This window comes from Ischnura elegans, chromosome 6 (genome assembly GCF_921293095.1).
Source record: "Ischnura elegans chromosome 6, ioIscEleg1.1, whole genome shotgun sequence".
NCBI lineage: Eukaryota > Metazoa > Arthropoda > Insecta > Odonata > Coenagrionidae > Ischnura > Ischnura elegans.
The window spans coordinates 29,675,936-29,783,334 of record NC_060251.1 but is presented as its reverse complement, the minus strand read 5'-3'; the positions used below and the strand labels follow the sequence as shown (position 1 = coordinate 29,783,334).

The following is a 107,399-nucleotide window of genomic DNA, read 5'->3' as shown; positions in this document are numbered from 1 at the left end:
TGAGTTATTATTATCCTGCCACCAAAGGTTCCACTCTCCAGGAACTCAATCAAAACTATTCGTAATGCTATGGTAGTAATATTTTGTTTGGCTTAATTTTACTCTTTCAGTTGGACAAAGTTGCATGGATTGGGGACCAATTGAGCAAATTTTGGTCACTCAACCTAAACCTAAAGGTTGACTTGGATGGGTGAGGTAGACTGACCCTAACTTATCAAAAGGCGTGGAATTCACTCATTCAGCATAGAGAGGGCATGTTATTATTCCTGGATTTTTCTTGGGTCTCCTAAGGCCTCACCCGGTATCTGAGCCTTGGACCCTCCTACAAGTAGCCTGATCCTCTACCTTCTGGGGCTCCACAAGCTTCCCGTAATTAATGCAAGGCTGGAAAATATAGAAGAGGAGGCGAATGGTTAGAGTACATCTCACAATAATACCATCTGTTGAGTTCTGTGATTAATTTTTAAAATTTTAGGTACCTGCGCACAAGCCCACACATTTAATACATATGTAGGTACTTGATTTTCAAATACATATCAGCCACCCCTAAAAGAGAGAGAGTACCTTTTCCTGACTATCACATAAAGCTAAATGTGATATGTTGCTTGAGTTCACTCATTGCTGGTGCAGCGCCTAATTATAATACCCAATTTTTCAGTGGGAATGATGGCGTATGGCGTAATTCCCACTGTTTCTGCATACAATGGCACGTTCGGGTAGAAATTAAGCACTGGGTGAGTTGAACGTAGGAAATGAGTTGGAAAATAAAGAAATTGATTATTGGTGCTGATTGAGTTGTAAAAAATTGCATTTAGTCAGGTAAACAAGTTTTATAGAAATCCAAGGAGCATATATACTTAACGTTATCAGTATCATTACAGTCAAAAAGAGACTGCTATTTGTGATGGATCATGCTACATTTAGGAGTTAACTGCTGATCCTTCAATCCATGCTGGGCTCTCTGACGTTTCCTAATGGGTTTTTGCTACATAGTATCAACTAATTTATTATTGATAAATCACCACTCAGGTAAATTCTCTTTTCTCTTGCATATGGATTATTATAAATATGATAGAACTGTGTAAATATGAAGGATGCATCAGCTGATGTTGATATCTGCCGTTGGATGATGATGCAACTACGTCGCCCTTACGCCTTGGTGGGGCTACTCACATTGCATATGGTGGGAGTGGTAGTTCCGAGTTTATTTATGGGTAGTTCACTGTTGAGTGGGGGGGAGCAGAATATGTAGAGGGTAATCTGGCCCCACAACCAGGACATACTGGCGGTATAGGGATATATTTTGAAGTTAAATATAACTTCTTTGAATTCATTTTTATTACTTCGATTCAAATAATTTATTTTGACATAATAAGATGATTTTTTCTTACTCGAAAACAAGGGATAAACTATTTAAGAAATGAAATAAATATAAGAGAAATGATGCAGACGCAGGATTATTAATTTTTTAAATTTATTTATAATTTAAATTCGACATAGATCAAATTTTTATTTATATTTGCTATCGATAAATATCCATAGTTAGTATTTGACTATTCAAATTGGCGCCGAAAACTGAAAGACGAAAGTGTTCGCATGAAGTTAAAAAATATCATTTTCCGCAATAGGAAGCAACTTTAAACTGTTGATTTTAAAAATAATGTCAAAAATTAGATTATAGTGGTTAATAACCGAAAAAAGGAAATTTTAATTGCGTTTTTAACGTCTTAAAACTCGCTTTTGGATGTATTTAAACCAATGGGAAAAGTGCAGATTCTCAGATGTTTCTTGATTTTTCCCCGCCTCCCGGCAGTTGTCTAGATTCATGGGATTCACGTTCGGCGCATGTGGAAGTGAATGTGAATCTTCGTGGGGGGTTACGTCAAATTTTAAATTTACAGTGGTATTATTCCTTCATTTGTATTAATTTTAATTCATAGCTTTACCTTTAAGATGTTTAAAACGAAAGAACAGGTGGATATCCACGTGCAAACCTTATTGAAAAGATGTCGAACTGAGACGGAGGTATGTTCATTTAGCCCTGCATAGCTGTGTTGTTGTGGAATATCGTTTTATTTGAAGCTCTCTGATATTTTAAGGGATGTTTGCTTTCATGTAGTCCTAAGTTCTTTGTTTTTCCTTGAAGTGCCTATTACAAAGAGATTTGTTCGTATTTGTAGCATTGTCTGTTTTCTTTCTCGCTATGCCCTCTTGGTTTTTCACTCTAAACTTTCTCATACTTCGTGATTTAGCGGACTTCGCGGTGCTATCATGTGTCAAAGTTGTATAAACAAGTCGGTGATTTGGAATCAGCCCGCCGTTATGTCATGAGATACTTGACTGTTAGAGAGGAATCAGCCGAAGCTCATAGACTTCATGGTCAAATTTTATTGGGTTTGAAGCAGAAGAATAAAGCCTTGGCTGAGTTTAAATGCTCGCTGGAGCTGGACCACCATCAGCATGATCTTCTGCCCAAAGGTAGGTGAAGAATGATACTGTGCCGGGCCCCGTTTGTGCCTTTGGAATAATATTTTAATTTACCTGTGTATTATCGTAACACCTTGGGGAGTGAAAGCTTCTCGGCGCCGTCTTAAATATTGTTTGTTGCCTTGGTCTGCGTGCCATGGCGCTTGATGTTGACGCGAAAACGCATGAAAATGAATTGTAATTTTATGGAAAAATCCAAAGTGCCTGTATTTTTTCCGTCAAGAATGCCTATAGTTGCAGGTACAATGGACAGCCCTACTGGCAATTAATGAAAATGTAGTCTGTCAGTAGTTAATGCGGAGTATAATCGTGACATATGCATGGATGGAATACTCTTTTCGCATTAATTCGCGAGTTATTTTATTAATGAGTCATTAAAGGTGAATTTAACGCCGTGTATTTAATCGTGTGCAGTGTGGTGGTTGCGTGTCAATTAATATCAATACTAAGGATGAAGTGTAGTCGAAGTGGCATGTCACTTGGCCATGGAGAGTTGTTTCAAGCCTCATCTGCTAGAATCAGTAGTTATACCGTTTTCATAAGTCACTCGACCATTTGTAAATGTTTTGTTCGCCGGTAGTAATTTTGGATTGTTGGTGACTTGAGAGGAAGCCATTGTTAATTCATGTTACCTACTTCATATGGTGACATTAAGTGCTGATCTTCTATTTTTTTTCGCAGCATTACTTGCTGATGCTCTGCTTCCCTTTGAGACTTTAACCTAGGGGTACTCGGATACGGGCCAATTAGATCCAACTGCTTTCAAAGACTAATAACTTAAACAATTTTATCGTTCAATGTGTTGCTGAGTTTAGGAGTTCTATACTGTGAAATTGTCAGAGTGAAGAGTGAAAAAGTAGAAACTTTGTGCTTTCCTATGAAATATTTATTCACACATTTACACGACCATGGTTTCAGCGTAAGATGTGGATTCTTGTCGTGTTCGGGATGCTTATATTTCTTCCACTGCTTGTTCATTTTATTGTTTCCGGTATAAACTATGCAACACGGTATGCGGGGAAAGGGGGCGACAATTTCAAGAATGTGTGAAAGAACACCAAGCCTGCACGAGAAATGAAAAGACTACATCACAATTTGCGAAACATTTGTTAGAAAGCAGTCATCAAAGTAATATTGTACTTGAAGTGCTTCATGTTGAACCTGAAGGACCTAGATTAGACACTTTGGAACAGATGGAAATTTTGCAGCATGTACGTTCCAATGACCTTAGATAGTTACCTTCCTCCCTCCCCCACCAAGCATGGTATAAATTGATGTGATGGACCTCTGTAAGAGTTCACCTGATGATGATATCTTATGTTGAAACCATGGTCCTTATATACTGGTTGCCAATCTCCCGACATATTCCGGCTCGGGAGTGTTGCCTGAGATTCCGCTTCCACCCCTCAAACCCCTCACACGCCTCCCCTCAAACACAACTATGGGCACAGTGCGCTGTCATTAGGGGATATATGGAACTAACTGCACTGTCGGCGGCGGTATATGCTTTCGACAGAGCAGTTAGTTCCATATTTCCCCTAGTGACAGCGCACTGTGCCCATAGTTGTGTTTGAGGGGTGGAAGCGGAATCTCAGGCAACAAACTCCGAGCCGGAGATTAGTAACCAGTATATAAGGGCCATGGTTGAAACCATAGTCGTGCAAATGTGTGAATAAATATTTCATGTGAAAACACAAAGTTACTTCTTTTTCTTTCTTCATAATGAATCATTTTCTCAAAGTTATGCATCAAACCATCAAATTGTCAGAGATTTTCAGCTATAATTTCTTGTTAATTTGTAAATCAACTATCTCACCAGGGTCTTTTAGACCTTAGGAGGACAAAACTGGAAACAGCCAGTTTAGCCTACCTCACTGGGCAGTTCTTTATAGATTTTTAAATCTTCGAAAAAATATTCAATTTGATTATAACAATTTATATTGTGAATGACGTGATGTCCACTGTTAAGGGTGGAATGAGGTCCCAATGAGAGAGTTCTCACGTTGAAAAATTAATGCAAACACTGCAAGTTAACTTTTATGCAATTAATTTTAGTTGGTCTGTATTGGTGATGTCATGTTGCTGTGATTGTTTCTTTAAGTAGGTAATTGTTTTCTCTGGTTTCAGTCTGTGATCTCTTGGCAGAATTGGATGAGCCTGTGGACCCTGATGTTGCTCAATATTGGGTCGATCGGACTAGGACACACTTTCCCAACAATCCTGCTGTGTTTCGCCTTCGTGAAAGGATAGTGACAGAGAAACGCAACAAGAAGGATGCATCATTACCTAAAGATGTGGATGCCTTAGAAGCATTACTGAAGGCTGAGTTAGAAGTACGTCCCTCAGATGTTGCTCTTAGGGTACGTTTGCTGCAGCTGTATATGCGTGCCAACCGTGTCAAAGATGCTTACCATCATGCTGTTCTCACTGAAGGTGGACGACTGCATAGCAATGACCTGCGTTGGTATGACTGCCTAGCTGATGTTTATGAGGTGAGCTTTATGTTGTTGAAGCACCTACTTTCCTGTGCCAATTTGGTGTGATGTAGTCCTCTGTATTCCTCGTCCTCCGTATTCCTGCGCCAGCGTGTGATGATGGGAATATTTTAGCCAGCTATATTCTTTATCTTAAAATATGCATGCTAGAAAATTGATTTTATTTATCTTATGTTATTTGTCTTAACTAGACAGTGAATAGTTTATTCACTTCCATTCAGTTGATTTCCTTCGGATTTTTCACTACAATGCATATTAGAATACAACATGATATTGATCCACAAGGCCATATTTTTTATGGCATTCGGAATGGCGAACAAATCTCTGAACTGAATGGGTCTTAGTTTGGCTGTAGTTAATTAATTTCCGAGCGATATTTTTAACAAGCGATGTATAATCCCAAAATAGCGCCATTCCTACAACAGGGTCCGTTGGTCTAGTGGTGAGCGCGTCCGGCTCACACCTGGGGGGCCAGAGTTCAATACTTCGTCAGGACAGTATATTTTGTAGTTTTCATTTTGATCATATGGCGACAAGTTATTAATTTGATGCTGTGGATGGAGGTTTAAAATAACAAATGTAACACTTTGTTTTGAGGATAATGTTTGCAATATTCTGTTTTTGTTCTAAATTTTTCTTTTATGCCATTGACTTCAATTGGGAAAATATCCACTTTTTTCTAGATATTAGTCTATTTTTAAAATGATGCAGTACTCCTGTAATCCTGCTCTCATTTTAGTCATCTACTTGGGAACTCCATAAATGCAAAATTCATGCTTAGAAAGTGTGTAGGTTTTTAATCTTTCTGTCGTGGCATTATTGTTGTATTTATACATATTGAAATGGTGCTTTCTATATCATAAAATATTCATTTATGAGTTGTTTTTTTTTCAAACATTGCAGTTATATAAAGAATGACTTTCTTTTAGGCTTACAAAGAAAACCCTTTAGATTGGGATTATGTTGCTGGAAAAATTCATGTGCTGGAACGATTGTGTGCTCTCTCACTAGAAGAATATTCCACCGTTGATTGTCCAATCACTCGGAGTAATGTAGACTGTGCTAAATGTATTCGCAGGTAAGTGACAGTTTAATGTACCTAACTGGTATTTACACCCTCTTCAATCTTAAGCCCATTTAGTGTCAGTCATTTTTACATTCTATGCCTGAATAATGCCTCGGCTTTATTTAATAGTTGTATGATTTTACTTAGAATTGTATAAAAAATTCCAGTGTGAAGGTGTTGAAACATTTTAAAAAATTTACTCTTGTAACAGATAAGTTTCTGATGAAGAAGGGCATTTATGTTGTGATCTCTACAATACAACTTAGGAAAAATTCGTAGTTAATTTTAAAATTCAGTTAAAACACCGGGCCATAGATGGGCTTGAGGCACACTTTACAAACACCCTTTGGGCTGGTAGATTGGCTAGAATGCACTCCTTATTGATTTTATAATCTGTATTTCATATGTTCATTACTTATAGTATGAACTGCGCTGTATCTGATAGACCAATACTCCTATTTAATGTTTCTTAGGTATAATAAAATTCCTCTTAATTACTTTTCTAGCTTTGATCAGGCATTGCATTCAGCATCCATGCTTGATGTGATCTCCAGTGAGAGGGAGTTTTTCCATGAGTTCCTGAAGCATATGAGGGGCCAACTAGTTTTCCATCTTGCTACCCTCTTGTTTAGAAAAGCCAAGAAGGTATGTGCATGATGGAATAAAAGTTATCTATTCTTATTGTATCATGTCTAAAAATTATTGGTTTTTCGATAAACTTGGCATTTAACTCACTTAAGATCATTTGTGCTATACACTCATCAATTCAGACACTATGCTAGAGTTTCCATAATTTTGGGTGAGAACCAATCCTTTCAGTAAATGTATACTCTTATGCAAGATATAGCATCTTTTTTTGCTTTGTATCCATTTTACTACTAAGATAACAATTTTGAGGTGAAAAGTAACAATTTTATGTGCGATCAATTTAAATTTATCATTTTAATGTTTCTCTTTTATTATCTGCGTGTTGTCACATGTTAACCTGTTTTTTGCTGTTTGATATTACTTTTTCCGAGAAGGGTTTTATCTTCTTCTTGTATTGTAATTGCATTAGAAGTTGGTTTTATCTTTTCTAATAATTATTCATTGCAGATTAGTTAATACAGGCGGTCCCCGACTTTCGTACACAATGCGCTCCCGAAAACTTGTACGAAAGTCGAACCATTGACTTCCATACTAATTAGGGGTTACGTTCCAAAAGAGCGGAATATACGTAGTAAAACCTTTTTTTTCACGGAATTCATTTCAATTGACTTAATTTTAATAATATGTTAATAAAACTCCTCAAATCATCTAATTTCTTTCGAAAATACGCAGAAAATGCAAATAAAAGTTTAAAAAACAAGAACTCCGTTGGCTATCGAGTGAAACTTCCTCTTGGCGTTTAAGTTGACATTCCACTTATTACGTCCACTATAAATAAAAAGACATATCAAGAATCATTACAAAATGTTGTTGTTGAACCCGCACTCTGGATACCTTTTAATTTTTACACCAAAATTCGACATTTGGCAGGTGACATTCGTGATCACGTATATTTCGCATGTTATTCAAAAGAGACAAAAGACAAACGGAATTCGGGTGATATTTCGTGCAATATCATTGCTGAAGGTGTACATGAATTAAACAGCACTCAAACGAAAAAGCACAATTAGAAAGAAGATTTTACTAGTTTTATTGAAAGCTATTTGATGATGTCTAGTCAACTGCTTTTGAAAAATATCTTCAATGAAGGCTTTCTTTTTCTCTTGATAAAGGAGCCTATAGCAGGCAGTCTCTCTCCCAAATAAATCACCTAGATTAGAGTCAACTACCAACAATTCCCTTTATTATATTCGTTCGTATTGTTTGCATATACTGCCATTTGAAACAATTGAATGTTGGGATGCGCAATAAACATCGCGGGAATTAAAAAAAAATTACAGACCAACGTCCGAAAGTCCGAATTTAGCGTACGAAAGTCAAGTAAAAGGTGTCAATTTTGAACGTACGAAAGTGCGAATTGTACGAAAGTCGAGTGTACGAAAGTCAAGGACCGCCTGTATTTATTGAAAAAATATAATATAGGTATTAGAGTAATTATGATTATCTTCAGGACACTGCAACATGGAGGGAGGTTTCTAAGGCTGCAGCAGCTTTACTGTTGCATGCAGTTGGTTTTGGGGGGAACTCTCCCCCTGATCCGCAGCCTCCCTGGGTGATGCGTCTCCCTGAGGCAAGGAAGACGGAAGTGGCCCGATGGGCCGTGGAAACATCATTCCGAGTTAGTCAAGCAGGTAAAGCACAGCTTATGTTATAATTACCATATTATATTTTAGGTGAAAGTTGGTTACAATCGGCCTGCCTGTTTCTGGAAATAGATTGTAGCAGTAATTTTTTAGTGCTTGGTTCATGCAGAAAATGATCATAGCCAAGCTAATGTTTCCTCACATTATATTTGCTACACCCTGTATTAAATGTAAGTTTGTCACAAATTGCATGGCCCTGAAGCACTCAAGTAGACTACCAACTACTCAACTCAAATTTAGGAGTACTTGCCAATCCACATTAACAACCCAGTGAGAGTACAACCCTCTTGTTCACAGCAGCAGCTGTAAGAAAGGCTATGTGCAGGCAAGCCTCACCACATCATTGCAACTACGGAAAGGTTCATATTTACTTGTGTATTATATATTTATATGGATCATAAATTATAATTCTTATGGAGTTACACAACAGAGTGGTTCATGTAAAAAGTATACATATATAGATATAGTGGCAAAAAATGTAAGTATTGTAAAACGAGGATAAAACTTATAATTTATGATCTATACATTTACATATGCAAGTAAATACGAACCTGTAGTTCTGTACTTGTAATGATGTGGTGAGGCTTGCCTGCATGTAGCTTTTCTTACAGCTGCTGCTCTGAACGAGAGGGTTGTACTCTCAGTGGGTTGTTACAGTAAAACCTCACCTTAACGAACTCCCGCTAAACGAAGAACTCCGTTCAACGAACAAGTGCTATTGGTCCGGCCAATTGCCTATGTAAACACATTAGTGAAAAACCCCGATGAACGAACTCCTCTTTTACGAAAACTCCCGATCAAAGAAATGAAAATTCGGTGCGATCGAGTGAAATTCACCTCCCAATAACCAATTTTTCCGGTTAAATTTTTATTTTCATATGAATAATTTAATATTCATAGCGTTGGAGGGCAAATCAGAGACTTCCACTGAATAAGCCAATCTGAATCGTCATTATTAACCGTAACCATAGCCTTCCGTCGTGTGTTTCCGCCGACCACAACTCGCGGCGAATTGCGAAGAATGTTAATGCTGACTTTCGTAAATAACTCAATGTCCCAATATTTACACGCTCAAAGATATGATATCTAGAGCTATGTACTTCGAACGCATTCTTTTGACGGTTGTTTAAGATACTTTACAGAATTACAACGCGTAAATTCCGAGAAGCATTTTTTTTCACTGGCCGCCATCTTGGATAACTTCTTTAAAATTTAACTAAATTACGGAAGATACAATGTGCGCGCTAGAAGATGAAAGCCAAAATTTGCATCTCTTAATTATCTTTAATATATGACTCAGTAGTTACTCTTGTTTCATTCACATTGTTTATTTCAACATCATCTAAAATATAGGAGAAACTTTTGCATTTGCCGCAATCTTGGATAAAAAATATTCGCACTTAAGACACGAAAGCCAACATTTCCCATTGATCTAGACGTTACTTGAATTGAGTGCTTTATACTAAAGGTCAGTCTCTGTCTGTCGGCGATTGTAGCGATGTCCTAACGTGATGTGAAGCGGTGTTGATTTTCTCCTGAGAAAAAGGTTTGCGACGCCCATCAATTGTTGCATGAAGAAGATGACACAGTCTAAACATGCCATGTTTAGACTGGGCCAATGGTGATGCCTCACCCCTGTGGTAGCAGCAAAAATCCATGAATGACAGCGGGATTAATTCAGCGGTGGTTGGCGGGAGTTGATGCACTCATGGGGAAAGTAGATTTCTTCCTCGATCGCTGCGCGGGCCCAAACATAGGACTAACAATAAAAAATGTGCGTGTTATTTTCTTCCCCCCAACTGCAATAGCTAAGTTGCGACCTCTCGACCGAGGGGTCATTTCTGCGGCAAAGCGGCATTACCGTCGGATTTTAGTGGAGTTTTTGGTTTGTCGAATGGATGTAAGGGATCGGCGAAATTGATGAGGACCATTGTGCAGGTAATGCAAGGGCTTTGCAAAGCTTGGAAGCGTGTCGCACCTGTCACCATATTTAGTTATTTTGCAAAAACCGGGTTTGCAGTCAACAGCATCATTATCGTGACTTATTTTACTTCAAGAACTCCTGCATGAGGCCTTCCAAGCTGTTTTCTTATCGGGAGTTGTCAATCCGGTTTGCAGTCAACTGCGACCACGCGATGGAGAGTGATGACGAAAGCCGTGAATCCTGGCTGGGTCTCTCAAAAGTCATGAATATTGAAGGGTCGTTTGATGAGTTCACTAGAATAGACTCAAATTTTGTACACTCACACTCGCGCCGTTATGGTAGAGCGATCTTAATTTCATGATGAAGCTATAATATAATTAGTAATGGTCAAATCTATCGAATTCTTAATTTTTCAGTGTAAACTTCGCGAATACATGTACTCTATTTCAAATATTGAGAATAAAGGGATGGCCTCGCACTCACCGCTACGTTGCATACATTTTTGAAAACCAATGAAAAAGCACGCGAAGTGATTGAATAATACGAACTGAGGCTTCCTAAATGTGGTCTATTGCCCGCGATTTGCATTGCAGCTGAAGAAATAAGCACTGTTTTGAAGTATGCGAAGGTAGAATGAAGATAACGCATACAGACTTGCTTCAATTTCCGAGCCCCTAGAATGATGCAACGTGCGCATCACCTCCGGGGAACGAACTCCCGATCAACGAAACGGCAAAATTTCGGTCCCTTGAGTTTCGTTTAAGAGAGGTTTTACTGTATTAAGGATTGGCAAGTACTGGTTAATTTGAGTTGAGTCGTTGGTACTCTACTTGAGTGCTTCTAATCCAAGTAAATGTATAGGCTCGATTATATTCAACAGAAAAAGATTGTTAATCACGAAATGCATGGAGTCAGATCTTCTGGATTAACAATATTTCTGGTGAATGGACTAGTTCCCTGGATGCAGGTAACACTGCATCACAGAATGGAACTCTGTATTTTGGTGTCTGTGGAAATGATGTATTGTTATTGGGTGTAGGCACAAGTAATTAGGAAAAACCAATTCAATTTTTAAAATTTATGATTTACGATTCTATTAAAGAAATTATAAGCATTTGAAAAGTTCTTAGTCAGTTTCTTCCTCATATCATTGGAAGAACGATCGTGAAAGGGTGCTTTCACCTGAGAAAATACCATTTGAAGTAGGTATTGTGTTTTTAGCAACTTGTTGATTTTCACTGCTGCATAATGAGCCATGTAAATGAAAGATGTTGATAGAATGCCTCAAGGTTGGAGCACATTGAATGGAAAAGTAGGAAGTCATATTTCAAAGAAGAAAATAAAAAGCCAGCCATTTGTCTTAGAAGTGCAAATGTCCTTTGATAGATTTTAAGTAATTTTAGGCCTTCTACCCTCTTCCATTCCTCTTCTAATTATGTTTGGAAAGTTCAAGCGATAGACATTGATGCCTCTAGGTACTGTAAAGAAATTGAGTGAAGTAGGCATAGGGCCAACAAAGTTATGCCTTGTACATACATCTTAAATACACCCACTTTGTTCAATCCCTTTACTGCTTCCTTTCCAATTCTCTGTATGAGCTGTCACGTGCTAGATGTATTTACTACATGATGGCCCTATAGTTGGCATAGCTCGTCACCTTTCAAACTTTCTATCACAGATAGTAAATTCCAGTGTGCATTAAAACAAAGTTTTTTATGATGAACTGTCAAAAATGCTAGGTGTCTTAAGTTTTCCAAGTGCAGAATTGTGTATACATAATTTGATGTCTTTCTAGGTCACATTCTACTGGCTATGCGTCGTGATAAAGGATCTCATTTTCTAGAGCAGATTAGTAATTTCTGTGCTGGGAATTGGAGGGAGCGTGTTTATCAGGTGAGTTCCTTTTAGTAAAGGGGTTTATATCTTGGATGCCATTAAATTTTGTTGAATCCATGGGTTTTTAGATATGATGAATCACCATTCTTTATGTAAATTAAGTGTGTCCATCTAAACATTGGCTAAGAGATTTCAGCCCCTTATTGTTAATTTGAAGATTTAAAAAAATGCTGAGCTGAATTTTTTTGCTTTTAAAGTAAAATAACTGTTTTAATTTATTCTAGCCATGTTCTATTCTACTCTATGTTAAGATATTGATTGGCTAGCAATTAAATGCAAAGTTACATTACCTTTGGTGGCATGCTGCATGTACGGTTATTTCTGTACTCTTTATTAAAAAATTACTTTTTGAACACATTTGAATGTTAATACATGTTAAAAAAAATTCATGAGACCTTCTAAGTAGAGGTCTGTGAAATTCGCAATATGTGACATTGCGAAATAATGCTAAATTGGTAAATAAAAACAACATTTTGCCTATTTCGGTAATTTTTAGTGAATTAGCGAAAAAATCAAATCTAATGAATCATAATCTATTAAAGCGTAAGCCTTCATTGTTTAATGCTGCTGACATTTATTCGATCTCTCTCATTACGATTCCAAGGTCAAGTGGCTTGTTTTATCTCGCGCATGTCTCATTCGCGTGATATCGCGTACTGTAGTGATGTCTCCGCCGGAATTTGTCGTTAAATTTACCACAGCCTCTCTCTTCGATTCACACACACATTTTTAACTCCTGAAATTCTCTGAAATATCTGTAATGATGCGCTTTTCCTTCTGAAGAATTAGATATTCTTAATCAATAAAATGCTGAAAGAAATTTAATGCGGCCACGAAAGAGCAGAGCTTTAAGCTCACACGCCCAGCAGGCATCAAAGCCTAGCAGTAATTCTGGTGAATCACCGCAATGCAGTAGACAGCGTTATTGGATAACTTGTTGCAGGAAAACCTTAAGTTTGGGCCTGAATTAACAATTTTGTAGTCTTTAACACAGCCGCTGACTGGGGACGGAAACGACTTACCACTGTTCACGGCATAGCAGAGCAAGTTGTCTCGTCTGAAAGCGGTCTCAATGTAGCCTCTGCCTGAAAGTCAAGCCATGGATGCCACACCGTCGGGCCGGGTTGAATTGGGTGCCGTAGTGACCACGGTGGCCATCGACGGCGCCGAGCTGGCAAGATTAGCCGAGATTAGTCTCTTTTGAAGACATCTATTGAGACCTATTGTTATTTCAAAGCACGAAGCATTGGGGAAAGTTGGGGGAGGAAGGAAGGAACAGAAAGGATTGGAGAAGAGGGAGTGCTAATTATTAGCGGACGGATCGTCGGAAATTCGGCGCTCAACTGAGCTACAATGCAAAAAAGAAATCATTTCGAGACACCCCCAGTTCAAGTTTCTTTGTATCCAATTGTGTTTAGTTTGTGCTTCTTTCACTGCCCTTCTTGACAGATCGGCAACAGCTGTAATCAATACTAAGCGGTTTTGTTGAATCTAGCTGCTACCTACCTTCCCTCAGCCCCTGGGCGAGGGGTATCAAAAGGGAGCCCACAACTTGAAAAATTTTGGCCAAAATGTAAGTTATATATTTCTCATGGTTATACCGTAGCTACCCAGCGCTTGGTTTGAAAACAATGTCAAGAGTGGTCGTGATTCGTAATTGGACTTTGTTTATCACGGTTAGAGTAGAATCTATCAAACAAAGGAAAGGAATTTTAAAATTCCAAAAAGCTAGTGTCACCGTTCATAACAGGGTGAGTGAATCAAGTTCAGAAGGGTGTTATGGGAAAGGCTTAATTATTACTGTGCAAGTGTAGCGATGAAAGACTTGAATCTGAAAGACTTGAGGCACATCAGTAGCAATACACATAATTAAACGTGTGAAGAAAGGGGACCCACAAAACATCTATCATTTGAACAGACAGTTACTCAGTCAAAGAAAGTGCAGGAGGAGGAAGAGGAGTTTGTTGTTGCTACTACAGAAGCATTTTTAAATGCTGGAATTAGTGTAGAGAAACTTGATAATCCCAAAATTAGGGAATGGCTCTCAAAGTGCATAAATGAAGAGTAGTGTGGATTTTCCATCTGCCAATAATACATTCTGATTACAGGGAAAAATAAACAGGAAGAGCTTAAATGTTGTGTTATTGGTTTAAATTAATACAATAAAATTGAAAACAAATTACCAGTAAAATAGTACCATTTGGTCAATTTTTACTCTAGTCTTCCTCACAAATACAATAAATCAAGTGAAGTATTCACGGTGCACCTTTTCCTGCTCACTCATTAATATTAATGCTTGAGCCATTGATATATATCTTGAACCAATGTAACTTTAATCATTTCCTTCATTTGGTTTTATCAGTAATTTTTTACGATCGAAATTGTATCAAATATTATATAAAATGCTTAAAAAATTATACGCAATCATGAAATGTGTACCAAAAAATAATAAAACACCTAGAAATGTGCAAAAATTGTAACGTTGTAATAACACCACCAAGATTTTGTATTGCACTGAAATCACATAGTTTTAAAATGAATTTAAGCCAAAAATAAAACCACTTTCACGGACCTGTACTAAAAAGTAATGAATTGACTACTATGAATTTTGTTTTATGGAGCTTACATATTACCTCCGAGTATTGTAATCTGTTGAAGGTGGAAAATTAAGTTTCAAAGTTGATGGTGTTCTTTAATGTTGAGAGTATAATTCTTAAGAACTTGTTTCAGTGGAACCACGTTAAAGCGAGTATGGGCTATTGCGAGACCCCCACCATTACGAGAGAGTAGAGGCACCGTCAATTGACCCTAAGATTAGCGTGTGAAAAAAAATTGTTTTTACGAGGCCCTTTTGGTGTTGGCATTCGCCATAGTGAGAGTTTCAATTTCTGGAAAATCTTCACCGAGAGTCCCTAATCTCTGTATATGCTGCCGATCTGTTAGAAATGAAGTTAACACAGAGTGCTTAGTCTCAAATTCATGTGGTAAACTGTCATTCGATAAGTAAATCGTTCATTTTGGTGAAAATATTGTGGCAGTTACATTAGCGAGTGCTCGATCTTCTTTTGCTCCTCAGGCAGCAGAAAGGAGTCGACAGCATACCTGCACATCCGTGAGTTGTGTGAATAGAGAGAATTTGAAGGTAGACACCATGGCCAAAAAATGCAAAATATCTCAAAGCGAGAAAGTGAAAATAATAGGGCAATACAATAGTTGCGTGATTAATTTATCTACCTATTCTCTCTTCATAATGTAAAAAACAAAGAGAAGATTAGGTCTGCCGTGGTGCAGGAGGGCAAACCATCACAGCAAATACCCCTGATGAATGCAGAACATGGAGATTTAGAAGCTTAGCTTAGCTTTGTCCGGGTAGTTTTGCAAACTTCAGCCTGCGGGAATGATACTGAGAAAGGGGCCACGCTTAAGGGTAGAGCAGAGTATTTCAGTGATTGATTGAGAATTGAGAACTTCAAGTGTTTGGAAGGTTGGTTACACGGATTTAAAGCACAAAAGCTTTACCTTCCTTCATAATTGCTGGTGATGCCTGTGGTATTAACCTGAAGCCGTGGAAGAAAGTAACTTCGATCCTGGCAAAATATTTTAATATTATTCCCTGCGTGATATAACGCAGAAAAAAAACGGAACTCTCTTACAACCCAGTCCCCGACAAAACCCTTACAGCACGGGGTGTTTCTTGCAATGATACATCCAGAGGCAGGTAATTTGCTGCTAGAGGTGACGAAAGTGGAAAGCTGATGATGCACTTTTAGTTTATTCAACTTTAAAATTCTTCATTATTTTTCATGTTTTGCTGTCATTATTGAGAATGTTAAGTCAATGAATTCATACTTGTAAGTTTTGTTGGCCTTAGGGTCCATCTGATGCGTGTGCATTTTCATTTCTTTGTTGCATACATAACCCATGCGTGTTATATTGGTCACAGTTTCTTGCAGCTTGCTTTTGTTTTACCTAAGTGAAATGCATAATATCTGCATTATATTTTTAATGAAAGAATATCAAGTTAATATATTTCCTTATACAGTGGAACTTGGTTAGTACGTTCCTCCTTAGTACGTTTTCCTCCGTAGTACGGCGATTTCTCTCGGTCCCGGTACTATCCAAACAAAATACAGGTAAAAGTATTTGGTTAGTACGTTTGAAAAATTGCGCTTTCCTGGTTAGTACGCTCAATTGCTTGCCGTGATGCAACCCGCAATTCGTTGTCTAGTATCTTCTTAAGAGGACGCAGTACACCCCTATATTACATGCTTCTACACGTTCCGTTCTTATACCGTTGATTTTGCTTGTACAGGCATGCGGTTTTCGATATATTCAAGGAAAAGTATGTAGCTAAGTCGATATCTTATTTTTATTTTTTTCTAAATTATACAACTATGCAAGGCGGTATTGGAAATAATGGGAATTTTCGGGAATCTCTGTGGAATATTGAATCCATTAATGACGTTTATGCTTACGCATCACCTTTTAGTCAGATGTTTATGGTTAACACACCAACTCTCGTGGCCAATGCTTTTCAGATAAGTGCGTAATTAAGGAATGAAAAACGAGAGTTTTGAGGGATTTCAGTCCCAAAACGGGCATCAACGACAGCGGCCGCAGTCATCTTAGTTCTCACTTCTCTCGCCCCGAGCGCTCTGTCAGAAATAGAACGGATTGCTATCATACGCTATTCCCCGAGTCTAGACTTGCAAAGACCTTGAGGTCCTAGAGGGATGGGAGGGGAAATTTTCCCCTCCGTGGCCGGTGTGCATGGGGAACATAAGGAATGATTTGGTCTTCAGTGTCTGCCACCGCATTCGTGCAACAGTGCTTGAAATCATTCAGATGCGGACTGCCAAACAACGCCAAAAAAGGGGCGAAGTGATAAAAAATTGTGATCTGTGACAGAGTTGAGAGGAAATTTATAGCAGAAAATGTTTTGCGCTTTAGAACTGTATTGACAAAAGCTGTCTAGTTCCGAAAATCTCAGGATATACCCTTGCCTAAAAAAGCTCAACTACTCGAGAGGGATATCCTGAATAGTGCGAGCCACATTTTTGGAGAGCATGAGAAATGCAAAGAAATCGGGTATTTTTGCGATGGTAAAAACAAAAGTGATCAAAAAAACTACATTCCAGAATTGAAAAGATGTGGGGTGTATGAAAAATTGATGTGTATTGTAAAAAAACATAAGTCGTCATAGTCGAAGCCTTATTTATGACGTGGATAATAATCCAGTAGAACACTACAACGCTGTTATAGCAAAATTCATTGCTGGAAAAAGAGTCAATTATGCCCTCTCCCGTTCATAGAAGGGAAGATGTGACGAAGCAGTTGTGAGTTTTAACTCTGGCAACCCATTGCGCACACTTTATAAAAATGTATGCGACGTAAGTCCAGGGTACCACTGCAAAAAGTCCCTTCAGAGGAAAAGTGAAAAGGCGCTTTCAACTTCAATCAGAAGGAAAGGTGTGCCAAGATCGAAGAGAAGTATATTCAGTCGTCTGGGAAAAAATCGTGACCCTGATTGCGGGCCCTTTTCTGAAAGACCGGACATGCTAAACCACCATTTGAAGATGAGTGTCGGCTTTTCCCCAAATCCCTCCAAAGGAGTGAAAAAGAAATAGAGGAAATCGAAAGGCAAACAGTGGGGCAAGGAAAAAATATTCAGTGGGGCAAGGAAAAAATATTCAGTGGGTCACAATGCAGCGGAAGATGCTCAGTGCTTCCAATTTTGGCCGCGTGTGTAAAATGCTTCCGTACACTGGCTGTGAAAACTTTATAAAATCAGTTTATAAAATGTAAAAAAAAACTTTATAAAATGTACAGCAATTTTGACTCTCCTCACTTGGAATATGGAAGGATAAATGAGGAAAAAGCTCACACAGCATTGGAGTTAAAGGAAGATATTTGCATTCAACCATGCGGGCTGTACGTTTACAAAGAATTTCCTTTCCTTGGAGCTACTCCCGATGGAATTGTTGGTGATCGTGGGATAGTCGAAATAAAGTGACCGTCATCGGCAGCAGAGATGACTGTAGACGAGGCAGTCAACAAAGGAAAAGTAAACTTCTGGATGAAGAATGACAAAATGAAGATTAACCAGAAGCATAATTACTTCTTCCAAATTCAGGGCCAGTTTCACATAACCCAGCGAGATTTTAGTATCTTTGCCGTATGGACCAAATGTGATTTAAAAGTGGAGAGAATCGAAAGGGATGACGATTTTTGGAGAAAATTTATGGTGGAAAAATTGAAAAAATTCTACATTGAGTGTATGCTTCCCGAAATTGTTGATCCGAGATTCTCCCGACCAATGCCGATTCGGAATCCTCCTGGAATTTTGGCAGCTCAAGAAATGAGAAATTCAGCGGGGAAACGAAAGAGGGGGAGAAAGACGGGGAAGGACAGTTGCCTAATAAAAAAGCTAAAAATAAATAATTTAAAAACAGATATTACATACTCTTTTCTTTAACTCTGGTGCAGTATCCCAACAATTACCAGGAAACTACTAACCTGTCACCATCGGATAGCACTCCATTGGGAAAAGCAACCAGAAACTGTAAATTACCTCGAACGAAAAGACCTGCGAGTGAAGCAGGATTTCATCAGGACTTTTCAAAGTCCGTAAGGGCAGCATTTTCGTTGTCATTCGTGTGGCACATCCGATACAAACAGAAATTGAAGGTGTATCTTATATTCAAGCCAACATTATTTTGTAATCCTCATTGGTATATTATTGATTTTGCTGCAATATTTACCTTGTCGCCAAGGTTTTTCCAATCACTACAGCTGATGCAACTCCACTACGAAAGCTTTTCGAATTCATAACGTCTGAATAATTAAGTACTATTGAAATACAAATTCAACAGGAAAATAGAATATTATTTTTATGCTACAAAAATGATATTTTTCGTTCCCAAGTCTCTTTTCCGCGGTTTTATTTTGGTATCTAGTATGTCAGATGCACAGCATGTGTGCGATCTGGCCCGAGGGACCAAAAAATGTGCGGGTGGGGATGAGGACCCCCGGTTAAGATAAGGCGGGGACACCTTCCAGCGAATGTGGATTTATTTCCTCCGTGACTTCCGAGGAAGCGCATTGCAAAATTCTGCGTCCATACGCTCTCAGCTTTCCATGAATACGGATAAAAAAACTCAAAGTGACACCCATGCTGAAAGTAAAAGGGCTCTAATGAGAAAGGGTAACTGATCCTCGAGTATCGCTACTGTCAGGGTGCACACACACCCAAGAGTGCGAGTGAATTCCCGTTGGCGACGGCCACGGGAGAAGCGAGAGAGGAGCGAGAGCTTGCAGAAGCCTCGCCCGCCTCATTCCTTCAAAGAGGAACACACTGAAGATAATAAACCCTAGTCAAAAATGCCGACGCAAGGATGGATTGTCTGAGACGACTCTACCGGCCGACAAGAGAACTATCTCCAAACTCAGACGGCCTCGTGAGAGGAGAAAAATTTATGTCCCACATCCTCTTAAGGGTCGTAAACCTCCGAATTCATGATTTAATTTATTATTACCAGCCATTAACATTCTTGTGTTCATTTAACATCTCTTTCTTCGACCGTGATTTATCCAAATGCATTTCTCAATTCTTATGACGTGATGAATAATAAAATGCGGCCATTTATCAACTATGCAAAACTGCAGCCAATGAGAAGCCCCAATTTTCCCCACCCCGAGCTCCTCATCTTCTGTTGCCCCTGGAGTGCCCACGGCGCACTAATTTTGCGAGTGGGCAATTGTTGCTATTGCACGAGTTATCATGATGAAGAAATGAGTCTAATCCAATTCCAACTTTATCTAAAGCAGTACTGCACGTACTCCATAAACTCGACGTCAATGCTTCGGAGTACGTGCATATTTGACTATAACTGCTGCGGGAGCAGACGATGCTCTGGATCTCCACGCGAAGCTTAGCTTAAAATACTTGATCTCGGCACGAAAGCAGACGACATTATACAAATTTTTAAAGGAAATTTCAACAGTATAATACAAAATCTTCTTGTAATTACGTCGTAATCTTAAAATCTTGCGTGTTATTAATCGATATAACAATCGATATGGTTTTATTCCAGAAGCGATTGTGTACGGCTGTCGCCGTAATTTAAGGTTCATATAATTTTGTCCAATTTTTATGATGTTTTAAAACAACCAGTTGACATACTCAGGGTTGTTGTTATATTTTCCGAGAATGCTGTGAGAAAGAAGAAATGACTTAGCTTTACTTGTCCTCTTTCTATAAATATATATAGGATAAATCACGGGAGATAGACGCCGTTTTCATGTAATTATGTCTTCGGGAAATCTATGAAACATTGTGATTTTTATTCACATGGTATTTTTTCAATGTAGCGCTCATTTTCTTGATTTTAAAGGTGAAAAGACTTCAGGAAGGCGATCCTACGAGAACTACCGTTAGTAGTTGTAATAGGGTAGTTTCCTTCATCAAAGAAAACGATAGGCATTGATTGCGATTCGTTACCCACCATTAGTGTATTCATAATACACAAATTATTTGGTTTTAGAAATACCGGTTTAGACGAATGGCAAGGGTCAAATTTTATCCTCATTTGAAAAAGGCCAGATTGGCGCCCATGCAATTCCACTCCGCGTGACGTCACAGGGACCTAGTTTCTACACGAGAGGATAGGAGTTATACATCGTCTGAGGTTACCAATGCATGTATGAGGCACAGAGCTCAGGGAAACATGTCTTAATAATCACCTATTAAAACTGGCTAAGGTCGGAAAGTTTTCTTCGTTTGATAAGGTATTAATAAACCTTTTTTAAGCCAAGCGCTACCATTCAGCAAGGTACTCAGCTATCCGCTAGCATCCTGCGTCCTATCAGCGCTCAGAGCCTCGATCAAGGTCACTTCACAAGGAGAGAGGGGGAACCAGAAATGCGTCGCACGGACTTTCCTACTTACGCGTCGCGTTTTTGCGCGCTTGAAAATTTTCACTTTTCATTTAATCGCGAAAAATAGATATCGTCATTTAAAAATCTAAAAGCGCGAAATACGTACTCCAGGAGTAATAATCTTTCGATTTAGGCAATAAAAAAATAATAGGAAACCACCCTATTATGACGACTTTTCCACAGATTGCAATTACCCCGACTGCTATTATTTACTTTCCTCGTTAGCACGTTTTCCTGGTTAGTACGTTCATTTTTTGTGGTCCCTTTAAAAACGTACTAAACAAGTTCCACTGTATTACCAATTGTTATTCAAATTGTTTTTATTGCAGTGCCGTGGATACACTCCACACTATTTCAATAACGACAGTGGGCATAACACTCAAATGGAACTTTTTTTTGAAGTAACGACAATTTTAATTGCATCATATATCATGCTTGGCAAACTTTTTTTGTGTAGATAATGAAGATATTACATTGGATGAAAAAAAAAGTTTTCCAAGGCAGGATTGTTCTACCACCTTCCACAGTTTTTGTTTGCAGAAACTAATGAAATATGTTATTTCACATAACCTTCGGGAAATGTACAGGTACTATGAATATACACCAATGGAAGCATATGAGGCATTACAGAACTGCGATACAGTTTTATCAGTAATTGTTTGAATTTTCAGTGAAAAATACCAAAATAATGGAATGATCACATAAATGCACGAAGTACAGTGGCGGAGAAAATTAATGCAAAGCTCATTTGCATCTGAAAGTGGCCAGTTCAGGAACTACCTGTCTTCCTAAATTTACAAAATAGTAATTTTCTGGAATCTTCAAGGGGAGGGGTGACTAACCCCTTGCTCTTTCTCAGATTTTGCTGTAATGTGCTCATATGTAATGATTTATTTGTTTTTAGAGGGCATTGGGAACTCAGTATGACAAACAAATGGAGGCCACATCACATTTCCTGAACTTCCAGAAGTATGCTCAGCCTGATATGGAACTACCCTCCAAGTCTGACCTTCAGCCTTATGACAATAGTGAGTACGAAAGTGATATGGTTGCTTATATCTTTTGAAAGTCACTTTTATTATTTTTAGTATAACATAATTGATTTATGCTAGTTTCCCTCCGCTATAGTATGTGGTAGAACCTAATGATTAAGAATTTATTTTCGCCTGCTGTTATTTTTCTTATGATGATGAGCTTTCATGGTTGATTAAATGGGTAAAAACTTCCTCACAAATTTCTACCTGGTAAGCTCAGAACTTCATTCGTAATGGAAACACTTGGACAGAAAATTGCAGGAATATACTTTGAAAATGACATGTGAGTGTTGCATACAGTTGGGTTTTACCAAATAAAAATTTTATGGGGAGTTAAATAATTTTTCTAATTACTTAATCATGAAATTGTGGTTCCATAAAGTAACCTACTAACTATTGAAGGTGAAAGTAATGGAATTCTCAACCCATTTGTGCTATGGCATATAAGTTGCATCTTATGGCTGTATTTTAACATTTAATAAGACTGCAGCAATTTCATTGATTTTTCTGACAATGTAATAAATTTTCATCTTTATTGTGTTGTTCAACTTGAATTATGTAATAAAGCAGTGTATGAAATGTGTATAAAGAAATTCCTTCAATTACAGTAAAACCCCTTATTTACACTTTTCTAGGGACCCAAGAAAAAAAGTGTAAATTGCGGGAAAATGCAAATTGTGGGAAATAGAGAATTTTCACTTTTATTCACATACTGGCTTTGGAAATGTTAATTTTTCAATTGTTCACTAAGCATTATTCCATAACATTGCTTCCCTCCGAAGCACAGCTGGCAACAAAAATTAAAAAATAATCCTGTTTTGTCTGCATTAAAAACATCTTTTGGGCTGTAACCTTCCAGAAGTCTAATATATATTCAGATTCTTTCCACTGAGTTGCTGTCTCTAAGTTAACATCTTTGCTTTCACCACTCACCATCTTGTATACAAGACTGTACCTATTTTTGAATCTATCCAACAAACCATTATAGATGCCGTGGAATCTTTGATTCCCAATCTTCTGGGGAAATACTTTTTCTCAAGGGCCTTTGGGCCTGTTTACACGATACATTAATGTCTGCTTGCATGAATGATTTTTGTGGACCGGAACGGGACAGGAAATGTACGAATGTAGGCAGGGGCAGATCCAGGATTTTTCTTTCTGGGAGGAGCACAGAGGGTCTGACAGGCAAAAGATCTTGTATTAATTGAGATTAAAAACAAGATATAACATATAACAATGACTTTACTAAATTCTCTTTATTTTTATATCAAAGTTATTCTCATTGAATTAAATGATTGAGCCTCCTTGAGTAAAACACAAAATAAAGCGAACGTAATGATGACCATCAGGAACGGATCCAGGATTTCTTTCTGGGGGGCACAAGCAAGGACATATCCAGGATTTTGTTCTGGAGGGGGGCACAATGATACCACGTTATACAAAACGAACGCAATGATAACTGGACCGTATTAAAAATCTTGCATATTTTTAAAGTGTCTGGGAGGGCACATGCCCCCCCATAGATCCTCCTGTGATAACCGTATTCAAATTTTGTCTATTTTTTAAGCATCTGGGTGGGGCACAGACCCCTAAATACGGCTATGAATGCATGAACCAATTTTAACAGGTTCTATTTTCTGTTCATGCATACGCACAAGTTGGGTGAATTATACACGGTGCATTTTCATGTTCATAATTTAGACATTAACTTGTACGGGTTAATTTATTATGTAAACAGGCCTTTAGATGACACCATTTGCAGGAACATTTGATGATCTTGCACCTAAAAATTACTCTTTTAGAATTCGTTCTATTTCTTCTTACCTAGAATTCTTCACATATACTCTCTTTTTTGATAAATTTCCGCACTGGTTTGCATATTTTACAATGGCATCGCGATTTTTCACCACGAATTTGTTTGAATCGATGCGTGTTCCGGTGTGGGAATCAACTAGCTCTAAAATTTTCATTTTCTCGTCAATTAAAAATGTCAGTTTTTCACCTCGAATTTCCATTTTCAAGCAGGATAAATTCTATTTCCCGTACTAATTGAGGATAACTTGCCAACACACGAGTGTCTGAACTACTCCTCAGCGTTCAAGTGCGTAGTACAAACGGTCGTGCGACTTCATAATTTTTTAAAGTTACAGTTGTTTGCGATACGCTGCTATGTGAATGGGATAATTCAAGTTTAAATAAGTTTTTTTAAGTATTTAATTAACCCATCTACGCTACGCAACTGTTGAATGAAGTCAGCGCAAATGATAACAAGTTTTATAGTTCCGGCATTTATCACATTTCAGCACGTCTGGTTTTCTCTTAAACTCTCGTATCAAATTATAGGCTACATAATTATTGTCAACATTGCTTCAGGAGTTCTTGCATTATAATTATTACATAGCTCGATTGCTCAAAACACCTACTTTCATATCGTGAATCTTTCCGCCGCTGACAAAAAACGAGATGACGTAGTTCAACTTTCCGACGTTAGTGGCGTTCTGTCCCGCCACATTCAAATTCTTCCCAAAAATAGTTCTCATTCGCGTCTCTTTCTCTTGGATTTTTAAATACAAATGCGCGAAAGGAAGCCGAAAGATAGTTTTTAAGAGCTGATATGCACGATTTATTGTTTTAGTAGGCAAATAATTTTTTTTAGCCGGCACGTCGTGATGCACATGGCGGGAAAACGAAAAAAAAACGGCGTAAATACAGGGTTCTATTTACATTGGAGAGATAGGAAATATGACGGGACCCAGAAAAAAACTTGCTATTTGCGGGAAAACGTAAATTCCGATAACGCAAATACGGGGTTCTACTGTAATTTTCTCAAGGCTTTCCATCAAATTAAATTGCTCTCAGCATTTTTTGCTCACTTATACTCCAGAATGGTTATCTTTAAGAAGGTTAAGAATGGCTTGATTTTGTGACTAGTGTTATTTCTATTTTTTATGGTAAATAAGTGTTGTGTGGTAATTATAGTACATTTTCCTGTTTTTAGTGGCTCAGAAAGGAAACCCTGGGAGTCTGCACCACCTAGTTTGGCTTGGTGTTGAGTCAGCCTATTCTGCTGCTGAAGACACATCAAGACCATTTGTGATACTTCCCACGTTTCATTGCTTGGCTTTTGATGGCCTGTCACTTCGAAGCAGTAGTATTAAAGCTGGTGGGCCGGACTCCATCAGTCAGCTGGATGTGGATGCTTACCTTTATGCTACAAGTAAGCAATAATGGACAAAGGCTTTGTTCTCAGTGTAACGGCCAGGCCTGTACCGAAGTTGTGGGTCGTATTAAAATGTTTTCTTGCCCTTGGTGTTGGGAAGCGAATAATCACTCACTAATATTTTTATATTAACTCGTTTCTCAAATTTAATTTCCCATTCAACTCCCAAAAAATTCATTCAATGAACAAAACATCAAGTAATCAATATTTGCATCTAGAATAGCCTAAATTTAAGATATTATGTCTCAGAATGGAGAGGAGCTGCTGGTGATGGCACAGATGGATAGTGAAGCGCTTCAGTCGCACGGGCCGTATGGCCCACAGTTCGACTGCCACATTGTGACTGTATGGTCAGTGAATGGCCATTAGTTGATAACTGACCAATGATGAGTGGTGAGAGACAACTGCAGAGTGGCAAGTGATGACTGATTGACATAGCATCTGCTCTCTGCCGTTATATAGGCAAGGTGAAACAAGGATCCATTGTCTCCATTTTTCAAGTGCTACCGCATCGGTTGTTGGATAAGACAACAGTTTCGCTGGCACTGCTGCCAGTGTCTTCAGGTCGAAGAAGTCATTTCATGTTGAAAAAGTCAGGTCATCTTCGACCTGAAGATGCTGGCAGCAGTGCCAGCAAAACTGTTGTCTTAACCAACAACCAACACAGTAGCACCGGAAGAATGGAGACATTGGAATCTCGATACTGCGGAAACCTACGTAGTCAGCTGAAACTAGGATGTTTTTGACAAAGAGGAAGGTTAAGCCGTTCGTTCTTGGAAGTGAAATGTACGGTTACCAAGTTGTAGTTTGTAGAGATGGGTCAAAAATAGCCGAACTGCCAAAACAAACTGTTCACTGAAATAAACCGGTTTGAAAATGAGCAGTTCTCTAAAACTCCCTGTTCACCGTTCATGTCTGCACTGCATGCGTGCGGCGCATTCGGTCCTACCAGTATGATCACCAAGAGGTATTGTGAACTGCAGTTTGCTCCAGCAAGTGCATTGTGGTTACAAAAGATGGCGGTTACGATGCAGACCATTCAAGGCCACTAAAGTGTGTCATAGACAACCGAGCCCCTCCCCTTCATTCTCTACCATTCCCCTCCGACCTCGAAAACGAACAGCTTTGTCGCTGAACAGTATGAATGCCCTAATATTTTGAATAGATGTTCATTTTTCTGAAGCTGTTCGTTTTCAAAATTCATTTCTCGGAGGTCGTTCGTTTTTAAATTTCATTTCTCGGAGGCTGTTCGTTTTCCCAGGGCGTTCACATTTTGGAGGCCATTCGTTTCCTCTGGCTGTTCATTTGGAATCTCGCGCTCATTTTGATTTCATTTTCATTTGAACATTTGCATTTGATGTACAGGATGCAATGGTTCAGGTTTGTGGACAATTCATGGGTTGGTAATCTGTTCGTAATTTTTACTATGGTTCAAGGCTACTAAACATTAGGTGAAAACTTTATTTTGATAAGTTATATTAATGCAAAAAATCTGTTTCAGCAAATGGAAAAGTTATACAGAAATTGTTAAATTATGTCATCCACTATTTATTTTGTTATTAAATTATTCATGATGATATTAACTTTTAACTGGGTTAACCTATATTTAACCATTTCTGACACTAAATACGTGAATAGCATCAGATGCTGAGTTAATAAAGAGTAATTCTGGCTTCTACTACCAGTGGACAGCAGGCATTTTCCTGCACACGGATAACCAAGTAAAGGCCAAGGACAGAATTTGCTTGAAATTACTATAACCTGCTGCACAAAGAAAGAGTCTCTATCTCTATTATGTTTAGAGTAACCTTGAACCATTGTAAAAATTCTGAGAACATCCAACAACCCATTTATGCTTATTGTGGAAAATGGAATTCTTCTATTTCTAGATCATTACACCACCTACCATGAAGCTATTTGCATTATTATATAGTTCATGTTTAAGATCTTCATGCCGGTTATGCCATGTATTTGAAATTAGGTTATATGCCATCATATTACTTGTTGATGATTTATTTTCAGTTTGTTTAATCACAAGCATTTACAAATATAAGATTTTCTTTGCTATGTGTTGTTATTTTCATTTCAAACTATTGTTCATGTACATAACATGTTTTACACAAAATATCATAGATAGTTGAGAATAATTTTTATATTTTATAAATGTATTTACATTTGTAAAAATATGAGTACAGTCGGATCCGGATTTAACGTCTTCGCATTTAACGTTTTTCCGCATTTAGCGTTTATTTTTTGGGGTCCCGATTCATTCCCTATTAGAACAATGTAAAAATAATCCGTATTTAGTGTTTCCGCATTTTGCGTTTTTCCGCATTTATGGTCGTAAAAAGTTTTCCCGCACAAGATTTTTTTGCCCGATTTAACGTTTTTTCATTACGGTTCGTGCAAATGATTATCCAAATCTTTGCAAATTTCTGCTCGTCAACAAGAAGAGTCCCATAGAAGTTTACCAAGAGTCGATAGAATACCGGGGAACGCTTCTTCAACTGCTTTCTTCTGCGAATGCAGCGCTGGGACCTTCAACTCGCTAGCTGGGTGATTAGTCTTCTCGTAATGTTTCGCTCCCCTTCTAGTCTAAAAACCAGGCACTTTTTGGATCAGATCCGATCTAATGGAGCAAAGCCATCCCTTAATAACCTCAAACTACCTTATCCTTCACTTTTGGAATTTTACTTCGATGATAATTGACGACTGATGACACGAGTTTTTCTCCGAGGGCCGCTACAATGACGGTTTTCTCGTAATGTTTTCACTTGATGGCTTATGCCCCTTTCAACTCTACTCTCTACGGGCAGTCCAATTTTAGCCCAATATTTTTCCATTCATCTACTTTCTCTTTTCAAAAGAGGAGGCACAATATCATTTGCGCAGTTCACCAAATGATTCTTTCTATAGATTTCAGTTTCCACGGAGGAACGGAGAAAGAAACGAGGAAGCGTTTCCCCTGTCATGGTCGTGAAAGAGAGCATTCTTTCCCTACGGAACAACATTGTTTGACATCGTAATTTAGATATTCCGGAGCCCATTTACCGACATGCGGTTGGTTGATATCGCTGTCGATTCAAAGATATTTATCTGGGGCTATTTTAAGACAAAAGAGAATGACAATCGGAGTTTTGACGAACTATCACGGTCCATAACTAAATAAATCGCTCATGCCGGAAAAAAATCACCGCATAATCACGGGAAAAAAGATCGCGGATAGAGCGCGGAAAAATACGAAAATCCAGCAGGATTACCCTTGGTGGTTGACTTTGACATCATAACTCGGACGAAGTTTCCAAACTCTAGAGGCACTGACAATTTGTCAGAAGAAATCCAGTTCTGTTGAAGATTAAACCTTTTCACTTAACAGAGTTTAGCTAATCGCTATTCAAGGTCCAACCAAATTTTACTAAAGGCTGCGGTGAAACAAGGTGAGTCTGCGTCAAGGTGATTAGCGCGCCGCGTAAGCAACTTCTCCCGGCTCCATTCGACCTGCATGAGGCCGCGGATATATGACAATCTGGTGTTATCATCGAGTTGAATCACCATCGACTTGTAGGCATACTAGAAATAAGACCTCGAAATCCAAAATGTGCACACAGGAGGCTTTTTAAAGGCTCATAAATCCCTCGTTTCGCGGAGGCTACAGAAAACTAGTTTTAAAGTATACCGGGATTTAAGTTTTAAAGGATCCGGGTTCGAATCCCGGTCAAGGCGAATGATTTTTTCTCTGTGGATCTTTCGCACGCTACAGAAAACGTTAAGTTGACAAAATTCCAATAAACCTCCCTTTTACTAGTTATTCGGTAGTTTAGAATTCGGGATTAGCGATCGTCTGTTGTCATTTTATTTCACTCATCTTTATTTTTGCAATGACGAATTTTTTTAGGACATACTTACACCTTTTCTTATTACATTAGAAATGCTATAGTCACCTACATGTCACTTTATAGAAAAAATTTTAAAATTTCATCGAGACGACTGAAATATGAGTAAAAATGGAATCACTAATGTCCATAATAATATTCCGTGGGAATGCTTTTAAGTTGATGTACATTATAATTTTCTTAAAATATTTCATTAAAGCAATTGTCATCCTCTCATTAACTACTTATTTCTACTACCCATTTTTTTTAGCTGATTCCTGAAAAGTATTATCCAACCCTCACTGGGCAGAGAACATTTAATCAATGAATTTTTTGCTGCATGCAGCACCTTTTAGTTGCTTAAAATAATATATTTTATTCATAAAAAGCCATTCCAATCATTACAGACCCTAAAACCTGAAAAAAATGGCATGTCCTCATTTAGTGTTTGTCCGCATTTAGTGTTTTAAATTGTGTCCCCCCTGAAAAACCTTAAATCAGGATTCCACTGTAATTGGTATTGCTGTTTTTCTGTATGTTTTTATTTTTTATTATATTTTTTGTATGTTAAGAATGAAAAAGTTTCAATGATTATGATATTGCATGTGGTTTTATTCTAATTATTAGCTCTGATGACGGTAAAAAAATTCACCTAAACAGTTGTGTAATTCTGATGTATTACGCAACTGTGTATGTGAATTTTTATTTTGTCTATTATTTACTATTTAAATATTATGTGATCTATTATTTTAACTTACCAACGCTCGAGAGAGAACATAACTAAGCTACATATTTGTGCTCATTTGCTTTGTTTAGTTTATTGTGCTGCTGCTTTGAAAGAAGAGTGGGTGAACAAACTCAAATTGCCTGCTGGCCAAGAACTCCCTTCCTGCTTACCGGTGGCCCTCACCGAGCCTCTATGCTCGCCTGATCAGGCTCAGTGGTGGCTGACTGCTCATCAGCTGCTGACAGGGCACCCTCTCTCCAAGGGAGACAACAAGAGTCATTCCCAGGGAGATGTTGGTGGACCTTGGGTTGTGCTGCAGAAAGGGTTACAGATCATTCGTGCCCAAGGAAATCATGGTTTAGGCCCAGAGCTGGCTGTCAAATTGGCCAGGGCTTTTTCAAAGAGGGTGAGTGATCTTAACTATATTTTTGGACCATGTGCAGTGTATTTATCTCTCTGGAAAGTTGGAAAAACTGAAGTATGAGGGAATTGGATTTTCATTGGAACCATCGGGGAAATGTCAAATTTACTCTGGAATTGTATGTGATGTAGGTTCTATGGTCAAAACAATGAATCTTTATTGGCAAGTTGCTGAGATAAATTGCCCAACTATGTTATTTATGGGATACTTCATGTGTACGGAATGTTTCTTTATGATTGGTTTCAAAATTTTTAAATGTGACCATGCAATCTGCTAACGTCTGTGGTTCGTCTATTTTTCCCAGAGCAAGATGCTGTCTTCCTCTCCTGTTGCGTCATCAAATGAAGTTCATGCACTGGAAGAGAGGGCCAACATATATTGGGCTGCAGCGTTACCACTCCTTGAGAGACTCTCTCGCAACCAAACAATACAATACCCACAAAGCAGGATGTTTGATTACCAGGGGTAAGAATCTGTTGACACTTATGTCTTGGTAAATCTCTAAGTCGGGGATAATATCATGTCAGTTTTAACTGGGGATGGTTGGATCAGGTACCTCGGATCTAAAAATCCATAAATATTGCCCCTCACCGCATACTTCAGATCCAAATTGCTGACGGTATTGGATCTGGATCCAAAATTTTAAGTATATGCTTCAGTGAATGTAGCATCCCATATGAGGGAGTGGAAAGAGTTCCTCTCTCCGCATGTGCCGTTGCACTGTGATGCTTGTCCTACTCATGAACCATTTTGTTTAAAAGCTCTCGAAGGAGTCATGCAACAGAATTTCAGCTGTGGAAAATTTTATGGCAAAATACGTCATGCACATGGTGAGAGTCTTTCCAAGCGATTGAACAGCCATCCCGAGAATATTAACACCATAGGGTTATAGCCACGTCAAAAATAAATGAGTCGCAGATTAAAAATAACACCCTCGGCCCTCCATCAACCCATGCCTCTGATATTTTTTTTCCTTTCGGAAACCACACAGTCCATTCTCTCGATCATTATCTTTGTAAGAAAATATCAAGCTACAAGCTAGCGAGAACAATGAGAATGTGTTTCTACCCCATCTCACCCACTGACCTTTTTCATCCTACCTGCTTCAATTCTCCGTTTCTGGAGAACAAATGCTTGGTGAGTGACTTACTGGACACGAAGATGTCTCAATAGTTTTCAGCATTTGGGTGACATGCACGAGATTCAAAAAAGAATGAGATCAAATGAGTCGCATTTCTAGCATATTTAGGTTTTTTAAGCTCTAATTGATTGAAACAAAGTTTTTTAGTTATAGCAAGACTATACCAATATTCAACATTGTCCAAACAGCACAATTTAAAGAAAGAAGCGTGGCATCAGCTCCGTCAAACAAGAAGAAAAGGGCCTTGATGTGCCTACTGTATACATCACATAGCTCGCTGGGCTTCGCTTTGAAGGCAACAACGTCACAAAATAGCAAGATCTGACATGTTTGTCCTTGACTCCCTTATTCTTAGCCTTGCTGCTCGAAAGACAGAGGGAGCACGCTCCTTAACTCCACCTATCCTTAACATGCTTCTGACACCCACCCCTTCCTATTGCTGAGTTGTCATCTCATTCTTTTCCCACAACTTGTCGCACATGACGTTAATGTTGTTCTAAACATTGTTAATTGTGTTGCAGATTGCACAATTGCAATTAAATTTTAAGATGTATTGATGAAAATGTCTTTCACTGTGTAGAAACATTTTTATTGGAATAAGGAAAACCATGTGTATGCACTAGTGCATAACTATTGCGAGGAAGTGAAAAATCTACCTAACCACAAACGAAGGATTCGCAGGTGAAACACAAGTATGCGATGAGGAAGGGACAAAATTCGGTGGAAACGTGTGCGAGGAAACTTGAATTCAGTCAATGGTTTATTCGAAGATTGAAACCTATTTTCATTTCCAAACGTTAGGGTAACAGTTTAGATCCTGAGTGTGAAAAGATCTTAGTGTTTTTAACTAATAACTTGAAAGCTTATGAAAATGATTTTTTTATCAGTAAAATATTAAAATATGTACAAAAATCTAAATAGCATTCCTTTGATCCCATTTACCCAGAAGAAACTCGAATAATTACTTCATTTTATTGCTGGCAATTAAAAATGCATTTGGATGCAAAATATCCTGAGATCTGACAGCTGAAATCTAGTATCCAATCCGGATCCAGGTTCAAAAAAATCATGGATCTGTCCATCCCTAGTTTTAGCACTCACTTCTGTCTGCCTCCTTGTGTTATCGTATGGGCGTAGAATCATTGTAGAGTAATTTTTAAGTGGTAAAAGGACTTATTGCACCCAATTCACAATTTTCTTACACACCTTCCCTCATTCCTTCGGGGAGACTTCCTTTGCCCATTTCTCTCGTCAATGACTCCCCTTACCCCTAACCAAAAGATCGTGTGTGTGTGTTTTCTCATAAAACATCACAAATCAAAGCACATAAAAATGGCCCAGTGGTCTGCCGCTCTTCAAATAGCCCAACTGGTCAGGCACAAACTCAGAAGAAGTAAAAAACTTCTGGTAATAAGTAATCTGATTTTTGATTTATCCCTTCTTCTCTTACCTCTTCACAAATATAAATACAGGACCATCTACCATCCCAGCCTTTCATAGAGTCAGCTCTCTTGTGACTTATCTTGGCCGCAACATTCCATATTGCGTAAAAATTAGTACAATTCTGTAGAGGAAGTGGAGAAAAGTTTCAAAAAATTACGTAGGTTTAAAGCATTTTTATTTATAAATAAGAAGCATAGCTGTTTTTTAAGTTATTTTAATTCAAAATTATTCTATTGAAAACAGTTATCCTTAGTCATCTGTCTCATCCTTTTCATTTCTTTGCTTGCTGCTCGCTCAACTTGCTGCAGAATCTTCTAATTCTGTACTCTGTTTTCTGATGTTAAAATCTTCACTCCAAAACATCTATTGCATCCTCCATGCATTAACATGCATTGCATTCTTTCCAACCTGGCTGCACAACACAGTTTTTGGGATCTTCTCTCTCTTCAATGCTCTCATCCTGCGTCTGAGCCAAAATTTGGGATCCTCATCGTTAGCAAGTACAGAGATATCCTTTTCAATACTGGCATAATCTGGGAAAGATACCCCTTCATTGTTTAATAATTGAGAGGGAATTCACCCCATTCACCTCACATGGCTTTCAGGATGTTCCTCTTCAGTGGCTTGATGTCTTCAGTGTTTCCTAATCAAGTTAGAAGATAGTCAACTAGTTGCCTTTTATATGCCCTCTTGATGAGAAAAGTAACGCCCTGATCAAGTGGTTGCACTTTACTCGTGCAATTAGGGAGAAAATGAAGGACTTCACGTTCTTCAGTTTCAAATCCAATGTTTTCTGAGCAGTGCAGCCATTGAGGAAAAGAAGAATTCTTCTATATTTAACTCACATGATTGCATCAAGTGCTGTGAGCCACTCATTAAATAAAATTCCCATCCAGTTTTGCTATTCCTATTATGGCATGGCAATTTTTTGACGTTCTTGAAGCTTCTTGGACTCGCAAATGTATAATTCCCAAAAGGTTTCAACTTCTGGGTATTAGATATATTTTGATTGGGTGGAGAGGTTACTCCAGACTTTCCTCTTGGATGAGGGCAAAGTAACAAATATTGGTACTCATTGGTTGAACTCCTACTAATGAAGTTCCTGATACTTCACCTGCGTTAGTCTTAGGTTAACAATACACCAACCTTTCCCAAAATAAAATCAGACACTGTGGACTTACATAAAGCTGTTTTAATTCATTTTGGAAGTGTTTTCGTTTGAGAGTCCTCTAATTTCTAATTTTTGTCGTTTTTATTATGTCTAGCCGGCCTTTGTCCAATAGTGATGTGAGTAGTTTGCTTGAAGAGGCCCATCTTGCAATGGCATTGAAGATGATGGCAGATGGTCAAGATGAAGCAGCAATAAGTGCTTTTCAGCAGTTAAAGGCTCCTGAGGCATCATTCAATCAAGCTTTGGTGAGATTTTTTCTGCATTTTATTTTTTTATCATGTTAGTCATAATTTCTGTACAGCTTACTGGCCTAATCTATGAACATACTAGTTATTTTTTGAGATGGGAAAGTAGGATTGGAAAGAGTTTGGTTGAACTTGATAAGTCTGTCATTGGCAGATCTAATTAATGTTTAATCTGAATAAGGATGGGCTCTTTGCGCACGCCTTTTTTTCAAACTAATTTTATGATTAAATAAATTCAAAGTGAAATAGAGATACATTATGATTTAAAGATTCTGAAATTTGTGACACATGTCTAAACTACTGTGTTAACGGCTGTGAAATTTACCGTAATTGCTTTTGAAAAGTTTCATGATGCGATTCCGGGTTCAGGAAAATTTTTTTCCACAGCAATTATTATGAATTTCATTGCTGTTTAAGTGGAAGGTTAGAAGTACATCACGCCATCATGTGCAACATTAGGGCAGTTGTGAGGTTCACCATTGGTATTTGCTTTGCAAGGCCCATATTTCCTTGCATTTCCATCGTAGATGGACTGGAGCAGCCTAAAATTTGCACTGTGAACCTTTTTAAATTGCCATGAGGATCAAGGAACCTGTTTAGTGTTGTGGTCAGGGGCAGATTCAGCATCAAATTTGGGGGGGGAGGCTCATGACCTGGGTCAGTAGAGTGTGGAAAACCCCCATGGAGAGAGGCATTTTTACTTCAGGGAGTGCTTCTCCATGCGATAATTGTATCTCAGATTTCTCTCACGTTTGGGACTTGTAGCCATGCATTTAAAATATACACTTATTTACAAGATTACAAAAACTATTCAGCTAATAAAAATTTTGATGAAATTTGGGGGGCAGTCATGACCTCTCTGCCCCTCCTCCCGTAAATCCGCCCCTGGTTGTGGTCTGTACAGAGGCCCGGAAATCTACAGGTTGATGGTTTAATTCCCATTCCAGGAGATTTTTCCAGTGGTAATTATTGTGGATGTTGACATTTGTTTGATAAATCATGAATTAAATTGTTTTTCTTTTCATTGGATCCATGATATTAGATCTACAAAAAAATGGCCAGTAAAGAAGTGAATGGACACCATAAAGAAGATATTACTCCGGAGATGAGGTCCCATCAAGTTGCTCTTCTCACAAAGGCCAAGGAATGTCTCCATCTAACTGAAGAACGGATGAGGTTGAATGGTAATTTTTTTTTGTTTTTGCTATTTTGCTTGTGATGATTCTTAATCCTGAATTAAACAATAATTTTTTTCACATCTATTAAGGATTAACTCTGTCAATCACTAATGATCTCTTTAAAGTAGGGTCCCTGAAAAGTGGTGCATAAACTTGAGGGAAAGCTGTGTAAAAATCATAGGGAAAGAGGTGCAAAGATCACAAATTTATGCTCAGGTTGTGAAAATCATGTTCTTAGAGTAAAATAAAATAAAATAAAATTACTTTGTTTTATTCTACACTTTATTTTAAATAGCACGACCATGGTCTCAGCATCTAATGCGACCTGATGATAGCATTAGATACCGAAACCCAGGTTGTGCTATTTAAAATAAAGTGTGGAATAAAACGAAGTAATTTTATTTTATTTTATTCTATGATGAAGCAATTCCACAAAGAAACGCCTGAGACCGTGTCTTATATTAAAATCATGTTCAGCTATTTCTCACTGAAAATTTTGAAGAATCAAATTGCAGACTTGAAATTATTTATAAAACTTATTCTATCTAATATTTATTGATAGTTAACAAAGTACCATGAGATATAACCAATATATCGGCCATTACAAAGATCAGTCAGTAGCTGCCTAGCTTGTGGGTGTTGTGACTTTTGGGTAACCTATGGTAAATTGTCTTGGCTCTGTGTATTCTAAGTTTCATGTGTAGGGAACCTGAAAAGAGGTAAAAATATTACCACCCAGCTAATTGGTATGGTGAAGTGTAGCTTACCTATGGCAAATTCCTTTGATGTTGCAAATTCAAAGTGGAATGTGTAGAAACTCTTAAATGTGGTAAAAAAAGGTCGAAGGAAGATGTAAAAAGTAATGGTATCAGCTGGTCAGGATATTCTGCTGAGGACTTCAAATTTTGACAGCTATAACTATGTTATGGAGGGATTAAATTCTTGTGTCTTCAACTATTTTTGGGAATTAGATCTTTCCCGATTTCGTCTGGATTTACTTAACCTCTTCCACTTCAATTTATTTTCTGAATATCATGCTCCTATCCGCTATTTATTTTTTCTATGGCTCTTTCTATTGTTACACTCGTCATTACGGGATTTTGCTTTGGAAGTTCATGACGAGCTAGAGTCTTAATTTCAGTGTAAAGAGTTAAATATTGTGCTGCTATGTTCGCATTATGGATTTAAAGTATAAGTACCCTGATGGAATTTCTTGGAAACCCATGCAATTTGAAAATTCATTTTATAAATTTTACTCATGGAATGATTTTTTCTTTTCAGCCATAGATAAGAGTCACCCTCTATCCCTTGGACTATCTAATGCATTGGAGGACCTGGATTCTCAAATGGATCGGCTGAATTTGTCATCTTGGAAAGAGGACGGTTAGTTGTGGTTTAACTTTTTACACTTCCAGTTTTTAGGATTTGTGAAAGACCTATTGTTCATGGCTTACTTCTGCATCTTAGAACTATTAATGCAAAGATTTCGATTAAATTTTTTTACTGTTGCTTATATTACCTTCTACGTAGTGATTGCGAATGTTGAGAAAATTTTCAGTTTTGGAAAGTGGTTGACTATGATACTGCAGATTGAAACCCACAAAGTTCTATCTTTAGTCCTTTTCAATTTTTTGCATGTATATGAGGTCAAATTTCTTAATCAATTTTTTGATTGACGTCTGTTATTATGGTTTTTGACGCAAACCATGACAACAGACAAGTATTTAATGGAAATTTATCATTCAACCTCTTAAAATTACTGTTTCCCTATGCTCATTGAGCAATTTAAATTGAATCAATATTAATTTTGACAGAGAAATCCAGTCCTGGTGTTAGTAAAGATGAATCCTTGAGAGAGTCTCGTCTTGAAAGAGAATGGCAGCAGGACAGGAACTGGTGGATGTCTGGTAGCCGAAATGGTACACCTATGGAATCTACTAGCACGCCAGTAAGAAGAGGAACACCAAGCCGTACTCAATCTAGCGTAAGCAGGAATCTTGCTCGTGACATGAAGCAGAATAATGTAAGTAATTATTTTAGTCATTAATTTAGTAAATAATACAGATTTTAATGCTCTATGAGAAAGAAATTAAAAACACATTAGAATGTGCTGTGGAGTGTTAATGGAACGTATTAAGAAAAAGAAAAATTTGCAATTTTACCATAATTTATTTTGTGAAACCAATTCATCCCAACTTAGGCTTTTGTGATGCGGCCTCATGCTAACAGAAAAGATTGCTTCTAGAGTATGGTTATGTGTCTTAAATAGTGATGCTGGGGATAGTTACTGTGGGGACAAGTAGTGGGGGGAAGTAGATAGTAAGTGGCTTTTTGGTGGCAGGAGAAGAGATAAGGTGTATGAAACCAGGTTTGGGGTTTAAGGAGGGGGGAAATAGTGAATTCATCGGACATATGGAAAACACTAAATTCTTTAAAGGTCCTCTGTTGATTAAAGACATTCTCATCTCAGACTTGGAATGGATTTACCATATATGTCTGAATATAGTCCCCCTTTTTTTCCAAAAATGCCTGTGGTAAAAGTAGAGGGGGGGACTGTATTAAAACACTTTTTTTTAACTTTTCCCGAAACTGAAGCCTCAAAATTAGGGGGGGGGGGGAACTATATTCAGAGGGGGACTGTATTCGGAGAAATATGGTAAATGTCAATACTTTAAGGTTGGATCTAAGGTTTCCACAGTGTGTCTCCATATGAGTCTTGGCTTTCGGGCGTTCCTCCGCATTGAGTTGTCCATAGGTGACGACAGTTTCTCCAGCCATCCTGCTGGTGTCTTCAGGTCAGAAGTAGCGATGCATAAATTTGGCCGTCTTATATAGGCACTTGGGGAATTGGAGGAAATGCTTTGAAATTACAAACATCTGACTCAATCCCCAGGAGCAAATGAAATTCGTTTATCTGAACTGAGGTAAAAAATTTGTCAACAAAACTAGTTATTCCGACAAAAGCAGCAAAAATATCAGTGCTTCTGACTGTGGTGCATCAAAGTGTGAAATAATAAATGATAGTATAACTTTGGAGGGAAAGTGTTCACCTTAAAAACTTCGGTACGAAGCGAGGAGAAGTAGGAGTTCAGTAAAAATATTGTGGCTGACACAGTTTCGCTATTTACCAGCATACTCGTAAACATTGCTTCCACAATACTTCATAGTTTAACATGTGAGGAAGGTGGCATAGGGCATTTCTTACAATCCTACATAAAGCCAACATAATTGAATCATACAAGAAAATGCTGCTACACCATGACATTGCTACAATTTCAGCGTTCTTGCCGATAAATATGCGACCTCGTGACACCACTTTTCAATCAACAGTTTGGAAGCATTGGCAGGGTTCCCACTCAACCGTGAAAACCTTAAAACCGTGAATTAGCCGTGAATTTCCTCTACCGTGAAAAAACCGGGAAATAGCCGTGAATTTCGTCTTAAAACCTTAAAAATATCTCAATCTTGATAATAATACCTTCCCAGAAATTTTCATCTTCGTTCGTAGCTAGCGCACTTCTATTCATTGTGGCGAGCATCGTCGCATGCGGTCGCATGGGTCAGAAAAGCGTGGGAACGAATGTTGCCTGAAGAAAAAAACATCTTTCCCCAGCGCAGGCCTTTTCTCTCCCCCTCCTGAAATATGACACCACTTCTCATCAGCTTGTTTACTTTCCTCAAATGGCTTGGTTTCCCCTCCCTCGGTCACTGCTTAGTCCCCCTTCCACCCAATTAGCCTTCCCACTGGCTGCAGCGACCACTTTCGAAGCTAAATCTAGATGGCCATTGTGTCGAAAAATTTGAACGTTTATTCAACACCCTCAATCCTATTACTGGAAGACCGCTAGCCTTGACAACCTGCCATGCGCTGTGGACACTACGCTCCCTGCGTTTGAACCGGGTGACAGCGAGCTTTCGGCGTGACGTTACTAATTCTCGCGCATTGCGGCCCTGAAAACGAGAGAAGATTTCCGCTTATGGCAACACAGCATTACACGATTGTCGCATGCGTCGACCTGGAACTTGCCAGTTTTACGTCGCAACCGGAAAGTTTGTGTGGAGTTATTTACTGTCGGTGGTGATCCAGTTCCTCCGCTTTGTGCTATCTAAGGTAATGCTGTTTGTTTGTGTCGTTAAAGCCTCAATGCCGTCGCGATATAAACTGCTACATAGTCTCACGAATACAAGGATCAAGAACTTTGCTATTACCTTGATCCTTGTATTCGTGATATTATGGATTTCCACCAAGTTACGCCCTCTACGATTAATTATGCTACATAGTCGTTCCATTTTTCCCAGAGCAACGGTAAGAAGGGAACATGATTTGCCTCTGATTAGAGAGATCGATTCAGTTTTGGTTTCAGAGTATTACAATAGCAGAGAAAAGAAGTCATTACACTGCCGCTTTCAAAAGAAAGTTATACGGTGGAACCTCGATCTATCGTTCCCGCATTGATCGTTCGCCGTTTCTGGTCCCAAATAAAGTTCCTTATAGACAATTTAATTTTTTCCCGCATCTATCGTTCCCCGAAGTATCGTTTCTCGCATTGATCGTTTGAAGATCGCGGTTCCGACGCAGAATTTTCCCGCATCCATCGTTTGACGAAAATGAGACGAAATAAATACAATGTGTCATTTATGGCTAATAACGACAAGCACGTAGTTGGAATCCTCTCCAAGAGATGGAACTACCATTGGGAGAAGCTCAGTGCCGTGGGAAAGTAACATTAGCGCATTTCCCAAGAACCTTTATCCCCCTCCATTCACCATTCGCCTCCCCCCTTCTGACGCTTTCCTCTTCTTCAAAATAAAAACAGGTCCCAGCTCGCGCAGGGATCTTATTACGAAGACCTTAGCTTCGAAAAAAATATCGAGTTACACAAGAACAATAGAAACGTGTTTCGCGCTCCCCCCTCTTCTCACCAACTGACCTTTTTCAGCCTAACTGCTTCGAAGTTCCCAGTTTATGGAGGTCAACTGCTGCATGAATCACCTATTAGCCCAAAAGGTATCTAACAATGATATTCAGTAATTGCAATTATGCTTTTATTAGATTGAAATGTTAGTAATTTGCACGTTAAAAAAAACGAGATCACACATGACGTATTTTAAGCAAGGAAATAGATGGAAAAATACGATGGTGATTTTTGGCGAAACGCGATATCCTCGTAGCTGAGCTTACGGCAGTTAATTCGGCATTTTGTTCCGAAAACATGATATCAGGTTGTTATCAGTTATCAATTTACGAGCTATACTATAAGTCTCTCTTGTCAGAGTTACTGACGAAGGGATATCTTCTCAGGATTTTTGTTTCTCCCTACTAACAATCCGAATTCATCTGATCATCTGGCGCTACGCTAATTAGAAAAGAATGGGCATCTTTAGGGTAAAAAATTTCATGGCGCTGTCCTATGGTCACGCTTCGCCCTCTGCAGTGTGCTCTGCGTACCCCCGTACGCGATAGCATCAGTTCCGAACTTAACCTCGTACGAGTGGTTCCCTACTTTCCGGGGTGGCTGGACTTCGAACCACCGAGTGTTTTCCATGTGGGTTTAATAAAGTCATTTTCACTAGTTTAATTTTAGTCGTCTTCCGACCATGGTCCCTCCGAAGAAACTATTGAGAACTTTAAGAGATGGACTGAAAATAATTGAACATGAAGAAAAGAATCCGGGCTAGATGCGCGTGAATATTGCAGAGCGCCTTGGGTTGTCCGCTAGCACATGACGGTAGGGGTGGGGGTAGAGTGAGCTACCTGGAGAAAACAAGTAGAGATATGAAGGCGAAGATCCAGGTGGGCGTGCCGCTGACGATTAACGCAACATTGTTCACGCTTTACACACTACCTCAATTGTATTAAAAATATATTCATTAGACAGGAACAATTCAAGTAATTGACTATTTTTGGCCTTCGTGATCCATCTCACAACCAGTCACTGCACCGGCGAATGCGGTTGTTTTAGGCACAGCATGCACATTGCTCTCGTGAATACGTGTACTGGAAATGGTGTTTGATGGATAAGAATTTTTACATCTGACTGAAATCCATAATAGCAGTGTAAATGCCGAGTGGAGAGCAAACATTCAGAATTTTGAAAGAGATATGGGTCGAATCAACAATATGACGTATGTGTCTTGATAAAGTACTACTATTCCTGTTATTATCTAAAATATTGTTTTGAAACCTTTAATGAATTTCATAATTACTCGCCAAAATCCTGCGTTTCCTGGGACATAGGCAATCTAGCAAAAAAAATTAAGCATTGATCGTTTTTCCGCATTCATTTTATAATCGTATCGTTATTAATAAAGAAAAATTGTCCCCTAGTGGAGTTCCAAAAAAGGAGGGTAGTCTTAGAATCGTGTTAGTCTTAGATTCGTGCTAATACGGTGTATGAAATCGTTTTTCGATTTATTATGTTCTATTAACAATTTTCATAAAATATTTTCCGCTGAATAAGAAAGAATCACTTTATTATATTCTATAAACAATTTAAATAAAATATTTTCCGTTAAATAAGAAATATTGGGGTGGGGGAAATTCGGTTACTGTGCAGTAATAACAACGTGCGCAAAAAACAATCTCTCATTGTCAGCGAGGAATTAAAAAAGGACCTCGAGTGTCCGGACGGAAGAAGGTCCGAAGGGTATTCGGCATCCGGGCAAGAGCGCGGTTGGGCTGGTCCTTCAGTCGGCCCTGAATTTTGGAAACGATAGATCACGTCATAACAGATATCACTTTTCATTGCGGCGTTAACATTCACGGCGTTTTTCGCGTACGTTAATTTTCTGTTGATATACGGCCAGTGATTTTCTTATTGTTGGCTTATTAACGGACCGTGAATTTAGCAAAATTGAGACCGTGAAAACCTTAAAAAAAAACCGTGAAAACGTGAAAAATAACCGTGAAAACCTGGAAAAAGCCGTGAATTTCATTGTTCAGGTAGAGTGGGAACCCTGATTGGGAAGGAAGAGAATTAAGTCACTCAATGGTGGAGGAAATATTTTTCATTTTAAAGTTTCATTTTAGAGACAACGTTACATTTCGGAGGGGGGAAAGTTTTATATTAGTGCATGCAGCGCCGTTTTAGGCAAGTTGACGAACTACATCAAATTCACGGATTAGAGTGCTAAAAAGATATCGTTTGACGTGGGGAACAGAAAATGATCTTATCCGAAAATCCCATATCCACCACGAAACCCCTAAAAAAATGTAAAATGGCAGGAAAAAATATCGACTCTTTGGGGTACCTTCCGTTATGCATTGAGCTACTGTTCCCTAACCGTTCCACTCATCGGAAAGATCATCACGAATTCGAAGACTGCAAGGATGCGGGCTTCCCCTGGCGTCAATTTTGTTTCTTTATGCCGAACGACAGCTCTGCAGTGACGTATTAAAGTTGATAAAGGATTGAAATTTCCTTAAAATAATATTAAATAAAAGGCATACTCTTGTACCCCTGGCCTAATGCATCAATACACCAACATTCAAAAAATTATTTTCACCGCTTCTCATTCTATGCTCGTCCAGGATTAACCCGCAAGATAGAATTCCCTTTTTCAAGTGATGAGGCATCTTCTGCAACAGAAGCAAGCCATAACATTAGCTGCCTCTAACCTGAGTTTAATGTAGACATAACTCCACCACAGTGCGATGCTATCAAGCATTTGATTGATGTTCTGGATTTTTCAAAGGGAGAATATTTCTTGCTAGTGGAAGTGCAGTCATAGTTTCTTAAGTTGTCCTTTGTGAATAGCATTATTAATTTCCTAAAAACTAAGAAGTTTTCGTGTAGTCTTTTACAAGGTTTCATCAATGATTTGCTCTTTTCCAGTAAAAGTTGGTATGAATTTCTGGAAAAAGAACTATTATTCAGTTTTGCCACAATTCTTGATGTACGATCCAAAATGAGTGATTTCCAAGATTCAAATAAAGTATTGGTACATCTGAAACTGCAGTGAAGTGGAGCGCATTATAACTGGCATTTACTGTAATTCCTAACCATGGGGGATTTGTTGTGCTTATCCTGTCAAGATCCCTGTACCTCAATTCATTGCCATTTTCCAAACCTGTTCCGTTAGAGTGTGGAATTTCCAGGCCGCCTAAAGATAAAGCCTGACTTCTGGAGAATAATCTGTCAGGGTCATATCCTTCAGATTCCAAAATATGCCAATGGGCTTCCTTATGGTGCAGATAATCCTTGGCTTTCTGGAAGGGAAGGATGGTAGAGTTCTCTGGATGGGATGAAAGTGCCCTGCAAGTTACTCTAGGTTTTTGTGAAAATGATGCATGTTAAAAGTTCTGGAAAAAATCTATATGCTAACTGAAATTAACATTTCCCTTGGTCATCATATCTTTTTCAGGAAAACAATCAAGGCCCTTTCCAGTTGGATGAAGAGCTTAGAATGACCCTTGATAATTTGCCAAAAATCATTGAAGAATCCATCGTGGCAAAATTGTCTGTAACAGAGGGAAATATAAAGGCTTGTTTGGAAGATGTGCAGAAGGCAATGCTTGACATGAAGGCTCAAATGGAAGACTTAAAGGTACTGTTTTTTAATTTCCATAAGTAGTTAGTTTTTATTTGATGGTTGTGCTTCTAATGATTCTTGCTTCTGAGGTCCTATGGATCTCTAGAGAGCATTCATTCTATATGTTTATGACTTGACTTTTGTTAGCCTGTTTGAAGTATAGCACCTTTCTCTTTAATCCTTGTTGTAATTTTTGTTCAAGTTTTTCGTGCATAAAATTTCCTTTGGAATTTATCGTAATTCTTATTTATTTTTTAGTAGCCTCGAATATGAAATGAGACAACAGCGCTTTATTATGTAGTAACAAAAAAAATAAATGGGAATCAAACCATTCATTGGGGAAGGCATCAACATCAGGTAGCATCCAAGCTTTGTAGTGATATTAAATTGTAACAGATACAGTGGAACCATATTGAAACGAGGATAGGCTTCTGCGAGACCCTACCAATTGCGAGAAATTGCAGATGCACCATCAATTGACCTTATGATTAGATGTAAATAAATATGTTTTTATGAGGCCCTTTTGGTGTTGACACTCATCATAGCGAGAGTTTTCATCGCTGGAAAATGTACACCAAGAGTCCCTAATTTCTGTAATTGCTGGTGATCTGTTAGAAATGAAGTTAACATAGAGTGCTCAATCTCATATTCATGTGGTAAATTGTCATTTGTTGAATAAGTAGTTCATTTTGGTGATAATACTGTGGCATTAATATATGCGAATGCTGACTCTTTTGTTCTTTTGGCGGTAGATAGCAGTTGACAGCGCACCCGCACACCTCCGAGTTATGTGAGAGCTTTTGAAAGATAGACACCATAACAAAAAAATGGAGCATGTAGTCTTAGCGAGAAAATGAAAATAATAGAGCAATACAAGAGTGCTGTATTTTCAAATAGTGAAGTGACCAGGAGAAATAGTTTATCTTCGTCTTCGCTCTTCACTGTAAAAAAAATAGGTCTGCAATGGTGCAGGAGGGCAAACCATTACAGCAAAAGTGCATGAGGAATGCAGATCAAGAAGAGTAGGAAGAATCCTTGTTCAGGTGGTTTTGCCAACTTTGATAAGCAGGAACTCCTGAGAATGGGCCTATGCTTAAGGCTAAAGCAGAGTATTTCTGTGGTAGATTCAGAATCAAGAATGTCAAGTGCTCGGAAGGTTGGTTATGCTGATTCAAAGCTCAAAAGGGTATATCCCTTCTTAATTAGTGTTGAAGGCTGCAGTGCAAAGCTGTGAAAGGAAGGACTACGATCCTAACAAAATATCTTAAGAATTGTATTGTTGAAATTACAGACATTTAAAAGTAATTTCTCTCTCTATATAAGTTGGATATAAGGAAGCACGAAGGATAAAATATATAAAATAGGTGAATTCAGCCAAAATCCATGTTTATTATTGCTTAAATTATCCTGGTCAATATTATCCTAAATTTTGGGCAATGGGTGAGCCACTGAAAGCATGGATCTCAATCAGCATCAGTTATTTTGACGTTAAAATAACACTGATTTCTGGGCAAAATAACATCGCTTTTGTAAAAATATATCACCACTTTTGTCGATAAAATAACCCCACCTTTTGCATGTCCCTACCCATGCGTGTTATATTAATAGGCTTGCGGCTTGCTTTTGTTTTACTGAAGTGACGTCAGCATAATATCTGTGTTAAATTTTTTTGTGAAATAATATCAAGTTAATACCTTTTCTTATACGTATGTATTTCCAATATTGATTCAAATCGTTTGTATATCAGTGCTGTGGTAACACTTACATGTATTATTTCAATGACGGCGTGAGGGTAATAATCCAAATAGAACTTTTTGTGAAACAACAGCTATTTCAATGACATTTTCATGAATAATTAGCACACTTTTTAGTGTAAAAAATGAAGATATTTCATTGGATGAAAGGAAAAGTCCTTTCAGGAAGGATCGTTCTACCACCCTCCACCGTTTTTGTCTGCAGAAACAAATGCGATAAATTATTTCATATAACTTCTACAAAACGTGCAGGAACAATAAACATTGACCAGAAAAATATACCTTGAAACATTGGCTAAAATGGAGTATTTAACCCGTTGGGAATCCAGAGAAAAGTTTACCTATAAAAAACTGACATTGTTTTGATTTTACGTGTGTACTACTACGTAAGTTTTTTAAGTATTGCAACTGTATTTTTTTTGTAGGAGCAACTGAATTCCAGGAAAGAAAACATTCCTAAATTGAAGCCACCACGCCATCCACATCACGTCACCACTGATGGAACTAGACAGGTAAATATCATTCATTTTACTGATAGTTAACTATTGAAAATACCGTAAGAAATTATCTGTATGAAGTTTTGCTTGTGAGTAGGACTTAATGCATGGTAAACCATTGACCCCTTAACCTGCAATAGAAAATGACGATCTTTTCCAAGTAGGGCCATGAATAATGGCATATCATCAACAAATGAGTTTCTCAGGGCAGGCACGCACTAGCGCGATCACGACCAGTGTTAGCATTGCAGCAAATAGAGCGATGTGCACTAGGCCAAGTCCGACTCGTTGGTCGGAGCCGAGTCGTCCAACCAAAATTTTTGAATTTGGTCGTCCCCAACTCAGCAGTCGTTGCGGCCAGAAATTACACACATTCTTATGGCGCAGCACACACTGACTCCGACTTCACTCTGACCCGACCATACCGATTGAGCAAGTGGTGAATGTGTTTTGCTATCGTGATCGTGGTCGTGCTCTGGTCGGAAGGTGTGCGACAGAGATCTGTCGTGGTCGCACTAGTGCACGCCTGCCTTAGGGAAAGGGATAATTAGGTGCATAAAAAAGGAAGGTATATTTTGTAACAATTCAAGATACTTATGTTATTTTCAGAATATGTTATGCATAATGTTATTTTCAGAATATTTGCTAGAACCATACTTTACCTATTTGAAAAATTGATTTCCATGATGGTTTTGCTACACTCACAGTGGGAAATATCTCCAGCGAAGGGGTGAATTTGTCTTCCAGCCTTTTATATCATTCAGATGTATGCCTTTTTCTTTATCAATGGTCAGTTAGGTTTTGCAAGCCATCATATTATGGCTAAGTTTTGAGCTATGTTTGATTATGCCTATTCAGCAATATAATTGGTTGGTTGTCTTGGCTTTATGACCTTTGTAAGTGTCTCTTAGGAAAGCCTGTGTGGGGTGAAATTAGTGGGCTATGTTTTAGTGGCCATTCTGAGTGTAAGGCAAATGTTTTTTGCAAGTTAATATTTTCTCTTGCCGTAATTTATATTATATGGATCTGTAGTTTGACTTGCAATCCATCCTCTTTCCATAAGGTTGACCCTGAGGTGAATTATGTTTTATCAAGTGGTTGTAATAATTATTTCTGTTTATCAGCTCACTTTTACTGACGGATGTTATTGTTTACTCAATTATTGGAGTGAGGAAAAAATTATTCTTAAGTGTCATTGTGTTCTTCAGCATAATTCATAAGCAGAAAAAAACTATCAAATATGATGTTATTTTGTAAGAGAAACTAGGATGAAGGAAAGGGGGGGTTATTTTTACCTTCAGTGTGAATATAATAATTTTTGGATTTTTTTCAGCCTCTGAAATAGTGCAAGATTAATTGAGGATCAGTATAATCTGAAAAATTAAATGAAGTCCCTTTCAGTTCAGTCATTATGTACTCAAGTGAAGTCAGTCAGTCCCTTTGAAGATACTTGCTATGATTTCTAAATTGAAATTTTGTGGAGTAAATGTCAATAATATTTGAAGATTTGGTAATTGTTAATGTGAAAACTCAATGAATGAATAATAAGTGATATGTGGATAGTAAATGTTGGCATGTGAATGTGGTCCAACATTGATCAATCTTCAAAATGTAACAGGTATTTGACTCAAATATACTATATTAAGTAACTGCTTTAAACTTTGGTTCTGCTTTACGATTTGTATGCGTGAAGATAATTTTATACCTCATTGCTTTCTTTATAAATTGCCCCCTAATTCATCTCTCAGATGTTGTGTATGGCCATCTTGCTTAAGACCTATTGTTCTGAAATCGTATGTTGAGTTTTACTAATAAATGTTATTGTACTTGACTTTAATCTCCTTGGTTATAATATGGTTTATATTCTCTTATTATTTTTCTTGGTAAACTTTTTGTTATCCCATTTAAATTTGAGAGTTGCACCACTTATGATTTTGTTTATGTCTTTTAAAAATTCCATTTCCTTAAGTTTCAGTTTATCCCAATATTTCTAGTTAAGCTACCATAAAAGGCTTAGGCTTCATTTAATTTTACAATCTGTGGATGAAAAATGCTCACTGTACTAGAATTTGTATACTTTACCATTTTGCCTTTTAAATGACGATAAATATTTTTTCTACCGAAAATTAAATAATGATTGGTGCATTGGAATAAATTTGCTGATAATGTCAATATACTGATTTTCATCAGCATCATGTCTGATGCCCAATAATTATCTTGGTCAGTCTCTTAATTTGTCACTTATTTATTACCTGATTGCCTGGGATATGTCTTGACTGAGCTCTAATGTCTCATTTTGAAGAAATAATATGTGACTGGTGAGACTGACGAGGTGCCTTCAAGTATTAAATGTAATTGCAAGAAGTTTTGGATATAATTTGAGAAAATTGAATATAGCCCTTTACTGCCCATGTAAGAAATTACAATGATCAGGGTTGTTATAGGTAGGGAAATCAGGGAAAAATTACGGAATCTTGTCCATGGTGTCAATGGCAATTTGATTTATGATGCTTAAATTTGAAGAACCAGAATGCTGGTGGCTGACTGAAGGCTTTAATCTTTGACATAGAAACACACTAAATGTTTACTGTCTGAAATAGAATGCTTTCATGTGTTAGCATTTTAATTAGTCCTTAAGGAAAATTAAGCTTCTGGTTAGAGAGCATTGTTAATTCTTCTTTATCTAGTATTTATTTTGGTTTCTTACCTCCCTAGAAATGCAATGAGAGGATTCCTATGATCAGTTTCTCTCTGAGAAAATTTGACTACGGTGCAAGCTGCTACAAATATCCCCAAAGAACTGTTATGTGTGTCACTGGGTGAACTTGAGTCAAAAGTGAAGTTGGCCGTGATTGTCCAGCAGAATGAAAGTATTCTGTGACAATAGAAATGAGGGTCCAAAAACATCAGTGGGAATGAAGTTTTTGTCAGGGAATGGTCTTGGACTTTGAATTTTTAATATTGTGACAACCCTTATGATGTGTCAACGTTGAAATCCTGATTGGATTTTATTTCATTTTGTTGAAATTTGCTCATCAATATTTTTTCAATGGTCCTAAATTGGTTGTTGTGAAACTGCAATGGTCATTTTATGCATGGATTATGCACATCTCTCTGTGAGTCTTAAATGTCGTAAAAACCTCTTACAGACTGTGGAAGGAAGGGATGCAGAAGAGGACATCTATGTCTATAATGACGAAGATGAGTATGCAGATGGGGAAGAGGTGAGCATTGCTCAAGCCGCAGCGAATGCAGCAGCTGCTGCTGCAGCCGCGGCCGCTGCAGTGGCGGCACAAACTCAGAGCGACAAGTACAGTGCCTACCCAGGGGCAGGGTATCCATATCAGGGCTATCCATCATACAGGCCTATTGGAGGTGAGTTGTCATCAAGCCTCACTGTTGTTCTACCCTCTGGAAATACAGTTGAGGACCTCAGATCCAGAATCCAGAAAACCAGTGATCCGGAGCAATTGAAAATTCCTCTTGAGTAGTGTTTCGACTTGCCACCTCGTGGCACCACTCTCTGATCCTTGTTCTGGGGCCAGTAGGAAGTTAGCACACGCTATGAACATATGATAACAACCTAGGCAGGGACAAAAACCTACTTAGGGATCTCAAATATTGAGCACAAGAGCCTGAAGGCATTTATAAATTAGTTAATTAACAAAGTATATAAGCATTTGCACAGATTTACTGTCCAACTAAGGAAGTTATGAATAGATATCACAATGTCTGATAGCGAATTCTATCAATGAAAGCTATTGAGAATGAAGAAAATGATGTGTTTATTGCTTGTTCTCATCCAGTATTAAGCGCGTAAAGTTTATGCTGCGGAAGCTACGGTTGTGATTTTCCGACTTATTCAGCAAGGGTTTTGCTTCCTTCAATGTAGTGTATGAACGCCATAAATCCAGAAACCCTTTGGTTCCAAGCTTTCCGGATTTGAGGTCCTCAACTGTTTTAATGTTTTTAATATCTTTCAGCATTTTTTTGTTTTCTAAATATTGAAGCAATACTCTTATAGCTTAAATATTCACAATGAATTTATGGGTAAACATTGCCCATGTAGTTTCTAATGACATTTCCATTATCAAAACCAAATGTAGAAACATACATTGCATACTTACACAGTATATCACAATGCCATTTCTTTTGTTAATAATTGTAGCAATTGTATTTTTGGAATATATTGTTCACCTTTGAAAGCTTGTTTTTCTCTGTTTACCTGTAGGTGTTCAAGGAGCTGCTGCAGTTACATATGGTGCACCTGGAGCGGCTTCTCAAGCTCCCCCCCAGGCCTTGCTGCCTCCCTCGATCGCTCCCTTCTTTCCCTTGGCTGGTGCTTCTGTCGACCCCAGTCTCCTTCCTGCAAACGCAGCAGGGATGTACCATTCCTCTCTCCGATATTACAGCCAGGGTGCATTGCCATTCAGGTGGGTGATTGTCTTATGCCTACTTTTTTCACTTCTCCTCACTCATTTGTGTCATTTGGGATAGTGTGAGTTAAGTGGCACTTATGGACCACAAAAATGTTTTCTTAGCAATTTTTTACCCCACTTTAATGGCTGCATCCCCCTTTTTTTTGTCTTTTTTATTGAATCATTTGCTGCTTTAAGAGCTAATATTGCTTGAATCTGTGCATTCTGATGCAGTTGGTAGTGACTCAGTAATGGTATGAGGAGCAGTGTCAAATTAATTGATTCAGTCGGAGTATTGTAGTTTTCATAATAAGACCACTGTTATAAGCCATAATATGCTCTTCCTCTTGTTGGAAATGTTCCAGAAAAGCGACACAGAAAATGTTTTGTGTAATACAGTTGATGGTTTAAATGCTAACCTCAATGATGCTGTCATCACACATCTTTCTAGACATAACATGCATATAAAATTCTACCAAAAAGAAATTGAAAATAATTACTTCATTTTTAAATGCACTATTAACAGTTTGCCTTCTGCTGACAAATTATTCGACTCGCTGAATACTTAGAATTTAATGTGTACCTTACATATTTTGTTTTGGTTTATGTTCAAATTTGCTACCAATGAACTTGAGAATGTTTTGTTCTCATTAATTTCTACCCAATTAAAAAAAATTTAAAAACAATGAATGCAGGAAAGTTGACCAGGTTTCCCTTAGGTAGGAAAAACAGTGCATTTCAATAATTTAAGTACAATTTTCAACATATTTCTTTCCTCAGCTCATTCTTTTGCCATGATATTTATTTTGAAGTGTATGTAAGACTTGTTGTTCTATTTCAATGAGGATCTGGATTGTTTTATTTGAGTTATTTTTTCAATAATATGTGGTGCAAGAAGATGAATTAACTTGAAATCCATGATTGGGAGTGATGCTTAATGTCATCAGCAACACTTCATACTGTTACTGTAATACACTCCTTGTTTTTTTTATCCAATGAAAGACTAAAAATGCTACAAAAACACTGTTTTAAGCAGCTTTCTGTCGCTAAAGTCATCGACAAAATGATATTCTTTCTTTGTATCACAATCAATGAATACTGAAAGCATAAGGGTTAGAAGAAAAAGTGGGCAAGAATGAATCGATGTGATATGTATTTGGCAATGTAGTGAAGGACAGCAACTTCCTGACTTCAGAGGTGATGCCCATGCCTTGAGTGGTGTGCCATTGAGACCACCACTGCTGCCATCAGCGGTTGCAGCTCATCCCGATGGTGACAGAGGAACTCCACAGTTCCACAGCATTGGAAGTGATTCTCCATACCTGATGGATAAGGTATTTTCTCCAAGCAATTCGGTTGCGAGTGTAATATTTTTTTTTAAATGCTGTAAAATGGAAAATCATTGGTTATATAATGCAAAATACATTCCTACAAAATCGGTAGCTATTTTGTGTGTGATAGCTTATCTATGCTTTAATTTTGACAAAGGTCAAAGAATCATTTTGTCGAATGTGCATTTTCACTTTGAACTGCTTATTCATAATTACTTTGAGTTATTGGAAGTGTTGGTTACATGATGTTCATTATTTCTGGAAAAGATCTTTATCTGGCTATTTTTCAGCTTGGAGTCTTTGTTTCATGTTGGATAATGGAATGGGAATAACCTGATAATTGAGCCTCGGAGCATTCAAAGTGCCTGAGATTGACTTAGAGTGATGCAAATTATAGTATTTATGTGAAATCTAGTTTCTTTTTGTTATAAAGTGGAGCAGTATCTCTATTTCACACCTCATTTATATTCGTATTTGGGGAGTTGGACACAACATCAAAAGTTGAACCTGAGTTCGAGAGAAGTTGTCATAAACTATAAATGTTTAGGGTTAAAAATCATAATATTGTATATTGGTTTTGCTTTTAGATAGATCATTTCATGCTTAATTCAATGACATTAATTTGTTGTGTTTGATTTTTTTCATCTTGCTTTGTAGAATATCTAATATAGTCCTTAACATAAAATAGGTCTGAATGGCATACATCCGAATTCCTCTTTGTTCTTCAACTCTAGGAAAGAAAAGGACTAATTCACTTCAGAACTCGGATATAGAGGGTCACCCTGAGGACCCAAGGGTTTGCTCTCTTAATGCTGTCTTTTTATCTTTTTCAGCATCTTTCTGGGCCACCTCCACCTTTGCCTGTGAATGCTGTAATTGCTTCATCCTTGCCTGCATCTACTCCTCCATCTCAGCCACAACTGTCAGTGAAGCAAAGGTATTGTAGCATTCCACTTAATTCCATTTATTTATACCATATTTCTCCGAGTATAGTCCCCCTCCGAATGTAGTCCCCCTAATTTTGAGGCTTCTGTTTTGGAAAAAATAATTTTAAAATGTGTTTGAACGTAATCCCCCCTTCACTTTTACCACGGGCATTTTTGGAAAAAAGGAGGGACTCTGCTCAGATAAATACGGTCATTCTTCAGTGTGTTATTTTTTGGTATTTTGTAGCTTAAGCAATTTTTCGAGTGAAAGTATTTTTGAATTAAGCCATATTTTAAAAACATTTAACTACCTTATCGAAAGTACTTGAAATCTTCAGGACATTGAATCTCCCTTCAATAAGATATTCTGAAAACCTCCATTTTACCAAATTATGTCCATTTTTATAATCTATTTATATGACTTGACATTTTAAATTTTGGTTGGTGTCATATTTAGTCATGGGGAAAGTTGATTTGTGTGCTAATTTTGAATTGGCTATTTGATATCACTTTATTATTGAATGTCAACCTACTTCATTTGTTTAGGCTTGGGACTCCAGCTACGCCGTCACAGTCTGTGCCTACCAGTGTGTCCACACCAGTGACAACCACAACTGCAGCACCTCATGCATTCCAGATCTCAATGCCGCCTCAGGCACAGATCCTCACTGCTCCACCCCTTGATAAGAGCTCTCCATGTAAGTTTTTATGTAATCAATTTATTTTCTAGTGTTTTTTTCTTTACTAATGTCAATAGTTGTAGTTCTGTAGATTTTCTTTGTCAGGTGAGGTGTGCTTGTGTGGAATGCAAACATTTTTAGCTAGGTGGCGTGTTCCTTTAGAACATTTGAGAGATATATTAGTCAAATCAACAACATGACCTAAATGTTTCGATAAAGTACTAGTATTCCTGTAATTAGCTGAAATCTTGTTTGAATCCTATGATGAATATCATAATTACCATAATCCTGCTTTTCCTGGGGCATAGGCAGCCTAGCCAAACATTCCTGCATTCGTCCTTTTTTAATCCATCCCCCTGAAAACAATAGATCGAGGTTCCACTGTACTCAGATGTACCATGTACTGTTATGTGAGACCTTGTTTTATCCTCGTGCATTATGATGAGTACCCAGTTTTTTTCTGCTAAAAAGGGAAAAAAAGTTGTGATTAGTAAATGAGGAAATGTAGTCAATAATGCCTTGGATATGTGTTGTGGATATTCTTTCTTACTTCGCTGAATAGTAGTTCCTCTTGCTCGTTTGATATTTTGGAAATTACGTAAGCCGAAACATGACATTGTATTCTTAGAAGTATGTTAACTTACAATTCTGCATTCAAAGTTTCCAAATTCTGGAAAATCAAATTTATACCATATTTTTATAATTCTAATGAAATCTGTTGATGCTATTGCAATCATTCAATCTCTTCAACAGCTGTGCCACCACTGGAAACTGATAAGCTGCTGTCATCTGTGCCGTCCCCACTTCATTCCGCAGTGGCTATAGATAAGAGCACACCAAAGTCATCCAAAGCTAAAGGTGCAGATGCGACATCTCCTAAGACAAGTAAGCCTTTATTTCTTTAATTATGTGAATGCACCACAGTCTTGTCAATATTATCCTGTGATTCTTATTTGAGTCCTTTTGCATTCTCATTGTCAATACACCCATGTCTCGTATAGCGCAAGGGATGCATTCCTTGGGGTCTTTGCGCTATACGAATTTGCGTTATACGAGAGCGTTTTAACATTGGGAAGATAGGGATGCGTTTCTGGTAGCATAGGTCTTGGGTATAGAATTTCCTCTAAAACATCTATATTCCCATAAAAAGCATTAGAAAACATTATTTATATAAATGTTTATAGTTTAAAACATCTTTAAAGATAGTATGCATGCATTCAAAGACTTTCATTCACGTTAAAAAAAAATTCTTACGTGCTTTTGAAATTCCCTCCTGTCGTGCGGGTAGGCTAACATCTGCTATCTCAGGGGATTGTAATGCGTTGCCGGCAGTTGACGATTTTTCAAACTAGTCTAAAAACAACTATTATGTCACTCAGGCCCTTTTGTCGCTCATCAAAATGACAGGAAAATGCTACTTTGAATGTCATTTCATAGCTAGCGGAGTTTATGAATGATAAATCATTTTAATTTGAAGTCCTCCGAGTCATTAGCAGCTACGTGAAACAGCCTTTAAATGCCTTGAAACCTGACCCAGGTTTTCCTTCCCTGAAAATGAATGAACGAGATTGCATTCTTTTCCAAAACAATATCGTCTCGTCAACACTAAAAACTGGTTGAGGGGGAAAGGAGCCACTTTCAATCACAGCTTGGAGTTCATCAGAAAATGTTGCGGTGACTGCGCTATCAACACTTGCAGATTCACCTGATATCGCCGCACTGAAAATACCTGCTTGCCGTTTAAATTCTGGAACCAACCGGAGCTTTCACTAAATGTCTCGGAGCTATTACCACTCTCGTCTTTTTGTATTGATTCACTATGAACTTTCCGTATGTGTAGACCGCTTGGTTGAAGTTGGTGCGGCTGAGGTCACTGATGTTTTAACTTCGTCTTTAGTCAGAATAAGGCAACGTGCGTTTAAACTTCCGCGCAATATCGCTTTGACGTTCTCCATTTTCAAAGCAATTGACCTCTTTCAATTCCTCTTCTAGGTTTATAGTTTTTCTTGATAAATTCTTGATTTTTCTGTACGCATTCCTATTTTTTGGCATATTCTCTTGGTTTTTACTCTGTATGGCTCTATCTAAATCACCTTCCACTGCTGAACTGTATTCCTGAGAAGCAGAAGGCCTACGACTGCGGGGAGGGAACGAAGCCATTGTGTTTGAGACTCTATAGCGGACCCTTTTATGTGTTGATGCTATTCATGCGCAACTCGGCCACCGCTCCATTTCTCCCCCGTGAATACCGATGACCTTGAAGGCTTTAGCGTAGACCCTCTACCTGGAAGTCAATCGCCCGATAACCTATGACGGCAAAAATACGTCTCAAACCGTATTGCTGAAAAAAAATCATTTCCACCAGCCCCACGCTTAATTAACGATCTAAATTATTTATTATCATTCTGTTAAGGAGACGAGATAAATTACTTCGGTAGGCCGGCTATCTGGACCCAATGACGAGTAATACTTTTGGCCATTGCACAGCAATGGATTTCGATTAATATGTAAACAAAAAAGAGGATTTGAGGCAAGCAATAATATTAATATGTGTAAAATGATAGAAATTTCGTGTGTACTTAGCGCAAGTTCACGTTTTATCACGAGAGCGTTTAAGATTTTTGATTAGGCTACACTGCGTTGCAATGTTTCCCCGAGGAACGAATTTGCACTATATCGAAATTGTGCTAATCGAAATTGCGCTATACGAGACATGGGTGTATTTTTTATAGAGAGGGGCTAGAGTCTACACACACAGTGGCGCAGCAAGGGGGGGGGGGTTTAGGGGATAAAACCTCAGACTTCAGAGAAACTGAAGTTTAATCCATTTTACTTCATTTGATTAATATACTTACATAAGAGTGTAAGGATTAATAAAATATCCCTCAGAAAGCCATAAAACTCACCATTTTGAACCATTTATCTTAAAAAAATTCTGGGGGAGGGCCCCTGCACCTCCCGCTTATCCTGGTGGGTATACCACACGCCCCAGGTTTAGTTGCCCCTAAACACCCCCCTAGCCTTAACTCCTAGCTGCACTGCTGTACACACATACTTCATTATCAATCATACCTCATTATTGGAATAGAGGATACAATATTTTTGACTGGAATTTATCTTATGATGATATTTGATATCCAGTTTTTATTTGATTCAACATTCTGTGCATCACTGATGGTAATTTTAGCTTATTTGAAGCTGGTTTAGACTAGGTACAAGCAAACCTTGTAATGGATATTTTTCGGTTTGACCCATGGATGGGTCATTCCACAATGAATGTGTGAATTTGTTGCTATTGTTTGCCAGTTTTATGCTGTAAAGTGTGGCTTGGACTTTGGATTTTCAGACCTATCGAGAAGAAGCATTGGGGAAGAATCTGAGGAAGGTGGAGAGGAAGGCGACTCGATAGACCATGATCCATATCCAGACTTTCAACCATCAATCCCTCTCCCTGCACTTGTGGAAACTCATACTGGTGAAGAAGGGGAAAAGGTGATTGATGAAGTATTTTTTGTAATTTTGCATATACAGTGGAACTTGGTTAGTACGTTCCTCCTTAGTACGTTTTCCTCCTTAGTACGGCGATTTCCCTCGGTCCCGGTACCATCCGAACAAAATACAGGTAAAAGAATTTGGTTAGTACGTTTGAAAAAATTGCACTTTCCTGGTTAGTACGCTCAATTGCTTGCCGTGACGCAACCCGCAATTCGTTCTCTAGTGTCTTCTTAAGGGTCGCAAACGTCTGAATTCATGATTTAATTTATTATTATTAGCCATTAACATTCTTCCATTCATTCCACATCTCTTTCTTCTACCGTAATTTATCCAAATGCATTTCTGAATTCTTGTGACGTGATGAAAAATAAAATGCGGCCATTTTTTGGGAATGTCTGACTATGAAAAACTACAGCCAATAAGAAGCCCCAATTTTCCCCACCCCAAGCTCCTCACCTTCTGTTGCCTTTGGAGCTTGGGAGTGCCCACTGCTGCGCACAAAGTTCGTGAGTGGGCAATTGTTGCTATTGCACGAGTTATCATGATGAAGAAATGAGTCTTAACGGTATTAGACAATTCCCACATTATCTAAAACAGCACTGCTCCATAAACTCGACGTCGTGCGTATTTACTTGACTACTGTTGCGGGAGCAGACGATCCTCTGGATCTCCACGCGAAGCTTAGCTTAAAAATACTTGATCTCAGAACGAAAGCAGACGACATTAGACAAATTTTGAAAGTAAATTTCAACTGTTTAATATAAAATTTTCTTGTAATTGCGTCGTAATCTAATAATCTTGCGTGTCATCAGTTGATATATCGATCGATTTTACAATCGAAATGGTATCATTCCAGAAGCGAATGTCTACGGCTGTTGCCGTAACTTGAAAGTCAATATAATTTTGCCCAATTTTTATGATGTTTAAAAAACCAGTTGACTTACTCCGGGTTGTTGTTATATTCTCCGAGTACACTGTGAGAAAGAAAAATGACTTGTCTTCGCTTGTCTGAGCTTCACTCGTCCTCGTTCTGTAAATATATATAGGATAAATCACGGGAGATAGACGCCGTAATCATGAAATCGTCTCCGGGATGTCCATGAAAAATTGCGATTTTTATTCACATGGTATTGTTTTTCATGGTAGCGCTCATTTTCTTGATTTTAAATGTGAAAAGAGTTCAGGAAGGCGATCCTATGAGAACTACTGATAGTAATTGTAATTATGACGACTTTTTCACTGATTGCAATAACCCCGACTGCTATTATTTACTTTCCTGGTTAGTACGTTTTCCTGGTTAGTACGTTCATTTTTCGTGGTCCCTTCAGAAACGTACTAACCAAGTTCCACTGTATTCGTGTTCGTATGTGTAGTTGAGGATCAAGCATCTGTTGTCAAACTGTCGGTTGAATTATCTGTTGTAGCAGCATCTTAGTTAGTCCCCCAATCCCATATATGATTCTTCTCAAAGCTACATAAATTCAATATAATGAACTATAAAGAATGAGAGAAAGCACGGGTGCAGAATAAAAGTCAAAGTTACTAGTAAAATTATACTAATCATGATAATCTTCTGATACAATGCTGAACCCTATTTAGTTAGGCTTTAGCTGTTATGGCATCATTTTGGTTTTTAATGCTGATGTAATTCCAATTTGGGTGTGTGTTTTGACTTATTTTTAGGTTGAATCATACATTACAATATTGAAGCCATGCACCCATTTTTAAATGATACTGATAATACATCTACTTCTGTTGCAGCTATTGTTTTCAAGTCGTGCCAAGCTTTACCGTTTTGCGGATAAAGAATGGAAGGAACGTGGAGTTGGTATGCTGAAAATCCTTCATAATGAAGAAACTGGAAAAGTACGGGTTATCATGAGACGTGAACAGGTTTGTATGATTATATAAATGAATTATTTTATATGGAATTTATTTTGCCTCCTCTCGCACTCCAGCCGTATGAAATGAGTCTTGTCAATGCGAGCGTTACATTGAATTATTCGGCAAAGTTTTCCTAAAACAACCAAAATATTATCACCAAGTTTTGAGAAGAATAAGTAAATATGGTAATGCATTATAGATTTGAAATGAGATGAAATGGGATCGGGTTAGGGTGTTGGCTTCCCACCCCGCGGGCTCAGGTTCAAATCCTGGTGGTGGGAGAGAATTTTCACAGATTTCCCGATCCCTGCTTGAATGTTGTGTGGAGGACATTTCAAGCGCAACACTCCATCTGTTGGATGAGACGTTATGCTGTGGTCCCCTTGGTAAGAGTAGGCTAATGCCGACACCTGGATTCTCTCCACCCTTCCTTCCCTACCCATCCCTCATGGTGCAAATGACCTCAGCAGACAGTTGCATCCTACAAATACCTAGAGCCGAAGCTAAAATTTTATTTATTATTTTATCACTGAAAGTAGCTTGTAAAATTATGCATAACCTGCATTATTTGTCGGTGTTGAGTTTAGTGATTGAACTCAGTTAGTTTAAATTTAAATTTCCATTTAAAACTGTGTGTGGAGGGTGGATACGATTTCCTAAAGAGAGGAACTAATCCTGTGTGAAGCTGGGTCTGGGAGGGTAGAAAAATACCTGAGATCACTTATTGGGCAGCGTCCACTTCTGTTCCCCATTGTAGGCTTCAGCTGATGTTCATTATTTTCCATTGGAAACATCTCGTTGACTATAAGTGACATTTGTTCTTTTGCAAAAGAAAAACTGGGGTGGTTGTTGCCGAAATTAGGCATTTAAGGATTAATTAAGTAATGATTTTAACTCACTTTTTCACATGTACCATTGGTAATGAGTAGTGACAAACTTATTGAATGCGCTTATTTGTTTTGTATGTATCATTATACTGTGCTTTATCATTTTCACAGGTATTCAAGGTTTGTGCAAATCACTTCATCACACCAGATATGACTCTTACCCCCATTGCAAGCTCTAAGGGCTTGGCTTGGCTATGGTGGGCTAATGATTTTGCCGATGAAGAAGTTCGCCTTGAAAAGTTAAGTGCAAGGTTCAAGACCATTGTTGATGCTGAGGCCTTCAAGGAGGCATTTGAGAAGGCAACTGAGATTGCTGCTGTGGTAAGGAGTATAAAATGTTATTTTATTGATTAATCCTGACTGTATTGTCTCTTTTCACTGCTTAGTGTATGCCTAAGCTTTTTATGTCTTTGATGATGCAGTTGTAGCTTGTAATTTAGCTAATATGTGAACCACTAATCATCTGGTTATTCAGGCCTTTATTGATATTTTTGTCCTCAGAACTCTGGTGATTAAATTGTGCTATTAATTCTGTATATAATTTTAGCTCATGTGAAGCTTAATAATTCATTAAGTACCTAATGTATGGTCTTAATAATATTGTCTTACATTTTCTTGTGGCTTAACCATGTAATGTAATGTGTCCTAACTCATAATCATGTAATTAAGTGAAAGCATCCTCATCACTTTAATGTGACTATTACGAGGCGGATCCGTTGAAAAGTCAGTCCATCTTTGAAGGCCTTTGATGCTAGTTGGATGAGCTGGGATTGGGTACTTGGCAAAGAAAAGATGGTAGTTTTGGTTTTCGTTGTTTTCTTATGGAAGCAATATTTACTCAAAGTGTACAGCGTGACAAGGGATCGAAAAACCTAGAAAATCTGGAATTGTGCACGAATTTTTCATGAATGTTTGATCCAACTGAATTTCAAAATATTCAATTTCAAATTCATTTCACATAAAATTTCTTATCTATCGCAGTAATCACGTAAAAGTTACCTTGAAGTTTGTAAAATTTCCGTGGAAAATCAGGAATAATGCTTGATTTTTTTCTGCTTTGATTGGCTGAACACCCTGAGGAAAGTTATTACATCTTTCAAATTTAACTGAAAAGCAACTTTGCATATTTATGTTGCCGGAAAACTTGGCTTTAACTTAATGATGTTGGTACTTGTCCTGAAGATCACATGCATGGGAATGGGATAGGGGTAGGTGGAGGGTTGAAAAATCACCAAAATCATCTCATGCTATTGATTCTAAATTCGAAAACTTAGATGAGAAAACATAGGATAGTGGTTGTGTATTGTAACACTGAAGTCTGGGATGTGAGGGATGGAAATAAAATGGAGAAATATGGTTTGGAAAATAAATTAGCCGGAAGGCTGTAGAATTATGCATGTTGAACCAACTCACTTGGTTTTGACAATATTTTGGTCAAAATTTTTCATCAGCAGATTCGGACCTCAATTCATTGCTAAGTTGTATTGTAAGGTTTATGGGGCGTATTAAAGATAAAAGGGGAGGGAAGTTGAATGTAAAAGCCCAGAGTGTGTGTTAAATGAGGGAATACTAGTAAGTAGCGGAGACAAGTGGCCTATGAATAAGGGCTTGAGAGACTGTATAAGTCATGCAGGAGTCATCTCAAGAGAAATATTCAATTTTCGATTTAACTTTTACCACTCATACTAAGGTTGTTCCGGCTAAAATGGCAAAATTAAAATTTATTTTATGGAACTAAATGGCTAACTTTCTTATCATGCATTCAATTCTGTTTAAGTAAGCATTCAATATGGCTTTTGGTATTTTTGGCATCCCTAGTAAAATTGTCAGTTGCATCATGGAGTTTAGGAAGGCCTAAATTTATCCATTGAAAATGAATTGGACAGTACAGTAAAACTAGAAAAGGACAGTAAAACCATAATTTTCTTGGATTTAAAAGATTGATATCATGTGAGTTTCAGCTGTTGCATGAACCTCAGCTCAAATCAATGTATCTGTGCCATCACAGCTAAATTATTATAACTTGTTAATGCGTTTTAGTGCATTAATGAAATCTTCAAACATTTAAATTGCATGGGCATCTACCTGTGATTTATTTAGCTGTTTTTATTGAGGCACGATCTTTTATGTAATGTTCCATTTGCCACTAATAATATTGATTTAACATTTGAAATGTATTTGTTTAAGATTTTTGCTACTTTATTTTGCTATCAAATGTAAATTTTTTGTACAACTTATGTTGCAACTTCTTTGATGTGAGTAATTTTTTCTATTAATTTTTCTTTTCACAATTAGGGCACACCCGATAAAAGTTCGTCTAAGAGTGGAAAGGAAGGTGAGTGACTATGAGACTGTATCTGAATGATTCAAAATTTTAGATGCTACAGCAGCTTGAAATGTTTACCTCATGGTATTTTATAAAATATTTACAAGATGTTAACATTGTAACTGGCTGTAATGTATGTGGATTTCATTTGCAAATAAGAAATAATTAATGGTTTTCAAAGTCGTTTACGTGGGTAGAGCTGTTTCTCTACCTAATTCTGTCTCAGAAATTTTAAGAGGAAGTTAAACGGTAGAGTGCATAATTTTAGAAATCACTATTTTTTAATCAACATCTGTAAACCTCAATTATGATAGGGAATGGTGGTAGTACTAATGGCGTGGGAGAAAAAGGATGCCATTAAGTTGATTGGTATTTTTTTTCTTAAGTTTTTTTTCTGCTGAAAAGATGGTTTTTTTGCAAGCATGTTTGTGTTTCCATTTTTAAAATTATCTTTACTAACTCAGGAAAATATTCTGCCAATTTTATTTTTCAGCTAAAGAGAAGGTAAATGCTGCATTGGTACCATCAGCAGACAGTCAAAAGGCCGTTGCATCAACACCAGAAAGCACAAAGTCTGTCACAACATCCACAGCAGAAGGCAACAAGGTGGTTTTTGGTGGATTTACATTTGTCTCTCCTCCAACACTCAAACCAGTAGATAATGATGAGAACAAAGCTGCTAGCAAGAAGAAAACTGAAGAAAAGAAGACTGCTGCAAAACCCAGCATATTTGCAGATTTCACATTTGGGCAGTCTTCAACACCAACCAAATGGGGGCAGTCATCGATACAGATAACATCTACTCCTACTGCTAAGGCTTCTGAGGTGCCATCCAGTGATTCTAAAGCAGGTAATTGAAAGTTTTTAGTTTCAGGAAACTGTATGTCAGCCCAGAGAGAGAAGTTCTAGGCTGCGAAATTACTATAAAATGATCGTCTTGATCTAGAGATATGACCAGTGGCACCGACTCCATGGGGCCTGAGGGGGCGTGAGCCCCCTCAAAAATTCGTTATAGGTGTGAGGAAAAAATGTGTTAGGCTTGTTTATTTTCCCCGGAGTGTCCAGATATCGAGATTCGAGTTATCAGGGTTCTAATGTTGATCATATGACTTCTAAAATTCTTATAAAACTTAAAACTCACTACTTATAAAAGTTTCCAGGGCAAGATCCCTGTTTGGGCCCCCCCAATATCTTTTGTAAGTCGGCGTGCCTGGATATGACAGGGATCACACTCAACCGCGAAAACCTTAAAACAGTGAATTAGCCGTGAATTCAGTCTACCTTGAAAAAAAAACCTGGAAATAGCCGTGAAATTCGTCGTAAGACCTTAAAAACTTCTAAAACTTAATTTTAGATCTACGATTGACGGATCAAAAGAAAAATCAATGTCAATCATATTTCAAGGTCAGTCACTCGCAGACTCTGTCCACGCATGTGTCTGCACACGTATATTCGAAGTGCAAATATTGGTCCGTGTGCCCTGACGACACACAGACCTTAAGGCTGTGATTGGAAGACTGTTAGCCAAAGTGATCATTAACCCTGGCGAGAAATCGGACACCTCTTCTCTTCCCTGTCACCCTCCATTTTCTCACTCACAACCTTTAGCTGGCCCTAAATTTCAAAAACGATAGGTGATGTCATAAGAGCACTTTTATTGCTGCATTTGTATTCCCGGCGTTTATCGCGTTTGCTATATTTTTAGTTAACGAGCGGCATGTGATTGTTATGTGATCAATATTTCTTCATAAAATGGGTTATCAACAGACCGTGAATTTGATGCAATTTAGACCGTGAAAACCTGGAAAAAACTATGAATTTTATAATTTAGTTAGAGTGGGAACCCTGCATGAGGTGGTTTTCTTTTGTGAGGTATCTCTGTAGTAAGAGATGGAATTAAGACATTTTCTTGCTTGTTAAGTCTTGTATTAATTTTAAAATAATGCATTCCATTTTGTTTCGTAATTAATATTCTGAATATCTGAAGTTCAAATATAGCTGGTAGTCACTTTGGAAATGGATTAATTGGTAAAAATTCATTTGAAAGAAAAATTTAATGAGGTGACATTACTCTTTTATTGTCATCATCATCATCACTGGCCAACAATCCTAAGATTGGTTTGACGCAGCTCTCCACTCATTTCTCCTATCAGCTAATCTTTTCACACCTATGTATGTCTTCTCTGACTCATCTATCTTTACCTGTTCCATATAAATAATTCAATGTCTTCCTTTTCCGTTCTTGCCGTCCACGTGTCCCTCAACTATTGTCTTCATCAGGCCATCATGAGGCTTCTCTTCTCTCCTACTCTTCTTAGGATTTCCTCATTACTAACTCGGTGGATCCATTTGATTCTCATCATTCTTCTGTAGCACCGCATTTCGAAGACCTCTATCCTTGCTTTCTTCCCTGGTGTTATTGTCCATACCTCACATCCGTACAGGAGTATACTCCAAATAAATGTTATTATAAATTGTTTCTTTACTTCCATAATGAAGTTTCTTGCTGCAAGCAGGTCTCTCTTTTGGTGGAATACTTTCTGCTTGGGCTATTCTGCTGATAATTTCTTTCTTGCTTTTCCCATTGCTAGTGATCCTGCTTCCCATATAACAGAATTAATCCACCTCTACCAGTGTTTGCTTCCCTAGTTTAATGTTAGTCTAGACTTCTTCTCTTCTGCTGCATAATATCTTTTTTTGTGTTTATTTTCAGCTGATATTTACCCATTACCCTACCCATATTAACCAGAATGTTTTTCAAACCCTTCTCTGTTTCTGCTATGACGGCTATGTCATTGGAAAATCTTAGCATGCATTTTTTTCTCCATGGATATTCACTCCCAAGGCCTTTTCTTTGATTTCGTTGATGGCTCTTTCGAAGTAACATTGAAAATTGCAGGTGACAAAGAACAGCCTTTTATTTTAAAGACACAAAAGTAAAACCACAATTTGCTTTGTGGTCAAATAAACATGTAGAATGATATCACTTCATTATTATCAGAAACATCATATCACATAGAACTGTTATAATGACATGAAAATCCTTCAACTCTTCAGTTGTTCAGAAAAAGCTATGGGGGTCAATCAGTTTATGTCATTGGTGGTAGAGAGATATTTGCTTTCAGCATATATGCTGCTATGATAAGAGCTGGCCTAACGGAAATGCAAGTCATTCTCCACCGCTTACTTATCTTCATAATTATCTATCCCAAAAGTCTCGATATAGCTGGCATAGGCAGCTGGTGTCTATCTTCCTTGCTTTATAAACAAAGGGCATGTCATCTCGCAGATGCGGAAAGGGCAATCAATTGCAAGGGCGACTACATAGAAAGATTAAAAAAATCTGCTGAATGTTCAAGGTTTCTAACCATGTAATATGCATTGGCAAAAAATCTCAGGAACTATGAAAAATGAATTTGGTGACCTTACTTTTCAAATGCCCCTCGTACATTTGTTCATTGCAATTGAAGAATATCCAACTCCCCATAAATTGGATTGGTGGAGGGTCTATTGCCTTTCTGGACCTTGATTCTCATTCCACCTCTTTGGTGACTCATGTCAACATTTGGTTTTGAGGGTATCTAGACATTATTATTTATGAGTAAGGTTGAGTCGATTTATTGAAAGCTTTATTTATTGTAACAAGCAATTTTATTAAATAGTGCATTGTTGTGTTTTTATATGTAGTAATCAAGAGAGATAAATGTAACAAAATGAAGTGTTGCATTGACTGAGAGAATAAATTGTGAAAGTATAGGGTATGATGACTTGTTAATTAATTGAAGTAAAGACTTGATTCTACTTTGTTGTCAGTACAAACCTCAGTTCAATTCTTTGGGTGTCTTCTTCTTTTTTGTATGCAATTGTTTCATTTTCATAGCTTTTCAATAGCTAATTTGAAGATTACTATTTCTGTGATCATCTCTGACCAAGGGTGAGCTATGGGTTGACAGGCTTGATATATGAGCACTTGACTTATTCCTGCCTTGTAAATATAATTCTTTTCTTACAGATCCTCTTGTGGCTACTTCCCAAAAGGAAAAGACAATATTTGATGCATCACAGTCAATGTCTTACAGTTTTGCCTCATTAGCAGCTGAAAACAAAGTCAAAGAGACTGTCACAAGTACGGCTGATTTCAAGGTATGTGACTATTCAAACAAATGTACTTACAATCGACAGTAAGTCTTCCAAGCTTCAATGATCAAAAATTGTGGCAAAATCACGTCAGCGTTGTTCACTCATAATGGATATGAAAAGTTTTTCAGAGGGTGACAAAATCTAAAGCACCAAATGAGCACCTGCCATTTTTTTTTTTTTTTTGAGGTTTTGGAGTCTGTAAAGATTGGAAAAGATTTCGGTGAATAAGAAAACATAATTTTAAGTCACTAAATGGTGACATGTGCAGTAAAATAAATGTCATCAATGAAATATGCTGTTCCCAAAGAAAGTTAGATTATGCTTTCCGGGAGACAGCTAAAAAATGGGTTGATAGTAAATTTTAATGAGATTTTAGAAATTCAAGGATGATATTTTAATAAAATTATAACTTTTAATTGAAAAACATTTACACACTGAGTGTTACTATGGATCATTATCAATGTTTATGATTCCATTTTAATGCATTCCTCATTGGTATCAATGCCTTTTTTTTTTCAATTTTATTCCATGAAAGTGACGAGTAGGTTGCTATGTACTCTAAACCCATTTCTTTCAATTGATTGTAATTTATCTCATGCTGATAAAAAGGAGTTTAGTTATCATTCTTTAAGGCTTTATATCAGGTTAGGTTGATTTCCATATGACCCCAGAATATTCCTTAATTTTTCTTCAAATATTGTGTAAAAGTGTAGTTTATTTCTCTTCTTTTGATAGGGTTTTGAAGGTGCTGGTAAAATTATCTTTGGGAGTCCTCCATCTGGTGATGGGAGAAGAACCAGTGAAAGCGAGGAAGGGGAATTCAATCCAACTGTGGAATTTAAACCAGTCATCCCACTGCCACAACTTATAGAAGTAAAAACAGGTAATATTGTTATAATTTCATATCTTCGGTTTAAGTAGAAATTCATCAATTTTCGAAGTTATATTGTTATTTATCATGTCATTTTTATATCTGTCAAAGTACAGCCATTCTTTTTTTGACTTACTTATTAATTGCATTCCTGAAAATATGGATGAAAGTTGAGATATTGACTCAGTGTAAATTTGTCTCTTACATCTCAAGTAGCGAGATAAACATTGTAAAACTTTAATCCCCATTTACACTATTATTGTTTCAAATTGTGTGCACAGACCGAAAGTGCTGTGTAGTATGCATTCATGGCAGTGGCGTAGTCAAGAATTTTGTTTGGGGGGGTCCAAAACCAAGGGGGAAAATTAAAAAAAAAATAGGGTTCTCAGTAATGCGTTTTAAACTAATTTTAACACTTTTCACAATCGAAAAAACCTCATTCGTTAAAAAAATACTTTGTAAATTCATGATTTTTCAATAATTTGTTTTCTTTTATTAAGGAAAATACTTGTGCTTTTATATTTCGGGGGAGGTCTGGACCCCCAAACACCCCTCCCCTGTGGCAACACCACTGATTCATGGGTTGTTAATATTATAGATGTTTCTCTTAACAGAAACAAGATTTAGTGCTTGAATTCCGAATGGTATCAAGATCGTCTCATCGTCATTACTTCTGATATGTTATCAGGTTGGGTTCCATGATGTGATTAGGAATTCGGGAGGGTAACAGTTGGAACTTTGTGTTACATTATTACCCTTCTAGTGTGGATAATGTGTTATATACAGCAGACTCCCAATTATCCAGCTGTGTTTTATCCGGGTTGCGGATTATCCGTGCATGAATTCACGGTCCTTTTAAGTTTTCCGCGATCTCTTTAAAGAAATCTAATCGGACGAAAAGCACCAAGATATTTGCATTTTTTAAATACAATGCTACTCTGAGCTAATTGTTTCCATTAGAATCCCCTTCTTAAAGTGGTTCCCCTTTAACTATTTGCTGACGTGGAATGTTTCAAGTATATTTAGACGTCTGCTTTAGAATTGTAGACGACGATCAGTGGCAGAAAAAACTCTTGATTAATTTTTGAAGATTCTTCAATGTTTAATCATTCGTAAATTCAGAGAAATGTTACTTACATTCTCCGATTGTATATTTCATATGGCAATCGCGCAATTATTGCTGTGGAGTCGCATGCTGTTGAATACGGCCCTAGGGAACTGGAGATTTCATCACACTCGGGCATGTTTATGCTGTAACAGCGCCAATGGAATGGAATAGTAGAAGTGAAAGCAGCGGGGGAAATGGAAGTAGAGATAGCATGAGTCATAGCCAGGCACTCCCCTGCGTAGACAATTTGCAATTTAGTTAGGGCTTTAAAAACTTGGAAAATAAAATTATGGAGACTGTCTTAATTTTTTTTCATGATCCCTCCTGCTTATTTACCTATTTAGTGAAATTATTTTCATTCCATTCTTGTAGTTGCTCATTTAAATGTGCAATTCATGAAAAAAATATGAGTTCACACTTGAAACCGAGTATTGAGTATACCAGGAACCGATTGGGGAGAAACTGTGGAGAACCGGAATTATTTAAGAACTGACTCATTTTTAGTTGTAGTGGTTCTCTTCGTTACACCAGATTTGAGGCCTCATTCTGGAGAAATTTGTCACAAATTCACTTAATTGTTTTCATGATGCTTATTTTAGAAGCTGTTTTTTCTCCTGAATTTCCTTCTTTCATCTGTGTATCACCACCATGTTTGTTCTAGTAATTTGGCGAAAAAATCTGTTATTTAAATAAATGTTAAGAAATGCTTTATTTATTTGTAGGAGAGGAGGGTGAAGATGTTCTTTTTGAACGGAGAGCCAAACTTCTTAGGTATGGTGACAAAGAGTGGATTGAGTTTGGAATTGGGCAAATGAAAATCGCATATAACCCTGAATCTAAGAAAGTGCGTCTGATTATGAGGAGGGAGCAGGTATGTATTGCTGTGAAATATCAGTGAATGATTCACGCATGCCACTTCATGCATCTTACATTAATAGCACACTTTCCCAAATTATGTTTTGTATCAATGATGGCATGTAATTAATTTTTGTCTTATTTTCATGACAGTAATTATTAATTAAGATTAATTCTCTCATTGATTGTTGGCATATTCAAAATTGAAAAAGTCCTTAACTTCGGCTATGAAGAAAGAAACTTCTGATGCAATTCACTGGGTGTGAGAGGAATTTGAATATTGAATTAATACAGTACAAGTCAACTGAGGCAGACGTGTTGAACATTTGCTGTATTTAAAACTACTTTTGGGGGATGTACTGTCCATTCCAAGGTGTCGCACATGTCTATAGCACATGCCACTGGAGAAACAATGGTCTTAGACACCTGCTCATTCTTTTTGTAATCATTTATTACATTATTCTGATTTGTGATTGATTTCTATTTCTCCTTCAAGTTACATGCTACCCATTGGTGCCATGATTAATATTGTATTTTTTACCCTTTTGTTAAACAATAAGACTCTAAACAAACCCAACATCATTAAATGCATTTTAAGATATCTAGTTGGATAAATTAAGGGGCATTATCATACCTTAGCCAGGAATTGGTCATTCTTTTCCTCCATATCAGTGATAACTCCTTTGAAGAGTGCTGATGTACATGCATAGGAAGGACTGGTGAACTCTCATTTCCATTTTCTTCTGGTGTAGTAATTGTACTCTTTCATTAAGAGTCAGTATAAAGACAACTTGCTCAATTAAGGGCGGTGATATAAATTTATAATTAGGTATGTCACAGGGGTTGTAATTTATGCCAACAAAGACAAGTTTCTTTTTACTCAGGAAATGAGTGCTCTTGAAAAAATCTCTCATTCAGAGATGTATGGTTAAATTTATTCATTATTTTATCGGTAGTTTTATTACTCGTTCTTCACTGTGAATTTTAGTCCTAGAAATGAAATACCGTATATCTCCGAATATAGTTCCCCCCCGAATATGGTCCCCCCCCCCAATTTTGAGACCTCAGTTTTGGGAAAAATTTTAAAATGTAAAGGAAGGCAATTTTTCTGTGGTTAGCAAGTTAAGATTCTAGATTCGATAAAAACTATTATTTTCTGTGAAGATTAAGAACAAATCTGTTCACATATTTTCCATCACAACAAAATAACTATACCTAAAACATGTTGTGATCCATTGCATGTATCAGTATAATTTATAGTTCCTTAACCAGATGTAATGAAGAAATGAGAAATTTTTTTAAGTATCCAAGGCTGTTGTATTTTTTAAACCTTCACAAATTATTAATATTTTTGATTTCCAAATGACTACAGACAATTTCAATATATAAGCTTTAACTTAAAGCCCATAAACAGTATTGCATTTGGCCCTGAAACTTCCTTAGATCCAGTGTAACACACCCATCAAGTCATCACAAATCCAAGTGACCTGAAGAATTTAGGAAATCTAAATAAAATTGTGTTAAATAAATTATAAATATTATAAAAATATTGCTATCAAATGCCTGCTAAGCAAAACAATTAAACTACAGGACTTACAAATATCAAAGTAATAAAATTAAGAAATAAACTTTTTCCAACAAACATTAAAACTGAAAAAAAATTATATCAATTTTCAATGCCTCGTCGCGAATCATTGCATAAGTTACACAAAGAGCTTCTGCTCTGCATTTGCGCACAAATTCGACGATATTTTCCTCTAATTCTTTGAATCTGCCGCATCGAGACCCCCGAAATGACTTCCGCGATGTATTAGCGCTTTGCTAGCGCTGTAAATACTATGATTTACGGCGTATTCTGCAACGGCTATTTTTAAATTGGCATCGAAACTCCGTCTTTGAAGGCCTCTAATCTGCGGCAGGATTGATCCTCATCTTTCTACTTGATCCATCACCTCACTGTTGAACGTAAAATTATTTTTAATAAAGAAAATATCGCGGAAATAATTGCGAAACGTTATGCGACGTAATTTATCGATCCTATTTACCCTGACGAATTGAAGATATTCCTCAATAAATTGATTACACTTTCGATGCTGAGTCGCTGTATTTCGATCAAATGCAGTAATGCCGGCGCTTCTGGTTTAAAGTCGTCGATTATTGCGCCTTTTCAGAAACAAATGCATCACCTATTGCGCATTCTTGTTCTGTGAAGGCGGTAAAGGCAGTGGTTGTAAACACGAACCGCACGGACGTATAGTAGCTACGGACGCAATGAAATGCTAAATCGTCACGAAAGGTTCACTTTATCTGTTTATTTTTCGCAATTATTTAAATCGTGTAGTTATTAAATGAGCGACGGGTACATATACTATTGATTCAATTCTAGTGTTCGATTAATGTAATGATAGTGTGTGTTTAGTTTTCATTTTAATTATTTACTGTTTTGCGTCATTAACCCATTTATGCCGAAGGTTTGAAAAATGCGAATTTTACCCTGGTTTTTACATATTATAGATAAAAATACGTATGAAAATAATATCTGAAAGAAAAATCAATGTATCTCTTGCCAATTATTAATTACGTGGTGTTCCAAAAATGGAACACTAGGCAAATCCACTACTATGACGTACTCAATGATAACATGCAAATCATTTGATTCAGTCATTTATTAACTCACTATTAAGAGTGACACTCAGGTGAACACGTAACATGAAAGGATGTATTGCATTTCTTACATTGTTAAGTGATATTTTTGTGACAATGGACACAACAAGTTTGCTTTTCTTGCTTTACAATCGTATGATTCATGCCGTCTTGACGTGAGTCAAGGTTATATGGATGGTCTTCATGAATGGTCTCCTTTTCCTACCAGGCTCAGCAGTATTAACATATGTCTCTACATAGTGAATAGCAACACGGCGACGAAATTAAAGTAGATAAATTGGCTTCACATCGTTTATTTTATGCAATTGCCAAGCATTTTGTAAAGCCAGCTCAAAGCAGAATAACAGAGGGCACTAGTACCATTTCTTTCCATGGATACTTGTCAATATTTTCATCAGTTCGGTCCACTCCTCCCATACACTGATTATAGACCTTGATTAAATTTGACTGAGTAACTTATATCTTTTTTCTGATTTTGAGAATAACGACTGACCCGTTGCAAAGGATTTTTACCGTCACCAGAAGATGCAACAGTCACATAACTGTTATCATTCCATCTGCAAACAATATTGCCTTTACCATCGATTCGGTAATCAAATGTGCCCTCATCTTTTTTTTCCTTTAGGGTAGCATTCGGTATTAAAGGAGGTTTGTCAATGTGATCTTTTCTTGCTGTACTTGTTTCTTGATGGCCCATTGAATGAAGTTTAGCAAGGAGTGAAATTTTTGTGAAAACGTTGTCGAACAAAAAATGGTTTTTACCAGGATGCTGCGTTGTGAGTGCCTCAGTAAATTGCAAAACAATTGAAGCACCTACACCATATTCTTGGTATTGAGTGTCCGGGTTTTTTCCTTGATAAGGCTGAAACCAGCAAATGTTCAGTTGCTCTATGAGAGGTCACAGCTTGGAAAACTTGTCCATATGGTTCAAGTTAGAATTGTCAGCAACATGCAAATTTAAAAATATGGTTTGAAATCGGTAACGTCTCATTGCATCAGTAGCTAGAGAATTATGCGAATCTGGTCTTTGCTTCAAAAACATACGCCGTCTTGGAACAGAGACGTAGCCACTCAGGAAAATCATTCCCAAATATCACTGACAGTCAGTTCAAGGTTTACGCCCTTACTTGCAGCATATAAATTGGAATATTTGATAATCATATCAATCACTTCAGTTCCCTAAAGGAGTCCTAAATATTCTCTAGGGGTTTTCATATTTGTGATTTGTTCTTCTGAAACTCTACCTCCTACTGACTAGGCAGTCATATCGCTTTTCTTCCATTTGCGCACAACTAAAAGGCTAAAATTCCCATTGCTAAGACTGCTATACACGGTGAATGAACATGCAAATGATCATGTTGAGTGATCAAGGGATCATTCATGGGATGATGCGAGTGAAATAGAACATGTTCTAGTAATCACTGAATGATCATGCGCATGGCGGTTCATTCGCGAATTTTTCCGCTATACACGGCGAATGATTTCATTCCCGTGTGTAACGGAGAAGTCATCATCATTCAGCATGATCATTCGCATGATCATTCACTGTGTATAGTCATCATCATCATCAGCCTTCAGACACGAAGAGGGAAAGGAAAATAACCATTACTCTAATGGCCGATACGGCAGAAGGGGGGGGTGGGCTCTGAGCAGGACAAGTGCGTATCCCGAACACTTACGATAAACTTTCTGCTAAAAAGAAAAGGAGATGCATATTGGGTGCAAGCAGCCGCGCTTCGCTCATTCATTAATGCTCACGAGGCCAATATGACCCAGGGGGCTTGGTCCCGAATGGAAGAGTGCACAGGGTGACTCATATTTTTTCATCTCTCTGTTCATAATTGATCAGATATCGATGTATTTTTCTTTCACTGAAATGGGATCTGATTATAGCCAAGACATATCATAGTTTCCCTCAGTCGCATAAAATCTAATTGCTGACTTGATTTAAAATTAAAGTGAATATTTCAGTGCGCCTGAATGAACACATGATAGTAGTGGATTTGCCTACTGTTCCAAAAATGGAACACTGTTAAATAAAAGCTTATAACTAAAACGAAATACATTGTTTCAAAATTTTCTTCCTATAGCACTATAAGTTATCTATAGGTGAACATGCAGGGAAAAATTTACAACATTTGGACATAATGGCAAATAGTTATTAATATAACATTTGTGATGGTCTCAGAAAAACTGCCTTAAAAAAAAGACCAATATTTATCAACACACTGACCACGATGGGTTAGCAAAACTAACTGATTCTTTGCGCCCCGTAATAAAATATATCTTTATAAAGAGGGTCAGAAAGAAAAACCGTGGCATATTGCTGTATAATGAGTCGTAGTAATTAAATTAGAAAGTCGCGTCAGGTGTTCCAAAAATGGAACACTAGGCATAAATGGGTTAAGTGATCAGTGTCGATTGAATTATTCTAACAATACTTTTTCAAGAAAAATTAGCGGCTACCCGATGGATTCCGTGAAAACGCATATTCGATATGCTATTTGAATCGGAATAATCGTATCTGTACAACATTTGTGGTAAAAATTGTCTTAATTTCCGGTAAAACGTGGCAGTATTTACTAATATCTCCGATTATAATCCTCATAAATATACTCAAATAGAAAGACTACGAGAACATTAGCCATTATGCCGTTATTTATTACTTTATGGTCACCCGATGGATTCCGTGAAAACGCATATTAGATATGCTATTTGAATCGGAATAATCGTATCTGTACAACATTTGTGGTAAAAATTGTCTTAATTTCCGGTAAAACGTGGCAGTATTTACTAATATCTCCGATTATAATCCTCATAAATATACTCAAATAGAAAGACTACGAGAACATTAGCCATTATGCCGTTATTTATTACTTTATGGTCACCTTAAGTATGCTAAATTGGATTACACTCGATTATAGTCCCCCCCCCCCTTACTTTTCCGCGGCCATTTTTGGAAAAAAAGGGGGGACTATATTCGGAGATATACGGTAACCAATAAGGATAGCCATTGCAAAAGCTTTGCGATATTTAAGTTTTTGGTGCATTATTAAATTAATCATTTTTCCATATTTATCAATGTCTATATTATTGAACGCCATGTACAGGTGTATATTAATGAGGAGGAAATATTCCATTTTATCAAGTCAAGGGTTGTCATCTTACTTTGGATAACTTACATGCATTTGAAAGTGTTAATTAAAAATATATTTTAAATTTTACTCCTATTACATTTGTGAAATAGGTGTTGAAAGTTTGCTGCAACCACTTTTTGACTGAAGATATGCAGTTTATGCCTCTGAAAACATCTGATCGTTGTTGGACTTGGCATGCCCTTGACTATCCTGATGGAACACTAACTGCTAAGACATTGGCTGTAAAGTTTAAGACAGCAGAAGAGGTAAGCAGTTCAAGATACTAAAACTTGTATCTTAATATTGCTTGAATTTTGAATCATTGTATAAAGTAAAGCTGTGTGTTAAGTTTTTGATGTAAAGACCTAAAAAATTTTGTTTAAAGATTGAGGAAAGTAATATATTGTTCATAATGGCTTCCGGGTGCAGCTGCGTGTTGCGCTTTGTCGTGCAAGCTTTCGCGACCGTTGCAGGACGCATCATCAGGCGATGAATGAAATTACGGAATCGGTGGTCAATTAATATACTCGTCCACCTCCCCCATCCACCGGAGTAGTGGGGGAGGTGGACGAGTATATTAATTGACCACCGATTCCGTAATTTCATTCATCGCCTGATGATGCGTCCTGCAACGGTCGCGAAAGCTTGCACGACAAAGCGCAACACGCAGCTGCACCCGGAAGCCATTATCAACGATGCCCCTCGCTGCGAAAACCTACGTTCAAAGCTAATATATTGTTGTTAAGTAATAATTTTATTTTTTTCAAGGTTAAAAAAATGCTCAGTGTTGATAATTTTGGCTTTTCTACAGGCATCTGAATTCAAAGAAGTCCTGGATAGTCTTCAAAAGAATATGGAGGATGGTAAAGTTAACTTGGATGCTGAATTTCTGGCATCCAGGGTGAAGGGTGGCAAGAAATCAGATGAGAAAGCTGACCAAGGCTGTAGCGTTAACAAAGAGGTGCTCTCTGGAATTTTTAAGGCAGATACACAGAATGACATAAAATCTGGAAATGATGGTGCTAAAGGGGTAATTACAAAGTGCAATTACTTTTGAAATACATAGTTATGAATTTACAAAAGTTATGAATATGCTGAAATGTAATATAAATTTTAAAATAGGAGTAGAGATAATTTTTTAATTAACTATCTATTTTGGAGCAGAACTTATCTTATTGCTTACTTGTTTATTGCTTGCTTTTAAAATTAACAGTTGACTGCAGTATGCTATGTAATAAGAACAGTGAGTTGATTCTATTCAGATGTTTTGTTTAGTCAAACATAAAAGATGGCAAAAAATTGTTCAAGGACATCCAGCTTCCCTCCCTTTTCTTCTGTGTGATGTACTTCAGGGGTTAAGTCACTTTCATGGCCATGCTCGGCCAGATATTTCGCAAGTTGAATCTTCTGTTTGTGGTCAACCTGTACCTCCTATGCTCATGGGCATGGATATTAATCAATCACCCACTTTGTCCAATATATTGTGAAGAAAGTTATGGTGCTGCGCTTAAATCTACTTCTGTAACACATGGTGAATTTGTCTTTTTATGAAGTAATTTACCTACAGTTTTAGAGTTGTAAAATGACACATTGATTTCTTTGGGAAATTGTATTGGCATGTTTGCAAAAAAGGTTGCCTGCAAGTTGAATTTTATGCCACCATTTACAGGTCTGTTTTGTATTGCAAAAGATAGAGGGGTTGATAACGACAATATAGTAGTTAAAAGCCAGGGTCAGAGTTATAAAAAGTTTTGTGAAATATTACAAAGTGATTTATTTCATACTATAGTTATGTGGTTCCACCAAGTGAAGCCTAAACATTTGATGTATATATTGGAATTAGAATTGAGACTAAGCATGGATACCAGGAACCGAACCGCAATTGGAACTGACAAAAAAAGGAGAATCGACCATCTTCATCTTCTTTTTCTGCTGCTATGTGTGTTAGGGGTCACTGCTGCTAAATTGTCTCCACCAAGTCACTTGATCCTGGGCATCCCTTTCCGTCAAACCCTTCTCCTTCAAATGATTCTTAACATAGTCCCTCCATCTTCTCTTTGGTCTTCCCTCGTTCTCTTCCCTTCTACCTGCAAATTTCGAATTCTGTTCCCAACATACTCCTCATCCCTTCTTATTATATGAGCAAACCATCCTTTGCATCCTTACCTCTTGCACCTTCCTTGGGATCTCGACTACTCCTGCTTCTCCCTTATTGTCTTATTTCTAATCCTACCACCTACAATCTAATCTCACCATCATCATCTCTGCCACATCCATTTTCTTTTTGTGGGCTTTCGTAGCAGACTCGATTTCACTGACAGTGCTGACCATACGATGGTTATATATACTTTTATTTTGAACCTGTTCCCAATATTGCGATCACACAACACCCCTGATACTTTTTTCCTGTTTCTTTACCTACTCTGCTTGGATTCTGTGGTTCAACTCTCTTTCCAGCCCACCTACCTCAGATAGGAGCCCAGATATTTAAATTTCCCTATTCTGTTCAACCTCTCTTGTAACATCTCCACATCCCTGACGTTGCCTTAACCTCCAAACCACATGTACTCAGTCATTCAACCTACTTATCTTGAGCCCTCCCATCTTCAACCGCTGCCCTCAATTTTTTCAGTTTTTCCTGGACTTCCTCTCTGGTCTTTCCCACCAAAACAATGTAGTCCACAAACAGCATTGACGAAAGGGTCTTCCTCCCTCACCTTTTCCGCAAGGACATCCATAACAAGGTTGAACAGATAAGGACTCAAGCTAGACCCCTGGTGAAGTCCTACTGTCAAAAGAGGAGTTCAACCATTTTCATGTTAAATTGTTGTAGGTTTGCAGTGTTTGGATGCTTTTTTTCATTTGTACCTCTTACTTAAGAACACTGTTCGGATGCTTTTTTTTCATTTGTACCTCTTACTTAAGAAGTTAGATTATTTTTCTGTGTTAATGAGTATCTTCATCTTGTATAATTTTTCAGGTGGCATCACCATCACCCCAAGCTCCTTCATCAGCAAGTGCTACAAAGACTGACTCAACCTTTCCTACAGGTGGCTTCTCATTTTGGTCCAACAAGCAACCATTTAGTGACCCTCAGAAGCCTGTGATCTTTGGCCAAGAGAGTGGCACTCCAAAAGTATCATTTGGTGATTTGAAGAAGCAGCCCCTGCTTGGTGCGGGTAGCACTCCATCTAAATCAGATTCAAGTGCAAAAAGTGAAAGCTCAAAATCTTTGGCCGATGCCTTCAAAGTTGAGGAGGGCTCTTGGGAGTGCAAGGGTTGTTATTTGAGGAACAAGAAAGATGTAGTGCAGTGCGTTGCTTGTCAAGGCATGAAACCTGGTGCAGCTGCAGTCTCAACACCCTCAGTTGCTGCCTCTGATACCCAGAAGCAGTTTGTGTTTGGCATTGGAGGTGCCGCCCCTAAAGCAACTTCAAACTCTACGGTGTCAATCTCTCAATCTACTGCCCCTGATACCCAGAAGCAGTTTGTGTTTGGTATTGGAAGTGCCACCCCTAAGGCAACCTCAGACTCTGCTGTGAAAAGTGAGGGAACAACATCTTTGGCTGCTGCCTTTAAAGTTGAAGAAGGCTCTTGGGAGTGTAAAAGTTGTTACGTGAGGAACAAGAAGGATGTGGTGCAGTGTGCAGCTTGTCAAGGCATGAAGCCTGGTGCGACTGCAGTGTCTACGCAATCGGTAACGCAAGCCCCTGCTCCTGAAACCACATTTAAATTTGGCATCCCACCAGCAGAGAGAGAGAGTACACCCAGCTTTGGGTTCAAAACGGATCCACCTAAACCTTTCATTACACCAGCAAAGCCTGCTGAGGGATCCCTGGCGGCCTCATTTAAGGTGGAGGAAGGTTCGTGGGAGTGTGGCAGTTGTTATGTGCGCAATAAGAAGGACACAGTCAGCTGCTGCGCTTGTGGTACAACAAAGCCTGGAGCTGTGGCAACCTCCAGCACAGTCACTCCAAGTCCTCAACCAGCTTTCCAATTTGGAGTACCGAGCGCAGCAACTAGTGCAAACTCTTTGGGATCAACAGCTCCTTCCACAACATCAACACTCACAGCTTTCAAAGACATGTGGGGCTCAAGCAAAGGGTTTGAAGGTTGGGGCTCAGGAACAGCAAAACCATTTTCCAGTACTGGTAGTACTACTGACACTCCATTTAAGTTTACATTCGACAAGCAGTCAGCAGAAGGTAAGATTGTAGTGATACTTTGAATGATGATTTAATCTTCTGATGCCAAGATTACAAGTTATTAATGTAATACTAGAACTTGAACTCACAAGGGGAGTGTCTGAAAACAGGGTCTCAGATTTCAATCAAACTTTGTAGTGTTGTAGTCCGTAGGAAGCTGTCCACGAATCACCCCCCTTATGAGGTTATATAACCAATAGTTTAAACAAAAAATGCAGTTAAACAATTACAGGTATAATATCTTCTCACAGAAATGGGTCCTTCTCAAGTAGGAGCAGTAGCTGGGTGGTTACCTCCTGCCCATTCCCGAGTTCAAGTTGCGCCTATTTTTCATAATTTGTCATTCAAAGAAGTTTTTGCTCGTTAAAAAAAAATTGTACGAGCTTTTGAAATTATGTATCGAGCATTCTCATATTTTAATGACACAATATTTTCACCAAAATGAACTACTTATTTATCAAACGACAGTTTAGTACATGAATTTGAGACTGAGCACTCCATGTTAACTTCATTTCTAACAGATTACCAGAAATTACATAGATTAGGGACGCTTGGTGAAGGTTTTCCGGTGATGGAAACTCTCGCTATGGCAATTGACCAAAAGGTCCTCGTAAAAACAAATTATTTCACATGCTAATTATAGGGTCAATTGACGGTGCCTCGGCTATCTCTTGTAATGGCGGGGTCTCGCAATAGCCCGTACTCGCTTTAACGAGGTTCCACTGTAGTTGTTTGATTATATTGGGTTTAATTTTCAATTACAGCATCCGTTCCAGAATTTACATTTGCCAGCAACCAAAAGTATGAGTTCCATTTCAAAGGGGTGGATCCTATTAATCTATCTACGTCACCATCTACCAAAGGTTCTTCATTGAAATCTCCTGACCGCCAAATTTCACATGACGAAAGTGGTGGAAGTGATCTCTATCAAGAAGAAGATGATGGTGATCACATACACTTTCAGGTATGTGCAATTGATTCAGTGGCAGCAATCCTTGGCAATTTTTTAAGGCTATGGCCTCCTTCGAAAATTTTTTGGACATAGAGTAAGATTTGCGATCTTGCTACCACTGGGTTAAAATTACTTTGGTAAATTGCTCTTATGTTTTATTGGTATGTTAGACTTCTACTAAGTAATGTCTGAAAACCCACCATGTTATTTTTGGGAGGTATTGTTTATTTTTTACTATTGTAATGAGATTGTCCTACTAGAAGGAATTGTGGCATTTTCTGAAACTGCCTGTGTGTATATTTATGATTTTGTACAGCCTGTCATTCCACTCCCGGACAAAGTACCCTTGCATACGGGTGAAGAAGATGAGGAGGTTCTTTACCAGCACCGGGCCAAACTCTATCGTTGGTGTGGTGGTGAGTGGAAGGAGCGCGGTTGTGGTGACATTAAGTTGCTGAAACATCGAGAGACGGGCAAAGTTAGGTAAGCTGTGTTAAACTTTTCCATAATGCCATTAATATCACCTTTAATTTAATTTCACTATTGCATTACTGGATAATTTTTCATTAATTGTTGCTTTTCTGGCACCAATAGGTTGCGTTAAGGAAACCTTAATGGTTAATGCTGAAGTTCATTGGTCTTAATTTCTATTTTATGACTATCAAATTATGTAAGGGAGTAATATGTGTTGGTTGTTGACTAATGTTATGTAAGAGTCAAATTATATTTGTTATTCAAACTCAAATCACAAAGCTCTATGCTAGCCTGTGACTGAATAAAAGAAATATTCATACAACTTATCCAATAACTAAGAATGAAGAATAATTACGATCTTCATGCAAGTAAAATACATGAATATCTTCTAGAGATGGGTCGAATAGCAGATTTCTCGAATTCGAATATCGAATTCGAATATCGAATTCTGAGAAAATATCCCTTTGTCTGGGACTGTAACAATAAAGATTTATAGCACCACTCATTAATAGGGTGGTTTCCTTTTATTTTTTTATTGCCTAAATCGAAAGATTATTACTCCTGGAGTACGTATTTCACGCTTTTAGATTTTTAAGTGACGATACCTATTTTTCGCGATGAAATGAAAAGTGAAAATTTTCAAGCGCGCGAAAACGCGATGCGTAAGTAGGAATGATGGGAAAAAGTCAGTGCGACGCATTTCTGGTTCCCCCTCCCGCCTTGTGAGGTGACCTTGATCGAGGCTCTGAGCGCTGATAGGACGCAGGATGCTAGCGGGTAGCTGAGTACCTTGCTGGCTGGTAGCGCTTGGATTAAAAAAGGTTTATTAATACCTTATCAAACGAAGAAAACTTTCCAACCTTAGCCAGTTTTAATAGGTGATTATTAAGACATGTTTCCCTGAGCTCTGTGCCTCATGCATGCATTGGTAACGTCAGACGATGTATAACTCCTATCCTCTAGTGTAGAAACTAGGTCCCTGTGACGTCACGTGGAGTGGAATCGCATGGGCGCCAATCTGGCCTTTTTCAAATGAGGATAAAATTTAACCCTTGCCATTCGTCTAAACCGGTATTTCAAAAACCAAATAATTTGTGTATTATGAATACACTAATGGTGGGTAACGAATCGCAATCAATGCCTTTCGTTTTCTTTGATGAAGGAAACTACCCTATTGTAACTTAATATATGCTTTCGGAAAAAAATACCGCTTCAACTTCCGAGAAGCTCTGCTGCTCATATCGAGTTTCGCCAGAATGCTAAGTCTCCGTCGTATTTTGACATTTATTTCTTTGCGTAAAATGCTTAAATAAACTCAGAAATACGTCGTGTTTGGTCTTATTCTTTTTGAAATTACGCGCACATTACTAATGTTTCAATTCAATAAAGGTGTCACATCAATTGACGAAAGTCATTCTTAGACACCTTTTGTGCTAATAGATGACTCATGCAGCGGTTGACCTCCAAAGAAATGGGGAACTTCGAAGCTGGTAGGAAAAAAAAGGTCAGTGGGGGAGAAAAGGGAGGGCCCGAAACACGTTTCTATTGTTCTCGTGTAACTTGGTATTTTTTCGAAGCTAAGGTCTTCGTAATATGATCCCTGCGTGAGCTGTGTCCTTTTTTTTATTTCGAAGAAGAGGAAAGCCTCAGAGGGGGGAGGGGGTCGTCAGTGCCGAATGGAGAGGGATACCGGATCTTGGGAAATGCGCTAATGTAAGTATCCCACGGTACTCACACAGCAGTCGACCTCCAGAAATGGGGAACTTTGAAGCAGGTAGCCAGAAAAAGGTCAGTGGGTGAGAAAAGGGGGAGAGCGTGAAACAAGTTTTTATTGTTCTCGTAACTCAATATTTTTTTCGAAGCAGGGGTCTTCTTAATGCTATCCCTTCGCGAGGTGGGACCTTTTGTTTGATTTCGGTGAGGTGGAAAGCATCAGAGTGGGTGAGGCGAGTGCTGAATGGAGGGGGATAGCTGATCGTGGGAAATGCCCTAAGGTTGCTATCCCACGGCACTGAGATTCTCCTGGTGGGGGGAATCGGGGATATTCGTATTTTTTCACCCGACCATTTTCGGTTCCCCTCGTCGAACTCTTTTCACCGCTAAAATCCACGAATTTGATGTAATTCGTCAACTTGCGTAAATTGTACTTGACTTGTATTGTGGTGAGCACTAAATGACTACAGTTCTCTACATTTTTCCGAGTCAACTACCAACGACGTGCGTGCGACAGTGTATGACGCGAAATTCAAAGTATTCGAGGTATTCGAGGCGGTACTTTTCGCATAACTATTCGAAACCTCGAATATCGAATACTTTCTAATATTCGAGGTATTCGAGTATTCGCGGATACTATTCGCACATCTCTAATATCTTCTGAATTGTCTTCATTAGAATCTAAATCCAGACCGCTGTACTTGGTACTAAAATTTTATCAAATAAGGAGTTTTATATTTTAAAATTTAAAGATATTAGACTTTTTTACGTTCTAGGTTAATGTATTCTATGAATGACTTACTTTCCTTGTGAGTAATTCAGTTCAATTCAAATTTTAGCTGGATGATGAAAGATTTATGGACACAGAGTTGATTGTGCACGTCTGATATTTTATTAAATCACGACCTTTCCCATAGCTCCTGTTGCAAGGATTGTGCAAAAACTTGACTGCTCAAATGGAATGAACAATATGAAGACCAGCCCATAATAAATCCTGCATGATGCAAACATTATGTGAAATACTCATAAGCTTGGTATGAGCTTAAAAAAGCATTCTCCTCTAGTTTCTTTGATAGCCAAATATAAATAAATAAATAAATAAATATACCAAGTATGCTTCTCAGAGTGTGGTGGCATTCCCACCAAAAGGTTAATCAGTGTTTTCTGTAATAATTATAAGCTTTAAAGATAGTTGACTCGCAGTGATAAGCCACCGATCGTCTATATCCCAATGGATTTCTGATGCCATGAGTGGCTGGGAATGATATTTTAGACGTGGATCGTGACTGCAAGGATCATCATAACTTAAGCATTTCGAAATAGGGTGAAATTTATTTTTAGAGTCATTTGCAATGATATTTCTGAACGTCAATAATCAGTGAATATGTAACTGATAAAGTATGCAGATGGCGTCGCAGGAAATGTGTATTACGTATATCATCTTGATTGTTAACGATCAAAGGATAATTAATTATTTTTTTATTTTCTGAATGGAACTAATTTATTGGACCACTTATATTTTACTCTCTGATTGTTTCAGGATGCTAATGAGAAGAGAACAGGTGCTCAAATTGTGTCTCAACCATTATGTAACTGATGATGTTAACATGGCTCCAAAAGGTGATCGTGCATGGACTTGGTCTGCAGTAGACTATGCTGAGGGAGAAATGCAGCCGGAAATGTTCTCTCTTCGATTCAAATCATGTGACATAGCTCAAGCTTTTAAAGAGTCTTTTGAAGAGGCTAAGGTAAGTAGTTCTTGTTTCATTTTCACAGGTTCAGGGGATATGTAGTATTGCTCTTTACTTTGTTCAAGTTCTAATTTTCATAAATATATTACTCATCTAAAATGCTATCTTGTTTCCAGTATTAGATCACCCTATTAGTTCAATCTGTTGATATTCAATTAGGAAGTGTTTCAAGTATTACTGGGAGAGAATATTTGTATAAATGATAATGGAACTGAACTTCATTTAGAATTTAAGTTAAATATGATTATTAATGTTGTTTAATGAGAAGCTCGTTTTTTTCATAATTGGGGCCAGCCCTTAGAAAAATAGGTTGAATGAGGAACAGTAATGTTTGTCAATTCCATGCCTATAAACAAATTTGTTATTTACATTTCTTATGAGTTTTATTATTTTTAGCTTGGAATGAACAAACCCTCACCTGCGCAAGGCTCAACAACTCCCACAGCATCATCTGAAACGCAGGCTTCTCAGGCAAGCCCTGCCACTAGTGCTTTCACCTTAAATAAATCGCCAGCCATGCAGAGTTTCCGTTTTGAGCTTGGCACGGAAAGTACCAGTCCCCGCTTCTCACTGGAAGGTCTCTTTGGAGGAAAAAGTCCTAGTGCAGATGCATCCAAATCCAGCACATCCTCTGGTGAGTTATCTACAGATCAGATGTGTAGCCAAAATCTTTTCACTTGGTGGGATTTCTTAATAATAAGTTATTTTCTCGTATTTTAATGTGGAGCCAAATTGGCCCTAAATATTTTAAACCTTCAAATTAATTGTACTCAATTTGTCTGAGAAATTGAGGAGGCAAACAACAGGATATTTCATAAAATGTCTAATGAAGGATATAATTAAATAAAAAAAACAAAGAAAAATAATATTAAAAACTAAGTTATACTTAGGTTTTATCCTCTGGAATTTTTCAATCGTGATAATGGAAGAAAATTCCAGAAAAAAAATGTCTTTCATCATTATTCTTAAAAATTGAATTTAATTTTAGTAAAATTTTATACGTGCACTTGTATTGTAATAAATTACTGTAGAACTTGTTTAGTACGTATCTGAAGGGACCACAAAAAATGAACGCACTAACCAGGAAAACGTGCTAATGAGGAAAGTAAATAATAGCAGTTGGGGTTATTGCAATCAGTGGAAAAGCTGTCATACTTACAATTGCAATCGGTAGTTCTTGTAGGATTGCCTTCCTGAACTCTTTTCATGTTTAAAATCAAGAAAATGAGCGATACATTGAAAAACGATACCATGTGAATAAAATATCACAATGCTTGATATATTTCCCGAAGACAATCTGAGTCAAGAGTCTGGGATGAGTTCTACCCTCAAATAACCAAACTAACCTTTGGGTTGAATCACTGAGATAGTTCCTCCTACCTTCTCTTGGATTACTACCCATGGAAATTGAAATACTATCCAGGGAAAGGGCCTAAAAGGTGGAGAAAAATCATGGCTCTGGAACCAAAGTTATAGTTACCTATAGTAGTGATGATTAATGGATCATGTGTCTCTTTTGATCGTCTATTTGGGATTTTATATCCATTTAGATGGTTAATCTAAGCTTTGTTCCATACAAAGTAAAATTGGTGTTTCAAGCCTGCAGTGTTGACAGTGGTGAAGTATACTTTAATTGCAATGGTACAAAAGTCCACTTGAACGTGAATGAAATCATAAACCTTGGGCTTTCTAGGCTATTTTACAGACCACTACACTATTCAAATTCGTTAATTCCTTTGGCAATTCAATGGTACTTAATATGAACAAATGTAATTAACTTGACCAAACTCACTGCTGTTGATGATGCTTACCATTGTCTTCATTATGACTTTTGTATTTTATTCTTAAGGTTCAGCTGATGCTGCCAGCTCTAATGCGCTTCACAGACATTGAGGACTGGTAGTTGAAGTGTTTGTTGTGTTAATGTTGACTTTGTCCTTATATGTATCCTTTTGTGATTTCTAGAAGTTGAGGTGGTCTATGAGGCAAAAACAACCGAGGAAGATCGTCAAGCTGCGATAAGATTGATGCTTCCACCAAATTTCTATAACTATCGGAACAAACCTCCTTGCCCTGGTTGCCGAGGCTGTGATGATGAAGATGGAGCTTCCAGGAAGTCTGCCGTGAAATCAGATACCCAATCCTATGTTAGTATTTCTCAGTTATGGAGGATATCCATGGACTATCTTCCATTCCTTAGAAAATGAGAATGGTATTGTTCACTCCATCCCAAAATTTGCATTTCATTTTAATAATTTGATGAATGGAAGGGGAAGAGGAATTCAAATAAAAAATCTTCCTCATTTAGTCATTATCTAATAATTTTAAAATATGAAAACATGAATCTTGCTTCCCACTTTGTTAGAGTATGTTGCATTATGAGAGTTCCAGTGCATTAAATCATTAAGGGAAGCTGATATTGCCTCATTGACAGAAGATGTTACTCACTGAAGTGTCTTAGGTCAACAAAAATTTCCTCTTGGTGGTCTTCATTTTTGGAAGGTTTCTTGATTTTAGAGGTCTGTTATGAGAGGTTTTCCCTGTGTATCATGTATGGGAAGGGATTGGCGCTATGACTTTATAATACAGATATTTTTTTATACTTTGCTGCACGGAGATTTGTTATTTAGTGGTTTTACTGTATTGCATTACCGCCTTGCTTATCCATCGTTCGATTAACCATTTGTTGGATGATGTACCTATGACTTCCTTAACCAGTCCCCCATTGGATTCTTCATGTCACACCTTTCACCACCTCAAAATTACAACTTGGAATAGATGCCAAAGATTCAGAGGAAGTATTACTGGGGAACCAAATTGCAAATGGCTTAGAAAGTGAAAATGAAATGATAATCCATCTCTGTCAGATATTTTTCCCCTCAATTATTACAGATAATCAAAGGTCTTCTATATCATTCCAGTATTTTACTGATGATATTACTTTCTCTGTATACAGACTACCCCTGTGAAGGCTGCTGAATCAGTTGTCTCATCTGCAGCTGATAGCACTACCAAGAGTGTGGTGGAGGATGAAAAAGGTGGTGGGAAGAGCGTAACCAAGACTGGCGAAAATGACTTTGGCCTTCCGTTTTTCAAGTTGGACCCAGGCCTATCCTTTGCCTCTCTTGCTGCCACTCCGCAGACTACCCCCTCCTTCACGGCAGGTGGGTCACTTCTATGTCAGGGTTCATAGCTTTCTGGGACGTAAAAATTGGGGCTGGAAGTTATTTAAGCATCAGTAAAATTAGATTATGGTCAGAGAAAAACTCCAGAGACACTGGAAATGGATGAAAATCATGGGTGAATGTGTGCTATAGGGATGGGTCTCTTCAGTTCTCGATTCCACTGGTTCTTGGGGTCAGAACTGGAACAAAATTCACTAACTCATTCTCAACTGAGTGGTATTCCATTATGAGGTTTCTTGGATCTATCATCGATTTTATTACCTATTTAATTTAAGTTGTTGTTAAAGTAGTGGTATAAGTAAAAGTGGACTATCCAAGAAACCTTAGAACCAGTTCCAAAGATCAACTCTTATTATCTGAATTAATGGCAACTTTATATGAACAATCACAAGAAGTGAATGAAAATAATTTTACTAGTGATGGGTCGGTTCGATTCTTCGATTCCTCGATTCTCGGCCAAGAACCGGAATCGAAAACGAGTACTTGCCAAGGCGAAAAATCGATTCCGATTCCAGTAGTACTTCAAACAACAAAATAAACGACCGCGTTTCCAACAGTCATTTGAATTTTCGCGCCACGTAATCGTAATAACAAAACACATATCTTCTTGGGATGTGCGAGTACTCGAAAATTCAAGTCGATCGAGTAGTTGGTACTCGACTCGAGCGTTTCGAGTCGCATTATGAATGTCGAGTCAAGTAGTTAAGGTTGCAGTGCTTTATAGGCTAGTAGGTCCAGCAATCTGCCGACAGGAAGCGCTATCATGAAACTCATGTAATAATGCAGTTTTTAAAGCCAATAAGTCATTCTAATGCCTTGGCCTGGTAGTTTCAGCTTGCCGAATACACTATAGTTGTCGACGTGGGCGCCGAATACCTTTACGCCAGCCGCAGCGGCCGATCGTCTTCCTACCCGGAGCACACTAGTCTGAAATCGGAAAAAGCTGGAATAAAGTCCAAAATGACCTTTTTGGGGATAGAGACTTGAAACTCAGCGTAAATACTCATAAATCATTACCAAATATTGCTTTATATGCCATTTCACATAAATACGAACCTTTAGTGAGATACAGAGGCCCAAGCATGACCAATTTTTCAATGCCACGCGAGATATCGTTTTTCCTCAAAAAATCTTTGAATTTATCCAAGTGGTTTTGCGTTGGTGTGAGTTTTATGGAATATAAAACGCAATATTCCTTTGATCTGGTGCTTTGCCTATACTTTCAATGACTTTCGAAGATTTTGGCTCTCATCTGTCTGGTTTTACAACGCAAAATGTCCGACCCGTTTTTCACGTGAAATTTGACATAAAGTAGACATTATCTTTCGTTTACGAAAAATATAACTCGAAATATTTGAACCACAATATAAAGTAGAGATTTCTAAAGAGTACTAATAAGAAATCTTGAAAAAAAGTTTGCGACGAAGGAAATAAGAGCGATTTTTCAATCGCGCGTCAAGGCTGAGCTACACGCTGCGGAACTTTAAGGCTCGGTAACTGAGGCCATTTTTCAAGTTTTTTAAAACATAAGTATTGAAAATCGTCATTTAAAGCATAGATAATCGTCTTCATTGACTTAAAGCACTAAACTGAGGATGTTAAAAAGGATTATGTATAGATAGACTTGACCATTTAGCGCATTACTCGAGTGAAAATACTAAGGATTGGATATTTTTTGGAACCATCCCACGCATAAGAAATATGCCTCGGGTATTGAAGTAAAGTGAAGAGATTAAGTCAGAATGCTTAAGAGAGAGAAAAAAGAACTATTTCCGTGAAAGGCAACAACCGATACCCTTTTTCCCTTTCCACCTTCGCCGAGGTGAGTCGCGCGGTAGGGGGAGTTTTCACACCACAAGGCTCATTTAGCCTTTTTTATTACTGCGACCATCGGATGTGATATTCATTTGTAGCGTTTAGTTTCTTTTTTGAACTTAAAAAAAGCAAGAGATTTTAAGGTTGATTAAATGACGTGAGAAGTATAGCTTTTTTTTTGGCTCTACAAAACTAAAGTTTAGTTCTATAGTTGTTCGCTTCGACCACTTGAACTCCATGAAGATTCAAGATCCAAAAAATCGTTGATATAATTTTTAATAAAAATTCCAAAGTCTCCGAAATCTTGCAATTTTGGTGGGAAAGTACTTGCCCAATAACACACATGTGTAGCAAAAGGCAATTTTCTGCAGGCAGTAATACTGTAACATGGAGACGTCAAAACCTGCTGGCTGAGCATGTAGAATAATTGGTTTTTCTGCTTGAGAATTTGAAAGGGCCAAATATTACATGATTCATATACGTAGTATGTAATCTTTATTACAGCTATGAAAATTTCTGTACTCAGGTATGTTCTGTTTTGAAATTTAGCTATTATATTTTAATTACATAGTAATTATTTGAAAGATGTTTTTGTCAACTGACTCTTTCACAGAGTAATATTTTTAAAAGTGGTTTTCTTGTTGCCTGGAATTAAGTGATATTTTTCTTGGAGCCTATAGCATCAGAATCGATGGAATCGGTATCGGTAGAATCGGAATCGAAATGTCAGAATCGGAATCGGGATCGGAATCGATAAAATTTTGGAATCGACCCATCACTAAATTTTACTAAAGATGTAAATTAGGAGGAAAGCTCTGTGAAAAATCTTAAGATTGTCTTCATATTTTTATTTGCTGAGTAGAAAAGTTTAACCCTTTCGAGACTGCGGAGTTCTCACCTTAGCATGACTGCTGTACTGAGCCCCAAGAGACTTCCATCCCCTCCATACGGATCATTTTTGCAGGAAATTCGTTAAGAAGGGTCTCACTGATGATCACGCACTCTCAGGACGAACCTGTTTCGACCTTTCTTAGCGGGGACTTCCCATTATCTCTGACTCCTTGGATAGTTAGGCTCCCTCCTTTTGGGGTTTATAACCCTACCAGCGGCATTGGTTTGCGGTCAATCATGCTTTGTTTATATGAATTAGCTATATGGATAATTGTTGCTTGCACGTAAATTACTGACTTCAAATTGGATTCCTAGTTTTATTCTGAGAATTGTCAAATTTTGAACGAAGCTCTATCATTAATGTTGACGCTTTTAATGCAGCTACAATTTCCATGCTTATGTTTATAGTAAAATCAAGATATAAGTTGGTATTTATCGTGGTATTTCGTTTTAAAATTGTAAACGCTGCTCAAAAGACAAAGAATTCAACTCTTAGTCTATATTTTTTGAAAAAGGAACATATATTTATTTCGAAAACTGACTGAATGAACAATTGAATGGCCGCAGTCCCTTTCCACAAAGAGGGGTAATATAAGATGAGGGGTCCGGGTACCTGCTCCCGGATTTCAAGGGAACGGCTTAAGTCCCGCTTTGTTGAGTCCCAAAACTAAGACTTCGCGAACCCGTGACCATCATAATAGGAAGTTAGCAAGGAAACGTATATTTTCAGCATTTGATCGCTTGCATAGAAAAATCTCAGACAAAAATTTGCTGCTTTCATCTCCTGGGTCAAGAAACGTCCTGGTGCATATTTTAATCATTTGTAGGGAAAGGGTTAATAACAGGTTGTTAAAGAATGCATGATCGACCAATATGTTACTTTTCATCAGAGCAGAGACCTGAAGCAAAGAACCAAACAGGAAATAGAACAAAAAAAAAAGAAAATAGGAACCGACCCATTCTTAGTGCAGTGCATTGCTGTGTTGGGGTGGGCGTTTGGTTGGCATCCTTACAAGGTGGTACTAATATTATCCACTTGGCGTTACTTGAATTTATTTCTCCTATTTGTTCTATTGCTTGAATTTTTTCGTTTTGTACCTTTCTGTTTTTTTTCACCCATAAAAAGACAAATTCACCTGCTATCCAGACTTCATTAATGCCTTAATTTTCCTGTAAAACTCCACAGAAGTTATTAAGTAACCATTACATTAATGTAGAGGAAAATAAGGTCTTGCTTAATAAAATATTGTCCCCTTTAGATAATTAATGCTTCCTAATTTTGATGTTTTATGAACACTATTATATTTGTAAAATTTTTGGGAAAAGTTGCCAATGACATGAAAGTCAGGTAATTGATTCAGATTTTGTAACAACCATGCAAAATTTTAGTGTAAAATATTTTGTGGATATTTCCAGCTACTTCAACTCCTCCATCTTGGGGTAGTGTTAAGTCTCCGGTGTTCAGCTCTCTGCAAGCCAAGGATTCGAAGAAGACCCCTGGCAGGGAGAGTGACGGCGAGGAAGAGGAGGACGGAGGAACAGTCGAAACACATGACCCTCATTTTGAGCCAATCATTCCATTACCTGCTCTCGTGACTGTGCGAACAGGGGAAGAGGATGAAGTGAAAGGTAACTTTTTATTGGTGAAGAATCCCTGGATTCTCCATGTAAATTCCTGTTCTTATTGGGTATTTTAATGTTAAAAAAAAAAACAAAATGAAACTAGAAAGAACCTCATTCCAATAGAACAACAGGGCTTACATACACTTCAAAATAACTTTTGTGACATAAGCAAGAGCAGAAGAACGAATAATGATGAAAATTTCGTTACAGTTATTGAAATGCAGTGTTTCTCATGCTCTATGGGCAACTATGTCAAACTTTCCCGGATTCGCCGTTTTCCTGCATTCATCGTTTTTTTTCATCCTTGCCCTTGAAAAGCGATAGAACGAGGTTTCTTAATACTTGGATTTTTTTGTCTTTTCTTGTTTTTTGATTACGTACAGCATTAACTAAGCCCTGAAGAGTTAACTAATCTTGATTTTACAGTCTTTTTTGCTGATTTTGCATTGGATAACCTTGCTCTCTTGGAGAAAATGATCTCAATTTAACCTAATCTCTAATTTTCTCAAATAATTATGCATGTATATCGTCATGTTTAATTCTCTGAATGAAAACAGTGGTAGGACATTGCAATGAGTGATATCAAAGTAATTTATATTATTATCAGCATCATTTTTCTCGATTTTCATTCACAATAGCTGAGTTATCAAATAAACCAAGCAGCCGTTTTTCTCATAAAAATTTTGTTTAATGACTGCACAGATTGATATTTTCATTCATAGGTTAAGCTTGCCTCATCGAAAATTGTCTTTTAATAGCACTTATTTTGTCTAAATTAAGAAAATCTGTGTAAATATTTTGGTCCAGTCATGGTATTTTTGCTTAGTTGTTTATTTTTACTAATCATCTTTAGGTCAACTAAAATTAGTTGTCCTTGATAGAGGTAGGCTCTCTTCGTTTTTGACGAAATCTTGAAATCAGTTAAAAATCCAAGCTGTCTTTTCTGTATGAATTACCGCTAATTAAAGTGGAATATTAAGTATTTATTTTTTGTGAGATGCTATTTCATGAAATCATTAATAATTCGTAAAATCTGCTATGGAATCGTCATGTTTTAATGCTAATTTTTGTCGAAGATGACGTATGAAAGTTGCTCATCAGCAATAGATGTATTTAATTTTTTAATGTACCAAAAAACAAACACTTCTGGTTTATTATGTTTAAGCATATATTTTCATTTTTAAAACAAAGACTTTTAAATTAAAGATTAATGAAAAAACTATTAATGTGATGTGATTGATGTTTGCTGTTTTCTTTCTGTTTACAGTTTTTGGTGAGAGAGCAAAGTTGTACAGGTTTGATGCAGATACCAAGGAGTGGAAAGAAAGGGGTGTAGGGGAGTTGAAGATCCTGTTTCATCCTCAGAATTTTACCTACAGGTTCATTATGAGAAGGGATCAGGTAAATTGACTCATATCAGTTATTTTTACTCTTTCTTGATGTTTTTGCATTGAAAAAATTTATTACATTATGGATTTATCCTCCAAGTGTCAAAGTTATGTATTAAATGGTTGGATCGGATACCTCAGATCCAACCATTTAATAAGATCGTAGCAGAATTTCAGCCGTGGAATAAGGCAAAATACGATAGGTACATCGTGTGACTCTTCCCAAGAGATTGAACAAACACAGGGGAATCTTTGCATCGTAGGATAATAACTACATTGATAGTAACTACGTCACAGATTTCAGAAAACCACCCTCAGCCCCCCATCAGCCCGTGCCTCTGACTTTTTTTCATTTCCGAGGTCACACAGATCATAAATCATTGTCTTTGGAGGAAAATATCAAGTTACATGGGAACAATCAAAGCATGTTTCATCCCTACTCTTGTCTCACCAGCTGACATTTTTGGCCTACCTGCTTCAATTCTCCGTTTCTGGAGGAAAAGTGCTTGGTGAATAACTTTCTGGGCCCGAAGATGTCTCGATAGCTTCGGCAATTGGATGACATGCACGAACGAGATTTTAAAAAAGAATGAGACCAAAGGCGAAGCATTTCTGATGATATTTTGGTTATTTCAGCTGTAATCGATTGACACTAAGTTTTATGTTTACAACTAATTTACTATTAATATTCAATATTGTGGATACAGCCCAATTTTTAAAGAAACAAGTGTATCATTAGCACCTTTAACCCTTTCCTACAAAGGCCATGTTTTCACGGCTTTGCGGTCAAGGACTCCAAGTGAATCCCAAGCACCATTAGGGTCCCTAGGCACGAGAGGTCCGACCCTTTCCTATTGTCCGTGTGGGGATTATTTCAGCCCATTCCAGCACTTCATGTCCCACTCAAGGAAGGTGCTATAAAACTCTAGAGGCATTGCAAAATGAAAGGTATACATTGATGAACTGACATTTGCTGCAATAGTAACAATAAAAAAAAATTAAAATTGCACTAGTATCACTAAACTGACCGCAAAAGTACACCGTGATGGGCTGCCTTCGGGAAAAGGGTCGAGGAATATATTTGCCCAGTTGCCGAGGAAAGAGTCTGGCACCCCACTAGGCAAGGTCATTAAGTGGAGGAAGTGACTACCTGGACAATTCCTTGCCGAGAAACAACTCCGTAAGGGCGAAAAAGAAATGCTCAAAGCCTTCATACAGCCAAAATCTATTTTCCGTCAAGGAGCCCGGCGTGAAAGGGTTAAGTAAGTGGAGACGGACTGGAAATGCCATCTGCATATATCACGTGTGAGCTACAGCTACGCCCAGCTTTGCTTTGAAGGCACCGACGTAACATATCAGCAAGATCTGACATGTTCATCCTTGACTCCCTCAATCATAGTCTTGTTGCTTGTAAGGCGGAGGAGCTCCTTGCCCTCCATATCTCCTTCATGCGCTTCTGCTACCCTCCCCTTCCTCTCAAGATTGCTGAGCAGTCGTCTCATTCTGTTTCTGCACCTCGTTGCGCGTGAAGTCAATGTTGTTCTTGGCATTGTCAATTATGTCGCAGATTGCGCAATTGCAATTTAATTTAATGATATATCGAATAAAATGTGATTCATTCCGTGGAAACATTTTTATTGAGATAAGGAGAGCTCAATGTACGCCATCTGAGTGCACTGTGTTGTGAAACTATCGGGAGGAAGCGCAAAATCCAAAATTTCTCGCCAAACTGAAGCATTAGCGGGTGAAACACAAGTCAGCATGCAAGGAGAAAGTATCAAAATTCTGGGGAAATGTGCTTTAGGAAAATTTGAGTACTGTCAAGTAACCTGAAAGCTTATGAAAATAATTTTTAATCAGTAAAATATGAAAATATGTAAGAAAATCTTAATAGCTTTCCTTTGATTGCATGTACCCAGAAGAAAATTTAATTATTACTTCGTTTTATAGCTGGCAATTAAAAATGCATTTGGATCTGAAAATAAATCCTTGATCCGTCCATCCCTAATTATATTAATAATTTATGTCATTATTTTCTTTTATTATTGTTATAAATTTTAATCTTAATGCAGCTCTTTACTGACTTGCAACAATGTCATACTGTCACTTATTATGCTTTTGGGATGTCGGGGCTGATGGAAGTACATGATTCACTCTGCCAGTTCCAAAGACTATAACAGATGTAGTTGATCATCATGCTCATGGCATAAGTATTTACGATCTTAGTATGCAGTTATGTGGCCATTCATGTCAGAGTCAAATTATTTGTTTTTATTTTACTCTGCATCAAGCTAGTCGGAGTATTGAGTTTAGTGAGGATAGCTTTGTGCTGTTTAACCTTGATTTCAGTAACGAAAGATAAGGATTTTCAGAATTATGCTCACAAAAGCTTTTATAATGTCTATGATTAGAATAAAGGTGACTTTTTCCTCAAAGGTAATGATTATTTCCTTGACTGTCAAAGCTAGTGCTAAAATAATTCACCAACTTCACAAAATGACAGCTTAAATCAGAATGCAGAATTTTGTTTCTTGAATCTGGTAGAGTGGTGGATTTCATTTACATCCAGCCCTCTTCCAATTTTAATGCTTGCTATTCTATTTCATCTGTATTTTCCTTTTCTAATTTTAGTGTGTAATAAATGAACCACTTATCTTTACTTCAGGTCCATAAGTTGGTATGCAATCATCTAATTACAGCTGACTTTGAGGTCAAGGAAATGAAGACTTCAGACAAGAGTTACATTTGGTTTGCTTCAAATTACATAGAAGAAAAGCAATATCTGGAACAACTGTGTGCTAGGTTTAAGGTATGTGGTTTGAAATTGGATATTATGAGGGCAAACGTTGTACAGTGGAACCTCGTTAAAGCGAGTACGGGCTATAGCGACACCCCCGCTATTACGAGAGATAGCCGATGCACCGTCAATTGACCCAATAATAAGCGCGTTAAAAAATTCGTTTTTACAAGACCCTTTCGGTGTTGGCTCTCGCCATAGCGAGGGTTTCACCGCCGGAAGACTTTCATCAAGACTCCTTAACCTCTGTAATTGCTAGCGATCTGTGAGAAATGAAGTTAATGGAGTGCTCAGCCTCAAATTTATGTGGTAAACTGTCGTTCTATAAATATAATGATTGACGAAACAATGCTTTGCATGATTTTTATTCAGTACGGCGCTTATAAATTGTTTGAATAGTTAGTCGTTATTTGAGTAAGGAAATTTAGTGATGCAAAAAAACATCGCCTTTCGTCTGGATTTATGCTTACGTTTATCGGACAGATGTTAATCTGTCGCCGCACCACTCCTGTTCCTGTATATCTGTTCGCAACAGGTATATTGGCTATTATTTGCCCCACCTCCGGTAAAGCGACAGTTCGCTATAGCGAGTGTTTATTAGTGCACCGTGGGGTGTCGTTATATCGAGGTTGCACTGTATAACCTTATTTTCGAGCATGCAAGGAATTTCTTTTCGACTCGAAATTCTATGCGCAAAGGTTTGCTAAGCATTACTTGTATTATAGGGTAACTTCTAAGTCAGAGGGGGCCTGAAAGTTTCCTGAACTCAGCAAGACTGCTCCCATAGCTTACTAAACCCTATTTCTATTAGGTTGTTATCTTTGTAAAAAAGAGTTTGAAAATGTGATGCAATAAGAAGTTTAATACTAATGTGTAAATTTGGAAAAAAAATTTGTGAGGTACATTACTAGAACTTCCATGCCTGAAACCTAGTTTTTACTGAATTTGACTAGGGTAGAAATCTGTTCTTAATTAAGTAGTTCATGCAGGTATTGATGTCCAATACCTCAATGAACCTATGATCAGGAGGATATCCTTTGCAAATTTGAAATGAATGAAACAATTGCACCAAATGTCAAAGTTATGTATTTTCAACTTTCAATGAAGTCAATTTTTAATTTTAAATAAATTCATTAAATTGGAAAATCAATTTAATGATTTTTTTTATATTTTCCATTCCGGAAACAAGAATACTGCATCAAGGGAACTATCAGAAGTTGTTTGACTTCCATTAAGTTCGCATTTCTATTTTTAGCAGGCACTCAGGGTTAGCTATGCCAATCTATGTGTGTAGTATTGATTTCAAATCGTTTCGAGATTGTTAAGTCTTAAAATGTTTTTTAACAGTATGACTATTATTCAAGGATGTAAATGAATATTATTAGTTTTATATTCACTTCAATCTGCATTATACCTTGAATTTATTATGGGGACTGTGTACTATTGCTTGTCACAGTATTTGATTATGATACTCATTTTACAACTAAAATTTCTTGCTCCTTGTTAGAATTAGAAATTATGGATATTCCACCCATCCTTTAATTATATGGATATTTTCTTGGCAGACTGTTGAATTGGCCAGAGAGTTTGCTACTGTGGTTCATCGTTGTGTTGCTGAACTGAAATCACATCAGGCTTCTTTATCTCAGTCCAAATCATCAGGTAAGATGGATGTTTGATTGAAATATGTTGCCCATTTTCAAGTCTTATTTACATTTCATAACTTTTATTCTATAATTTGTAATAGAGTGGGAATTGAAAAGTTATTGGTAGTAATAAGCTGAAGATAAAGTAGTTGGATGAGTTGACCATTCCATATGAGTATTTGCAGAAGAGTGGTGATGAAGAAGAAGAACGTATTAGATTCATTCGTTTCTTGCTAATTTATTTTTTTTTTAAATCTTGCTATTATCGTCATATGCAATGGAGACAAAGTAACTACAACTCACCGTTGTGCATGTCACTTAAATGGTGATAATAGGTCTCTTCTGAGAGTTCTGAGTTCCGCTACCCTTCATTATTATTGCCTACTCTGTAATTAAACAATTTAATTTGATTAATTTTTACAGGTCATCCTTATACTTTTGGAAATTTTTATCTTCTCTCTCTTAGGGATTTTTCTGGTGTTGGCATTTCAAGACCAGCATTATTAACCCTCCTCGTGGCCATTCTGATTGTGTTATGGCATTTTAAGCAAATGAAAAAGAGAACCATCTCAAAGATGCAATTAATATTATCCTAGATAGGCATAGTAATTGGCCAAAAAAATCCTTTTTCTTTCGATAATTGAGCTAGTTGAGTACTAAATCAAGACCTGGAACTAAGATCTAGAAACAAATTACTTACATTATGACATGTCACAGGGAAGAGTTTCTTGGTGGTTAATTCAGCAACAGCTAATTGCGTTGGAAATAACAGAAGACGATTCGGAAAAATATTTGAAGGAATGAGTTTGCCTTGAAAAGGTTCTTCTGATTTTCATGTTAATTCTGCATGATAACCCAGATAAATATTTTACTGCTTAGATTCTTACAAAATTGCTGTTTCATTATTTTGATCTATAGTAATGAGTCATTTATATTCACTTGTTAATAGCTATATTCATGAAAGTGGTTTAAGGTATTGATTTTTCCATGGATTCTATGGTAAATCTCCTAGGGACATAATGTCGTAAGGGTGTGAACAAGTATGTATATAATGGAATACCCAATGTGATATTGAATTTAAGCATGGTTTTGACTTCTTTCCTCTGTGTTTGATATCTAGAACCAACTGTGGAGCAACCAGAAGATGAGGAGGACTATCATGAAGAAGACGAAGATGACGATGATTATGAGTATGAGGAGGTAGATGATGAGGAAGCAATGGCTAGAAAGGTCATGTTTGAGAAGCGTGGGAAAATAGAAGAGAGAGATGGGAATGAATGGAAGAGTATTGGAGTGGGTGATATCAAGGTAAATAGACAGGGAATTTCATAGCATTTTCATCTCATGCATTATGCACAGTTAGCTGTTGATTATCTGTGCTGCATTTTCCTCTTCAGGCAGTATCGTGAAGTATTTAAGTTTCTGATGTCCCAAAAACATTTCAATAAGATAGAATGCCTACTGGTAACCCCTGCTTTACTCGATAGATGTGTTCCTAAAAAGTGTCGTGTAGTATAAATTGTTTGTTAAGGCATAATTCAATTTCTATACTTGTATATTTCAAATGTAGGCTTATTATTTGATATTGCCAAATACTAGTTGACTCTGTTGATCAATTTACTACTCAAGTATCCTTCAAATTATGTATTACCAAAAACAGTTTCTGTCTCATGTCTCAGAATGCTATAAGTACTGCAACCTGTTCCTTCATGTTCATTTAGGCTTGTTCCTAATTTAATAGGTGAATAAATGAGTGTTAAATGATGGATTTGCCTGAAATTCTTGAGGTCCACCCAGAGCCAGAGCTGAAACATTAAAAAAAAAACGATTCAAGAAAGAAAAGAACTTTTCAAAATTAAATAGACTTGCAAATTGGTAGGCTAGTCCTGTTATATTCATTATTCTTGAAAGTACTTTTGACTAGGTCACAAATATTTAAAAATTTCTCTCTACTTCTAGCTAAGATGAAAGTAGATATGTATCTCTTAGTTTGAATAAAATATATTGTTAATGTTTATGGTAGACAATTGATATTGAGCTTTGCTGTTTTCGTTTTTTCTTATGATAAAAATATTTCACTTTAAGATTATTTATTAATTATATCAAAATGTAATTATCTACTTTACCGATGAATTTCCTTTGTAGGTTGTGTATGATCCAGATATTGGTTGTACACTGCTGACTTTTGAGATAGCTGGAGATCCAGGTGTGATCGATACTCTTCTTTTGGAAGAATGTAAAGTTAATGTAAGTATTTGTATGTTTTATTACATCCTGTGCTTACGAAAACCTTTTTGGAGTTAGGAATTAATTCAAATCAAACTCATGGATTAGTGAGTAGAAGTGAAAAATCAGCTCAAAACCTAACTGTTCAAGGATTCTATTCCAAAGGAAAGAGTAATCTTTAGAATGTATATCCTTTTTGCACACTTGAATGGAAAATTGTACATGGGAAAAGTACCACCATAGTAACACTGTAGCTGCATATCTGCATTGTTTTTTTATTTTATGTCATTCATATTCTTCTGTTTCATGCATGCTATTCTAAATCACTCATAAGTGTGTGATTGTGTGCATGTTAAAAGAATTATATGCACCATGGATTGAATTCACCTTGAAAACATTTGGTGTTAAAAGAAATTTCTGATATCAGAGGTCAATAATTTGTTTCTAAAATCTGACTCTGTCAAACAAATAAATGTTTACTTTCATTCCAGACGAAAGATAAATGCTGTGACTGCACTGTAGTTGACCTATTGAAGAAGTCTGAATTCAGGAGGTTTCAAATCCAGTTTAGTTCAGAACATGCAGCTGCTGATTTTGAAGAGGCCTTCAATCTGGTAATGAAAGGGTCCATCATGTCTAATTGTGCTGAAATTGAAATTCAGTATGATAAATAAGTTAGTATTCACATACACATGCATATAAATTCATTTAGGTGTGAAAAGGGGGCCCCTAAAGGCATTATTTTGTAAATATTGTTCATTTTTCCCTATCTATTAAAAGTTTTACAATTTTACCCATAATTCATGCTTTTTATGGGACCATAGTATATAGGGTGCACATTTATCTTGGTTAATGGCTCTTGCCTACCCACTCATGGTAAACTAATCAAGGTTATCATTCATATACAGTGCAACCTCGATAAAACGACACCCCACGGTGCACCAATAAACACTCGCTATAGCGAATTGTCGCTTTACCGGAGGTGGTGCAAATAATAGCCAATATACCTCATTTTACTCCTTTATTTTTATTTTATCGCATAGACGTGTTTGGTGTTTTTTTGGCCATGGTGTGATCCATCATATGCTTCCTATTCACGCAACTCACGGACGTGCGGGTATGCTGCCGTCTGCTTTCTGCCGCCTGAGGAACAAAAGAAGATCAAGCATTCGCAAATGCTAATACCACAATATTTTCACCAAAATTAACAACTTATTTATCGAACGACAGTTTACCACATAAATTTGAGACTGAGCACTCCATTAACTTTATTTCTAACAGATCGCTAGCAATTACAGAGATTAAGGAGTCTTGGTGTAAGTTTTTCCCGGCGGTGAAACCCTCGCTATCGCGAGAGCCAACACTAAAAGGGCCTCGTAAAAACGAAATTTTTAACATGCTTATAATAGGATCAATTGACGGTGCATCGGCTATCTCTCGTAATAGCGGGGGTCTCGCTATAGCCCATACTCGCTTTAACGAGGTTCCACTGTATTATACAAAAATATTTTTGTCCCTCTGATGGATCATGTCAGCGATTGCTCTGGTTTCAAGGCTGGCATGATGAACACTTTTTACAATTGCCACGATTACCTAACAATATTTTTCAGCAATAGAAAAAGGAAACCTTTTCAAAGATTCAATTAATTGTATGTTAGATGAGCATGCGAATCAGTAAAAAATTGCCTTGTTGAAAATTGAGGCATTTGATTGCTGAATTAAGAAAGAGAACCAAGCCAAGAGTCACGTTTGTGGCCATTTGGTCTAGTGTTTGACTGTTATTTAAAATTTTCACATGCAAAAATTGTGCATTGCTTGAGAGATAAAGGAAACTTGAACATGTTGTACAAATTAGTGCTGCTGCAGCGTACAGTGATACCGTCATATGTATTAATTTTTGTGTATATTTAAATGTGCACAAAATATTACAGGGTGTCTTAATTTAAAATGAGACAACCTCTAGCCCTAAAATGATCGTGGGCTCCCTATTATTATCGAGCCATCATCGCTTCCACTTCTACCTCCAGGTGTTTAGTGACAGAGGTCTGTTACATACGTGTGCGAACTAAAGGCCTAAGATCCCCAAACTTAATTCAATGAATAGGTACACCTGACATTTGGGCAAAACCGATGTTCCCAGGTGGTAATAGCATCAGGGGTGGCAGAAGGGAAGTGACTCAGGAAGGCCATCTACCTGCCCAACCAACATGAGGATTGACAATTTATTTTCTTTGTACACCTCTGGAAAATAGTATTTTTGGAGAGTTTCTTATGATTGCTCAAGATGGCTCTAAAAATTAGTTTGACGTATGATAAGCGGGGCATCCATTGGAGTCATTTTTTCTGCAAATCAGAACTTGCTGGGACTAATTTCTGTGATATCAGAACGTGAATTATTAGAAGAGTTTGGAATTGATAAGTGAATTGAAAACTTTCCTAAATTGTATGAGACTGTTGCTTAGCAAAAAGCTGTTTTGGAAGATTTTATGTGGAAAATCATGAGTAACTGTGGAGAAAGTGGTTCTTTTAACCATTTTGATTGGATTGCAGTGAATAATGTCGTCTTTATTTCACAAGCGAATTTATGACTAGATAGTCCTCTCTTACAATTACCTTGTTTGACAATCACATACATCCATGCCCTGGATGGTGGTCAAACCACCCAGGCAGGATTCGAACCCGCGACCTCTAGGTAAGCAGTTGGGGACTTGGGGACCCCGGCGCCACCGAGGCCGGCAGTGAATTAGAAAGGGAAGGTAAAAAAATGGCAGTTGAGAGGCTCAATCTACCACTTACGGATATAATGAGCTCTTGTTATAGTGTGTGGTTGTGGAATTATTGTAAGAACTTGTCATACTGAGCTTCTGTTGATTTATGATGCCCATCATTTGCATTTACAGGTGTGTAGTAATACCTTTGTTTCTAGGTATATGGAGTTCTAATTAAAAAGGACTTGATTTATAGATGTAGAAATTACTCCCTATGTTATCATAAAATATTTGGTACTCCTGTTTAATCATCTTTTTTTTTTTCTTTTCAGGGATTGTGTATGTATCGAGAGGGATTAGGCGTTTATTAAGTGTGAATATCATTTTAAAAACTATGAGTGTGGTAACAATGAAGTAATTTTCAAATTACTGTATTATTTCACTGATTGGAAAGACTTTGAATAATTTTTTATTGAATGTAATTAATTATAATGAGCTGTATACATTCAATTTGTGGAAACTCATTGTATTTTAACTGTCAAGGTTAATGTTGTCTGAATTATCCTTTGTAGCTGTGAATATTTTTGATAAATTATTTTAGTGTCACATTGTGTTGATTTGACTCCCTAGTAAATGACCCCCTCCAAGCTGTCGGCTATTCTTGGCTGGTTTGTACTTCTATGGTTGTGTTTGTTCAATAAATGTCTTTTTGAGAATTGGTATTTTTTATCATCCACTTCCAACAGTTTAAATTTAACCAACTTTTGGTAATAAAATCTGTATATTTTTCCAATTCGTTATGTCTTTGCTTTGTAACTTGTTCTTAAATTTGATGGGTATAAGTTATCTCAAATTTGTCCAGAAAATTTTCGCTGCTTCTCTGTTTGCTTTACTGCTCAAGAAACTTTATTGGGAAATGAAAAGTATTTCAGGGAACTTCTTTTCCTCAATTTATGCCACAACAATGTGGATAGATCAAATTGTGGAAAGGCAAGAGGTTTGCGAAGTGCAAAGAATTATATGGTTTGCCAGTGATGGATGAGAGTTATAGACTTTTACTTACCTCGAATAATAACATCCAATTCCTAGTTCAGGAAGGTTATGAAGGGCACATTATTGTTGAAGGAGGAAGTAAAAATTCATAGTTGACAAAGAGAAGGGAATTCATGTAAAGAAGTAGTGGAGCAGGGTATGTTGTGGAGAAACGATTTTGATATAGTGGAGAAATGATGGGTGATAGTCAAAACTAAAGTATTTAAACTGGAGGGGTTGATTGAAAATGTAAGGGTTGAGAAACCAAAAATCAGTGAAGAAATACTTCTGAAAAAGGAGGGCTGTATATACTGAGCAGAGGAAGAGAATGAAAAGAAATAAGAAAAAGACAAAACCTGGAAATGAGGGCATGGGAGGCTTGGTGCAGGGGCCCAAGTGCAAAATAGGAAAACTGCATGGGAGAGAAGAGGTTAGAATTGTTGCTAAGATGAAGCAATCATGGGGAAGGAAGGGGAAGTGATACCAAGTAAGGCGAATATTGAAAGGATTCGCATCATGGTGAAAGCATACTTGGAGGCTCTGCGCGACTTCAAGAATAGATGGTACCATTTATAAGAGGTGAATTAAGTGCTATAAATGAGGACAATTGAAGACCTGAGTGCAAGAACCTGATAATAACCTATTTTGGCAAAAATAATGTTTCCACAAATATGTGAAGCCCCTCCTCCCTTTTGCCAGCAGCCATTTTCTATTTTCAATAATAAATTTAGCAGACATTATTGAAAACTTGCATTCAAGCCTCGTGAGTTGAAGAACCTTCATTTGTTTATCATTTTTATCAAAACTTCACCTTAGGTTATTATTTGGGACCGAGGTTTCACATCTTGACCTAGGCAGAATACTAATGAGGGCCTAAGTAGGTGCAATGGTCAAAGACAACCCTTCTGAGCTTTTTAAGAATACAATTATAATTTTGCCTTCACTAATCAACCAAATTTAGGACTGTAAAGTGCTCCCTAACAATCAAATTCATGGACAATCACTTAGATATGAGCCCTGGATGGGGGACAACCCACCCAGTCCGGATTCAAACTCAATGAAAGGTTGGTAGGAAAGGACCCACCACCACTGAGGCCAATATTAAATTTAGGAAAGGTTGTTCTTCTTTACCTGGTGGACTGGCTGCTTTAAGAGTGATCATGGCTCGACTATTTCTTCAAAGGAATTTAGAATTTCTGTATGCCATTTTAATATATTCTCTGAAGATGCATTTGCAGAATTTAGGTGTCTAATGTTTTTTTTGTCTAATTTTGTTGATGAATATGTGTACACTCCTAACCTTTTGGGTAAATACATCATGTAAACATGGTTTTAAAGTGGACATTGTAGGAATGAGGAGATCATTGGACTATTGAATTGATTTTGGGATGAGTAAAAGTGGTGCTAAGGATTATACATATATAGACAATTAGATGCAGTTTGAGTTTCAAGTTTTATTCTATGGAATAAAAGATTAGGAAAGGAAACAAGATTCATGAATCTATTTTTTCTGACCCTGGTTTAAAAAAAATGCATCACCTTTAAGGTCTTTCATTGCTAATGATACATTTCGTCTGTAGCATGGTTGATAAAAATAACCCATGGTATGTTTGACAGAAAGTGTCTTCATGTTGACAGTAAGAGGCAAGTTAACTAAGACTAGGGTGAAATCATTTTGAGTAAGTTGATGGTCTGTGTGGTGAATTATTCCGTAGAACATGTTAAAGTCAATAAATGGACCAGTTGAGGAAACAACGTACATTGATTTATTAAATATTTGAAGCAAATCATGCTGTTTTACAAACTGGGAAAATATCAAATGATTTGGAATCTTTCTGTTTAATAGAATTGAATAATATTCTCACTCATTAGTGAGCAGTTAAGGAAATATTATGCTTATTAGAAAAATATCTTTTAAAATCCATCAAAATTTATTCAAGACCTACTATGTAAATAATTCACGAGGTATAGCACCTAGGTAGCCTGCGAGTACACCGAACTTCTGATAAATGGAAAATCCTTTGGTCCCAGTTGCATTCCAAGCCGAACTCGCAAACTCCCATAAAGCACCGTTTAATCGAAGTTTCGCAAAAATCAAACGGCAAGAACGATAAATTTTATTTATTAATAAGTTTATTAACTTTAATCTCATACGGAAAAGGCATACATAATGATTCAACAAATAACCCCCTTCAGAAGCTTTAGGAGGAGCAATGAAAGCCTTCAACGTTATGCCAATGCGTCGCTTTCTGGGTTAAATTCGTCGCAAATACGGTGCACATGTAGCATCAGGCAAAAATATGCTGTTATCACACTCTTGGACGTGATATTTATGAACGTAACCAACCTGAATTTTCTAGTCGCTGATGCCTGAAACCCTCGATAACGTCTGAATCACTCGATCATTCTAGCGATGGGCCTTCTTATCGCTTCTACTCGGCACGTCTCTTTCTTTGCCACTTAAACCACCGCGGGCACTGGCTGTAACCATCCTTCAGCCAATCAGAACGCACGGTCGCTAACAGCGATTGTAACCCCACGTTTGGCTTTTAATTGAATGAGAGTTGTAAATACAGAAAACGAAGAAAGGGACGGAAAACGATCATGAGATTCAGGAAGAATGCCTCGAGCATAGAGTTTACATTACTAAGGAGGCCCCACTAGGTGGCGGTAGCAGTCATAATTTGAACACGGGTCCCGCGCATTAATTCAAGTTCCAACTTTTGCCACTTGTGGCGCGACCGACACTACTATTCCTTTCATTAGGCTTGTTGTCAGTGGCGGCTTATGAGTGAGCGGCTGTTATCATCCTCTGTGAGCCGAGAATTTCACCGATTTTGGTGTTTTTTTTTAGTATTTCTCCACCAGTAAGATATTTACGAAATATCATGGGTAAATCTCGGTGTTTTGTGCCCGGATGCAGCTCAGGCTACGATTGGGAGCTGAGGGAAAATAAGCGGTTGGGGATACAGGACCATAGCAAGAATTTTTATCATACAGACTGTCCCAAGGGTCGTGTGTCATTTTTGACCTGTAATTTTAGTAACTTTGCATGGAGCAATATTCATGAAAATTGTCACACTTATGGGGAAAGGTCCTAAGTTTTGTTGAGTGTAAGCAAAATTTTACAATTTTGACCTTTTGACCTCACAAAGTGGGTCCAAACCAAAAATTTGAATTTGCCTTATGGGGTTTCAATGTTAAAACAATCGAGATAGACAAAAGTGTGAATTTCATTGACCAATATGTCAATTCTTAGGTTTTCGGACACGAGAGAACCGAAAATAACACTTTTATTTACGAATATTCAACCGTTGACCCAGTAAGGCCACCGTCAAGGTCATAAGGGTGGCAAAAGGAATAGCATACCAACAAAGGTGTCGATCCATGGGTTTTGTAGGGTGCCCAAGTCATTGGTATTGTCCAAATACCCTTATTATTCACTAATTGACCTCCGAGGGTCACCACGGGGGTCAAAGGTCATAGAGTTAAAAGTGGGGCAATCATAAAAACCAAGGGGTCAAACCATAGGTTTTGAAGGGTGCCAAAGTCGGTTAGGCTGTTCGTAGATCCGTATTGTTGATATTTTGACCTCCGAAGGTCACAATTGGGGTCAAAGGTCATAGAGTCAAACGTCGAGCCATCATGACAACCAAGGTGTCAAACCATAGGTTTTCAAGGGTGCCAAAGTCGGTTAGGCTGTTCGTAGATCCGTATTGTTGATTTTTTGACCTCCGAAGGTCACAATTGGGGTCAAAGGTCATAGAGTCAAACGTCGAGCAATCATGACAACCAAGGTGTCAAACCATAGGTTTTGAAGGGTGCCAAAGTCGGTTAGGCTGTTCGTAGATCCGTATTGTTGATTTTTTGACCTCCGAAGGTCACAATTGGGGTCAAAGGTCATAGAGTCAAACGTCGAGCCATCATGTCAACCAAGGTG

At 37.5% G+C, this 107,399-nt stretch overlaps 1 protein-coding gene across 1 annotated transcript; it reads left to right on the top strand.

Moving 5' to 3' along the window:
* The first annotated feature begins 1,817 nt into the window (after positions 1-1,817).
* LOC124160245 (RANBP2-like and GRIP domain-containing protein 5/6) lies at positions 1,818-103,143 on the top strand. The gene is made up of 48 exons (XM_046536059.1): positions 1,818-2,025; positions 2,253-2,478; positions 4,615-4,979; positions 5,912-6,060; positions 6,555-6,693; positions 8,147-8,327; positions 12,059-12,156; positions 22,001-22,124; positions 25,129-25,347; positions 30,039-30,355; positions 30,675-30,835; positions 34,220-34,370; positions 35,413-35,554; positions 36,830-36,931; positions 37,363-37,571; positions 43,913-44,095; positions 46,260-46,346; positions 49,481-49,706; positions 50,563-50,764; positions 51,918-52,083; positions 52,914-53,017; positions 53,553-53,704; positions 54,440-54,571; positions 57,033-57,178; positions 58,943-59,074; positions 60,064-60,273; positions 62,248-62,287; positions 62,772-63,128; positions 66,291-66,421; positions 67,154-67,301; positions 69,120-69,268; positions 75,164-75,319; positions 75,865-76,083; positions 78,034-79,258; positions 80,023-80,222; positions 80,527-80,693; positions 83,938-84,145; positions 84,545-84,782; positions 86,114-86,295; positions 87,105-87,312; positions 91,456-91,668; positions 92,930-93,063; positions 95,716-95,859; positions 97,413-97,509; positions 98,614-98,801; positions 99,639-99,740; positions 100,211-100,333; positions 102,760-103,143. The coding sequence occupies exons 1-48, from the start codon at positions 1,954-1,956 to the stop codon at positions 102,796-102,798; spliced, it is 9,063 nt and encodes a 3,020-aa protein (XP_046392015.1). The 5' UTR covers positions 1,818-1,953; the 3' UTR covers positions 102,799-103,143.
* Positions 103,144-107,399: the final 4,256 nt, after the last annotated feature.

What these genes read in the sequence shown, in the direction of transcription:
- LOC124160245 (XM_046536059.1), top strand. Translation starts at nt 1,954, where the DNA reads ATGTTTAAAACGAAAGAACAGGTGGATATCCACGTGCAAACCTTATTG. An exon ending in ATTCCGAGTTAGTCAAGCAG is followed by an intron (nt 8,328 to 12,058) that starts GTAAAGCACAGC and finishes ATGTCTTTCTAG; the next exon opens with GTCACATTCTACTGGCTATG. An exon ending in CTCCATACCTGATGGATAAG is followed by an intron (nt 52,084 to 52,913) that starts GTATTTTCTCCA and finishes TATCTTTTTCAG; the next exon opens with CATCTTTCTGGGCCACCTCC.